This window comes from Choloepus didactylus, chromosome 10 (genome assembly GCF_015220235.1).
Source record: "Choloepus didactylus isolate mChoDid1 chromosome 10, mChoDid1.pri, whole genome shotgun sequence".
Lineage (NCBI taxonomy): Eukaryota > Metazoa > Chordata > Mammalia > Pilosa > Megalonychidae > Choloepus > Choloepus didactylus.
In genome coordinates this window covers 25,103,358-25,247,536 of record NC_051316.1, presented here as the reverse complement: position 1 = coordinate 25,247,536, position 144,179 = coordinate 25,103,358, and the positions used below count along the sequence as shown (strand labels likewise).

Sequence of the window (144,179 nt, the reverse complement as noted above, 5' to 3'; positions counted from 1 at the left end):
GACTGCGAAAACCCTGTGGATCGCACTTCCTTTATCCAGTGTATGGATGGATGAGTAGAAAAATGGAGACAAAAGCTAATTGAAAAATAGGGTAGGATGGGGGTGATGATTTGGGTGTTCTTTTTTACTTTTACTTTTTATTCTTATTCTGATTCTTTCTGGTGTAAGGAAAATGTTCAAAAATAGATTGGGGTGATGAATGCACAACTATATGATGGTACTGTGAACAGCTGATTGTACACCATGGATGATTGTATGGTATGTGAATATATCTCAATAAAACTGAGTTTAAAAAAAAAAAAAACTCCCACAAGAAGAAAAAGAATTCAGCTCACTACCATTAGAATTCCAATTGATTTTTGAATACTGATTGTGTATTTTTCACCTTGTAAAGGTGCCCTATTAATTCTAAGTTTTCTGTAGATTCTTTGAATTTTCTATGTATATAATATCATCTGAACAATTTTGAGTAGAAGTGGGGACAGCAGCCACCCATATTTCACTCCAAATTTGACATGACAAGTTTTTAATATGTCACCATCAAGCAAAATACTTGCTATAGAGTTTTAAAATTTTACTGTTTTAAGTTAATTTACCAGGTTAAGTAAATGGATTTCTATTTCTAATCTGCAAAGTGTTTGATTATAACAGTTTAATTTTATCAAATGCATTCAGAGTTTAATGTAGATCTGAAGAACTTATTTGCAATTTTGAAAAGTTTTAGTGATTATCTGTTTGAATGTCATTTCTTTGCCACTCCCTCTAATTTCTTCTTCTATAATTCTTCCTACATCTATATTGGCATTTGTGCTGGTTTGGATGTACTGTGTCCCCCAAAATGCCATGTTCTTTAATGCAATAGACTTTAATGGGGCCAGAGGTATTAGTGTTGATTAGGTTGGAATCCTTTGATTGAGTGACTCCATGGAGATGTGACTCAATCAGTTGTGAGTGAAATGACTGATTGGATAATTTCCATGAAGGTGTTACGCTGCCCATTCAGGGTGGGTGTTAATTAAGTCACTAGAGTTCTATAAATGAGTTCACAAACAGAAGGACCTCAGAGCCTGCTAAAAGTGACATTTTGGAGCTGCAGCCAAGAGAGATATTTTGAAGATGGCCATTGAAATAGACATTTGCTACTCCAGAGTTCGCTCTGGAGAAACTAAGAGAATACCCCCAGATGCCTAGAGAGAAATGTCCTGGGAGAAACCCATTTTGAAATGCAAGCAGACGCCAACCACGTGCCTTCCAAGCTAACAGAGGCTTGCCAGACACCATGGGTGTTCTTCAGTGAAAACATCATCTGTTGATGCCTTAATTTGGACATTTTCGTGGCCTTCAGACTGTAACATCATAACTAAATAAACCCCTTTATAAAAGCCAATCCATTTCTGGTGTTTTGCATAATGGCAGCATTAGCAAAACAGAACAGCATTTCTCAAGTTACTTGCTTTATCTTTTAACTCGTCTTTCATATTTTAATCTTTTTATCTCCCTCAGTTTCATTCTTCCTAAATTTCTCACTACTATCTTCCAGGTTATCTTTTAATGGTAACAAGTATTGAATGTATTTTGATTATTTTTATTTCAAATATTACAGATTTTGGTGCCAAAGAAGTGGGGTGCTGCTGAGTGTGCAAATACCAAACATGTTGAAACGGCTTTTTAAGTGGATAAGGGGAAGATTCTGGAAGAATTGTGAGGCGCTTGATAGAAAAGGCCTAGATTACTTTGAAGAGACTGCTATTAGAAATACAGACTCTAAAGATAGCTCTGATAATCTTTCTAAACCGTGCTTTTTATGTTAGTCTGTTCTTGCTTCACATCTGAGTGTTACGTTTCATATTTTTTTTATTTTAAGGAACATAATTCCCTTGTTTATCTTCTTGAAATTCTATAGATTAACATTCTAAAATTATAATCTTTTTCAAACAGTCCTCTAAAATTGATTTACATGTTCTCAGCTAATTTTCTAGTATTAATTCTGCTGTATTTTTTTCTTAGCATTAGATTTCTTCATAGTAATTTCGGTTTGTAGGCTCATTTGCACAGGGGGATTTTCAACCATTGTGTATGTGTGCTTGTGTGTGTGTATGCATATATATGTTGGGTTTTCTTGGTGGTTGCTCTCCAGGCCCCCAGACTCCTCAGTCCAGAACCAGATTCAATAGCAGTTGGGAGCTCCTTCCCCTGGTGACACTGGGCCCACACAGAGCAGCACTGACTTGTCAGTTCCTGATCATGAGTGTGGGTCTTTGAATCCCTGCTTCTCCCATCTCCTGTGGTATACAAGCTGTAGCTCAGGCAGCATCACCAGTTACTCCCTTCAGCCTCCTCTCAAGAGTGGAGAAGCCCCACCCTGGCCCCTGGTTTCAAACACTGACCCCGTCTTTTGTGACATACATTCCCCCTAATCCCCTGCATGGAGTGGCATCAGCTCACAACTTCAGGATCCTTCGCTGCTTTGTAAAATTTCCAATTCTTGCCCATGGTATTGTGGATTTCATTTTTGACCTTGAGTATGTCTCTTTGTCTTTTTCTTTTTATATTTTATCCATTTGAGTTGCCCATTTAGAGCAGAGGAGGGGCATCAAAGTGTTAAACTACTGAATGATTTTTACTGAAATTCCCTCTGAACTGTCTAAAAATATAGGATTACATTTATGATCATGCTTAAAAGCTCTCAATGAATCTCTGTTGTTTTTAATATAAAGAAGACACTGTGTAATGGCATAAAAGGGTTTCCATATTTTTGTTTTTCAAGTGGCTCTTCTAAGTTTTTTCTGCCTCTCATATTTTAGAAAAATATTCTAAGACAATGAATACTCTGCATATTTATAGCACATGGTTAGAAAGGAAGAAAAACAATATCTGACATATAGTCATCACTTCATATACGTTAGTTGTTGTTGTGTTGAGTCACTGTTGTTGCTACTCTTGGCCAAATGTTATACTCCATCATTTAAACCTTAAGATGTCCTTCACTGTTAGCTAGGAATCATTATCTTCATTTTCACTGCTAGCTGTGAATCATTATCTTCATTTTATACATGATGCAATTGAACTGCACCTTGAAGAAAATTTAAATTCCTTTGCCTTTATCTAGAGACATATGAAAATGTCAAGATTTGAACTCATGTCTGTCCTTTTCTTTCCCCACTAAATGTTAGGGTGTTCTAAACCCATAAACAGTGATGGTCATTGAGATAAAGATTTTATTCATGTTTTCATTTACTGGTAAGAAAGACTTACTAGCCAACGTGCTTTACATATGTGCCATCATTCCTTTCACCTGTGATCATGGCAGACATAACTAATCAATCATTTTATTCTTTCCCTCTAAGTGGAGATGAGGCTTTATGCAACCACAATGAATCAATCAGATTTTACAAAAGGGGCAAAACTAATTTTCCATCCCAATACCAAAGTATGCTGTCATGGACTGGCTGCAGGAAAGAAGCAAATGGCCTCTTTTCAAAAGTTTTGCATTTTCAGAAGTTGAAGCCTACAGTCTACTTTTAAAAGAACAAAAACATGAATAATATATTTTACAAATCAAATTAAAAGTTATATAGTTCAATCATAAATTCTTTGAAAAAAAATGTCACATCTAATTTGCTCTCAGAAATTCCTGATTATTTGGAACATATTTGAAGTGAAGTAATTGGCTCCATTGTCTTTCAAATAATTGCTCAGTGGGAAAGCATTGTTTAGAAGGAAAAATTATCCAGGTTACTTGGTAATGATAGGACATGATAAATCAAGGAAGCCAGGGAATATGTACAGGTCAGGAGGATGTTTTAGAAACTCAATCACAATAAGGAAAAGGACACTGCAGAAGGGCAGAACTTTTTTGTTTTTGTGACCATGTCAGAATCAGAAGCAAACTTTAACTCACAGCTTAACTGGGTAGTTAAGCTGAACTACCCAGTTCCACTTAGGATTTCCATCCCTTCCTGCATGTGTCCCATTGACTTATTTTTTCTATTTCTCCTAATCCACCTTGATACTTTTTGCTTCTTTTAACCCAGCATATTTTCATCTACAAGTGTGTTTGCCACTCAACAATAATAGAGAGAAATGGGTGAAACAATGAGTATAAGGTATAGTTCCTATCACACAGAGCTAAAAAATTATTCGTGATATCGATGCAATATAATGCTGTTTATAGAAAAGCAGAACAGGCAGAAAATGCCCCAGGAGTTAGTTTAAAACAGAAATAAATGCCCTTGCATTGAACAGTGTTGCTGCAGAGGAGGTAGCATGGAGCTCAGTCATATCATGTTGCTGTTATTTCTAAGCTATATCCATACCTGTGCATGCATTTATTCACTTATTCATATATTCAACAGATATTTATTGAGAATACACTACATGTCAGGTGCAAGGCTTGGCCCAGGGTCATACAGCAAATATTCCAGTGGGTGTCATTAAACTTATTTTTGCATGAAAAGGTGGGGAATATAATAATCAATCAATCAAAAGCCCACAATTTATGATGATGGTAATTGTGACAAAGGTGATTTAATGGTTGGGTTTTCCAAGATCTCTGTAGGATTAAAGCCTTTCCATGGAAGCTTGGGGTCTTGCTTTTCCTGCTACTAAGACAAATACCATACAATGGCTTGACTTAACAACAGGAGTTTATTGGTTCACGTTTCAGAGGCTGGAGGGTTTGCTTCTTCCCAACGTCAGTAGCATTTTGGTGAGCTGCCAATTCTTGAGGTTCCTTGGCTTTCCTATCACATGGCAATGTCCTCTCCTTTCTCTTCTGGTTCCAGGTGACTTCTGGTTCCGTTCCTTCAGCTTTCTCCCTGTGACCCTCTCTACAGACCCCGCCTGACAATGTTGCCAATACAATGGATTCACACCCACAGGAATGGATGAAGATTAAACATTTTCTGGAGTACATAATTCAACCCACCACATAAGCCTGTTTCCCTTGAAGCAAAATTTAGCCTAAAAGAATTTGAAAAGTTTATTGCCATTATGGTGTAAGCAATGGCTCCAATATAGGAGAGAAGGCATGAGGTTAAATCACAAAGCGGAATTAATTACTGGGCCTTCTTCAGAATGACCACAAGCTTTCTTTTAGAAATTATTAGGAAATTCAAGTTTAAGCCATTTTCCCATGATTTATGTATAATCCTTTGATGGAAAAATAGTCAATTGCTATTAGACAAGAGAGCTTTACTGAAACACATATTTTGTGTCTTTATAATTGATTTTATTGATCAGAGTGGAATCCTTAGTAGCTTGGATAAGAGTTTTATCTCTCATACAATTTAGCACTTAATTAATAGCACTTAATTGAGATATATTCACACACCCTACAGTCATCCATAATGTATAATCAGTTATTCACAGCACCATCATACATTTGTGCATTCATCACCAGAATCAACTTTTGAAGCTTTTCCTTACCCCGAAATGCAAAAAAGAACATGGAAATCTTTCCATACCACACCATTCTTCATCTAATTTTTTCCCCATTTTCCCACTCTTCTGTCCATACACTGGATAAAGGGAGTGCAAGCCACATGGTTTTCACTATCACACAGTCACACTGTGTAAGCTACATAGTCATACAATCATCTTCAAGAATCAAGGTCACTGGGTTGCAGTTCAATAGTTTCAAGTATTTCCCTGTAGCCATTCCAACACACTCAAAACTATAAAGTGATATCTATATAATGCATAACACCCTCCAGAGTGACCTCTCGACTTCATTTGAAATCTCTCAGCCACTGGAACCTTATTTTGTTTCATGTCTCTTCCCCTTTTGGTCAAGAAGATCCTCTAAATCCCACAGTGCTGGGTCCAGGCTCATATCCAGGAGTCACTTCCCACATTTCCAGGGGGATTTACACCCCTGGGTGTCATGTCCCATGTAGGAGGTAGGGTAGAGAGTTAACCTGCCAAGTGGACTTGAGGGGGGGCCACAACTGAGCAACAAAGAGGCTGTCTGGAGGGACTCCTAGGCAAAATTGTAAGTAGGTTTAACCTCCCTTGCAGCAACTAGCCTCAAAAGGGAAAGCCCCCACATCGAGGGCTCATGGTACCTGTGCTGGTTTGAATGTATTATGTCCCCCAGAAAAAGCCATATTCTTTGATGCAATCTTATGGGGCAGACATATTAGCGGGGATTGAGTTGAAACCTTTGGATTAGGTTGTTTGCATGGAAATGTGCCCCACCCAACTGTAGGTGATAACTCTGATGAGATAATTTCCATGGAGGCATGGCCCCACCCATTCAGGGTGGGCCTTGATCAGTGGAGCCACATAAATGAGCTGACAAACAGAAGGAACTCAGTGCAGCTGTGAGTGACATTTTGAAGAGGAGCTACAGCCAAGAGGGACACTTTGAAGAAAGCACAGGAGCTGTAAATGAGAGACAGTTTGAAGATGGCCATTGAAAGCAGACTCTTGCTCCAGAGAAGCTGAGAGAGGACAAATATCCCAAGTGCAACTAAGAGTGACATTTTTAAGGAACTGTAGCCTAGAGAGGAATGTCCTGGGAGGAAGACATTTTGAAACCAGAACTTTGGAGCAGACGCCAGCCATGTGCCTTCACAGCTAACAAAGGTTTTCCAGACACCATTGGCCATCCTCCAGTGAAGGTACCCGATTGCTGATGCCTTACCTTGGACACTTTATGGCCTCAATACAGTAACTGGTAACCAAATAAACCCCCTTTTATAAAAGCCAATCCATCTCTGGTGTTTTGCATTCTGGCAGCATTAGCAAACTAGAACAGTACCTTTAATTCTTATCAGACCCTGTCCTGGCCAGGGGCTGAGGGTGTCAGAATCCAAGCTTAAGTTGTTTCTGGTTCCCCAGCCCCACCCCAGGCCCTAGGATCTGAATTCTCTGAGGGAGGGCCGCCACTTCAACTGGGCCATGCCCCGCCCTTTTACTTAGGGAAGATACATCCTTTAGGGAATTATTTCCTATATTTGAATTCTTCGTCTGACTCTCTTTAACTCCACCCTTGCCTGGGTCAGTGCTGACAAATGAAAATGCCTGATGTTTTCTCTAATGAGCTACTTAGAATGGGTGAGAAAAGAAAGAAAGAATTCCCCTTTTCAGAGCCAGTCCCCAGCCCCCAGTTTTGCTGGTCAACCAGAGTTGGTACCCAGTTCTCTGTGCCTCTTTTCTGGGGACACAGCCATTTTCCAGTATTCTGAGCTCAGCCATCACCAAAAGCCTCTGCTTTTATTTATTTTTTTCTTTCAGCCCTGCTCCTCTCTGCTGGGAGAGACCTCAGGGTCCCTTTCCTGCTTCCTCCAGGTATATCTGTGCTTATAGCTTGTTTTTAGTAGTCCAAATTTGTTAATTAAAACCACAATTGGAGCTGGGTTGAATTACTTTCCCTTACTCCTAAAGACTGCCTATTTTTCCCACAGGGAAATGTTCCTACTCAGCTTTCTCTGCCCGTGGGGAAGGGGTGCCAGCTCTGCAGTTTGGGGTGTTTTACTTACAGTTCTATGCTGTGATCTCAGCCTTTCCACCCATTCCAGACTGGTGTACAATTTGTTTCCAGTCACAGGTATTGCCCCATCAGTTGTTCCAGACTATTTAATAGTTGTTCCTGGGTACTAACTAGTTACTCTAGAGGACTAACTAAATTGTCCCACCTTCAAAACCTACTGTTATTAATAACACAAAAGAGATTACAGTAAAATGATGTGAGTGTTTTCTTTTTCAAAATGGCAATATTTAGAGAAAAGCAAATTAAATATAGTATTTTAAAAATGTACCACCCCAATTACATGTTTGAAAATGATTGTATTAACAAATGGTAGTTCTGATTCTGTTGTAAAGATCTAAAAATACCATATTGATTATCCCTAACCATAAAAAGAAACTACAGAACATTGCAGTTTAAAAGTTTACCTTTGCAATATGGCAGAGTAGAAACACTGTATTCAATTCAGTAACTCACTCTAGTTTCCTTATTGAGGTTGCCAGAACATTTTCAAGGCTATAATCCATAGAGCACTTGAGGCCCACCTAGAATTAACAATGTGCTTACCTAACACTGAGATCTAAGATCTTTCTTAGGTGTGTGCAGTTAACATCTGGCTGGAGACTGCTGGCTCTATTTCAGCATGAATATGGGAAGAAATGATGGAACCTCCCTTTGTGTTTTCCCATGACCTCTTGTTCTTGAACAATTCCTCTAGACCCTGAGTTCTCAAATTCAGCACTACTAACATAATGCTGCTGTGTGGAGGTGGGTAGGCGGTGCTTGTCCCGTGCAGTACCCAGCATCTGTGACCTCTATTCACTATATGTCAGTGGTGCCCCGACACCCTTGATTAGTGACAACCAGACATGTTTCCACACATTGCCTCAAAAGCAACATAACTCATGACTGAAAACCACAATGTTTCCATTGTAGATCTGCTGTCAGTGAATTTAACTTTTATTTATCTGGAAATGTCTTTAATTCACCCTGACTTTTTTTTTTAATTAAATTCAGTTTCATTGAGATATATTCACATATGATACAATCATCCATGGTGTCAATTAATTGTCAGTACCATCATATAGTTGTGCACTCATTACCCCAATCTAGTTTTGAACATTTTCCTTACACCAGAAAGAAGTGTAATTATTTTAAAAAGTAAAAAGAACACCCAAATCATCCCTCCCATCCCACCCTATTTTTCATTTAGTTTTTGTCCCCAGTTTTCTACTCATACATCCATACACTGGATAAAGGAAGTATGATCCACAAGGTTTTCACAATCACACTGTCCCCCCTTGTAAGCTACATTGTTATAAAATCATCAAGAGTCAAAGCTACTGGGTTGGAGTTTGATAGTTTCAGGTACTTATTTCTAGCTATGCCAATACATTAAAACCTGAAAAGTGTTATCTATATAATGCATAAATATGTCCAGCAGAATGACCTCTCTACTCCATATGAAATGTCTCAAATGGAGAGACAGCTTTTACTTTCAGCGTCTTAATATTTGCTGTATGGCGTAATGCTGACTTTCATAGCTGCTGAACTCTGTCTCTGAGTCCCAGGTGTCACACAGATACCCAAAGTTCCAGGGACTGACCAGGTTATACACAAAGAGCTCAGCATCTCAGACTTTAGAAATAATTATTAAAGCTCATGAATTGATGTGACTGCTGATAAAGCTTACAATCTCAGAGCCTTTACAATAAGCCTTCTCCTGAAAACCTTTGCTCTCAGATTCAAATCTCAGAGTTTGTACATTACAGTTAGTCCATATTAGTGAGGCATTATAATGTTTGTATTTTTTACTCTGGCTTATTTCACTCAACATACTGTCCTCAAGGTCCATTCACTTAGTTGCATACCTCACAACTTCATTTCCTCTTGCTGCTGGTCAGTATTTCTTTGTATGTACACACCACAGTTTATCATTTGGTTTATCAGTTGATGTACCATTAGGCCACCTCCATCCACTGCAAATTGTGAATACTGTGGCCATAAATACCAGTGTGCAATGTCCAGTTATGACCCTGCTCTCAGTTCTTCCAAGTATATACTCAATAATGGAGTTCCAGGATCATATGGCAACCACATTGTTAGCTTCCTTTGGAACCACCACACTGCCCTCCAGCTGGGCTGTACCATTCTACTTCCCTACCAAAAGGGAATAGCTACATCCCTCTCTCCACATATTCTCCAGCACTGGTATCTCTCTGTTTATTTTTTAAACAGTTTTATTCACACACATACAATCCACCCTAAGTAAACAATGATTCCCAGTATATCATTATGCATTCACCACCACAAACTGTATGAGGACATTTCAATTTCTTCCCCAAAGAAAGAGGAAAAGGATAAAAATGAAGAATAAAAATACCAAAGATAGAAGAAAAATAAAAATAAAATAAAATGAAAATGTCAGACAACACCAGCGTCACCAAGAATCCCATATTACTCCCTTATATCCCCCTCTTAGAGACCTTTAGTTTCAGTGTATTGTCTTTGTTATAATTAATGGAAGCATCTTACAATGTTATGATTGTACTAAAGATTCTCGTTTGCATTTATTGTATTTTTTACCCTATTTACAATCCAATTTTCAATACCTTGCAATGCTGACATTCATTGGTTCTCCCTCATTTAAAAAAATTCTTATATTTGTACATTTATTCACCATCATTGACCACTCTAGGTTTCACTAAGTTATACAATCCAACTCTTTATCTTCAACTTTTACGTCTGGTGTAATACATGCCCATAGCCTTCCTCTTTCAACCATGCTCAGACTCTTCTTTGTTCCAAGTACTTACAATCACACACTATTATGCTATCCATTCTGTTTCTGGATCTATACAATCAATCCTGTTGAACCTTCTGTATTCCTTCAGCATCAAAAGCCCAACATCCAACCTCTTTCTACCTCCTGATAACCTCTGTTCTCCACTCTCAAATCTCACCCATCAATGTTGGTCCGCATTAGTAAGACCAAACAGTATCCGTCGTTTTCTTACTGGCTAATTTCACTCAACATAATGTCTACTGTCTACCATTTTGTCTTTTGGATTTTATAAGTCATATCTTATTTGATTTTTATTTTTTCCTCTCTCTCTCTCTTTACCCTTACTGATAGTCTTCAATTCTACAACCTTCTCCAAACCTCTCTCTCCTGTCTTTTCCTATCTGTCTGTAGTGCTCCTTTTAATATTTCTTGTAGAGCATGTATGTTGTTCACAAACTCTCTCAGTGTCTGTTTGTCTGAAAATATTTTAAACTCTCCCTCATTTTTCAAGGACAGTTTTGCCAGATACAGATTCTTGTTTGGCAATTTTTCTCTTTCAGTATATTAAATATCTCATACCACTGCCTCCTCACTTCTATGGTTTCTAGTGAGAAATCTGCACATAGTCTTATTGAGCTACCCTTGTATGTGATGGATCACTTTTCTCTTGCTGCTTTCAAAATTCTCTTTCTCTTTTACAGTTAATAATCTGATTAATAAGTGTCTTGCAGTTGGTCTACTTGCATCTGTTCTGTTTGGAGTACCCTGCACTTTTTGGATCTGTAATTTTATGTCTTTCATAAGAGATGTGTCCTTTTCAGTGATTATTTGCTCCATTATTGTTTCTGCCCCCTTTTCCTTCTCTTCTCCTTGTGGAACACCCATGACACATATGTTTGTGTGCTTCAGTTCCCTGAGACCCTGCTCATATTTTTCCATTCTTTTCCCTATCCATTCTTTTGTGTGTAGGATTTCAGATGCATGTCCTCTAGCTCATGAATCCTTTTCTCCGTCTCTTCAAATCTGCTGTTGTATGTCTCCATTGTGTTTTTCATCACTTCAATTTTGCCTGTCATTCCCATAAGTTTTGCCAATTGTTTTTTCAAACTTTCAAGTTCTTCCTTACATTTGCTCAGTTCCTTCTTTATATCCTTCATCTCTTTTGCCATATCTTTCCTCAACTTGTTGATTTGATTTTTGAATTGATTAAGCATATTTCTTCAAAAATCTTTAATTAGTTGTTTCAACTCCTGTATCTCATTTGAAGTGTAAGTTTGTTCCTCTGATTGGACCAGATCTTCATTTTTCTAGTGTGATTCATAAATTTTTTGTTCTTCAGGCATCTAGTTTTCTTGATTACCCCAATCAGATTTTCCCAGACCAGACTGGCCCTGGTCTCAGAGGAGGCTGTATTCAGTATCATGTTTCCCTGAGGGTGAGACCCAGAAGACTGTCAGACTTTTCTTTGAGGCCTCTAGACACTGTGCTTTTCCTACCCTACCCAGCAGGTGGTGCTGGTCAGCCTGCAGCTTCCCACTGGCATAAAAAAGTGGGTTGCATTCAATTCTCAGTGGGCCCTGTCCTGGTCAGGGACCAGGGTTATCACAAGCCAAGCTAAAGCTGCTTCTGTTTTTTTTCCCCACAGACCCTGGGCTCTGAGTTCTCTGAGGGAGAGCTGCCACTTGAGCTTGACCCCACCCACCCTTTTCCTATGGAAGATAATCCCTTTAGGGAATTATCACATACACTTGAGTATTTTCTTTGACTCTCTATCTTAACTCCACCCTTACCTGGGTTGGTGCAAACAACTGAAAATGCCTGAGGCTTTCTCTTATGAGCTACTTAGAATGAGAGAAAAAAAAGAAAAAAAGAAGTCCCCTTTTCATAGCCAGTCCCCAGTCCTGCAGTTCACCAGGCAAGAACTAGAGTTGGTACCCAGTATTGTATCTTTTCCTTTTCTTGGGACAACCCTTTTCCAGTATTCTGAGCTCAGTGGACTCTAAAAGTCTCTGTTTAATTTATATATTTATTTTTTTCCCATCAGTCTCACCTCTTCTCTGCCAGGGGAAACCTCTGTGTTCCTTTCCTGCTTTCTCTGGGTTGATCAGTGCTCATCACATGGATTAAGTAATCCAAATTTGCTAATTAAAACTGCAATTGGAGTTTGGTTGAGCTACATTCTCTTGCTCCTAACAGGGACTACTTCTTTTTCTCACAGTGAAGTTTTCCAACTAAGGCTGCTCTGCTAGTTGGGGAGGAGCACCAGCTCCATAGTTGGGAGCTTTACTTACAGTTCTATGCTTGGATCTCAGCCATTCTACCCATTCCAGACTAGTGTACAGTATGTGCGTGGTCATGGATGTCCCCCCATAAGTTTTTCCAGACTATTTTCTAGTTATTCCTGACTATTTACTAGTTGCTCTAGGGGACTACTAAATTCCACAACTCCCTATGCCACCTTCTTGCCACATCTCCCCTGTGGTGGCTTTTAAAAGGGAATTTATCAGGTTACAGATTTGCAGTTTTAGAGTGATAAAACTGTCCAAACTAAGGCATCATCAAGAGGATACCTTCACTGAAGAAATGCTGATGGAATCTGGAACACCTCTGTCAGCTGGGAAGGCACATGGCTGATGTCTGCTGGGCTTTTGCACCCAGGCTGTTTCAAAATGGTTTGCTCCAAAATGCTCTGGCCTTCTGTTTCTCTTACCTTCTTCAGCTCCTGTGGATCTAAGATCTGGGTTCCTCTCTTACCTTCTCAGGTGCAAACTCTGGGCTTCATCTCCTAGCTTAGTATCTCCAAATATCTTTCTGTCTGCATCCCCAAGCTTCTAGATCTGTGTTAGTTCTTAGCTCCTTCTGGGAGGTTAAACAACCCACTCCTAAACAGTCAGTGGATCAAAGAAGAAATCACAAGAGAACTGCTAAATATCTAGAGATGAATGAAAATGAAAACAAACATATGAAAACTTATGGGATGCAGTGAAGGCAGTGCCAAGCAAGAAAATTATGGCTCTAAATGCATGCATTAAAAAGGAAGAAAGAACTAAAAATGGAGAGCTAACAAAACAAAGAAGCTAAAGATTGACTAGCAAGCTAACCCCAAAGAAAGTACAAAGAAAGAAATAACAAGGACTAAAGTAGAAATAAATTATATGGAGAACAAATAAAATAAAATAAAATAAACAATTAAGAGAATAAATAAAACCAAAAGTTGGTTCCTTGAGAAGATCAACAAGATTGACAAAACCTTAGCTAGATTAATAAGGTAAAAAATAAAGAAGACCCAAATTAACAAAATCAGAAATGAGGTAGGGGACTTCACCATAGATCCCCCCAAAATTTTTTAAATCATAGGAGGATACTATGAATAACTGTATGCCAGCAAACTAGACAATTTAGAGGAAATGGACAATTTCCTGGAAATACATGAACAGCCTTGATTGACCTGAGAAGAAATAGAAAACCTCAAGAAACCAATCACATGTGAAAAGATCCAATCAATCATCAAAAAGCTTCCTACAAATAAAAGCCCAGGGCCAGATGGCTTCCCATGGGAATTTTACCAAATTTTCCAAAAACAACTGACACCATTCCTGCTCAACTCTTTCAAAAAATTTAAGAAAAAGGAAAACTACATAACTCATTTTATGAAGCTAATATTGTTCTAATACCAAAATCTGATAAAGATAAAGATGCTACAAGAAAGGAGAATTACAGGCCTATCTCCATGATGAATATAGATGCAAAACTTCTCAACAAACTACTTGCAAATTGAATCTAAAGACACATTAAAAGAATCATACACCATGACCAAGTGGTGTCCATCCCAGACCTGCAAGGGTGGTTCAACATAAGAACATCAATCAATGTAATATAACACATTGACAAATTGGAAGGGAAAAATAAAATGATCATCTCAATAAATGCTGAAAAATCATTTGACAAAATTCAGCAACATTTTTTGATAAAATCACTTCAAAAGTTAGGAACTGAGGAAACTTCCTCAATGTCATAAAGGCATATATAAAAAAACCTACACCCAGCATAGTACTCAATGATGAGAGACTGAAAATCTTCCCCCCAAAATTGGGAATGAGACAAGAATGCCTGCTGCCACCACTATTATTCAACATTTTGCTAGAAATTCTAGCCAAAGCAATCTGGCAAAACAGAGAAATAAAAGTCATCCAAATTGGAAAGAAGTAAAACTGTCATTATTAGCAGATGACATGATCATATATTTGCAAATTCCAGAAATCGATGACACAGCTGCTTGAGCTAATAAAGAAATTCAGCAAAGTGGCAGGATACTAGACTAATGTGCAACAGTCAGTAATGTTCCTATATACTAGAAATGGCCTAACTGAAGAGACACTCAAGAAAAAAATTCCATTCACAATAGCAACTAAAAAGTCAAGTACGTAGGAAGAAACTTAACCAAGGACATAAAAGACCTTTACAACAGAAAAGTGCATAACATTACTAACAGAAATTCAAGGGGAACTAAAGAGGTGGAAAGATATTCCATGTTCATGGATAGGAAGGCTAAGCATCATTAAGGTGTCAATTCTACCCAAACTGATCTATAGATTCAATGCAATTCAAATCAAAATTCCAAAAACCTACTTTACAGACTAGGAAAAGATAGTTATCAAATTTATTTGAAAGGGAGAAGGACCTCAAATTGCCAAAAACATCGTAATAAAGAAGAACGAAGTGGGAGGACTTACACTTCCATACTTTGAAGCCTACTATAAAGTCACAGAAATAAATAAATATTTAGAAAGAAATAAATAAAACCACAGTCAAAACAGCACGGTATTGGCACAAATATAAACATATTTATCAATGGAATCAAATTGAGAGTTCAGAAATAGACCTCTAGATCTACAGTTGACCAATTTTTAGTACAGAATAAAAGAGGACCCTACCTTATAACCTATACAAAAATTAATTCAAAATGGATCAAGGACCTTAATATAAAAGACAGTACCATAAAACTCCTAGAAGATAATGTAGGGGAACACTGCCAGGCCTATTATTAGGAGGTAGCTCCTAAGACCTTACATCCAAAGCACAAGCAATGAAAGAAAACATTGATAAATAAGAACTCCTCAAATCAAAATCTCCTGTAACCTCAAGAGAATTTGTGAAAATGGTGAAGAGGCAGCCAATGGGAGAAAATATTTGGAAATGATATATCTGTCACAGCCCAAGAGGGACATGCCAGTCCAAAGGCCAAAGAAGACAATGAGCATTTTCAGATACATGAACTTTTATTCAGGGCTTACTTACAGGGTGAGAAGTAGTGGAGAGATCATGATGGTTCTCTCAGGCCAGGCAGGCATTGCATTCTCAGGGAAGAGGACCGAACAATGCATAAAGGACAGAAGGCCTTTTAAAAGGGCTTAAGACAAAGGCCTTCCTAAGGATGGGGGGAGCACAGATGCAGGAACAGGTTACTCTGACCTGGGGGTTTGTGCAGGAAGGACTAGAAAAACACTCAATTACATTTTGCTCTTTTTGTGAGACTAAGAGCCACTCACTTCCTGCCTGCTTGCATAAAGTTACATTTTAAGGTCAATTTACCCTTTTTCTCTTTACTGACTTAGAAAGACAATAGGGTAAACATTTAGCTGCCTAGGTCATGCAGACTGCTGTGCACCAAAGATCTGCAGCAATGGGAGGAAATATTTGGAAATAATATACCTGGTAAGAGACTGATACCGTGCATATACAATGAAATCCTACAAGTCAGTGACAATAGTACAAATAGCCCAACTATATAAGGACAAAAGACATGGAAGGAAATTTTTCCAAAGAGGAAATACAAATGGCTACATAACACATGAAAAAGTGTTTGTTTTCACTATGTATTAGGGAAATGCAAATCAACACCACAAGATATCTTACACCCATAAGAATAGCTGCCATTAAACAAACAGGAAACTACAAATGCTGGAGAGGATGTGGAGAAATTGGAACTCTTATTCATTGCTGGTGGGAATGTATAATGGGACAGCTGCTGCGGAAGACAGTTTGGCAGTTCCTCAGAAAGGTAGATGTCGAGGTACCCTACTATCTGGCAATTCCACTTCTCAGTTTATACCCAGAATATTTGAAAACAGTGATTAAACAGACATTTGCATACTAATGTTCATAGCGGCATTGTTCACAATTGCCAAGAGATGGTAGCAATCCAAGTGTCCTTAACAGATGAGTGGATAAACAAAATGTGGTATGTACATACAGTGGAATACTATGCAGCAGTGAGAAGGAATAAGGTCCTGAAACATGACAACATGGATGAACCTTGAAGACATAATGCTGAGTGAAATGAGGCAGACACAAAGGGAGGGATAGCATATGTTACCACTAATGTGAATTCCCTGAACAATGTAAAATCAGTGTTTTACAATGTAGAATACAGGAAACCTAGAGAAAGACAAAAGCTAATGAAGGGGGAATGATAACCTCATATATACAGACATGATAATGAGGGTGAACTTAAAGGTAGGGAAATGGATAGGGTGATTATGGATCATTAATGAGATTATAAGTATCAGTACTTACATTGAAGGTGAACATGAAAAGTGGTTGGTAATCCATAGGGTAGCACTACAAATATTAATATGAGTTTGCGTAATATAGTTCTAAGTTATGACACTGGTACAAAGAGTTAACAACAGAATGGCATGTGGAAAAATTACCCATTACATATTATAGACTATATTTAATAGGAATATTATAATTCAATATATAAATATTATATTCTAATATTTAATAGGAACATCTTACCAGTACAATACTAATACTAGGGATGAATAATTAGTGGCTGATAAGAGCTCTGGAATTTTTGTATTATGATAATTTTTTAAAATTGAGAGTGATGATGATTGTACCAAAGTGAAGATAATGTGAGACACATATTGTTTATCTTGAACAGAATATATGATATGTGAAATTAGGAACCCCCAGCTTAATAACTGAAGCCCTCAATTTTGTTAAACTTAGGGATGTAAATGGGAGGCTAAGCCTTCCTATAATTATGCCAAAGAGGCAAGTCTAGAGAACCTCTTTTGTTGCTCAGATATAGCCTTTCTCTAAGCCCAACTCAGCAAATAAATTCATTAGCTTCCCCTCCTACATGGGACATGACTCCAGGGGAGTGAATCTCCCCACTGACGTGGGACATGACTCCCAGGAATGAGCCTGGTCCTGGCATCAAAGGATTAAAAATACTTACCTGAGTAAAAGGGGGAAAGGAATGGTAACAAAATGTGGTTACAGTGGCTAAGAGATCTCAAATAGAGCTGAAAGGCAATCCTGGAGTTCTCTTTTATGTGAGCTCTAGTTAGATATCCCAAATGGCCACAGTATGCCATGCTCTTACCAACAGTAGTTCTGAAATACCTTCGACCCTAGTTGAGATTCTTAAAGATTCACTCAGTAAGTTTTATCTCTCAGAAAATAAATCCACCAGAACATTCCTATGCCAGACAAGTCCTACAACCTAGAGGCAACAGCCTCTTTGAGAGCAACAATCAGATGCAGCCCCCTTCTCCATAGGGTCAACACCCCCTTTCAATATGAACAAGTTAGAGTCATCACTACCTAGACACCCTTAAAGATCAAGAAACTGATTACATTAGAGGAAGGGGTAGCAACAGATAAGATAGGATTTAACAAAGGATTTTTACGAATACTGAAACTTTATATAAACATATACATATTTTTTAGATGCTGGAGTATTAGAATAGCTAGAAGGAAATAACTGAAATGGCTGAACTGTAACCAATAACATTCCTTGGAAGTTTGCTATACAGCTGTTAGTTGAATTGTGCTTTGAAAGTTAGCACCTTTCTATATATATATATATCATATATTTCACAGTAAGGAAAGAACTGAGACTGAGGAACTGTAATCCATAACATTATTTGAAATTACTTATGTAACTTCTTGTTGAGGTGTACTTTGAAAGTTAACACCTTCCTCCATATACGTTATATTTTACAATAATGTAAATAACTGAAATTGTGGAACTGTATCCCATAGCATTCTTTGTAATTTCCTCTCTAACTACTTGTTGGACCATACTTTGAAAGTTATCACTGTTTTGTATATATGTTAAAGTTCACAATAAAAATGCATAAAAGGGTATATGTGATGCAAGAATGGACATAATAGACCAAAGGAATCAAGTTGAAAGGACAGAAATAAACCCACACGTCTGTGGCCAATTGATTTTTGACAAGGGAGTCAAGTCCACGCAGTAAAGAAAGAACATTCTCTTCAGCAAATGGTGCCGGCAAAACTGGATATCCACATGCAAAACAATGAAAGTGAATCTCTACCTCATACCATACAAAAAAATTATCTCAAAATAGATCAGAAACTTCTCTTTACCTCACACCATACATAAAAATTATATCAGAATGGATCAAGAATGAAATTATAACATCAAAAACTATAAAATCTCTTAGAGGAAATGTGTGGTACATATAACATCTCTTTCCTGGCTGAGAATTGACTGTGCCCCTGTGTGCCTACTCAGACATCCCTTCTGATAACACCCTGGAGGCCCACCAGACTTTGGCTGCTATGACCTTGAGTACAGTCCACCCCAAGCACATCTCATTTTATAAAAAGAGCACTTACCAAAATGTTTCACCAAAACAAGCCATAGGCACTTATGCAACTTTGTTCCTCAACCATATATAACCAGTAAAATTGCACTACAGGTGCAGATATACTTGAGTGAAGTTCTTGCCATCTTGATGCCCATTGCAAGGTAGCTGCAGCTCTCTAGACATAACCCTTAATAAATGCTTTTGGGTTAATCACCCTGTGTTTAGTGCCTCCTTCTATGGAACTTCAACTGGCCCTGTTGTAGGGTGGTTTGGAGCTGTCTGGACTAGCTTTTCCCTTATTTCTTCTTTCAGGTGGGATGATGGTGATGCTTCAGCAGGATACAACAATTGGCACAGTCAGCACAATTATGAAAAATTGGACTGGGGAAAAGAGGAAGCAATAAGGGAAACCTGAGCTGGCCACAAGAGTCTACGTGAGGCTTGTTACACATCTCATTGACAACTGCAGCCTGTCCCAGGAGTACAGTGATGCTACAAAAACCCCAGCAGTTACCACCTCCATGCTGGAAAACCTATACTTGCACTCAACCAGCAAGGAAGAAAAGTAGTTAGTGGGTGGTGTAGGGTGGCCCCTGTTGTGGGCAGTAAGAGTGGATACTGAAGCACAGTTAACTGCTGAGTCAAGAGTATATACATTGGAGGAAGAGGTAAAGTTGGAGCAAAACATGAGATCAATTGCAACTTGCTGGAAACTGGTCAGTGAGAAAGGCGGGAGAAGGAGAGTATGTGGGAAAAGTTTCCCTAAAGTGAAGAGATTGGTTATAGTGAAGCTCCAGGTTGGGATGCAAAGACATAGAATCCTTTAGAAAATGAGACTGAGTCCAGTGAGTAGGTTGAGGTAATCAGCTCGGAGGATGAGAGAGAAGCATCTTTACAAGCTCATCCCCTTATAGAGAATAAGGTAAAACAGAATAGACCAGAGGGAGTTCAAGGATCCCTCTACCAGGGAATTAAACATATTCCATCTGGGAATACAACCCAGTGGAACTGATTGATATCACAAGACATTTCATTCAAAATCTGACAGGAACTGGTAGTGTGGCTATTAAGGCTGAGGGATAATAGAGCTGACAGGATGGTCTTATGAGGAAGTGAGGATGAAAAGATACTGTCACTGCCCACCCATCCACCAGACAGTGCTGACAGGAGCAAGGTCTGTGCCAGACAATCATCCTCTAATTGTTTGGAACATTAATGCCTGTGGGATGCATGCCTCTCAGAGGGAGAAATGTCAGGAGACACAGCCACTCTCTAGAAAAGTAGTAAAGAAACACAAGTGCTGCTAGAGAGCTAGCAATGCAAGCAGCCAGTTATGCCCCAGTCTCCTGCCACTTTCACAGCAGGCATGAAGAATAACTTATTAAAAGCAGCACCTCCTGGCTGCAAGGGGACCCTCCTCCCAATTTTAGTCCCTTTTACCAGTATCCCTGTGCATGATGTAGGACAAGCCTTTGCTGAGATGGGAGAGAGAGAGATGGATAGTAGGATATCAAGAATCTGGAGTGCCAAACAGAGGGTGAAATATGGGCAAAAGGAAAACCACCTCCTCCAAAATGCAATGCAAGGAGGGTTTCCTGTAGCCAGATTTGGCAGGACCTCTGGAAGTTGAGGTGGCATGGATGAACAATAAAGAAATACATCCCAATGCTTTTCTGGTGAAATAATGGAAAAGGCTAAAGACAGAATAACAATACACTAAAGGACAAGGGTTAGAAGAAACCACCACCACCCACAGAGGAGGATCCAATAAAAATGGCAGTGCACACACCCCTCCCTTGAGGGGAAGGCCACAGTTCCCCAGGATAGAAGTCATCCTGGGGGACTGGAGAATGTGTGTGAAAATACACACTGTCCCCATGAAATAAACAAAAGGTGTTTGCCCTTGGAGACACAGGAGTGGAACACACCCTCATATGTGGGAACCCCTACCAATCTTCTAGACCACTGAAGAATAAGGGAACACATACATCCTGGTGAAAAAGGCTCATCTCCTATTTCAAATAGGGGAGCCCCTCCTTTCAAAAGGTGGGGTACATATCCCCTACTCCTGAAAATACACAGGGAGTAGGCACTCTCTTAGGAGCTGCCTTAGATATCCATATAGGAGAATTTCACCTTAGAGTGAGATGTGGGAAGATGGTGCCACAGGGACATGCCAGGTAGGAACCCATCCTTCTACCTTGACTGAGGAGAAAAGTGGCTATTAACATATCACCTGTTTGCGGGGGGCACAAAGATATATTCACAACTGCCTTGGAATTAGAAAAGTTGAAAATTATCTGACAGGCACAGAGTCCTTTCAATAGCTCAATTTGGCCTATACAAAAGCCAGATGGAGTATTGGGAATAAAGCAGATTATGGGGAACAGAACAAAGTGACTCCTGCATTGATGCTGCCATACACAACACAGCCCAACTACTGAAGAGATTTATAACCTGTCTAGGGGCCTCATGCTGTTATAAATTTACCCAGTGCTTTCTTCAGTCACAGAATATATTTGCCTTCACATGGGAGGGATGGCAGTGGATCTTCCAGGGCCTTCCCCCAAAATACCTACCTAGCCCTACTATCTTTCATGGATTACTAATATGGGACCTGGCTGATTTGGGTCCACTTCTAGAAGCATGTGTGGAACACTAGATGGATGATATTTTGCTAACCTTTGTAGACTCATGTATTTTACAATAAGCCACAGAGTGAGTATGGCAGCACCTCCAGCAAAAAGGATGGTCGATCAATCCCAAGAAAATACAGGGACCAGGAAACATCAAGTTCCTGGGGCTGGTATGGTTGGGTAAAACTTGTGCTTTGCCATTTAACTGCCATAGATAAGACCCACAAATGGTTAAAGAAGTGCAAACTTTTGTGGCATTATTGGGCTATTGGAGGACATCCATTCTGCATTTAGCACAATGGCTGTGCCCCCTGTATAGAACAATAAAAAGGGGAGCAATCTGGCACTGGGGGCGCAAGGAAGAGGAGGCCTTTGCCAAAGAAAAATTTTAGTAGTCTAAGCTCAGGACCTGCAAACTGTGACTCCAGGGCTACCATATGAGCAGTACATCTCCATCACAGAGATGGGCTCAATGGCAAAGGGATGGGAAGTCACAGATTCCCATAGTGTTTAGCTCTCAACTCTTTGAAGGAGTTGAGCAAGATTATAACTCCTTAGAAAAGCAATTTCTAGCTTTATATCAAGCTTTACTAGACACAGAGGGCATAGCACAGGAAATAAAGTTGCATGTCCCATTCAGGGGTGGGTAGAGGGGATATTCGTGAGGTCTGCTTCTGCAGTTTCCCAGAATGGCACATTAATGTGAAGACATGCATGTCTACAGCAGAGGGGATGCTTAACATCTAGTCCTATCTCTCTGAAGTTATGAGCCATTCTGGGGCACATAATATACACCACAGAATCAGATTAGGCCACAAAGTTGCCCCTAGGAAAGCTCCAACATGTAAGGGAAGAAGGGACAGACTACATGGTATACAGATGGCTCTTGCTGTCAAATTCCATCATGGACAGTGGTGGCCATAGAAATGGTGACAGAAACCTTGTGGATGGAGATGGGAATGGGACTCAATTGTCAATGGGCCAAGCTAAGAGTTGCCTGATGGGTTCTTATGACTAAACCACAACTGATCACCATTTGCACTGATTCATAGGCAGCAAAGAAAGGGCTTTTTGGATTTACCAATGGGAAGCTAATGCATGGCTTACAAACAGCATTCCTTGTTGGGGGACTGAGCTATGAAAAGATATCTAGGACCATCTACAATGTCTGGAGGCAGATGCTATAATTATCTGTGTGGCCACCCATCAGCTCACCTCCCACCTGGGATACACAGAAGCAGCTATCTTAGAAAAGATCCAACCAACAAGATAGACATAGACCATTGGATACACCATAAAGGGGGGCACAGGGTTATTCACACAACCTAGCACAAATGCCTGGTTTGCCTATCTCCAGAGAGGATATCATTGAGAGAATCTCCCAGGACTGCCCCACCTGCAGCCAAGTGGAAGCCAAATCTCCACCCAGGGCATCTGGTCATGTAACAAGAGGAACTAACCTTTAGTTGAATGGCAGATGAGTTATAGAGAGCCTTTTCCAGAGTATTTAATGTATTGCTAAGCACTTACCTGTGCATACACTGTTAGTGGTCTCATGCAAGCATTCCCCTGCAGATGTGTCAACCAAACATCCACTACTATGGACTGCAGTGTCTACAAACCATATATGGCATGCCCAGTGTTATTTCTTATGATGAAGGTCTCACTTCACTAGAACCCAAATACAAGATGAGGCACAAAAGGAGAACATAATATGGCAGTTACATTTGTTTATTAAAGCCAAAACAAATGCCTACTACAGGAACAGATCAAACTACTTACTGGACAGACATCTCCAAACAGATGGACTGCAGTCTCCCCAGAGGCCCTCAGAAACCTTAATGAAGCACTCACCAAGGGAGATAAGCCAGCCTTGGATAGGATCCTTGCAGTGCCAGCTCTTGCACAAGCCAGATGAATATGGAAATGGACAGAGGCATGGGGCCTGAGCTAAATGCTACCCAAGAAGGAATAACATTATGAGCTCCTCTCCCTATCATCCCAGGTACTGAAAAAATACCTTGGCATCTGGGGTGGACTGGGATCCTCTTGCCAATAAGGCAGTAGGCCCCTGCTGCCTTAGAGCAAACCCCAACATTGCTGTGACAGAAGACCTGGAGAGACATGGCAATGGACAGGCAAGTGTCTAATCCCAAAGGGCACCACTGGGGCAACTGTATGCTGGATTGCTGTTAACATATTAACATAGAGGTGGTGTTCCTCCTGTAGCAGGATGAAAGGTGCGTTATGGTCAGCCAGGGCAAGCACCTGCTACAGCACATGTCATTACTGAAGGAGGAACCAACATTAGTCTCATATTAATAGAAAGGCAAGATAGCCAATCTGTTTTAGTTCTTATCTTTCCACTCCTAGCTTGTGCTGTCTTTTTATGTATGGTTAACTGCTTATGCTAACATGTGGAGCACCACTGAAAATGCATACATTTTTTTAGCCTGGGCCCAACTGTCAGTTTTAGTGATACCTTTGTGCAGCTAGGGAGGTGCCCCCTGCTGGGTCAGTCCACTTCAGGGTCACGAGTGGAAGGCCAACATTGGATCCAAGAATGACAGGAAAAAATATCAACCTTGAACACCACCCACATCACAGGTGATATCATTAAATCATGCAAGGGTGGAGCTAAACACCCCAGGGCAGAACCTAACCTTCTGCAAATGTTTGGGTATAAAAGTCATCAGGAAGGCATATAATGCCCAAAGAAGACTATCCTCTGCCACTGGGGATACTATGCCCAATTACGGAATGGATTTATTTGGCTAACCCCCACCACAGAGAGTTGTTTTGGGAACAAAGAAACCACACAAAAGACCATGATCCAACTAATGCTAGATACATTGGCTATGTATGACTGAAAAAAATGCCCCCGTACCATTGTCCTAGCTAGCAGTGACTGGTTTACTACTGACTGGGGCCAACAAAGTGGTGTCTACAGGATTTCCCCTAATGGCACACAGTGGTTATGAGGCAAAAACATATGACCATGGCTACCCCTCAGGTGGATAGGGAAACACACCCTTGGCTTCCCCTGGGAGTTCTCTAGGATATCAAATACAACCCCAGTGCTCTGCAATGAGCCTATCTGGAGAGGGAAAAGAAGAGACCTGCCAGGATATTTCCCCAATACTTGCACACAAGCCCTTGTCACTTAGCTACCTTTGTTCCTCAAGCATGTATACTCTGTAGATTGGTGCCCAGGGGCGTGGACATACTCGAGTGAATTTTTGCTGCCTTGCTGTCCATCATGAGGTAGTTGCAGCTCTCTGTAAATAAGAGTAAATGCTTTTGGATTGATCAGCCTGGGTGCCTCTTTCTTCAGAATCCCACCCAGCCCTGACGTAGGGCAGCTTGGGGCAGTCCTGGCTAGGCGTTCCTTTATTTCTTCCTTTGGGGTGAGTTCTGTTGCTGGTTCAATGGGAGATAACAGGAAAACATGGGGAGATATCTGCAAGACTATCTATTAGGCAATAGATTCTTAAACTTTACACCAAAATCTAAGCAACAAAGGAAAAAAATAGACAAACTGGACTTCATCAAAATTGAAAACTTTCCTGCATCTAAAAACATTATCAAGAAAGTCAAAAGATAACCAACAAAATGGAGAAAATATTTAGAAACTATATATCAGATAAGGGCTTAATATCAAGAATATAAAAAGACCTGCTACAAATCATCAACCAATTTAAAAATGGGCAAGGGATTTGAAAAGACATTTCTCCAAGACAAACAAATCAATGTAAAATGGGCAAAGGATTTGAAAAGACATTTCTCCAAAGAAGATATACAAATACCAAAAAGTACATGAAAAGATATTTAACCTTATTAGTTTCAGGGAAATGTAAATCAAAACTACAATGAGATAACACCTCACATCCACTACAATGGCTATTATTTTTAAAAAATGGAAAATAAGTGCTGGTGAGGATGCAGAGAAATAGGGACTTTCTTACATGACTGCTGGCAATATAAAGTGTTACAGCAACTGTGGGAAACAGCTTGGTGGTTCCTCAAAAAGTTAAACTTAGAACTACCATGTGACCTAGCAATCCCACGTCTAGGTATATACCCGAGAGAATTAAAAGCAGGGACGACAGATATTGTTCATCAATGTTCACAGCAGCATTATTCACAATAGCCAAAAGATGAAACAACCCAAATGTCCATCAGCAGGTAAATAAACAAAATGTGGTGTGTATATATATACACAATGGAACATTAGTCTTAAAAGAATGAACCTTAGAGACATCATGTTGAAAGAAACATGTGCAGAAAGGAAGGGACAGACACTGTAGGGTTACACTTACATGAGATAGCTAGAACATGAAATGGCATAGAGACTGAAATTACAAGTAAAGGTTACCAGGGGTGGGAGGTGGGAAAGGAGAATGGGGGTTTAATGCATAATGGATATAGGGTTTCCATTTGTGGTGATGAGAAAGTTCTGGTAATGGATAGTTATTACGGTAACCCAATACTGAAAATGTGACTAATCCCACTGAATGGTTGGCTTGGGAGTGGTTGAGATGGGAAAGTTTGCTGTCTATAGGTTTCCACGTATTTTTTTAAAAGGTGACAACTAAAGAGACATTAACGATTAGCTGTAGAATATGATCCTGGAATGGATCTAGTAATGGAGGGGGAAAAAGACCCAAAAACATACTATTGGAATATATGAAAAATATGGAATATAGATTGAAAGATTTTTGACAATGTTAAGTTCTTGACTGATAATTATATAAAGGTAATCTACTTAAGTGATTATCCTCATTCTTAAGAAATGTACATTAAGTAGGAAGTATTCAAGGAGCAAAATGTGTACACTTACTGTAAATGTTTACAAAATTGGTAAAACAGATAGATACACATGTAGATGGAATGATTGATAGATAAGACCGATGGATAGGTTAGATGATACAGCAAGTGCCGCAAAAATGTTAAAATGGATGATCTCAGTATCTGGAGTGCTAGAATATGCTGGATGGGTCTTGTATTATTTTTGCAACTCCCTTTAAGTTTGAAATTGTTTCAAAATAAGAAGTTTCAAGGGAAAAAAGATGCATGTGGACCAGAGTCCAAAATCTTCTTTGTGGGTCATCTCTACCATCCTCACTCATTGTCTGGGATTCTTTAGTAGGGATATAATTTTTCCATCTTGTACAGTGGCAGCCAATTATTTAATCAAGCCTCATTAGGTGGAGTCTGCTACCAAATACTTTGTATATAGCAAGGCAGGCCCTAAGGAATGACTGGGCTTCAAAGTGACAGGGGAGACATCTCCTCCTCTGAGATCCAGCCACTGTATCTTGCCCTCCCTTTCCGCCTCTTCTGTTTTTATTACTTTGTGGGTGGTAAAAGCATTGCAGAGGGTAAAATACCCCAGTCACTAAGATGATGGTGACATCCTGCTGCTTCTCCTCTAGAGGGCACCAGTCTGTCTCCCCAGGGTTTCCCTGCCACCTAGTTTCCCCGGGAGATTGGTCTCCTACCTACTCTCTGGGTGGCATCTTAATGAGAAGGTGCTGCAGGCAGGACCCAACGCATATCTTATGGTTTGAAGCATCCCCCAAGCAAAGTAGCCACCTTCTTCGCAGTCCTAGGAGGTGCAGGAATATAAACTTTCTTGACTTTAGTCCCCTGAAGTAACACTTAGGCTGGCTCAGCCCAAGGGCTGGAGTCTTGACATCTCTCCAGGGAGCGACGAGAATGACAACATCTGCAACAGCGTAACTGAGTGTATCAGCAGAGCCACGCTAGCAGCTTACAAAGGCAGCTTAGGAGATAGACTGCAGCCTGACATCACTGCCTTCTCAGCTCCGTGATGATTACCAAATCCCTCCCTTGTCTCTACTTGAGGTGATTTGAGGATTTGAGAATCAAGAGAAGGATTTGATCACAAAATGGCAACAGAACGCAATGAGCTTTATTGGGCAGCACTTGGACACATTTGCGTGAACGGAAGATCCTCTCAGCACAGGATCTTCCAGAGGCAGCATTGTAAGGCCAGATCCAGAAAGGGAGCAGGAAAAGGAACACTGGGGGAGAAAAGAATGGGGGGGGGGTGTCTAGGGCCAGAGCATAGCAAAGGGCAGCAGCCAGAGTGGGTAGTTTTATAGCCTCAGGTTTGTCTTATCCATGGCTAGCAGATTTTGGGAACAGTTTCACACAGTATGCAAAGCAGGCACACTCTAAATGGTTAAAAATATGCTTATTGGGGCTATTTTTTAAATGATAGCCATGTAACAATTTGAGTTTGGTGCCAGCAGGCTTTTCAACTAATGGGTCTATCCTGCTGTGAAGAAATAAACAACATAGGGGCCACACTTTGTTTGAGATAGAAAAGCAGATTCTAAAGCTCATCCAGAGAGGCAAAGTACCTAGAATATCCAACCCAACTATAAAAAAGGAGAAAAAGATTGGAAGATTCACAATACCTGACTTTAAGGTATATTTTGAAGCAACGGTAATCAGGCAGTGTGGTTTTAGCATAAGGATCAACAGAAGAGAATACAGACCCTGCAAGTAGAACAAATAATACATAGTTGATTTCTGACAGAGGTGCCAATGCAGTATATTCTACAACAGGAACAGAGTATATTGGAGCTATCAGACATAAATAAGCATGCATCAACTAATTGATTAATTAATCAATCAATCTTGACATATAACTTTCAGTATTACAAAATTAACTCAAAATAACCACAGACATAAAAGTAATACATAAATCCACAAAACTTATAAAAATATAGAAGGAAAACATCTTTGTGACTTTGGCTTAGGAAAGTTTTACAGATGACAAAAACATCATAACTAATAAAAGAAAAAAAGGTTAAAAAATTTTGTAAATGTCATAAATTGTACCCCTTTACTTTTTTATGTTTTAATTGAGATTGTTCACAAACCATACAATTATCCAAAGATCCAAAGTGTACAATCAGTTGCCCTGGTACCAACATACAGTTGTTCATCCATCACCAAAATTAATTTTTTTTCAATTTTTAGAACATTTTCTTTACTCCAGAAAAGAAATAAAGACAAAAGAAGGAAACTCAAATCCTCCCATACCCCTACCCACCCTGCCTCAATTATTGACTCATAGCATTGCTATAGTTCATTTATTACTGTTGATGAAAGAATGTTAAAATACTACTAACTATAGTATATAGTTTGCAATAGTATATATATTTTTTTCCTATATGCCCCTCTATTATTAACTTCTAGTTATAGTGTCATACATTTGCTCTAGCTCATGAGCAAGATTTCTAATATTTGTACAGTTAATCACAGACATTGTCCACCACAAGAGTCACTGTTTTATACATTCCCATCTTTTAACCTCCAACTTTCCTTCTGGTGACATACATGCCTCTGAGCTTACCCTTTCCCCCACATTCACAGACTATTCAGTGCTGTTAGTTATTCTCACAATGTGCTACAATCACCACTGTCCATTTCCAAATGTTTAAGTTCACCCTAGTTGAACATTCTGCTCAGAATAAGCAACTGCTCCCCATTCTTTAGCCCCATTCTATATCCTGGTAACTCATATTTCATATCTATGAGTTGACATACTATAATTAGCTCATATCAGTGGGACCCTGCAATATTTGTCCTTATGTGTCTGTCTTATTTCACTCAATATAGTACCCTCAAGGTTTCTTCATCAACCCATTTTTTTTAAAGACGGTTTTGTTCACACACCATACATTCTGTCCTAAGTAAACAATTGATGGTTCCCTGTATACTCACGTATTTATGTATTCGCAACTATCATCACTATCTATACAAGGACATTTCTATTTCTTCCACAAAGAAGGAGGAAGAGTCAAAGAAGGTAACAGACAAAAGAAAAAGAAAAAAGAGAGAGAAAAAAAGCATGACAGCTAGAAAGCAACAAAAGGAAAGATAACATTAAACCAAAGTACAATAAAGAGTCAGAGAACATCCCCAAGAGTCCCATACCCGTCCCCTATGTCTCCACCCCATATGCATTTAGCTTTGGTATATTGTCTTTATATGCCTTTGTTAAAGGAAGCATAATACAATGTTTCTGTTAATTATAGCCTCTAGTTCGCATTGACTGTATTCTTGTCCAATCCAACCCTATTTTCAACACCCCGCAATGTTGACATTCATTTGTTCTCCCTCATGTAAAAACATATTTGTACCTTTTCTCACAATCGTTGAGCGCCCTAGATTTCACTTATACAGTCCCAGTCTTTATCTTTCCTCTTTCCCTCTGGTGTCCCACATGCTCCTAACTTTCCCCTTTCAACCACCCTCACAGTCATCTTTGCTCAGTGTACTTACATTGCTGTGCTACTATCTCCCAAAATTGTTTGCCAGACCTTTCACTCCTGTCATTTCCTTTCTATCTGTAGTGCTCTCTTTAGTGTTTCCTGTGGAGCAGGTATCTCATTCACAAACTCTGTCATCATCTGTTGTCAGAGAATATTTTAAGCTTTCTCTCATATCTGAAGGACAGTTTTGCTGGATATAGGATTCTTGGTTGGTGATTTTTCTCTTTCAGTATCTTAAATATACCACACCACTTCCTTCTTGCCTCCATGGTTTCTACTGAGAAATCTGCAAATTGTCTTATCAAGCTTCCTTTGTATGTGATGGATCGCTTATCTCTTGCTGCTTTCAGGATTTTCCCTTTATCTTTGATGTTTGATAACCTGATTATTAAGTTTCTTGGCATAGGCCTATTCAGGTCCATTCTGTTTGGGGTATGTTGCGCTTCTTGGAACTTTAATTTTATGTCTTTCATAAGAGATGGGAAATTTTCATTGATTATTTCCTCTATTAATGCTGCTGCCCCTTTTCCCTTCTCTTCTCCTTCTGGGAGACCCAAGACTGCATTTTGTATTGTCATTCAATTCCTGGAGACATTGCTCATATAACATAAGTGGAAATAATCTCAGCAGGAAGTCAAATTTCTCTCAACCTCAGAAATCTGTCACAGAAGAAACTCCATTTGAATGTAATGTCCAAACACTTAACTTGGGATAAGTCCTTTGAATATAACAAAAATGGAAACTCCTACCAGACATCAACCTGCAAAGTATGCCAGATGATTTACTCAGAGGTAAAACCCTACAAGTGTAATGAAAATGCAAAATCCTTCTGTCAAAAAAGACATTTCATTCAACATCAGAGAACTCACATGGGAGAGAAACCATTTGAATGTAATGAACATGGGAAAACTTTCTCCCCTAAGTCACACCTCAATAAACATCAGAGAATTCATTCAGCAGATAAACCATATAAATGTAATGAATCCCTTACATTTACCCTATATATGTAATGGATCTTCTCTCAGCTTTTCTGTGGTAAACTCTGGGCTTCATCTCTTAGCTTAGCATCTCCAAATATCCTTCTGTCTATATCTCCAAGCATCTCCAAGCATCATCGTCTGTGTTGGCTCTTGAGCTCTTCTAACTAGTCCAGTGAACTAATCAAGACCCACCCTGAATGGGCGGGGTCCACACCTCCATGGAAATAATTCAGTCAGAGTTCTCACTTACAATTGAGTGGGTCACATCTCCATGGAAACACTCAATCAAAAGGGTACACCCTAATCAAGTCTAATATGTCATCCCCTGTAAGACTGCATTAAAGAACATGGCTTTTTGGTGGGGCATGATGAATTCATACCAGCACACCCTGTAAATGTAATGAATATGGGAAAACTTATGTCCAGAAGTCAACCCTCAGGGGACATCAGAGAATTCACACAAGGGAGAAACCCTATAAATGTTGTGAATGTGGTAAAACTTTTGTTCAGAAGTCAACCCTCAGAGATCATCATAGAATTTGCCCAGGGGAGAAATCCTTTCAATGTAGTGAATGTAGGAAAACTTTTGGCCAGAAATCACAGAATACCTCAGAGAACTCATAACGGGGAGAAAACTTATCAATGCAATGATTGTAACAAATCCTTCTGGTGAAAAAACCATCTAATTCAACATCAAAAATCACACAGGGGAGAAGTCATTTAAATGTATTGAGAGTGGGAAACCTTTCACCCAGATGTCAACCCTCAGGGTACACCACAGAATTCACACAGGAGAGAAAACATTTAAATGTAATGAATGTGGGAAAACATCTGTCCATAAGGCTATCCTTAGTGATCATCAGAGAAGTCATAAAGGGGAGTAACCCTTTCAATGTAACCAAAGTGGAAAAACATTTGGCCAGAAGTGAAATCTTAGAATACATCAGAAAACTCCCAGTGGGGAGAAATCTTATAAATGCAGTCAACGGGGAAATTGTATAATTAGTCAACCCTAAGTGTATACCAGAGAGTTCAGGGAGAGGTGAATTCCAACTGATGTATTAATGTGAAAAATCCTCTGCCCAAAAAACCACACACCTGACATTATAGAACTCACACATGGGAGAAAACAATTGAATTTCATGAATGTACAGTAACTGTCCCAGAAGGAAACACCGTATCTCAGAGAATACAGTGTAGAGAATGCCCATGAATATAACGAATGTAGGAAGAATTTTGTCTGAAAAGCAGCCCTCAGAGTATATCTGAAGTCACTCATCTATTTTTTCAATATACTATAGAAACTCATTTAAGTCAGTCATATTCTATTAGACAACTTGCACACATCCCTTAGACTGCTGACTTTTTCACCAGTAGCCATTTCTTTCTCCTCTAGCGCATAGCTAATGTATATTTATCCCTCTCCTCCAAGTGTTGCTGCATGACAGGCTAGGGGATGTGGATGCCAAGGAAGAATGCCCTAGGCATGGCAGGAGACTTCCCTCACAGAGTTTCAGACCCCTTTCAGAACAAAACGGAAATTACTCTCAAGACAAACTTGGGTGCTATGCATTCACATGGTACAGCAGAGGATGAAAGAAGCCAGGATCTCTGAGAAAAGATGTGGAGCAGAATTCCCCTCTTGCAGATGTTCACCACTTGAACATTTTCTGAGCAAGAAATAACCTTGTATTCTGTTGAGCTCTTACAAGTTTGGGTCTATTTTTCACTACATCAATTTAGCCATCCCTTTGCTGGGTAGGTATAAAACCACTGTTTAAGCCAATCTTGAGTCAGCCAGAGGACACAAACAGTTAACTGCTTTAAGCAAAGCTACTGGGCCACTAGAGCCGTAAAGTCACAGAGGATACCTTATCTGTCTGTGCCTCGTTCAGCGATGGTTTTGCTAAGCTGAAGCAAATAGGATGCTATGACTTTAACTTCAGTGCCAGTATGCAGACCCCAAAACTGATGTGGCCACTCCTCTCGGTGGGCAGAACACAAGGGTGATCTCAGCCCTGGCCAATACTCCTTGTTGAACCTTTTTTATATTTTTATTGACTCTTGGGTTCTTGCTAGTAGTCTAGCTTTTTTGGAGTGCCAGTTGGTAAACTATAGATTCATAGAAACAAAACATCCCTATTGGGCCTGTGGACCGTGGGGAAAAAAATCCTGGCTACTGAGAACACCACCTGGATCTCTCATCTAGATGCTTATGTTAAGAGACTATTCTCTAATGTGACTGACAAGAATCAAGCTGCTGACCAAGCCTTCATTGGCCAGATCACCAACATTGCAATCTGGATCCATTAGTGTACTGGTATGGCAAAACACTCACCATCTTAGACTGGGTAAAAGATGCTTGCACTCCTTCCTGACATTCATTTGAGAACACATCGCCCTTTGTGACAACAGGGCAGGCATGTGCTTAATGTGGGCCAAACTACTTCATTCTTCTGGCCTGACAATGTTTCACAGAAGTGTATTTGAATCAACTTTGGACTAGAGACTTTGGAAATGCTGTAACATCACAGATAGTTTGATAGTGACACTAGAACTGCCAGCAACTCTGCCAAGACAATATATCTAGAATGGAAGAAACTAAGGTTGCACATGGAGAGAAGCTGACATGATAGGCAGATTGATGTTATGCAAGTCCAGTTAGCGTTTGACATTCTGAGAATCAAAACATCAATACTTAATTACTCTGTTTTTGTAATATTTGGTAATATATTATAAAGCCAATATTTTGTGATTTTAAAAAATTATCTCTTTAATAAAATTTCCTCAGATACTTTTTCTTCAAGAATATATTTACAATTATCATCCCCCTCCTTTGCAAATAGTTTTTTATTATGTTTATGATTGGATTATGATTGGATTTGCTATGAAAATTCAGAGTCAGATACCTCCTCGGTGGAACAAGTTCATCAAGTATCCTCAGTCATTCACTGTTAGGCCAGTTGGCAAAGTCCCATTACTGGGTACCCAGGCTTTTCCTGCTCTCCCTTTGCTGAGATAGGCTTGGGACTCCTCTCCATATACAGTGACATCAAGTAGAATCCGAAGTCTCTTCAGAGATTCCCTGCCTAGTGGACCCTCCTTACCAGGTCATGGTCTTACATTCCAGCAGATTGATTCCGCATCTGGAGACAATAGAGGAATCAATTTTTGTGTCTGCCTGCCTACTTGAGGTATTAATAAAGCTAATAAAGATAGAAAATTCTCCATGAGGGTGTAAATTTTTGGCTTTTTTTTCCTTAATGTATCTCAAGTATATGAAACAGTGCCTCTACATAGTAGGCATTCAGAAATAGTACTTGAATGCATATCTACACCAGTGAAATTCAGACAGTCTTTTCCCTTTGATTCTGCAGATTATTTCTGTGAACTCCCCACTTAGAGACATTTCTGTTTTATTTTCTAAATGTGCTAAATGAAACATTTTGTTCGTTCTTAATATTCAGACATGTATAGCACTGTTCTTCAAATCTTTGTCAACCAAAACAGAACTTACTTTCAGATTCCTAAGTCAAAATCATATATGTGTGTGTGTGTGTGTGTGTGTGTGTGTGTGTGTGTGTAATCAATTTTTCATTCTCATTGCAGAGTGCAGGCATCTGATATATTTTTTTAACTTTGCTTCCACAATTATTTTTGTAAGTACTAACCCAAGCAATTTTGTAAAACATAAAAATGGTAAAAGCAGATTTCCACAATCAACTAAATGGGCAGCAAAGCAGGAGGTTCCTGTTGTCATTCCTTGAATCCATTTTACCAATAATTCCCCTCACTTTTCCTTCCCAAATCACACTCCTTGCAGTTTCAAGGAGAAAGGTTTTTATTTGATCAGATTTGGGGAGCTAGCCACAGGGAGAGGTGTGTGACTACAGAAGTGGGTGCACAACAACAAGTACCATCTTCCTACTTCCATATTTTAGTTTTACTTTTCCAGGTATGCAGTGCCCTTTTTTCTCATATTAAAGGCCCCCCTGGAGGTCAAATATAAATAATATATTCTATCTTTCTACCAGTAGCATTTCACATGTGGCGAAAAAGAAACGGCAAATTTTTGAATGGTGGGAGAACATTCTCTCCCACGCCTATGCCACAGTCCAAAGCAATTAAAATATCTGGGGGTGGGAACTGAGTCTCAGTATTCTAAAGTTTTCCAGGAATCACCATTATGGAAGGTGGGAATCCCAGTCTGATTTGAAGGGGTCAAATAAGAAAACAGAGCTTGATGGAAGGCAATGAGACATGACAGTAGTTTCAGGTGGTAGGGTAAAAGAAGAGTGCTTCCAAAAATGGAGTAGGGACTTCCTGGAAGATGGTGGATTTGGAGAGGCAGAGCAAAATTGTCCTCCACGGAAAGACTAGGTAAAGGGCAGAAAGCACTCCAGAACCAGTTTCATGGTGCCACTCACCAGCAGGGACTTCTACAACACATAGTGGGGACTTAGCTGGAGAGGCAGAGAGACTGTGTTTGAAAGGACAGGGTGAGTATATGTGGTCTAGGTCCCACTGGGGACAGGCAGCTGGAGCCAGCCAACAAGCAAGGGAGGGAGCAGTTTAACATGCCCCATGCACTCTACTCAGCAATTGGCTTGGGAGATAACCCTTCACAGCCGCCTGGCCAAAAGCTCCTGTGACAAGGACTGATGGCTGGAGGCAGCCACAGAGTACGGGAGGAAGCAGCTTTCCATGCTCCATGCACCCTCCTCAGCAGTTGGCTAGGGAGATAACTCTTTACAGCCACATGGCCAAGAGCTCCCATGGAGGAACTCAGGATTTGGCAGACTTGTGACTGCATTCATTCTTCTAACATGGAAGCCAGCAGTGAGTACAGCTGAGAAGAAAGGGTCCTGCACAGAAGTGCCAGGAACACCTCCTCAACTCCAGGGACTGGTGAGAGTATGGCAGACAGTGACTGTGGTGCATTTGATCTGGAGGGTGATATATGCAGTTCCGCAGCTCCAGAGTGCTCCAATTGCAGCCCCAGGAACTTCACAGACCATTGTGCCCTGGAGTGCACTCCTTGCTGAACTGTGCAGGGAATGCCCAACCCAGAGAGCTGGTAGTCCCAAATGCACATGGAGAACTGGTGCACTGATTGGATTTCCATCTGGGCTGGACCCTGCCTAGTGTACAGGAGAAGTTGGGGAGAGCTGGCCTCAGAGTAAGAGGTGGCTCAAGAGCACATTTGCTTACAGGAAAGGGAAAGTGCACTCCACCAAGCTGTAGCTCTGTGAAATTATATATAATGCTCAAATAATCCTGCATATCCCAAAGTAACCTCATCAAGATAAACAAATGCCCCGATGTAAACCACAGAAAAACCATAAGCACATGAAGAAACAAGGAGATTGAACAATCCAAACAACCAAATAAAAAACCCATCGGAGACACAGAACTTGGAGCAATTAATCAGAGAAGTACATACAAATCTAAAAACAACAACAACAAAAAGCAACTTCAATAAGTTGGCTAAGGACATAAAGGACATCAAGAAGACTCTAAACAAGCATAAAAAAAGAATTTGAAAGACTAAATAAATAAAATAGCAGATCTTAAGGAAATAAAAGATACTGTTGATCAAATTAAAAATATACTAGAGACACACAACAGCCAGATTTGAAGAGGCAGAAGAAAGAATAAATGAATCAGAGGATTGGGCAATGAAATGTGAATACCCAATAGAAAAAAATGGTGAAAAAACTGAAACAGATCTAAGGGAAATGACGGACAACTTGAAGCACTCAAATAAAATCATTGTTTTCCCCCAAAGTGAAAAGAAGTGTAAATGGCAAGAAAGACTATTTGAAGACAGAGGGAAAACATCCCACCCTTTCTAAATGACATAAATATGCAAATCAAAGATGCCCAATGAACTCCAAACAGAATAAATCCAAATAAACCAACTCTGAGACATGCAGTAATTAAATTGTCAAATGCTGAACAGGAGAAACACTTGAAGATGGCAAGAAAGAAGCAATTCACCACATGTAAGAGAAACCACATAGACTAAGTACTGATTACTCAGCAGGCACCATGGAAGCCAGAAAGCAGTGGAATGACATATTTAGGATTCTGAAAGAGAAAAATTGCCAGCCAAGAATTCTTTCTCCAACAAAGCTCTCCTTAAAAAATTGAGAGAGTTAAAAATTTTCAGACAAACAAATGCTGAGAGAATTTGTTAACAAGACATCTGTCCTGCAAGAAATAGTAAAGGGAGTTTCACTCACTGAGAAAGAGAGAAAGGAGAGAGAGATTTGGAGAAGGTCACAGAACTGAAGAGTATAAGGGAAACTTAAAGGGGAAAAAAAAGAGGGGTCAAAAAACAGATACGACAAATAAAAACCAAAGGATAAGATGGTTGATTCAAGAAGTACATTCACAGTAATAACATTGCATGTGAATGGATTAAACTTCCCAATTATAAGACACAGATTGGCAGAATGGATTAAAATATGAACAATCAATATGCTGTTTACAAGAGACTCATCTGAGACCCAGTAACACACAGAGATAGAAAGTGAAAGGATGGAAAAAATATTCCAAGCAAGTTACAGCCAAAAGAAAGCAGGGGTAGCAATATTAATACCAGTCAAAATAGACTTTAAATGCAAAGATATCATAAGAGACAAAGAAGGACACTATGTATCAATAAAAGACATAATTCACCAAGAAGAAATAGTGATCATAAATGTTTATGCACCCAATAAATGTGCTCCAAAGTACATGAGACAAACACTGGCAAAAATGAAGCAAGCAATAGACATTTCTACAATAACAGTAAGAGACTTCAATACACCACTCTCTTCTATAGAAAGAAGAACAAGACAGAGGACCAGTAAGGAAATTGAAAAACTAACAATGTGATAAATGAATTAGACTTAATAGAGATATATAGAGCATTACATCCCAAATTACCAGAATATACATTCTACTCTAGCACTCATAGAACATTCTCCAGGATAGATCATGTGCTGGGGCACAAAACAAGACTAAATAAACTTTAAAATATTGAAATTATTCAAAGCACATTCTCTGACCATAATAGAAGGCAACTAAAGGTCAATTAACATCAAAGAACCAGAACATTCAAAAATATGTGGAGGTTAAACAACACATTCCTAAAAAATCTGTGCATCAAAGAAGAAATTGTAAGAGAAATTGCTACATATCTAGAGATGAATGAAAACAGAAACACAATATGTCAAAACCTCTGGGATGCTGCAAAGGCACTGATGAGAGGGAAATTTATAGCTCTAAATGCATACATTTAAAAAGAAGAAAACTAAAATCAAAGACCTAATGGAAGAAGCTAGAGAATGATCAGCAAACTAACTCTAAAGTAGTAAAGAAAAGAAATAACAAGGATTACAGCAGAAATATATGAACTGGAAAACAAAACAATAGAATAAATAAAACCAAAAGTTTGTTCTTTGAGAAGATCAGCAAGATTGACAAAGTCAAAAAGAGAGAAGACCCAAATATATAAAATCATAAATGAGAGGGGATACATTACCGTGAATCCTGAAAAATTTTAAAAATCATAAGAGGATACTATGCAGAACTGCAGAACTGTATGCTAACAAATCAGACAATTTAGAGGAAATGGGAACACAGGAACAGACTACACTGACCAGAGAAGAAACAGAAGACCTCAGCAAACCAATCACAAGTAAAGAGATCCAATCAGTCATCAAATAGCTTCCTACAAATGAAAGTCCAAGGCCAGATGGTTTCACAGGGGAGTTTTACAAAATTTCTAAAAAGAAATGATGCTATTCCTGCTTAAACTCTTTCAAAAAATTCAGCAAAAAGGAACACTACCTAACTCATTTTATGAAGCTAATATCACTCTAATACCAAAACCAGGTAAAGATGCTACAAGAAAGGAAACTTACAGGCCAATTTCCCTAATGTATATAGATGCAAAAATTCTCAAGAAAATACTTGCAAATAAAATCCATAGGCACATTAAAAGAATTATATACCATGACCAAGTGAGGTTCATTCCAGGCATGCAAGTGTGGTTCAACATAAGAAAATCAATGTAAAACAACACATTAACAAACTGAAAGGAAAAAAATCAAATGATCATTTCAATAGATGCAGAAAAAGCATTTGACAAAATTCAGTATCCTTTTTTTTTTTAAAAATAAAATCACTTCAAAAGGTAGCAATTGAAGGAACCTTCCTCAATACCATATAGGGCATATATGAAAAACCCATAGCCAGCGTCGTACCCAACAGTGAGAGACTGAAAGCCTTCCCCCTAAGATTGGGACTGAGACAAGGATTTTGGCTGTAAACTCTATAACTCATCATTGTGCTAAAATTTCTAGCCAGAGCAATTCACCAAGACAAAGATATAAAAGGAATCCAGATTCCTGGTATAATCTCATAGTTATGCCTTTACCACCACAATCTATATGAGGACATTTCCATTTCTTCCACTATGAAAGAGGAAAAGGAGGAAAAAATGAAGAAGAAAAAAGATAGAAGAAAAAATAATATAAAATAAAATGAAAAGGTCATACAACCACAAAAACCGAGAATTCCATACCACCCCCTTATATCCCACTCTTATAGACATTTAGCTTTGGTATATTGCCTTTATTACAATTAATGGAAGCATATTACAATGTTACTTTTAACTATGGACTCCAGTTTGCATTGATTGTATTTTCCCATATACCATCCGGTTTTCAACACCTTGCAATGCTGACATTCATTTGTTCTCCCTCATGTAAAAACATTCTTATATTAGTACAGTTAATCACTATCATTGACCACTCCAGGTTTCATTAAATGATACAATCCCAGTTTTTATCTTCTTTCATTCTGATATCATTCATGCCCCTAACTTTCCTCTTTTATCTGTACTCATAGTCATCTCTGTTCAAGAGTATTTACAGTATTGTTCTATAACCACACAGTATTGTGCTATCTATTTCTGGATCTATACAATCAATCCTATGGAACCTTCTGTACTCCTTCAGCATCAAATGCCCAATCCCTAACCTCTTTCTATTTCCTGATAACCTGTGTTTTCAACTCTCAAATTTTGCTCATCAATGTTAGTCCATATTAGTGAGACCACACAGTATCCATTCTTTTGTTACTGGCTAATTTCACTCAACATAATGTCTACTGTCTACCATTTTTTCTTTTGGATGTTTATGTCATATCTTATTTGATTTTTTTTCCTCTCTCTCTTTTTACCCTTACTGAGAGTTATTTCCACACTCTTCTCTAAACCTCTCTCTCCTTTCTTTTCCTATATGCTTGTAGTGCTCCCTCTAGTATTTCTTGTAGAGCAGGTATCTTGTTCACAAACTCTCTCAATGTCTGTCTTGAAAATATTTTAAACTCTCCCTCATTTTTGAAGGACAGTTTTGCCGGATACAGACTTCTTGGTTGGTAGTTTTTCTCTTTCAGTCTCTTAAATATATCATACCACTGCATTCTCACCTCTATGCTTTCTAGTGAGAAATCTGCAAGTAGTCTTATCAAACTTCCCTTGTATGTGATGGATTGCTTTTCTCTCACTGCTTTCAGAATTCTCTCTTTGCCTTTCACATTTAATAATACAATTATTAAGTGTCTTGCAGTTTGTCTACATGGATCTATTTTGTTTGGGGTACACTGTGCTTCTTGGATCTATAATTTTATATCTTTAATAAGAGATGGGAAATTTTCAGTGATTATTTCCATTATTGTTTCTGCCCCCTTTCCCTTCTCTTCTCCTTCTGGGACACCTGGGACACATATATTCATGTGCTTCAATTCCCTGAGACCCTGCTTATATTTTTCCATTCTTTTCCCTATCTGTTCTTTTGTATGTAGGATTTCAGATGTCCTGTCCTGTATTTCATGACTCCTTTCTTCTGCCTCTTCAAATCTACTGTTGTATGTCTCCATTTTGTTTTTATCACTTCTATTTTGCCTTTCATTCCCATAAGCTTTGCCAATTGTTTTTTCAAACTTTTGAGTTCTTCCTTACATTTGCCCAGTGTCTTCTTTATATCCTTCATCTCTTTTGCCGTATCTTCCCTCAACTCATTGATTAAACATATTTGTTTGAAAATCTTTTATTAGCTGTTTCAACTCCCATATTTCATTTGAAGTATAAGTTTTTTCCTTTAACTGGGCCAGACCTTCATTTTTCCTAGTGTGATTCATATTTTTTTTTTTTGCTGTCCAGGCATCTGGTTTCCTTAATAACTCCAATCAGATTTTCCCAGACCGGACAGCCTCAGGTCTCAAGATGAGGCTGTATTCAGTATCATGTTTCCCTGAGAATGAAACCCAGAAGATTGTCAGACTTTTCTGTGAGGCCTCCAGACACTGTGCTTTTCCTATCCTGCCTATCAGGTGGTGCTTGTCGGCCTGCAGCTTCCCACTGGCATAAAGAGGTGGGTTGCATTTAATTCTCAGTGGACCCTGTCCTGGTCAGGGACTGAGGGTATCACAAGCCAAGGTAAGGCTGCTTCTGTGTTATTTCCCACAGCACCTGGGGTCTGAGTTCTCTGAGGGAGAGCTGCCACTTGAGCTTGCCCCCACCCTCCCTCTTCCTATGGAAGATAAACCCTTTAGGGAATTATCTCCTACACTTGAGTTTTTCCTTTGAATCTCTATGTTAATTCCACCCTTACCTGGCTCAGTGCTGACTACTGAAAATGCCTGAGGCTTCCTCTAATCAGCTACTTAGAATAAAAGGGGGAAAAAAAGGAAAAAAAAAAAAAAAAGAAGTCCCCTTCACAGAGCCAGTCCCCAGTCCTGCACTTCACCAGACAAGAACTGAAGTTGGTTCCCGGTGTTGTGTGTTTTCCTTTTCTTGGATTCAGCCCTTTTCCAGTATTCTGAGCTCAGTGGCCTCTAAAAGGCTCTGCTTTTATTTATATATTTATTTTTTCCCATCAGCCCTGCTTCTTCTCTGCCAGGGGAAACCTCTGTATTCCTTTCCTGCTTTCTCTGGGTTTATTGGTGCTCACAGCATGTATCAAGTAGTCCAAATTTGTTAATTAAAACTGCACTTGGAGCTTGGTTGAACTACATTCCCTTGCTCCTGGCAGGAACTGCTTCTTTTTCCCACAGTGAAGTTTTCCAACTAAGTCTGCTCTGCTGGTTGGGGAGGGGCACCAGCTCCACAATTTGGTAACTTACTTACAGTTCTATGCTGCACTATCTCAGCCATTCCACCCATTCCAGACTGGTGTATGATGTGTGTTCAGTCATGGATGTCCTCCCCCCATCAGTTGCTCCAGACTATTTTCTAGTTATTCCTAGCTATTTACTAGTTGCTCTAGGGGACTACTGAATTCCAAACCTCCCTATGCTGCCATCTTGCTGCATCTCTTCTGGAGTGGTTTTTATAATGGGGATTTATTAGGTTACAAGTTTACAGTTTTAGAGCCATAAAACTGTCCAAACTAAGGCATCATCAATAGAACACCTTCACTGAAGAAAGGTTGATGGCATCTGGAACATCTCTGTCAGTTGCAAAGACAAGTAGCTGGCATCTGCCGGTGCTTTGCTCCTGGGTTGTGTTTCAAAATGGCTTTCTCCCAAATGCTTTGGGCTTCTGTTTCTATTACCTTCTTTAGCTCCTGTGCATCTAAGCATCTGGATGTCCTCTCTTGCTTCTCAGGTGCAAACTCTGGGCTTCATTTCTTAGCTTAGTATCTACAAATATCTTTCTATTTGCAACCTCAAGCTTCTGGGTCTGTGTTCATTATTAGCTCCTTCTGGGATGCTAAACAATGCACTCCTAAACAATCAGAGAATCAAAGAAGGAATTGCAAGAGAACTGTTAAATATCTAGAGATGAATAAAAATGAGAACACAACATATGAAAACCTATGGGATGCAACGAAGGCAGTGCCAAGGGGGAAATTTATAGCTCTAAATGCATACATTAAAAATGAAGAAAGAACTAAAAATGGAGAGCTAGCAGAACAACTGAAGAAACTAGAGAATGATGTATCCAGAACATACTCCTATCCAGAATATATAAAGAATTCCTAGAAGTCAATAAAAAAGAATAGGCCATCAAATTGAAAGTGTGAAAAATTCTTGAATAGCAATTTAACAAAAGAGGTATCTAAATGGTTTCTAAACAGATAAAAATGTCCCAAGATCCTTAGGCATCATTAAGAGTCTCCCCCAGAGAACCTCTTTTGCTGCTCAGGTGTGGCCTCTCTCTCTAAGCCATGTCTGCAGGTAAACTCACTGCCCTCTCCCCTATGTGGGACATGACTCCCAGGGGTGTAAATCTCCCTGGAAACATGGGATATGACTCCTGGGCATGAGCCTGGACCCATCAGTGTGGGATTGAGAACGTCTTCTTGACCAAAAGGGAGAAGAGAAATGAAACAAAATAAAGTTTTGGTGGCTGAGAGATTTCAAATGGAGTTGAGAGGTCATTCTGTAGGCTATTCTTATGTATTATAAAGATATCCCTTTTTCATCTTTAGTGTATTGTTACAGCTAGAAGGAAATACAAGCAACTGTTGAACTGCAACCCAGTAGCCTTGATTCTTGAAGAAAATTGTATAACTATGTAGCTTACATGGTATGAACCTTGTGGCTCACACCCCCTTTAGCTAGTGTATGGATGAGTGGAGGAATGGGGATAAAAACTAAAGGACAAATCGGGTGGGATGGGGGGATGATTTGGGTGTTCTTTTTTCACTTTTATTTTTTATTCTTGTTCTGGTTCTTTCTGATGTAAGGAAAATGCTCAGAGATAGATTGTGGTGATGAACACATAACTATGTTATCATACTGTGGACAGTGGATTGTATATCATGGATGATTGTCTGGTGTGTGAATGTATTTCAATAAAACTGAATTCAATAAAAAAAAATTGAAGAAAATGGAACACTACCTAACTCATTTTATGAAGCTAACATCAATCTAATACCAAAACCAGGCAAAGATGCTACAAGAAAGGAAAACCAGCAGCCAATCTCCCTAATGAATATAGATGCAAAAATCCTCAACAAAATACTTGCAAATCAAATCCAAAGACACATTAAAAAAATCATACAACATGACCAAGTGGGGTTCATTCCAGGCATGCAAGGATGGTTCAACATAAGAAAATCAATCAATGTATTACAACACATTAACAATTCAAAAGGGAAAAATCAAATGATCATCTCAATAGATGCTGTAAAAGCATTTGACAAAATCCAACATCTATTTTTGATAAAAACACCTCAAAAGGTAGGAATTGAAGGAAACTTACTCAATATGATAAAGAGCATATATGAAAAACTCAATGGTGAGAGACTGCAAGCCTTCCCTCTAAGATCAGGAACAACACAAGGATGCCCGCTATCACCACTGGTATTCAACATTGTGCTGGAAGTGCTAGCCAGGGCAATCTGGCAAGACAAAGAAATAAAAGGCATCCAAATTGGAAAAGAAGAAGTAAAACTGTCATTGTTTGCAGATGATATGATCTTATATCTGGAAGACACTGAGAAATCGATACAGCTACTAGAGCTAATAAACAAATTTAGCAAAGTAGCAGGATACAAGATTAATGCACATAAGTCAGTAATGTTTCTATATGCTAGAAATGAACAAAGTGAAGAGACACTCAAGAAAAAGATACCATTTTCAATAGCAACTAAAAAAATCAAGTACCTAGGAATAAACTTAGCCAAAGATGTAAAAGACCTATACAAAGAAAACTGCATAACTCTACTAAAAGAAATAGAAGGGGACCTTAAAAGATGGAAAAATATTCCATGTTCATGGATAGGAAGGCTTAATTGTCAATTCTACCCAAACTCATCTACAGATTCAATGCAATCCCAATCAAAATTCCAACAACCTACTTGGCAGACTTGGGAAAGTTAGTTATCAAATTTATTTGGAAAGGGAAGATGCCTCGAATTGCTAAAGACACTCTAAAAAGAAAAAGGAAGTGGGAAGACTTAGATTCCCTGACTTTGAAGCTTATTATACAGCCACAGTTGTCAAAACAGCATGGTACTGGCACAGAGACAGACATATAGATCAATGGAATCGAATTGAGAGTTTGGAGATAGACCCCCAGATCTATGGCTGACTGATCTTTGATAAGGCCCCCAAAGTCACTGAACTGGGTCGTAATGGTCTTTTCAACAAATGGGGCTGGGAGAGTTGGATATCCATATCCAAAAGAATGAAAGAGGACCCCTACCTCACACCCTACACAAAAATGAACTCAAAATGGACCAAAGATCTCAATATGAAAGAAAGTACCATAAGACTCCTAGAAGATAATGTAGGAAAACATCTTCAAGACCTTGTATTAGGCGGCTACTTCCTAGACTTTATACCCAAAGCACAAGCAACAAAAGAAAGAATAGATAAATGGGAACTCCTCAAGTGTAGAAGTGTCTGTACCTCAAAGGAATTTGTCAAAAAGGTAAAGAGGCAGCCAACTCAATGGGAAAAAAATTTTGGAAACCACGTATCTGACAAAAGACTGATATCTTGCATATATAAAGAAATCCTACAACTCAATGACAATAGTACAGACAGCCCAATTATAAAATGGGCAAAAGATATGAAAAGACAGTTCTCCAAAGCGGAAATAAAAATGGCTAAGAAACACATGAAAAAATGTTCAGCTTCACTAGCTATTAGAGAGATGCAAATTAAGACCACGAGATACCATCTCACACTGATTAGAATGGCTGCCATTAAGCAAACAGGAAACTACAGATGTTGGAAGGGATGTGGAGAAATTGGAACTCTTATTCATTGTTGGTGGGACTGTATAATGGTTCAGCCACTCTGGAAGTCAGTCTGGCAGTTCCTTAGAAAACTAGATATAGAGTTACTGTTCGATCCAGCAATTGCACTTCTCGGTATATACCCGGAAGATCGTGAAGCAGTGACACGAACAGATATCTGCACGCCAATGTTCATAGCAGCATTATTCACAATTGCCAAGAGATGGAAACAACCCAAATGTCCTTCAACAGATGAGTGGATAAACAAAATGTGGTATATACACATGATGGAATACTACACAGCAGTAAGAAGGAACGATCTCGTGAAACATGACAACATGGATGAACCTTGCAGACATAATGCTGAGCGAAATAAGCCAGGCACAAAAAGAGAAATATTATATGCTACCACTAATGCGAACGTTGAAAAATGCAAAACAAATGGTTTATAATGTAGAATGTAGGGGAACTAGCAATAGAGAGAAATTAAGGAAGAGGGAACAATAATCCAAGAAGAAATAGATAAGCTATCATGGGTAAATTTAACATTCTGGGAATGCCCAGGAATGACTATGGTCTGTTAATTTCTGATGGGTATAGTAGGACCAAGTTCACAGAAATGTTGCTATATTAGGTAACTTTCTTGGGGTAGAGTAGGAACATGTTGGAAGTAAAGTAGTTATCTTAGGTTAGTTGTCTTTTTCTTACTCCCTTGTTATGATCTCTTTGAAATGTTCTTTTATTGTATTTTTAAAAAATTTTTTTATTTTTCATACAGTTGATTAAAAAAAAAAAGTTAAAAAAAAACAAGGAAAAAAATATGTAGAGCCTCCTTGAGGAGCCTGCGGAGAATGCAGGGGTATTGGCCTACCCCACCTCGATGGTTGCTAACATGACCACAGACATAGGAGACTGGTGGTTTGATGGGTTGAGCCCTCTACCACAGGATTTACCCTTGGGAAGACTGTTGCTGCAAAGGAGAGGCTAGGCCTCCCTATAATTGTGCCTAAGAGCCTCCTCCTGAATGCCTCTTTGTTGTTCAGATGTGGCCCTCTCTCTCTAGCTAAGCCAACTTGAAAGGTGAAATCACTGCCCTCCCCCCTACGTGGGATCAGACACCCAAGGGAGTGAATCTCCCTGGCAACGTGGAATATGACTCCCGGGGAGGAATACAGACCTGGCATCGTGGGATGGAGTACTCTTCTTGACCAAAAGGGGGATGTGAAAGGAAATGAAATAAGCTTCAGTGGCAGAGAGATTCCAAAAGGAGCCGAGAGGTCACTCTGGTGGGCACTCTTACACACAATTTAGACAACGCTTTTTAGGTTCTAAAGAATTGGGGTAGCTGGTAGTAGATACCTGAAACTATCAAACTACAACCCAGAATCCATGAATCTCGAAGACAATTGTATAAAAATGTATCTTATGAGGGGTGACAATGGGATTGGGAAAGCCATAAGGACCACACTCCCCTTTGTCTAGTTTATGGATGGATGAGTAGAAAAATACGGGAAGGAAACAAACAGACAAAGGTACCCAGTGTTCTTTTTTACTTCAATTGCTCTTTTTCACTTTAATTATTATTCTTGTTATTTTTGTGTGTGTGCTAATGAAGGTGTCAGGGATTGATTTAGGTGATGAATGTACAACTATGTAATGGTACTGTGAACAATCGAATGTATGATTTGTTTTGTATGACTGTGTGGTATGTGAATATATCTCAATAAAATAAAGATTTAAAAACAAATGTAAGTACTTCAAATGGAATAAACATGATGCTATTAAACTAGTTGGGTGACATAATTTGGATTGGAGAGGGGATAAGGAAAGACCTTGCTGAAGAAGTGCTGTTCAAGCTCAGAATTAGAGGGTAAGCAGGAGCTAGCCAGGCAGAGAGGAGAAGGAAACACATTCTCAGTAAAGCAAAGTGATATAATTTGAATTGCTTTTGGAAATATCATCTGGCTTCTCTGTGGAGGATGGGCTGTGGGGGTGGGAGGACAGGGAAGCGTAGAAGCAAGGCAATCAGTAAGGCGTTTAGAACGGACCACAGCTTTTACAACCCACTCAACAAAGCACCAGAAGCGCACAGCGACAGCAGCATGTTCACTTGGTTCAGCTTACATCAGAGACAGTTAGGTTGTCTGTGATTCAGGCAGTAGGAAGAAAGGAGATTGTGTCAGTAGCAGCAAGGTGGGGTTCCCAGGTCTCAATTCTTAATTTTACAAGTGGGTCAGTGGGATTGATAGTTAGGAACAAATGTGTGTGTGTTTGACTACAAGATGAGGATTATAAGAGAAAAAGCCTGCAAGTACTAACTACCCAGGGGTAATAAGAGATTTTCATGGAAGCCTTTATAAGATTTAATTTGCAAGAGTTATCTGTATTACTGTTATTGAATTGTTGGGATTTATTTTGTTTTGTGCTTCTTCTAAGATCATATGTTTAAAATTGTTGACAAACCAACAAAGAGGACATTTAAGAAAGGTTCATTTAGGCAGAGCATTGTTTTAGTACATCAATACTGAATGCTTCATATCAAAGTTGCTAGGGATGGCGAACTCCCAAGGAAACAAATTCTAGTGGGTAAAGGGAGTGTCTGCTAGTGATAGATTTCTGTTGATTTCAAAATCTTGACTAATTCCAAGTTCTCTTTCCATTTAAAATTAAGCACCTCTGCAATTATGAACTACACTTCACCCTTTGTAATTTTTATGTCTATGTGTATGTGCACTTAAGATTTGCAAGACATTAAGTATTTTTATGCATTTCTTTTAGAAAAATTGTACATGGCTGGTTGTACATTTTTATATTATGTAGAAAAAGATTCGATAACACATTGAAAAGTCTTTAGCAAATGAACACGGATTTCTTAGCACTTAGGTACTGATACAAAATGGCTAATATATCTATTTATATCCCTCTCTAGAGTTAAATTTTTTTTCTCAGAGAAGTTGTAGGTTTACAGAAAAATGCAGAAAATAAGAGTTCCCATATACCACCCGTGCCCCCATTATTAACACCTTGCATTAGTATGGTACATTTGTTTCAATTGATGAAAGAATATTATTATAATTGGAGTATTAACTATAGTCCATGGTTTTCATTAGGGTTCACTGTGTTGTACAGTTCTCTAGTTCTTTACAAAAAAATTTTATTCTAGTAACAGATATAAACCTAAAACTACACCTTTTAACCACATTCAAATATGTAATTCAGTGCTGTTAAGTAGGTTCACAATGTTATGCTACCATCACCACCATCCATTACCAAAACTTTTCCATCACCCAAATAGAAACTGTACAATTTAAGCATCAATTGCCCTTCCCTATCGCCTCACTAAGTTAAGAATCCCTCAGTCCAACAGACTACTTTTATTTTAGGAAATAGAAGTGCATCAGCAATGTAGTTCTAAGTAGCCCAGTTATGAATGTGGAATGAAGGGATAAAATAAAGTTTTCCACTCTGATATCTTCATTCAGAAGCTCCTCTTTGTATAAAATACTCCATGGCAAAGTTGCTTCTATTTAGTGAGTTTGATCTTGGCTTTCATCTAAACCTTTTGATCTTGAAAGAAGGATGGAGTAGCAAAAGAGAGGGCAAGACAGACTTTCTTTAAAGAAATGCCATAAAGTTAAAGGGATGGTCAGGATCAGCAATTGCGACCTGACTCCCTTTCTTTCCCCACCCACTGCCACCCCCCACCCGGACCTGGTTCAGCCAACTTCTGAAGTGGACGGGAAGGAAGCCTTTTTGGGGTCGGCGGAAAGACTTGGATATCGCACAGTTTTATAAACTAAGCGGAAACTTTCCCTCTAATTATGAAAAAAGATCGGCTGTTTTTAAATTCAGCCGGGTCCCGGGTAGTCTGAAGGCTGCGTGTCTCCACCGGCCGGGCGGAGAGCGAGGCTTGGCTTTTACCAGCTCCGGGCCTCTCCCGGGGGAGGTCACCTGCCGCCGCCCCGGATTCCGGAGGGGCCACTGACAAACGCCTACTTAATGGCGTCTAATCCATTCGCGGGAATGCTCCATTAGGAAAGTTCCTTTCCCTCCGCGAAAGCCATCAGGACACTTAGGCTTCTGACCCGACGAGAGAGTTCAAGCCGCCCGCGGGGGCGGGGGCGCTTCTCCTGCAGAGCCCTTTCGCCAGCGGGCGGGCAGCGCTTCCGCTCCTGCGGCGGCCACAAAAGCCCGTCGTTCGTCCCCAGGGTCCCGGGATGGGGTGGGGGTGGAAAGGTGAGGCGTGCGCGCCCGTGGCCCGTCCGCGCGTGGGAGAAAGCGGGCGCTGCCAGGCCCAGGAGAGAGGCAGAAAGATGTCTGCAAACTGAACAATAAAATAAAAGGCGCGCGGGGCGGGGAGGGGGCGGAGGCGACCTGCCGGGAGGGCAGCGCGGCCTCCTATACCTTTAAGGCAGGCCCCGCCCCCGCCCTCCCGCCCGCGCCACCGCCCGGGTCCCCGCGCCGCCCGCCGCCCGCGCTCCGCCTTAGGTGTTGCGGGCCGGGAGCGCGCGCTGCTCTGCACCGGGCCGGCCCGGCGGGCGGGCGCTGGTATGCGGGCTCCGGCGCCCCCGACTCCATGCTCACCTCCCGCGAGGCGAGGTAGAGGCCAGCGCCGAGTTGGTGGGGACGCGAGGGAGGGAGGCCGGGGTCGCTCCCGTGTAAACTTGACTCTGTCTCCTTCCCCCGCAGCCGCTGCAGAAGGAGCGCCAGGCCGGGGCGGAGTGCGGGCTCGCGCGGCAAGTGAGCGCCGAGGTGAGTGGCGGCCGCTCGGGCGGTTCCTGCGCTCCCCTTCCTCCCCGGGGCGGTGGGTCCCGCGCCGCGTCCCTGCTGCGCAGCCCCCGGCGTCGGCGCGCGACAGGCTCGGGAAGATGGCCCCTTGTTGGGGGGCTCCGGCGCGCACCCCGGGGACGAAGGTCACGGCCTCAGCGCGCCGCAGCCCGGAGCGTGGGGGTCTGGGGGCCGCGCGCACTCTGGGCGCCCCGGGAGTCCGTTGCGCGGAGGCGGCCGTGCGAGCCGCGAAAGGTGCCTGTGGCTTCTCCAGGTGAAGCCGCGGACGTTTGCGTCGCGAGGCGGTTGACCGTTTCTTTCTCTCGCCGAGGGGCGGCCCTCGGGACCCGCCGTCCTGCTTAAAATGCGCTGTGGTTTTTGAACTTCAGGTCACGAAATGGATTCGAGTGAACCGGAGACCCAGAAAACGGAAACGAAGGGAGAACGAAGAGGTGTTTGAAAAGGTAGGGTCCTGAAAAATAGCACGGGATGGAGTTGGTGACAGATCTCTTTTGCCTCTGAGTACTTGACCACAATAGAGTAGCAGCTTTCTATAAAGTTTTCAGGAAATGTACAGTAAACCGTAGATTTAATTTATATGGATAGTGCTATAGGAATATGGGCTGATAATCCTAATGATTATCAACATACTGTGTTTTCATGAAGTAAGAATGACCTGGGATGGAGATTTGTTTCGTGCTTGTTAAATAAAGCAATAGGACTTAAGTGGATTCCGTTATTATATTAGACCAGTATTATTTCTTATTGCAGGGTTAAAGGATCTCTGAAAAAAGAAAAACTGTTTTTGGAATAAATCACCCAATCTTAGGTTTCTGTATGTGGTTGTAGCACAAACTGTAGCACACTCACTCACCTCGACTTCAGAGCCATCTCAAAATGGAGACAGAAGATGAAATAAGTGTATTAGTTTTGAAACACTGGGAGGGATTTTATTTACTGTAAAGCAAATGAGAAATTTGTTTTCCGAAATTCAGAATTTCAGTATGTTGCTTCGCAGAAGTTGGGACTGCCTATTTTCCCCTGAAACTGTATCAAGTGAAAACTTGATTTGTCGGTATAGTAAATATTATGAAGTCAGGTAAGTCACCTGTTGTTTCCTAAGTGACTTTTGTTGAAAACTCTTAAAAATAAGTGAATAATGTCTTTACAAATGTTACAGCAGATATGCTTTTTGTTGTTGTTTTTGCTTAATTATATTTTACTGGGGTTTTTTGTTTGTTCGATTTTTTGTAGCACCGAGGGATTTAAAATAGCAGTGTGTTGTTTTTCTTCTGCTACAATGTATGATGCATCATTCCTCATTCTGAAGCCAAATTCTTGCTGATAGCCTTGCTGCCAGCTTCTGTGATGTGTTGCTTTAGTATGGGCATGGCAGCGTCTGAGAATATGCACAAAGCCCATCATAATGAAGACGATACCAAAGTTGCAGAGTGCACTTGAGGATAGCACAGGGCATCTGCGAAGACAATGGGAAAAAGAACCAACCTGGGACTATAATAGTTTGTAGCTAGACATTTGGGGTGTGAAAAATGGACCCTCAGCCCTTCTTTTTTTTAAAGAAAAGGGATGTATGTACTTCAGTTAAAGAGTAATGGAAAAAGTTTTCATTTTGAACAGTCTTGATTTTTCTGACCATACCTCAGCCTGCTCTAGTAGCTCGTCTTGTTTGTTTAACCCTCGTGGTTTAGGTGTTTTTGAAATGCTTGTGAGGTGACCAGTGAGATCATAAAATATCCCAAGAAGGAAAAAGAATTATGGTTTGCTTAGTATTTCAAAGAAATGTCTTCTACCTATGATTTTTTAAGCCGAAAATAAGATCTCCCAAACTCAGTGTGTCATGCACGCAAAAAAAGAAGGGGAAGCTATTATCTTTGTAGATTGCTAGGCAGCATCATTACTACATTGAACCGGAAGTAACTGTATCTTTTGCACCCGTGGCTTCTGAGAGTGAAGTGACCACCATGTCTTCTGAGAATGAGAAGAGTGAAGGGGACCCTGAGGATTTTATGTTCAAGAGAATGGAAATTCTTCACTGAACCTCTTCTACTTGACAAAGGCTGTTGTGTTAGATCTCACAGGGAAGACGAATGGCTGGCTGACTTTGAAAGTTTGGGCAGCAGTCTTGAAGAGGGCCTGAAAATGAAGTAGTCAGAACCACTATTCAGAACTTCCTTTCAAGGAATGAAGTTTAATGCAGACTTGCTTTGAGGGTGGAAGTGGGGAGGACAAAATGAAGGGGAGTTTCAGAGTCCTCTCAGTGAATACTAATTACCAGCTACTACAGTGTCTTAAATCTGTCTCCTGGCCTTAAGAAGCGCTTCTCGGCCCCTGGGACCACTGTTTGCCTCTGCCACACCTATAAGAGAGAGGTTGGAGTAAGCTGAGGCTAAGCGTGCAATATTTTCAAGGGTGAGGTTAAAGGGAGAGAAATCCACGACAAAGGGCATTAGAACGACGTTCTGGAAGGCAGGGAAGACTTCCTGCAGCTGGGAGTTGAGTTGTGTCCCCTGATTGCCCGAATGTTCCAAAATACAGAGTGATCTCTGGATGGTAATTAGTATGCAGCGGTCATATGTTAACCTTTAGCTAGGATTTGAACCTGTCATTTGTAGGAATCTAGGTAGTTATTCTTTAGTCTAATAAGTTTTTTTTCTAAAATATCTGCATACCACAAGTAGAAGGAAATTATTCCATTTTTCTTTTTTATGCATCCACTATAATTTTTCTACTATATTAGAATAAAGCTATGATCTTTTCTGCTTTTATTCATTTCTTGCAGGTGTTCATTTTAAATCTAGCTATTGCCTTTATTTGCCTACTTTATTTTCTTTGTCCCTACCCATTCCTCCTCCAAACACACTGCCCTTCCTCGAGACTCCTGTCCCCCCAATCTCTTGTCTCCATTTTCAGGCCTCTCTCAGGATTCAGCCTAGATGAGTTAGTTTGGTTAACTAGTCTATATTTAACTCTAGGGCTATAGCATTTTTTCTCTGATAAGAGGATGCCATTTTTACTGACTTGTGGGAAATGGAAAACAGAAAACCTTCTGACCTGCATCAGAAAGGAAAACAAACAGTACGGTGCATGGCCAGGATCTAAAAATGGGCACTGGGCAAGGAATTATATGTAATGAATATACATATACATTACAGCAGATATTTATTTTCCCCCTCAAAGAAAATCTTGAAGGTGCTCAGGGGTAGGAACAGCCTGTTATAACTTGAAATACTAGTGGAGTTTTTCAGCGAGGAAGGGACAGCAGAACAAACTTACCCTGTGCTCTGCTGTGTGTTAAAATAACAAATAATGAAATAAAGTAAATTGAGTGAGTGAGATGTACCACCCAGATAAGGAGTTTAAAATGCTTTCCATGCCTTTCCTTTATTTTAGGTTCCTGGCTGCTTCCACCCTCTTCTTGGGGCTACTCTCAGCCACCAGACAGCTGCACTGTTTTTCTCTGCTCCCTTACAGGTTCTCATTTCTTAACTTGCTGAAGATGCAGAATTCTCTCTTATGCATCTTCTTATATCTTTTCTGACTTTTATCTCCATTTTATCTTATCTTTATATGTTAGCCCTTTTTGCACTGGTGTAACTGAACTCTTACACCGTTTCTTGTTCTCTTCATTTTTAATTACAAAACTCACCTCTCTTCTGCTTCTGGCCCTCAGGTATTTTCTCCTTACATTCTGATATTCTTCCTTTTTAAATATTTCAATTCTCTTTATTTAGTTTGAATAATTTTTGCAGCAGGGGATCCTGAGCAACTCCACAAAGAACAATTAGGATGAGTGGATCCACAAGCTCTGCCAGGGGGAGGTAAAACAATGGTAACTGGAACAGTGAATTGTATCCTGTGTATTTTTAAAAATAACGTTAATAGATTTTACCAAATGGGTATTGGTTTTGGAATGCACCACATTTCTTTTTCTTTTTTTTTTCTGCTTTTATCTTGAATTGATCCAAAGATAAACGAATTATGCATCACATCACACTCAAATATGGAGGAATAATATGCCAGTTTTTCCTGAGTTTTAATAATTCTTTTGTCACTATTCCGGGGATTAGAATATGTTGTAGGATAATATTTTATGGCAGTATATTTGAGGAAATATACGAATGAGGTATGGTTCCATTAGAATACGAAAATTCCATTTTTCAGATCCTTTCTAGTATATCTGATAATATGCAGAAAACAAAGCATAAAATAGCCATTTTTAGTCATCAGTAAGTATAAATGATGATATCAGAAGTATTCATTGGCTAACCTTCAAAACATTGAAAATTCAACAGTTCTAAGGTTGGCTGATATTAACAAGCGATCCTTTATGTGCATTAGTCTTGTAGCGAGTAGTCTTGGCCAGGGTGAGATCACATGACCTTTGCTATGATCGGTCATAACGAACACCATGTGCAAATGGTTTCCAGCCATAGCCTCCTTTAAGATTGACCTGAATTATTCTTTCCTGCCAGGACCCAAAAAACAATACTCTTGAGAGCATAAAATTGTTTTTAATTGGGTGAGATTTTCCTTGATATAACAAGAGTGAGATGTAAAAATCTAGAAAGAAGGTTGTGAAAATGTGGACTTCATAGTATACAGCGGCCATTTGAATTGGGGTCAGATGTTAAATTCTATTTTCTGAGCCTTTTGGAAAAAATAATGAAACTATTTTCTTTGTGATAAATTCCTTCCTAAGTTCTGGAACATTTTCATTCTACATTTATTTTGTTTGTTCTTTCCACAAACTTGACTCTGAACTGCAATCTGTGATGATCTTGGTTTGAATAATAATCCACAGAAGACTTTTTAAAATAGTACGTAAAATCTAGCTTGGCTTATGCAATTAGTACCACTTATTGTACCTTTTAAAATTTTATTTCTTGTAAGAGAATACTTTAATAATAATTCTAATATTGAAATATTCAAAATTATAAAGCCAGGTACAGATTTCAAACTCTTTTAACAAAGTGGTTTATTGCTCTGTTTGTCTTTTGTGACAGAGGTCTATTTTATATTCAGTTTATGTTTTCTGGAAACTGATATTTGAGGCTAGTAAAAATTACTTGGTTCTTTCTTGAACCCAGAAGGGCTGATGGAAACTTTGTTAGGGTCGACAGTCTGGGACCTTCAGCCCACAACACCTAGCAGAGTGGCACATGATGAGTTCAGGAAGTGCTGAATCAGGAATCCCTTTACTTGCTAGGAATTATCCGGCTTTTAGCAAAATGGTAGGCTTGGGCAGCGGCTCTTACGCAGCTGACGAACACTTACATCAAGTGGTTTCCCAGGCATTGGTGCCTTTGCCTCTTTTTGAGAGTGTTGTTGCCCTGTGAGAATTCATAACTGGTCTGCATTTATGTAGCCATAATCTCTTACAATAGCTTCATTGATACTTGATTCCCATAGAAAAGCTTTATGGATTCTAATGAGTCACAGCTCTGGAGGCACCAGCCATTCCCCCTCCCTATCAGTGAGCACCATTGTACCCAATCTGTACTGATTGTGCCTGTGGATGACAACCTACTTGAGTGATGGTAGGAAGGCAGAGTAATTTATTAAAGTAATTACAAAGAAACCAAACAAAAGGAGCAATTACAGTGCTGTTAACATGCAATTTGTTATTTTATCACTGAAACATTTGGAGCTTGGTTGAGTATCTCCATCTTATTTGGATGGAGTCTCTGTTTTTTTTCCCCCCTATCAGTCCCCCCCCTTTTCCCCCTGTAAATCCCTAACAGATACATAATTTATTAAATTCTCTATACCCAGGTCTTAAGTTAGATTGGGTTTCTTGAGATCCTGACTCCCCACCCTGCCCCTTCTTTGGCCATTTTTAAAACTGGATCCAGGAAGCATTGCTGAGAAAATGTGTTTTGGGTACCGTTAGGAAGGAAGTCTGATCTGTTTAATTTTATGCCATTAAATTTTCATCTGTTCTGTAGATTTATTTTTTTAAGAATCCACAATGTCCTAAAAATGTTCTGAGAATTCTACATGTACCAAAATTCCTCCCCATTTTCAACTAGAATAGCAGGGAAAATTAAAATATAGTCATCCACTTTGCCTCACACACTTATTCACAACTTTTAAAAAGAATGTTTGAATGATACTAATACAATAGTAGCTCACACTTGCCATGTGTCATGCAGTGTTCTCAGTGCTTTACATGTTTCAGCTCATATAAATGTCACTTTAAAGTAGAGTCAAAAGTCAGCAGTATACTGGGAGGATGTTGAGACTGCATCATATCCTTTGTGAAAGTAGATTGAGGTATGAACACTTCAAATAATTGCTATAGAAAAAATGCTTTGGGCAAAGATTTTAAAATTCCTTTTAACCCATATTGTTGACAGCTCTAGACCACCAGCATAAAGTACCTGTTTCTTAATTAGGGCAATCCCAACCGGAATGTGTTTTGAAAACACTTGGAAGAGTGCAGATAATTACACTGTTGATTCTAGCAGGTCTTATTCCTGCGGCCATAAACTTTCTATGTCATGAAAGATTAAAACCGTTTTAATATAAAGCAAAAGAGTTCTGCTGGATAAGAGAGGCAGGGAGAGAAGAATTCTGTGGCTTTTTAGTTACTTTTATAGGAAACACTAGCTACATTCCTGTGACAGAATGCTTTATTGGACAGTCATTCCCATCCCAGGCATTTTAATGAGCTGCTGTTTTGTGCCTGGCATCATATGGCACTAAGATGCATTATTTTAGTAGTGCCTAGTGGTGTCAGTGCAGTTTAAGCCTGTCATTGTTTCCATTAATCTTCTATTTTAGGAAGCCAATACTAGCACGTAGGGAAGTGCTCAGACAACATGCACTTCATTTATATATCTGGGTCTCTGCACACAGGAAAAGTGATATCCAAGCCTCGTATCCCCAACACTTAGAAAAGGACCCAATCGCGTGCAAACTCTCAATAAATATTTGTTGAATGAATTAAATGAAAGAATCTCATGAGTAACACTAGTTATCTTAAGAACTCATACCTGGCTATGGCTATGCTTTAAAAAATTTTTTTATTCAACTGTCCAGGGTTTTATTTAATAATTATTTTTTAATGATGGAGATTTTCATTAAAGTACATTTGGTAGAGTTTTCCTGGCTTTATAGGTCATCTCTTTCATCTCTTCTATAAACAGCTAGGAGCCAGGAAGAGCTGAGATTTGTCACAACTCTGAAATTATATGCCTCTTGAGTTAGTCACTTGACTTTTGCTTTCACATGAAAACCCTTTTATTTAATAAGCCAGTTAAGCCCATTTACATTACTTGATAAAATCTGTGTTTGGCCTCAATTCATTTATTTTTATTGTGGTATCACATATATTATAATATCTGTCGTTTTAACCGTTTTTAAATGTACATTGTAGTGGCATTAATTAACATTCACAATGTACTCCCATCACCACCACTTGTTAGCAAAACTGTCATCACCCGAAACGCATTCTGTACCCGCTAAGCTGGCTTATGGCTTTGTGATATACATATATTTTGTCCATCTTTTCCATCTTCTGGTATTTAGGAAGGTTTGTATTGTTGTTCTAATAGTTACTTTTAAATAATACCACTTTTATTTTTGCCACTTTTGCCTTTTGTGTGTGTGTGTGTGTGTGTTTCTAGTGTATTGATTCCCTGCTGTGTGCAATGGTGAAATTTAACATTAACCTCTTCTTGCCCCTCCTCCTCTCTTCCCCATCATCTGACTTGAAGTATTATCTTTTTACTTCCAGATAATATCTATAAGAAAATTAACAAGCTTAATATGTTTTTCATATAATTTTCCCATCATACTCTTTCTATGATGTCAGAGCATGTAGACAGTACATACTTTCCTGTATCCTTTATAAGATCACTTAGTTTTAATCCTCATGTACATCTATAATGCTCGTCATCCCTCCTTATATTGGTGTCTCTTCTGTCATTTTGGTTTTCTGAAGCTAGTTACCTGGTATATTTCTGAGGAAGAGCTTATGACAACTATATACCCTGAGTTCTTGCAAATCAATAAGTTTGTTCAGATTGTACATGAAGGTCAGTTCAGCTGGATATAAAGTCTTTGGTACATGTTTTCTTTATTTGAGTATCTTAAATATGTTACTCCATTGTCCTCTTTCCTTAAGTCTTGGTGTCAGAAAGTCTGATGCTAGGCTCATTTCTTTCCCTCAGGGGAACTTTGTCTTTTCTCCTGGACACCCATATTTTTCCCTTTAAATTCCAATAATTTTACTGTAATATGTCTGATTGTCTCATTGTGGGTCAATTTTCCCAGCTGTAACTTGGATTTTGAGGTTTATTTTCCTCCTTTGTAAAATGAGAATAATGATAGCTTTTTTATTTTGTTTGCTCACAGTTGTTTTGAAAACCATGTTGTATATTAAGTGCTTTGAATTTAGTTTACTGTTTTGTTGCTTTTCAAAGTCTCTTGTTCTGAACCTTAAAATTAGAGTGCCTCATTTTACAGATGAGCAAACAGATTTGAGTTGATATGTGAGAAATCTAAAATGGATACTCGGCGGAGTCTTGTCTATATCCTGCCAGTAAATAAATTGATGATGACTCTGTATGGTAAAAGAGCTCACTGTACCCACCCAGGGTGGGCTCAAAGCAGTTGTGCTTTTTGAAATTATCTTATCTAGTAAACTCCGATTTCCCACTTGAAACTCTGGGTTTACATGATCTCAATTTATGAATGCATAGAACAATACACAGAAAAAAAATTAAAATAGTCTGTTTTTCAGATAATAAGGAGAGTTGAAAACCCAGTTGGTTTCATCAGCCAACATTTTTCTTACATTTGTTGTACATAAGGCCCTGCATGAGAAGTGGATAGAAAATACCCTAGAAACATGAGTTGTCATTTCTGGCTGCGAGGATGGTAAAACACACAACATATCCACGATCAGTTACAAAGTCGCATGTGATAAATGAATCCAAACCAGTGTAGCACAAACCAAGGATATGAGTAGATGGTGCATTTTACCTAAGGCCACCCTGGACTAGAATTTCCATGCCTGGGCCTTGTTTTGATAAAGCAGCCCTTTTTACATGCAGACTGGAAGTTATGGTGGGGAATTTGGTAATTGAGTTAACTAAATCCATTTTAATGCTTTTACCTGATTTGTAAGCACAGGTAGAGGTTTGATTGATGTCATAGAAATAGTATTAGTGTCTTTATTTGGATATGTGAATGTGCTAGAAGATGAGGAGAAAGTGAGACTTTTCCTACGTTTTGCAGATTTTAGGGAAGCGTAAAGGAAAGGGGTGACAATCATCAAAGCAAAGAAAACCACTGGAGCCAAAGCACAGCAATGAGCTTCTATGCCACTGGGGTGGAGCTCTGGAGTAAAGAACAAATTGGGGGCTGAAGCAAGCCATGCCAACTGGAGGAAAGTTCTAGAAAATCTTCAATTAGCCTGGACGGGTTATAACAGAGAGACCGTGTTTAGAAGGTGTCGGGTAGAGACTAGGATGGGGCTGGAGGACCCTGCCAGGGCTGAGCCCACATCCATGTCCAGAAGAAAGAAGGCAGCGAGTGACCAGCCAAGCCATGTCTGCCATGGCTATGGAAGGAAGTGATGGTGCAGGTGCCACGGATTTACCACCACTGGACTAGAGCCAAGGAAACCAGCCAGGAGGACATTATAACAAACAAAACACAAAGTTATAAGGGTGAGATGGGAGTGAGGGCCATCATAACGTCCCCATCACCAACAACAGATTTGGAAGATATTTAGCCAAAAGAAGCAACGAGATTTGAAGTCAGGCTAACACATGTGCTTTAGGTAAGTGTTTCCTTAATGAATGAATGAACAGATTGAATACAGTGGATGGAGAGAAAAGAGGTGCGAAAAATGATTTCACCGTGTTGAGACCACAAAAAGAAGGTCCTGATAGAAGAGTGGGATATCTATTGCATTAAACTGGATCATGAATCTGGAACCAATTATACCATTGAGTTGACTTCCAAATTGTTATTAAACTTGTTATTAAGAGGTAAAGGATAGCAAAGAGACCCAGGGGCATACGTGTGGTGTGCCGGTTTGTATATATATTATGTCCCCCAGAAAAAGCCATATCACTTGCTGCAATCTTGTGGGGGCAGATTGATTAATCTTTTTGATGAGGGTGTGAACTCTTGACTGGATGTTTCCATGGAGATGTGACCCACCCAACTGTGGGTAATAACTTTGATTAGATTATTTCTATGGAGATATGGCCCCGCCCGTTCAGGGTGGGTCTTGATTGACATCCTATAAAAGAACTCACAAACAAAAGGACCTCAGAGCAGCTGAAAGTGACTTTTTGAGAGCTGAGAGAGACATTTTGGAGACGGCCGCCGAAAGCAGTCTTTTGCTGACACTTGGGAGCTGCTAGCCCAGTGTCTGCTCCAGAGAAGCTAAGAGAGGAAAAAACGCCCCAAGAGCAGCATTTTGAAGAATGCACAGGAGCTGAGAGAGGAGTGGAACACAACCCAGGATCAGCAGATGCCAGCCATGTGCCTTCCCAGCTAACAGAGGTTTTCCAGATGCCATTGGCCTAACTTCGGGGAAGGTGTACTCATGTTGATGTCTTAGATTTGGACATTTTCATGGACTTCAGATTGTAAATTTGTGACCAAATAAACTCCCTTTATAACAGCCAATCCATTACTGGTATTTTGTGTAACGGTAGCATTGGCAAACCAGAACATGTGGTAAAGCAGTTTCAGGTAAAGCATCTGAAAGAAGTCGAGAACACACAGGGAAAGAGAAAGAAGCGGGCACAGCACACCCACCCCTTCTCGGGCATGGAGCTAGGCCCCTGCTACAGAGGATCACACTCCAGCCTCCTTTAAAGCAGGCAGGTGGAAGGAGGCAACTGAACTGTAAACCCCAGTGGGGACATGTTCTTGGTTCTGGTCTGCTTTCCAGTGGGTGTGAACCCACTGTAAATGGGAGCTCTTCATGATGTTGCTTCAGTTAGGGCATGGCCCCACTGAATCAGGGAGAATTTTCATCCAGATTATGTAGTCCTTCATAAGCAGAGTGGAAGTCAGATGGGGAGAGAAGTCATGGGGAGCAGCCAGAAGATGGAACTTGAGGGAACCAGAAAGAGAAAGGAGAAGATGCCGACACGTGCATTGCCACGTGACAGTAAAGCCAAAGAACCCCAAAGATTGCCAGCCAAAAGATACCAACCAGGGGAAGAAGCAAGCCTTCTAGCCTCTGAAACCACAAGCCAATTAAACCCTGTTGTTAAGTGAGTCCATTGTATATTTGTTTTAGCAGCCAGGAAACTAAAACATGGCATGATCCCATTTTAAAGATGGGACAAAAAAGGCTCAGAGGTGAGGCTATTTCTCAAGTGCCATCTAAACTAGGGAAGGACTGAGCAAGGATTCAACCTGAGGTCTATTAAATGTCAATGCTCAGGCATTTCTGATCTATTCTGTCTCTCAGAGTTAATGGGACAAATGAATAGACAAAAATGGAATGTTTAACCTAACCTTCAACTACTCGAAGAAATATGTCTATTTTCTGCTTACAGTAAACATTAATCACCTACAGATATTTTACAAGGAAAGAAGTTGTTTCTTCAATGGAAATCACTGAGGCTGCATCCAATTTTCAGCTTTAAAGAGTTCCTACAATATGAAGAAAAGGTGTGTTTCATAATAAAATTCCAATGTTCAAAGATAGGATTTTTATTCCACTGTAATCTAGATTTAAAGTTGGTGGTGGGCACTGGCAATGAGAGAGTGGTGTGTTCAAGTCAAGCCATTTTCTCTAATGCAGGCTGGCTCTGCCTCCTGCAGCCCCCAGCTCTCATGTCACCTCTTCAATGCGACCTCTGACCCCCAGCCTAGAGCAGCCTCTACTCCGCCACGGTGAATGACACACGCTGCTTTACTGTCTTCAGGGCACTGCTGCTGTCTGAAATTAACTACTTTATTTATCACCTGTTTATTATCTGTCTTTCTCTCTCTATCCTAATTCCCCAAGAGACAACCACTAAAACAGACTTGTTCCTCCTTCCCCGACACCTAGAGGAGTGCCCAGTATAGAAAAGGTGCCTCATAAAGATTTGTTCAATGAAAGAGCCAATCCCAGAAACTCACTTCTTTCCGTGTCCTGTGTTCTGCTGCCTGAATCCTCTGATCCATTTCCTCTTCCAGCTCACTCAGCTGCATGGCTGCCTTGTCCTGGGCTCTGAAATCCAAAGGACATGTGCCTTCACGTTATACTATACTCTCAGACTTGTCAGATGAAGAGGAAACTCAGAACTCATCTATTTCAAGCCCCATATTATATACATGAGGAGATGCAATATTCAAAATAACATCCCCTAGTCGTTTCACATGATAAAATGAAATCGGTAATTTGTCCATTTCAGTGCAAAGTTATGTTAAAACTAGACATTAAACAAATGAAATTAGATAAAATTATGTTAAATTAGATTGTAGCAAAGAATAGGTGAAGATATCAAATCATTGGGAAGCTCAGTAAATTGCAAAAATCCTATTTGCTGCCATTACAGAGCTACACACTGGATGTAAAAGAACCCCATAATAGGAGTAAAAGTGTTGGAGAAAACATGGTGAGAAGGATGTACCTATCTACCTGTTGATGAGCAGGTAGAATGGTGTAGCCTTTCTGAAGGTCAGTGTGGTCCACAAAAAGTTAAGTATGTGGAGACCAAAAGGTCCTGCATCCTCATTATGGGGTATGTCATTTGAAGATCTGAGAGCAGAGACATGAATGAACATTTGCAAACTGGTGTTCATGGAGGCAGTAATCATGATTTACAAAGGGTGCAGATGACCTAAGGGTACATTGACTTAAGAATGGAATAGTGTACTGTGGTGTACACATACAGTGGAACATTGAGCAACTACAAGAAGGAGTGAAGCTGTGAGACACATGAGGTGAATGGGTCATGTACACAGTATTTGAGTGAAGTACACCAGAAATAAAGGCAAACACTTTAATGCCTCACCAATATGGACTAACTACAATGTGTAAACTCAGAATTGAATCTTAGAACATAGCCTAACGTGGACATAATTATTGTAATAGTCCCTAGATTGTAAGCTCTTACAGCAGTTAACTCTATCCCTGAATTGTAATGCCTGTCTCTAAACTTTGAGATGCTGATCCCCTAGCATATAACCTGATTGGTCTCTGGAACAATGCATATCTCTGAGACACCTGAAACTCAGAGCTAGAGCTCGGCAGATATGAATGTCAGTATTAGTGCATACAGCCACTGTTCAAAGAAAGAAAAAAAAAAGCTGAAAAAGAGCCCAGACTTCAATTAGTGATATGAATGAAGCAGGTCTGGTTAAGACCAGGGCAAGCCAAGCCAAAGGGTAAAGGTTGAAACTGATTGTGTTTTAAAACTTGAACTTCCATATGAGACCAAGGGAATAGATATCTATTTGGTACAGGATCTAAATTTTCTAAACGGTACAACTCTACAGTCGATTTGTTCAAACACCACAATTCCATGGAACTTTGAATAGAAAGTGAGATATGATAGGTTAGTGTAGGCTGGAGTGAAATAGTGACACATCCCAGAGTAATTTGGGCAGATAATAAAAAACATATTTACAGCCTCCCCCTCCCCAGCCCCGAGGATCTGGGGGAAGGTGCGGATGTGTTGGACATTCTCACCTGGACTGGTGTTGATGTTGTCACAAACATTGGGACTGGCGATTTGATGTGCTGAGCCCTCGATCATGGGACTTGCTCTTATGAAGCTTGCTACTGCAAAGGAGAGTCTAAACTTGCATATAATTGTGCCTCAGTGTCTCCCCGAGTACCTCTTTGTTGCTCAGATGTGGCCTTCTCTCTCTCTAACTGAGCCATCTCGACAGGTGAACTCGCTGCCCTCCCCCCATGTGGGACCCGACTCCCAGGGTTGTAAATCTCCCTGGTAATGCAGAATACGATTCCTGGGGATGAATGTGGACCTGGCATCGTGGGACTGAGAATATCTTCTTGACCAAAAGGGGAATGCAGAATGAGACGAAATAGTTTCAGTGGCTGAGAGATTTCAAATGAAGTTGAGAGGTCACTCTGGTGAACATTCTTATGCACTATATAGATAACATGTCTTTGGTTTTAATGCATTGGAGTAGCTAGAAGGAAATACCTGGAACTACCAAACTCCAACCCAGCAGTCTGGACTCCTGAAGACAATTATATAGTAATGTAGATTACAAGGGGTGACAGTGTGATTGTGAAGACCTTGTGGATCACACCCCCTTTATCTAGTGTATGGATGAGTAGAGAAATGGGGATGAAAACTAAAGGACAAATGGGGTGGGATGGGGCGGATGATTTGGGTGTTCTTTTTTCACTTTTATTTTTTATTCTTGTTCTGGTTCTTTCTGATGTAAAGAAAATATTCAGAGATAGATTGTGGTGACGAATGCAAAACTATGTGATCATACTGTGGACAGTGGATTGTATACCATGGATGATTGTATGGTGTGTGAATGTATTTCAATAAAACTGAATTTAATTTAAAAAAAAAACCCATAGCAAAAAAATAGTTTAAATATAATTTTGATATTGCATTATATAAAACTTCAATGCTATATGCTAAAATTAGAAGGGAAGAAGAGCTCTAAACAATACTTATTTATCTTTGTCCCCTTAAAGATAAGGTTGCTTTCTAGAAAACTTCTGTTTCTTTTAGTAACTGAATTAAATCTCTCTCTGTAGAGACAGAACATTCTGATTTGCTAGAAAGTTAGAAATGGAAATATTTAGGTGAGAAGGAGTCAAGGATAATTTTATTTTGCAATTGTCTAGTATGGAGTTGTGTGTCACTTTACAGCATTTGGAGTTTCAGATTAAACCCTAAAAAAGAAAAAAAACAGAATTGTTTTCTTTCAGCTTCATATCTAATTATTTAGCTTGTCATATGCATATGCCTTGCCCACCCAAATAGATTACAAGCTACATGAAAGCAGAAACCATGAGTTCTCGAGAGCCAATTCACCTGGACCAATGACATTTTATTAATAAATGGTAGAGAGCAGAGCTTAAATGTAAAAATAGGCCCCCATCTTCCTGTTTGAGGAGCTTCTGCTACACCACCCAACCTACTTTTAACTTATTTGCTCCCTCACAACACAATTTGTTCATGTATTAGTTTAATTTCTACATAAAACTCCAAACTAGTGTTGGAAAGTGGGGAAGACCCCAAAGTAAATTTTTGAATAGCTTCTTACTGTTTTCTACTCCTATTTATTTTCCCCTCACACACAGACTTCCTCAGGTTATGTTAACCACGTTTGGAAAGACAGCTTGTTTCTGTTTCTAAGTTCCTGCTACAGAAATTACATATCTCCACAGCAATTTTTTTTTGTCAAATCTGGGACAGTAAAAAGCTAAGCCAGAAGTTCCTTCTTGTTTGTTATGACCACTTTTTCAAGCCAGTCCTTCTAAACATCCAGTCCCCAGAATATCTGGGACCTCTCCTGAATGTGTTCTCCCTGCCATTCTCATTTCTCAGCAACTCTTGTTTCTTTTCTGTTTTTTCTGTCTTTGTTTTTTTTTTGGTTGTAAATCAGGGAGCCCATGAAGAGCGTTTGCCCCGGCCATTCCTAATTCTTGGCATGTTGGAACTGTGCACGATAACCTGGCCCAGGGCCCCGCAAACAAAGAGAAGATAGAAGCAGCTCTTCCACCATCTCCTAACCAGACATGGGGCTGAGGATGTTCCTTGGCTAAGAATGTAAGGGAATGATCACAGGTCAGCATTTAAACATATAAGTGAGGTCTTCAACAGCTAAGAGGAGACGGGCAAATAGAAACTGCTGGCTCAGAATGGAACCAGGCTCCAGATCCCAGCCAGAGAGCACAGGCTTTGAAAGGAGAAGGCGTTCAGGGAGAAGACACCAGCACAGCTCATCCTAAGGCGACGTGCTAATCCATGGTGAGAGAGGTAGTGATGAGAACATAAAGGACACTGCTCCCTTATTCCCTTTGGGTTTACATGGAACTGTCCTTAGAAGCTGTGTGCATGTGTGTGTCCACATAACATTGTGTGGGTCTGTGTGTACCTGTGTGTGTTTTAATAGAAATTCACTGGAAAATCTGAAGAATCCACGTGTGTGCCTGCCAGTCACCCCTTAAGGGAAGCCAACTCTGGGGTTCGGGTCCTTACTCCAGAATATTCTCCAACATTTGGAGATCTAATGACCACCCTTTATTACCCTAATGCAGACCCCTAGAAGGCAAATGAGGTCAGGAACTGAAATCAGAAGAAACCCCCCATGAGAAGTTTAACTCTTGCATGCCTACATTTTCCCTTCTCCATTTTTATTCCCTTCAGTGACTTCAAAGGGTCAACTATGACAGCTTCATCTTCTTGCTGAGGGGGAGAATAGAGAGAGGAGCTGAAAGAAAGTGGAAACTGCAGCACCGACCTCCCCAGCCCCCAATGCAGTATGGGCAGCACCCATCAAAGGGGTGTATTTATAAATTCCAGACACCAGCGGGGTGGGGTGCGCAGCAGCTGGGAGTGGGGAGAAGCACGTGGCAGTGAGAAGCATCTGTGCAGCACAGCACCCAGGATGTGCGACAGACAAAGCACCCTCTCTTTCCCAATAGTTTGGTCCTGCTGGGGAAAAGAGGCTGACACTTGGTAATGCAACAATGTAAATGCTGCTACCACATGTGGTTGCTGTTAAAACCAGTAAGCCATCCTTTGTAAGCCAGTTACAGCTTAGATAAAATTACTGTATTATATAGTGAGGGTGTAACAGGTTTTTGGCTTTAGCTCAGGTGGGAGGGTCAGGTGAGCAGGGCTAGAAAGAGGGAAAGAAGCCTTGCTCCACCTGTGTGGAGGTGAATATTGTCATCCTCCTTTTGCAAATGCAAAAGCTGAGGCTCAGGGAAATGCAATAACCTTCCCAGGGTCACACACCTATAGGTGACAAAGCCAGTCTTCAATGGGAGTTACGCCCACCTCTCGGGACAGACCATTTCCTGTAGTTCAATTACCTCGATGTAAGATTTTTTTGAAAATGTCTTCAAATTGTTACATATCTAATTACTGGCCTAGAATAGTTGATATAATGGGATCACAGAGATCTACTGACTGACTGTTGGCTAACCCCACAAGTTACCGCCTGATCAACTTCCCCTCTCAGCGCTATCATAAGGTGATAACGCAGCTCAGTCCATTTGCCACACGGGTCAGAGAGCAAGTTAAAGGACCACCTAGAAAGGATGACTTCCATACCTCTTCACGGCAATGGCCAGGTTTTCCATTTCCAGGCTCTGAAGTTTGATCTCACAGATACAGTTCGTTATAACGTGTTCATATGGCTCAATGAGTCTTAACTCCACGAGGTTGATGTTTTCATACAGGGTACTAACTTACTCTTTTCTGCCAAAAATAAAAATAAAAATTGTTAGTAACCAATAAAATAACATATAAAGGTAAATTTGCAGAGCATTTTTTAAGAAAGAGACACATAAGTAAAGAACCAAGGTGGGAAAGAGCAGCAGGAATAGAATGACCTAGAGTGAAGAGAAAGCAGTCAGAGATACTGTTGCGTTATTCTTGATGCCAGAAGACAGAGACCTATAAAAGCCCTGGAAAAGAAAAGGGAGGAATTGACAAGGAAACATTTTTTTTTGGTCACAGCTGTTTTTTCTGTTTTGTTTTGTTTTGTTTTTTTAAATAGAAAGATAAAAAAAGTTACAGAAAAAAATTAGTTAACATGAAGTCATTTACTTAATTCCATGTTGCTCTAATCTCCCATAAGATGTGTTTTAGCCTTTATAGTCATAAGAGTGGATATACCTATTCTTTTATATTCAGTTACAAATTATTTCTTGTAAATATTTATATATGTATTTCTGTGTGACAGTCCACATACTTTATTACCTTTCATTAAAATACAGAAGTGTCCAGAGCTATTTTAGTAGAACATTTGACAAGAGTTGGTAACCAATGTGATGGAGAATACAGGGGAGAGTTGGTGAAGATGGTGGTGTCCTTGACTCACAGTTTAGAAGAGGGAGCTGGTGTACTAGGTGGAATCAGCATGATCTATGAACAGTTCACTTTTTATTTGTAGTTAATGAAAACCATCTACCTCAGCTGCTATCCATGGGATGCTTTCACTGTGTGTGCACTTCACCACCAGCACCACTGCCCCACCGTAGCCAAAGCTTCTCTAGAGTGATGGCAGCTTACTGTCCTCTGTGGGCAGCTCACTCCATCAGAAACCATCCACCCCATCCTCCCTTCTTCTGATCCCACTGGAGAGCCAGGCTCGGTAACAGTCAACCCAAGCTGTGACTATGCTGTGACAGTGGCAGCACTTCTTGAGAATAAAGAACATTTACGCCAGTGGGAAGAAGAAATGCCGGGAATTTAGATAACATGAAATTCTATGGATCAGAGATGATAATTTACCATACTCCCAGCATCATAGAATGCCACCAACTGGCATCAAGTTTAGAAATGTTAAGGATAGCAAATAATCAAAACAAAGCTAACCACTTTCACACACTGAATTATCTATGAAACCGTCTCCAGTGGCTTGGATAATCCTTAAGTTCAGTGATCTGCTATGATTATAAAAGTCCTTCTGTCTCCTGCCCCCTACCTAGAGAGATTCCTCCCATATATAGGTTAAACACTGGAAGGTATCACTAGTATCCAGGTGTTAATCATATTCTGGCAAATTTTTAGACAGGCCATTCTAGGAACCATGACATCTGAGAGCATTTCACAGTCACCTGTGGGGCCAAATGACACCAGAATGACAGCTATGGAGGACCACTGAGAAATCCTTGGCACAAAATCCATACCCATCCAACACCCTGATTTAACAACTGTTAATGTTTGCCACATTTGCTATTTACTTTGCTTAAATATTTAAAAATAAACACAAACATCATGATAAATCACCCCCCCCAAAATATCCATACCTACCCACCCACCCACTCGATCAATGTTCTCTGAGCTTCTGCCCTGTTACTCTGTTGAAGGCAGCCCGCTGTGATGCTACAAGGCACAAGAAAGACTGAGGTAATCCCAGTCCTCAGTAATTTAAAGGCTGTGCACACAGCCAACTCCCAATTGGGCTACAGGACACAGTGAGATATAATATGATTCATTATTGTAATAAAAAGTTCTGTTTAGCACATACTATTTTCCAGGTATTTTACTAAGCAACTTGTGTGCATCATATTTTTGAACATTCACAGCAACCTTTACACTAAGTACTTTATCAATCCATTTTGCAGATCAGGTGGGGCTAAGTGGCCAAGGCCATACAGTGATCATGTGGCAGAGTTGGGATCCACACCCAGGCTGATGCTGGAGGCCCTGTGATCAACACATCATATTGCTTCACAACTATGTTGAACATCTGAACTCTGGCAGAAGAAAAGGGATTTGAAATCAATCCACAGAACTATGAAACCTTTCAACAGATGAGGTATGTATTTACTCAGAAGCTTAACCCCAAGTTGGTCCACGTAGCTGTGAACTCTCCCTCCCAGGTCTGCTGGTACAAATAAACTGCTCGGTCTGTGCAGAGGCCAATCGTGAGTCAAAAGAACTGCTCAAGTTAAGTTTTATTAGTAGAACTACAGTTGAGCAAATCTCTTCAGTGGGTGATACAACACATAGAAAGCTGCCCTCCCTCCCAGAAAAGCTGAGTGCAAATACTATATTTCTTAGAGTGGGAAAAAAAATTAAAAAGTCTATTCTTAAATTGCCCCACGTTAATTTCAAGGTACATCATGATCTGTCACTTCTTTGCCTTTTGTACTTTAGTGATCAGCAGCAGTGTGTGAAGCATAAAAACCTGCTCTTTAATAGGCACCTGGCCATCAGGGATGGCTATTAAGATGCTTTCACCCAGAGTCCTTGCTTACTGGCTAATTTCATGACAATAAAATTATTCAGAAGTGGGTGTCTGCAAATTTCTAAAACAAGAAAGAAATATAACAAGTCAAATTTCCTTGGGACCTTTGCTGGTCCTGGTATTACACAGAATTTCAGAAATATTTTACAGTGAAGTGCACTAGCAGAAATATGTCACAGGATTACCTGCTGTGCCAGAAACTGCCTGGATGCTCTCCTATCCAGGGGCTTCTTGCAGGGCCCACAGGGTGACTTTATTTCCCCAGCACCTCCAGCAGATAGGTTGGATCCATGTGACTAGTTCTGACCAATGGGATGTGAGTAGAAATTGTCAATTCCAGGCTGGCCCCTAAAATCCTTTGCATTATCCTCAGCTCATATGTCTGTCATTTTCATAATCATAGCTGGCATTATAGTTTCCTCTTTTGCTTTTTTTATCATCCTCTTCCAGATGAAAATATTTCCTCATCTCCTTATTTGAGCTTCATATTAACTTAGTAACAAAACTTCTTGGATCAGGGTAATTCTTTACCACTACCACCCACTACTCTCTTTAGAAGGGACTAAAAGATTATTCTGAAGCATTAACACAGTGAAGTGAGCATTTATTAAGCACTTTGTATATACAATCCAGGGACTGGTCTAAGCACTTAAATGTATTATCTCACTTAATCCTCTCTATGACCCTCTGGAGAAGTTATTTCTAGTATCTTATTTACTGCAGAGGAGACTGAGGCAGAGGGGTAAGGAAGGTTTGGTAGCAGTGCTGGGATCACAAACTCCATCCATCCGCCTCCAGAGCCTGGCTCTCCTGGGAGGAAGTAGCTTTTCAAGGCAAAAGTAAGTGTCGACTGGTTTTCTCAGTCCCAACTACATGCCTCAATTTAAGAAAATTTGACATAACTAGATTTAAAAAAGAATTATGTTGAAAACTGGTAAAAAGGATTATCCACATCACAAAGGGATCCCTTTAAAGAATGAAGGCATGACTGAGATTAAAATAAAATAACCTGGGGGAGGAACCTAAGATGGCGACTAGGTGAGACAGAGAAAAAAACACCTCCATGGAAAACACTAGATAAAAAGCCAGAAAGGACCCAGAACACCACTTCCAAAGTAGCACCAGCCGGACAAGTTCTGCTAAAGCCACAGGGAACGTGCGTTTGGTGAAACCAGGAGTCTGCATTCTGAAATGAGTGAGTGAGTAGGCTGATCCATTGGCCACGCTGCAGTGAGGGGAGACGCTGGGCTGGCCTTTTTTTTTTTTTTTTTTTTTAAAGAGAGAAGCCCGGGAACAGCTGCAGATAAGATGGGAGCAGTCTGAACTAACGCCTCGGTGTCTGGGGTTGAGGATACCCCTTCCCACACCCACTGCAGATTGTCTCGGGTCCAGGGAAACAAAGGGGAGAAACCCAGCCTCGCAGCTGTCACCCCAGTGGGCGGAGCTCCTCCTGCCCAGGACCGAGCATGCAGCGCGGAGCTGAGCTGAGAGGCCCAGCCTCGCGGCTTTCACCCCAGCGGGCAGGGCTGCTCCTGCCCAGGGCCGAACACACAGCACAGAGCCGAGTCGAGAGGCCCAGCCTCGCAGCCATCACCGCAGTGGGCGGGGCTGCTCCTGCCCGGGGCTGAGCACGTCTCCCCAGCGGGCAGGGCTGTTCCTGCCCAGGGCCGAACACACAGCACAGAACCAAGACAAGAAACCCAGCCTGACAGGGAGTCTTTCCCGCAGCACCGCTCACACGACACAATATTGGCCGTGGACAGTGGCCTTGAATACACCCACGGCTGATTGTCCCGGAGCTGGGAGAGCGGAGCTGTGTAGAAAGGGGGAAGTTAACATGTCCCATTCAACCATCTTTGAAGTGGGCTGGGAACGCCCCTACACAGTCTGGCGGCCCAGGGCTTCCCTGGAGGCCGGCGCTCACTTGTGACATGGCACGGCCCTCCCTCCCTCAGCAGAGGTCCTGGGAAAGCACAGCAGGGAGGGGGGAACCGCTCGGAAATCCCAGGGAACCTACGCCAATACCAAGGACTTTTGTGTCAGCAGCAGAGAACAGCCTTAAATCTCTGGGAACACCTGGGAGGTTTGATTGTTATACCTGCCCTTCCTCCCTAACTGCTCGGGCACATGCCCCTCATTGAGGGCAGACAGCACCGACAACACACCCAAATTAAGTGCACCAATTGGACCCCAAAAGAATCAGATCCCCACATAACACAAAGTTGGGGAGAACTGACTTGAGGGGAATAAGTGGCTCACGGATGCCATCTGCTGGTTAGTTAGAGAAAGTGTATGTCACCAAACTGCAATACTAGCAAATTAAACATCAAGTAAAGCAAATGCCAAGAGGCCAAAAACAACAGAAAATCTTAAAGCATGTGATAAAACCAGATGACATGGAGAGCCCCAACCCAAACACTCAAATCAAAAGATCTGAAGACACACAGTTCCTGGCAGAATTAATCAAAGAACTACAGACAGGCAAAGAGAGCATGGCACGGGATGTAAAAGACTTGAAGAAGAGCATGGCACAGAATATGAAAGACATAAAAAAGACCCTAGAAGAGCATAAAGAAGATATTGCAAGAGTAAATTAAAAAATAGATCTTATGGAAATTAAAGAAACTGTAGGCCAAATTAAAAAGACTCTGGATACTCATAATACAAGATTAGAGGAAGTTGAACAACAACTCAACCTCCTCGAGGAGCACAGAACAGAAAATGAAAGAACGAAAGAAAAGATGGAGAAAAAATTGAAAGAATTGAAATGGATCTCAGGGATATGATAAATAAAATAAAGCGTCCAAATTTAAGACTCATTGGTGTCCCAGAAGGGGAAGAGAAGGGTAAAGAGTATTCAAAGAAATTGTTGGGGGAAACTTCCCAAACCTTCTACACAATATAAATACACAAAGCATAAATGCCCAGCGAACTCCAAATAGAATAAATTCAAACAAACCCACTCCAAGACATATTCTGATCAAACTGTCAAATACTGAAGAGAAGGAGCAAGTTCTGAAAGCAGCAAGAGAAAAGCAATTCACCACATACAAAGGAAACAACATAAGACTAAGTCATGACTACTCAGCGGCCACCATGGAGGCGAGAATGCAGTGGCATGACATATTTAAAATTCTGAGAGAGGAAAATTTCCAACCAAGAATACTTTATCCAGCAAAACTCTCCTTCAGATTTGAGGGAGAGCTTAAATTTTTCACAGACAAACAAATGCTGAGAGAGTTTGCTAATAAAAGACCTGCCCTACTTCAGATACTAAAGCGAGCCCTACTGACAGAGAAACAAAGAAAAGAAAGAGAGATATAGAGACTTTTAACAGACATATATAGAATATTACATCCCAGGTCACTGGGACACACGTTCTTCACTAGTGATCACGGATCTTTCTCCAGAATGGACTGTATGCAGGGACATAAAAACAAGCCTCAATAAAATAAAAAAATACAAAAATGGATTTGTTCAAAGAACATTCTCTGCCCACAATAGAATACAAATAGAAATCAATAACCATCAGAGACTTGCAGAATTCACAAACACCTGAAAGATAAAAATGAGGGGGAGATGAAAACATTCCCGGACAATCAAAAGCCGAGGAACTTCATCACCAGTAGATCAGTCCTAAGCAGGCTGAAAGGAAGGGACACTAAACAATTGACTGAAACCACATGAAGAAATAAAGATTTCCAGTAAAGATCACATGGTAGATATAAAGACCTATACTACTGTATGGTTGATTTATAACTCCACTATTTACTTCCTACAGGATCTAAAATGCATAAACTGTAATGATAAGACAGTGGTTTTGGACTCAATGTAAAATATGTAATTCTTGACAAGAACTACATAAAGGTGGGGGAATGGAGGAGTATAGGAACACAGTTTACATGTCCTATTGAAGTTAAGTTGGTATCAAAGAAAAACAAGATTGTTATAGATTTAAGAGGTTAAATTTAAGCCCCATGGTAAACACAAAGAAAATATCAAAGAATATGACCAAAGAGATGAAAAGTAGAGTAGGGGTTCCAAGAAGTGGGGGAAGGGGCAATGGGGAGTTAAGAAATGAGAGTAGGGGTTTTGGTTTGGGGTGAAGGGAAACTTCTAGAAATGGATGGTCAGAAGGTGATAGCATTGCAACATTCTAAATGTGATTAATCCCACTAAGGGAGTGCTAGGGAGAGGTGGAATAGGAAGATTTAGGCTATATATATCTTTCCAAAATTGAAAAAAAAAAAAAAAAGACAGTCTGAATAGATGACAATTAAATGCCAAGGATGATCCTGGATGGAATCTGAGGAGGAGAGGAGGCTCAAAGGGACATAGCTGGCACACAAGGGGAAAAAAAAAAAAAAAAAGGAAATATAGAATGTAAGCTTTATATCGATGTTGAATTTCTTGAACTTCTTAGCTGCGTTTAATGAGATTGCATAAAATAATGTTCTTGCCCATGGGAAAGGTATATGTGAATTATATTGCCTGTTCAAAGATACGTGCAGCTTGCTCCCATATGTTCAGAAGATAGAGCAATAGATGATGAGTGTTAGGGAGGGAGGGAGGGAGGGGGGTAGAAAGGGAGGGAAAGAAAGAGTGGTGTGACAGGATCTTAAAGGTGATGGATCAGGGTATCGGGGGAGGGGGGGGCAGGGTATGATGGAGTTCTATGTATGGGGTTTGTACTATTTTTACAACTGTTCCTGTAAGACTGAACTTATTTCAGAATAGAATTTATTATTAATAATAAAAAAAAAGAACATCAAAAAATAAAATAAAATAAAATAAAATAAAATAACCTTATAAAATTTGGTTTACTTAAAGCTTTTCAGGGAAAGCCCTATTGTATACAGTGAGGCATTCCATCTTCCTTCCCGCATCTCTTGGTCTGTGTGCTGCATTTGATCTGCTCCCCTGAAACTGGAGAACAATCTGGGTTGTGCTAGGAGAATGCAAAGTAACACACCCTGGTGGTTTTTACACCAGATCAAAAAACATAAACAAAGCAAAACAAAAACAGAAGACACTTTATCACGGCAAGAGGTAATACCAGCTCTCTCTGTGCAAGATTTAGGCAGCCAGACACCCATGGATTCTTCAGGGCCATGACTGGGTGACAAGAAAATCTTTTGCTCCACTCCGGAGAGTATAGCAGTCACTGGCCTCTCCCAGCATACTTGCTACTGGCGTCAGAGGTTAAACAAGCAGAGCCTGCACAATGGTGCACATGAAGCTGTTTTCTTTTTCTTCTGAGCCTGAGCCAGCTGGGTGCATGTGGGTGCTGAGATGGGGGCCCAGTGGTGACCGGCCTCCATGACACTTTTAATTCATTAAGTCCCGTGCCTCATCCAAGCCAATCAGATTTGGACTCACAGATGCCATGAAGAACTGTTTACAGGTGTGTGGGACGAATAGGAGGTAAAGATTAAGGGTCATTTGTGTTAGTAGGTCAAGACAAAAAAAAAAAAAATCCCTGCTTCTGTGCTGAGCCAGTAATACTAAAAAATAAAAAAAAAAGTCTAATTTCTGTCTGAAGAAAAGAGATTAAATGAACCCGTCAGAGAAAAGTACACCCAGAGTTACCAGTCGGCCTTAGATGTTTAAAATCTGAGCCTATTTGTCATCCTGTACAATATGTAAAAGATGATTTTTGTGAAAGAGAAAAGTAACAGCTAGTTATTGATGAAAAAGCCAAAATTTAACATTTCCGAATGATCCCTGGGAAATAAGCATTTTTAAATTGCAAATATCCCCACTGAAGTGAAGGGGGAAATTATATGTACTTAGAAGAAAAAAAAGAGGTATAGGTAAGATGTGTAAAAAGTTTTGAAGTCACACATTTAAAAAAGATTATTTTATTTAGAAGAACACACAGATGCATATGTTCATGTATTTGTAATGCGGTCAGGCTGGTATTTAGAACACCTGGACACCTCTGGTCTCAGAACACCCCTGAGAAAGAGTCAAGTGCAGACGAACCCACTCCACACTGAAGGACATGCTGACCTACAAGTGTTGTTAGGAAAAGTGGCCCTTAGAGTCTAATCTTGGTGCTGTAAGCAGTAAAATAGATAGCAAACCTATTTATTCAAACTATGTGCTGTAGAGTTCTAAAATCCAAGGCAATGTTTTGCAAACAAAAGCAAATAAGCATTAAATTCCAAGGTCTATACCATTCTTCAGTAGTTGCTGCCACAAGAAAACTGATGCCATGACCCCTTAACATCTGAGCATGAAAAAACATCCATAATATCCAGGAGGTGCCATGTTAGATCCTGGAAATAAAATGGTAAGAAACAGACTCAGTCCCTTCCCTCAGAAAGTTCACACATGATTGACAAAATGCCCTGACGGCAAACAACAGGTGACCATGGCCAGTCTGGGGGGTGGGATTACCTGGGAAGCTACATTTGAGCAGAGGTAGGAAGGATAAGTAGATGGCACCCTAGGCAAAAAAGGGGGGTAGGAGATCCCAGCCATCAGTAACCACAAAGGCTGTGCAGAGCTTCAAGGCAGAGGTGGGTGGGGAGCAGGAGGGGCTGGCAGTTCAGTGAGGCTGGAGAGCTGAATGGGGTGGGAGCAGAGCAGAGGTGTCCCAGGAGGCTGGAGGACTTAGGAGCCAGGCCAGCTAGGACGTGCAGCGTGTAAGAGACGCAGAGGTTTAAAGGCGTTGAAAGAGATGGCATGATCAAGTTTGCGTCGTAACTATTCCCATCTTCATCCACTTTGGGCTGAACCAGAGAATTAAGCAAAGAATTTTGAAATAAATTTTGCAGACATAAAGGTAAATCTAAAGCCACTGCAATTTAATCCAGAAATGTGGGCCTTCGGGAGTTTTCACTGCCTTCTACTTGTCTTTAGTATAGAATCAGCAGAATTAAAGACAATAAAATCTGATAGTATCATCATTTCTCTTTGGGGATAAGAATAATAGTTATATTTCCACTATATGTAACACCAGTTGACCTTTACAGATGCCCTGAATGAACCATACTGACACTTAGACTGTAAATAGAAAGGCTTATCCTTTTTCCCCATACCAGTTAAGTAAAAATTACTGATTTCAAAATGTTCTTTTATTACATAGAATAAACTCCAACTAACTGGAGAATAAATTCCAACAGCCCAATCCAACTATGCTGCTAGAACAGGGCAGCATACTTCTTTCTGAAGTTTGTCTTTCTTTCTGGACAGAGTGTGCCTTTGCGCACTAACAACCTTCAAACCCGTCACCTATGGATGGAAGAGATCCCAGTCTCTGTTCTCGCAGTAGGTCTCCCTCATCCATTAACTCAGTTACAGAATGGGTACCTGGCTCTCTCTTCCAGAGAAAACACACAGTGATCTCATCCACTTGGTGCCACCAGCCTGAGACTTGGGAAGAGAAGCCGGTCCAGCATCCTGGGCTCTCCTAGTGTGTGTTTTACTGCTGTTTGGACAAAGGATGATCTAATCCAAGTATTAAACCACCAGTGCCTGAGCCAGGACCTCCTACCCAGGTATATCTCATGTGGTAAAATTCTTCCTGGGTTTGTGTCACCCTGGAAAATAGTTTACTTACGTATGTACTTATTTTGGTAACATTCCCCAAAAGGTTTTAAAAGTGTAAACTTCTAGAAGATGAGACTGTTAACTAGATTTATTCAAGGTTTAGGAACAATTCATACTGCAAATTGCCTCCTATTTAAAATCACTGACATTTAGTTACTGACAGTTTCCCAACGGAGAGAGGAAAATACAGACAGCAAGCATCATTGTGTTGAAGGTTTGGAGAAGGTACAAACCCCAAACAGCAGAGGGCTTCTTAAAGCATGAATGAACAGTAAATGGGATAAGTGTGATGGTCTGGCTGAGTTCAAATACTTCCCCCACCACATCCTGGCTTCGTGACTCAGGGCAAAATGCTTAACCTCTAGAGCTTCACTGTCCTCACACATAAGGTGGGTTTAATACTGGAACCTGCCACATAGGGTTGTCATGAGGATCAACCCCTACTAAAGCACAAAGAACAGTGCATGGCACACTACAGGTAATCAGTAAATGTTAGCCATTGTTATGATCTACCTCTACCCTTGATCCCTCTGCCCAACCGGGTTAGAAAGAAGTAGATGGTTGTCTCTCATCAGTGTCTGTGTTGTATTTTGAGAAAAGGCCAAGAGTGGTGTGGTGTGGAAGCCCTATGGACAGAAACGTCATGTGGGCACCAGAACTAGTGGCACTGAAAATGAGAACTGGCCATGACTAAAGTCACTGGGCAAAGTTCTGCGAAGTCCAGGAGTCAGTTTTAACTTTTTCAGTAAAGCATCCAGAAAGAAAGTATTTCAGGCTTTGCAGGCATTCGATCTCTGCTGCAGCTACTCAGCTCTGCCACTGTAACATGAAGGCAACCGTAGATGATAAATGAACCTTGAGCAAGGCTGTTCTAATAAAACTTTATTTATGCAAACAGGCAGAGGGCCAAGTGGGCTTTCCTTTGCTGACCCCAGATATAGTATATTAACCTAAAACCCTGAGCATGGCAATGGGGATGGGGCAGCGCAGACCTCTCCCTTCCACCCAGGAAAACCAGCTTGTGCTCACACTCTGTCCCTAGGTCCATATCAATTTTTTTCATATGTGGAGATCACATTATTAATGTGCTATATATGCATACATATATATGTATGAATATATACTTCTGTATTTAAGAGTACTTATCTGACAATGCACATTTACTCTCTCAGCATCCCTCTTATGTCAGCGTTCCGTGAGTCAAGTTAAATATAGACATCATCTAGTAATGTTATTGCAAGTGAATGGTGTATTGTATTTATTTTTTACTGGAAATTTCTATCTTGGAAAGATAGATAGAGGTTTGAGGAGAAATGAATAGTGCCATATCAGTTTCTTTGCAAAATTTCCCTTTCGATAAATTCTGTCATCTTCCCAGGTTTGCCTGGGATTATCCCAGTGTATCCTCATTGCCCTGCATCCTGTCTGCTTTGGCATTTGTACAGAATTTTCACTCTTTTTCCAAGTATTAATTATTAACAGTTGTATTAAAATAATCCAGGCTGAGTTAGCATGGTTCTCACTCTTTCCTTCCAGCTCCTGTCATGATTTCACCTAGTAGCACGTGAGGCATCCTTATAGTGAAAAGTCTTCTCATGTGGCTAAGTCAGAAATACGGTCAGTGATAAACCAATCTCTGCTTTTCTGGCCCTTTCCAGATGCAATGTAACTCAAATTTGCCTTCAGGGGCAGGAAACAGAGCACTCACTGATAGAACAAAGTAAGCTTGGGCAAAAGAAGCTGGCGACAGGGGATTCGCTCAGGTGACAGATGGTGGTGGGAGGGACTGGCTGCCTCACTGGCCACCTAGAGAATCGGCCAGTGGAGCTGCCACCTTTAGGATGTGCAAAGCCACCAGGCAGCCACTGGGTGGAATCAGTGGGAAACTGGGAAATTATAGGCCTGGTGTACATGAAATAGGTACAGAAAACAGAGGTTGGGCAGCCCTGCCACAGAGCAATAAAGAATAACTGGAATACTCTTCCTATGATGATTTAACCATTTTTAGTAGAGTTCAGATGTACTAGTTTTTTTAATTGGTGTAATGCTTTTGTATTTTGCAATTAAATCTCTTAGCAGCAATGACCTTAAAAAACAAACAGAAAAAAAGGTGCATGTTTAATAAAAAATGAACTACTAAATTTCCTGTTCTCCAAAAAGCTGATGATAAATGTATAACTTGCTCAAAATTATTTATTTTGTCACAGGCGATAGTAGCCAAGATTATACAACTGTCAAAGGCAATAGTAGCCTAAAAAGACATGATAACTAAATGGAATTGAAAATGCACAGTATTAATTCAGAAAGATGTCATTTGATCTAAGTGAAAAGTCATGCTTCACAGTGTGATGTGTAATTGAACCTTCTGCAGCTGCATGAGTGAAATTGTAGATTTTGAGCATAGTTCTGTTAAAAGAAGTGGATGCTGATGCTTCTTCATGTTTGTGTCTTCTGTCTTCATGTGCTTAATAGTATCACTATAGCCCCACATAGATTTTTAAAATAATCTTTCTTTTTCAGAATGGTTTTAGATTTACCAAAAAAAAAAATATTGCAAACATAGAGTTCCCATATAACCTACACCCAGTTTCATCTTATGTTAGTGTGATGTACATGTTATAATTAGGAACCTGCTGATAACATTGTTGTTAACTAAAGTCAATGCTTTATTAACATTTTCTTGTTTTTTAAAATAATGTCCTTTTTTTTGTTGTGCTAGGATCCCATCCAGGATACTAAATTGCTTTTAGCCATTATGTCTCTTTAGGCTACTATAAAATAAAATACAATTTGTAAATAAATTACTTTATAAATTAATTTATAAATAAAATACTATAAAATAAAATACAATTTTATTTCTGTACTTTTTTGGATAACATAAATCTGTGAGCTTGAGATTTTAATTTTGTGTTAGAAATTTTGTTGTTTCGTCTGTCTCAGATTTTATTATGTAAATTATATTATTCAAAGTTGCCTAAATCCATTTGGAAACCTTTAAAAAATACTGGAGATTCTTAAATTGAATTTTTTGGCTTTTCTATTCCAGTTGTGTTTGAACAAAACACCAATATTCTACAAAGTATTAAGCACATATTTTTATATTTACTGAGATGAACTCTGGTGACTTTGGGTAATAAGGAAACCTCTAATATTAAGTCATGTTTACGAGTGACTAAAAGACTCTGGAGGGAAGAAGAAGAGAAGGCAAGAGGGAAGATGCACTTGCTGGTTCCCAGATGTGAAGCTCAATGGCATCCTCAGAAGGGAGGTGGAACCACAGGAGGGGCAGAACTGGGGACTCTATGTGATGACCAGCAGGCCAGCAAACAAATGGTGCTAACCGGGGCTCCACGTGCATGGTGTCTGCAGGAGAAGGCAAGTGGGAAACAAAGCTGGAAGGGGGTCGGGGAGGCCAGCCTGAACTGGGGACACAGCTGAGCCCCCACCAGACTCCAGCACTCTGCAGGACCCTGGTCCACCTCTGGGCTCCACTGACACTGTGAGGGGCGGATGGGTCAGGACAGCCAGCCAGAAAGAAGGAATCATAGTGGTGCAGGCTGGGACTCAAGAAACCTGTGTCCACCTGCTCTCAGGAGGGCAGGTGAGGAGAGCTTCCTCCCCTGGGCCTAACCAGCAAACTGGGCAGTAGGCCCTTTTCAAGGCCCAGACTCATCTCAGCCCATCTGATCATTGTCCTAAGGCTTCTGTAAATGTGACCAGGAAGTTGTAGGTTAAACAACAGAAATTTACTCCCCTGGTTTTTGAGGTCAGAGGTCTGAAAGCAAAGTTATGGTGGGGATGTCTAATGAATAGACACGTAAAAATCCTTAAAAAAATACTTGCAAATCCAATCCAGTAGAACATTCAAAGAATTATACACCAAGTGGGTTTTATTCCGTGTATTGATGAGTATCTCAACACAAGAAAATAAATTGTTGTAATACACATTAACAAATCGATAAGGAGAACCACAGGATCATCTCAATGGCTACAGAAAGGGCATTTGAAAAAATCTAGCTTCCATTCTTAATAAAAACCCTTTGAAAGGTAGGAATAGAAAGAAACTTCCATAATGTAAAAAAATGGCATATAGGAGAAACTCACTGCTAACATCATACTCAATGATGAGAGACTGAAAGTTTTCCTTCTAAGGTAAGAAACAAGACAAGATGCCCTCTGTCACTCCTGTTAGTCAACATTGTGCTAGAAGTTCTAGCTAAAGCAGTTAGACAAGAAAAAGAAATGAAAGCATCCAGATCTGAAAGGAAGAAGTAAAATTTTCACTGCAGAAAACAAGATCCTATATTAGGAAGTCCCAAAAAAACATGACAAAGTTACTAAAGCTAATAAATCAGTTCAGCAAAGTAGCAGGATACCAGATCAACATGCAAAACTCAGTGGTGTTCCTATACAGTAGACATGGGACCCTGCAGGATACCCTGACATGTCTGGCTCCCAGGAGGAAAGTGGGCATGGAGAGGGCATGGGGAGACCAAAGTGCCATTGAGGAAGCTGGGCCTGATGCACTGTCCACAGAGAGCTGCGGGCTGCAGACAAGAGCCCTTGCCTGCCCGAAGTGAGCGTGCATCGTTTCAGAGCAAGTGAGACATTTCCCCACGTCCTAAACTGTAGAGAGGGAAGGGCTCCACACTGTGTAGAACAGTCAGCACATCTGGGGTGGCATGGGGTGGAGACCGAGAGGAGGGTCCTAGAGCCTGGGACCATTGAGTTGGACTCGGGTACATAACACCAAGACCAGGGGTTGAGTAAGGGATTCCAGGCCTGCTTAATGGGAGGCCTCTCAGCTGTGGTAGGGTCTTTGAAAATTGGGTTTGAAGCAGACAGAGGGGGGGCCCTGATGCCAGGCTGAGAGCCAAGGTTTCTCTCACCACACCTCAAACCTCTGCTTTGAGAGTCAACTCTCAGTGCCATTCTCACCTCCCCCACAAGCCTCACCCTCTCCTGGTCTGCAGAAGCCCAACAAATGGCCCACCCTCCCCACCCACCCCTACGTCGACTTGTTGCATCATGCCAGGCTCTGCAGATCAAATCTTACTTGAGTTGCCCTCATACTCCACAGGTTGGAGCTTCAGGTCACCTTTTCTGCTTGGCTCACTTGGGACTCCTTAGCCAAGCAGTTAGGCTCTAAACAATATCCCAGGCCATCCTTCATGCCCTTCTGCCCAGGACAGAGTCCTCATGCTACCAGGTATCCTCACAGGCAAGCCTCACAACCTGTGATAAAGTGGGGGAGCTCCCATTTCTTGCAAATCCAGGTATTTCGTGTTATCTAAATTCCCAGCACTTCTTCTTCCCACTGGCATAAATGTTCTTTATTTTCAAGAAGTGCTGCCACTGTCACAGCACAGTCACAGCTTGTGTTGACTATTATTGAGCCTGGCTCTCCAGGGGGATCAGGAGAAGGGAGGATGGAGTGGATGGTTTCTGATGGAGTGAGCCACCCACGGAGGACAGTAAGCTGCCATCACTCCAGAGAAGCTTTGGCCATGGTGGGGCAATGGTGGTGGTGGTGAAGTGCACACACGGTGAAAGCATCCCATGGATAGCAGCTGAGGTAGATGAGCTTCATTAACTACAGATAAGGAGTGCACTGTTCATAGATCATGCTAGATTCCCCCTAGTACACCAGGTCCCTCTCCTAAGCTGTGAGCCAAGGACACCACCAGCCTCATAAGTTCTCCCCTTTATTCTCCATCGCATCAGTTACCAACTCTTGTCAAATGTTCTACTAAAATAGCTCTGGACATTTCTGTATTTTAATGAAAGGTAATAAAGTATGTGGACTGTCACATAGAAATACATATATAAATATTAGTTTAAATGAAACAATTTGTAACTGAATATAAAAGAATAGGTATATCCACTCTTATGACTATAAAGGCTAAAACACTTCTTACAAGAGATTAGAGGAACATGGAATTAAGTAAATGGCTTCATGTTAACTAATTTTGTTTCTGTAACTTTATTTACCTTTCTATTAAAAAAAAACAACAGAACAGCTGTGACAAAAAAAAAATGTTTCCCTGTCAATCCCTCCTTTTTCTTTTCCAGGGCTTTTATAGGTTTCTGTCTTCTGGCATCAAGAATAATGCAGTTGGAGAACCTAAGATGGTGGCTAGGTGAGACAGGGCAAAAAAAAAAACACCTCCATGAAAAATACTAGATGAAAACCAGAAAGTGACCCAGAGCACCAGTTCCAGGATAGCACCAGCCAGCCAAGGTCTACTAAATCTACAGGGACCGTGCATTTGGTGAAACCAGGAGTCTGCATTCTGAAACAAGTGAGTCAGCTGAAAGTCCCTCAGCCATGCTGCACTGTGGGGAAACGGTGGGCTGGCATTTGGAGACGGACTAGTTCTTTAAAAAAAAAAAAAAAAAAGCCCAGGAGCAGCTGCAGATATGATGGGGAGAGCTGCGCATTGAAGCACGGTGGGAGTGGGCTGGGCTAACGCCTCAGTGTCTGGCTTGGAGGATACCCCTTCCCACACCTGCTACTGATTGTCACAGGGCCAGGGGAGCAAAGGGGAGCCAAAAGGAGAAAAAAACGCACCACTTGCAGCCATCTCCCCGGCGGGCTGGGGACACTCCTGCTCGGGGCCGGACCCACAGCCCAGAGCCGCACAAGGAAACCCAGTGTGATGGGGAGTCCTTCCCTCAGCACCGTGCACGTGCCACAGTATCGGCCATGGACAGGGGCCTTTAATACACCCACAGCTGATTGTCCTGGAGCTGGGAGGGTGGAGCTGTGTGAAAAGGGGGAAGTTAACACGTCCCATTCAACCATCTTTGAAGTGGGCTGGGAATGCCCCTGCATCGCCCAGTGTCCCAGGGCTTCCCTGGAGGCCAGTGCACACTTGTGACATGGTGTAGCCCTCCCTCAGCAGAGGTCCTGGAAGAGCCCAGCAGGGAATGGGGACCCGCTTTGAAATCCCAGGGAACCTACACCAATACCAAGGACTTATGGGTCAGTGGCACAATCTGTGGCAAGACTGAAATGAAGGCTTAGACTCTTGCAATAGCCTTAAATCTCTGGGAACAACTGGGAGGTTTGATTATTAAAGCTGCCTTCCCTCCCTAATGACTCAGACACACACCCCTCATTCAGGGTGGACAACACCAACAACACACCCAAATTTAGTGCACCAGTTGAACCCCTCAAGAATCATCCCCACACACCACAAAGACAAAGTTGGGGAGAACTGACTTGAGGGGAACAGGTGACTCACGGATGCCATCTGCGGGTTAGTTAGAGAAAGTGTACGCCACCAAGCTGCAGTGCTGACAAATTAGAGATCAAGTAAAGCAAATGCCAAGAGGCCAAAAACAACAGAAAATCTTAAAGCATATGATAAAACCAGACGATATGGAGAATCCAAACCCAAACACCCAAATCAGAAGATCAGAAGACACAAAGTACTTGGCACATTTAATCAAAGAACTACAGACAGGCAATGAGAGCATGGCACAGGATATAAAGGACATAAAGAAGACCCTAGAAGAGCACAAAGAAGAAATTGCAAGACTAAATAAAAAATAGAAGATCTTATGGAAATTAAAGAAACTGTAGGCCAAATTAAAAAGACTCTGGATACTCATAGTACAAGATTAGAGGAAGTTGAACAACAACTCAGCCTCCTTGAGGACCACAAAACAGAAAATGAAAGAAAAGAAAGAACGGGGAAAAAAATCAAAAAAATTGAAATGGATCTCAGGAATATGATAAAATACAACATCCAAATTTGAGACTCATTGGTGTCCCGTGAAGGGGAAGAGAAGGGTAAAGGTCTAGAAAGAGAATTCCAAGAAATTTTGGGGGAAAACTTCCCAAACCTACACAATATAAATACACAAAGCATAAATGCCCAGCGAACTCCAAATAGAATAAATCCAAGTAAACCCACTCCAAGACATATTCTGATCAGACTGTCAAATACTGAAGAGAAGGAGGAAGTTCTGAAAGCAGCAAGAGAAAGGCAATTCACTACATACAAAGGGAACAACATAAGAGTAAGTTGTGACTACTCAGCAGCCACCATGGAGGTGAGAAGGCAGTGGAATGACATATTTAAAATTCTGAGAGAAAAATTTCCAGCCAAGAATACTTTATCCAGCAGAACTCACCTTCAAATTTGAGGGAGGGCTTAAATTGTTCACACACAAACAAATGCTGAGAGATTTTGCTAATAAAAGACCTGCCCTACTTCAGGTACTAAAGGGAGCCCTACCAATAGAGAAACAAAGAAAGGAGAGAGAGATATAGAGAATTTTAACAGACATATGCAGAATATTACATCCCAGGTCACCAGGACACACATTCTTCTCTAGTGTTCACGGATCTTTCTCCAGAATGGACTGTATGCTGGGACATAAAAACAAGCCTCAATAAATTAAAAAAAAAAAAAAAAAAATATATATATATATATATATATATATATATATATATATATATATATATATATAAGAATAATGCAACAGTATCTCTGACTGCTTTCTCTTCATTCTAGGTCATTCTATTACTGCTGCTCTTTCCCACCTTGGTTCTTTACTTTGTGTCTCTTTCTTAAAAAATGCTCTGCAAATTTACCTTTATATGTTATTTTATTGGTTACTAACAATTTTTATTTTTATTTTTGGCAGAAAAGAGCAAGTTAGTACCCTGTATGAAAACATCAACCTCGTGGAGTTGAGACTCATTCAGCCATATGAACACGTTATAACGAACTGTATCTGTGAGATCAAACTTCAGAGCCCGGAAATGGAAAACCTGGCCATTGCCGTGAAGAGGTATGGAAGTCATCCTTTCTAGGTGGTCCTTTAACTTGCTCTCTGACCCGTGTGGCAAATGGACTGAGCTGCGTTATCACCTTATGATAGCGCTGAGAGGGGAAGTTGATCAGCGGTAACTTGTGGGGTCAGCCAACAGTCAGTCAGTAGGTCTCTGTGTTCCCATTATATCAACTATTCTAGGCCAGTAATTAGATATGTAACAATTTGAAGACATTTTCAAAAAAAACTTATATCCAGCAAATTGAACCATACAGGAAATGGTTCAATTCCTCAGATATAATTACAATATAATTACAATTTCACAGCATTCCACAAATGCACATCAATGCACGTGAGTGGTGCAGATGAAGAGGTTCTGTAAACAGCCAGTTGGGACTGGGCACTCTTCTGGGTATAGCCAGAACAGACTAAATCAGTGAATGATTTGCTGGATCATAAGATACTTTTCTGAAGATTCAGTCATCAGTCTAACTATATTTTTAAGGGGTTGGGGTGGGTTTAGGGGATTTCTATAAAGAAGGAGCAAGCAAGAAAATCCCCAAATTAAAGATGTCCTTAGGTGCATCTGCCTTCACATAACCCAGAACACAGTACAATCCAGTATCTGAAAGCAGGGCACCAACTGTTGTTAATAACAACAGTTATAATAATTGTAATTGTATCTGAGGAATTCAGTATAGATTAGGGGATGTTGAATGATTTCTATGCTGAGTTTGTGCTGTGTTTGTGTGAAGTGAGTGAGTTGGGTGTACTGTGCACTAGTTTTCTGATAGAGGAAGCCTGATTAAAGATGTCCATGCTGAGGGCCTTTAGGTCTGTCAACTTCTCCATGTAGTAATTGTATGCTATTTCTGTATTTTCATTATTAAGACTATCACCTGCCTTTCCTTTTTCATTGTTTTATTATGAAACTTGTGTAAATACAATTTTGTTTCTGTACTTTTTTGGATAACATAAATCTGTGAACTTGAAATTTTAATTTTGTGTTAGAAATTTTGTTGTTGTTTCATCCTTCTCAAATTTTAGTATGTAAATCATATTATTCAAAGTTGCCTAAATCCATTTGGAAACCTTTAAAATAATCAGGGATTCTTAAAGTGAATTTATTGGCTTTTCTAATCCAGTTGTGTTTGGACAAAACACCAGTATTGTACAAAGTATTAAGTACGTATTTTTATATTTACTGAAATAAACGCTGGTGACTTTGGATAATAAGGAAAAGTCTAATATTAAGTCATGTTTATGAGTGACTGAAATGTTCTGTAGGGAAGAGGAAGGGAAGGCGAGAGGGAAGATGCACCTGCTGGTTCCCAGGTGTGGAGCTCAATGGCATCCTCAGAAGGGAGATGGAACCACAGGAGGGGCAGGACTGGGGACTCTATGCGATGACCAGCAGGCCAGCAAACAAATGGTGCTAACTGGGGCTCCATGTGCGTGGTGTCTGCAGGAGAAGGCAAGTGGGAAACAAAGCTGGAAGGGGGTCGGGGAGGCCAGCCTGAACTGGGAACACAGTAGCTGAGCTCCCACCAGACTCTGGCACTCTGCAGGACCCTGGTCCACTTCTGGCTCCACTGATGCTGTGAGGAGTATGGGTCAGGACAGCCAGCCAGAAAGAAGGAATCATAGTGGTGCAGGCTGGGACTCAAGAAACCTGTGTCCACCTGCTCTCAGGAGGGCAGGTGAGGAGAGCTTCCTCCCCTGGGCCTAAGCAGCAAACTGGGCAGTAGGCCCTTTTCAAGGCCCAGACTCAACTCAGCCCATCTGATCATTGTCCTAAGGCTTCTGTAAATGTGACCAGGAAGTTGTAGGTTAAACAACAGAAATTTACTCCCCCGGTTTTTTTTTTTTCTTTTTAATTTTTGTTGGGGTTGTTCAGATGCCATACAATTATCCAGAGATCCAAAGTGTACAATCACTTGTCCTTGGGCACCCCCACACAGCTGTGCATCCATCACCACACTTAATTTTTGTTCAATTTTTAGAAACTTTTCATTACTCCAGACAAGAAATAAAGTGAAAGATGAAAAAAGAAAAACAGAAAAGGAAACTCAAATCCTCCCATATCCCTAACCAACCCCCCTCAATTGTTGACTCGTAGTGTTGGTATAGTACATTTGTTATTGTTTATGAAAAAATGTTAAAATACTAGTAACTGTAGTATATAGTTTGCAATAGGTATATATTTCTTCCCTATATGCCCCTCTATTATTAACTTCTAATTGTATTGTCATACATTTGTTCTGGTTCATGGAAGCGATTTCTAGTATTTGTACAGTTGATCATGGACATTGCCCACCATAGGATTCAGTTGTATACATTCCCGTCTTTTGACCTCCAGCTTTCCTTCTGGTGACATATATGACTCTGAGCTTCCCCTTTCCACCTCATTCACACACCATTTGGCGCTGTTAGTTATTCTCACATCTTGCTACCAACATGTCTGTTCATTTCCAAACATTTAAGTTCATCCTAGTTGAACATTCTGCTCATACTAAGCAACCGCTGCCCATTCTTAAGCCTCATGCTATATCTTGGTACCTTATATTTCATGTCTATGAGTTTACATATTATAATTAGTTCCTATCAGTGAGACCCTGCAATAATTGTCCTTATGTGTCTGGCTTATTTCACTCAGTATATTGCCCGTGAGGTTTTATCATAGACTCTTTTTTTTTATATGGTTTTGTTCACTCACCATACATTCCATCCTAAGTAAATAATTGATAGTTCTCTGTATGGTCATATATTTATGTGTTCACCACCTTCACACTATCTATATAAGGGCATCTACATTTCTTCCACAAGGCAGGAGGGAGAGTCAAAGAAGGTAGAGAGGCAAAAGAAAGAGGAAAAAAAAAATGACAGCTAGGAAGCAGCAGAAGGAAAAATAACCTTAAATCAAAGCAGAGTAAAGAATTAGACAATACCACCAATGTCAAGTGTCTAACATGCCTCCCCTATCCCCTCCTCTTATCTGCATTCACCTTGGTATATCACCTTTGTTACATTAAAGGAAGCTTAATACAATGATTCCATTAGTTATAGTCTCTAGTTAATGTTGATTGCATCTCTCCCCCAATGCCTCCCCATTTTTAACACCTTGCAAGGTTGACATTTGCTTGTTCTCCCTTGTAAAAGAACATATTTGTACATTTTATCACAATTGTTGAACACTCTCGATTTCACCAAGTTACACAGTCCCAGTCTTTATCCTCCTTTCTTCTGGTGTCTCACATACTCCCAACCTTCCTCTCTCAACTGTATTCATAGTTATCTTTGTTCAGTGTACTTACATTGTTGTGCTACCATCTCCCGAATTGTGTTCCAAACCACGCACTCCTGTCTTCTATCACTCTGTAGTGCTCCCTTTAGTATTTCCTGTAGGGCAGGTGTCTTGTTCACAAAGTCTCTCATTGTCTGTTTGTCAGGTAATATTTTGAGCTCTCCCTCATATTTGAAGGACAGCTTTGCTGGATATAGGATTCTTGGTTGGTGGTTTTTCTCTTTCAGTATCTTAAATATATCACACCACTTCCTTCTTGCCTCCATGGTTTCTGCTGAGAGATCCGCACATAGTCTTATTAAGCTTTCTTTGTATGTAATGGATTGCTTTTCTCTTGCTGCTTTCAGGATTCTCTCTTTGTCTTTGACATTTGATAATCTGATTATTAAGTGTCTTGGTGTAGGCCTATTCAGATCTCTTCTGTTTGGAGTACGCTGCGCTTCTTGGATCTGTAATTTTATGTCTTTCATAAGAGATGGGAAATTTTCATTAATTATTTCCTCTATTATTGCCTCTGCCCCTTTTCCCTTCTCTTCTCCTTCTGGGACACCAATGATATGTACATTATTGTACTTTGTTTCATCCTTGAGTTCCCGGAGATGTTGCTCATATTTTTTCATTCTTTTCTCCATCTGCTCCTTTGCATGTAGGCTTTCAGGTGTTTTGTTCTTTAGTTCCTGAGTGTTTTCTTCTGCCTCTTGAGATCTGCTGTTGTATGTTTCCATTGTGTCTTTCATCTCTTGTGTTGTGCCTTTCATTTCCATAGAGTCTACTAGTTGTTTTTTTGAACATTTGATTTCTACCTTCTGTATGCCCAGTGTTTTCTTTACAGCCTCTATCTCTTTAGCCACATCTTCTCTAAACTTTTTGAATTGATTTAGCATGAGTTGTTTAAATTCCTGTATCTCAGTTGAAGTGTATGTTTGTTCCTTTGACTGGGCCATAACTTTGTTTTTCTTAGTGTAGGTTGTAATCTTCTGTTGTCTAGGCATGGTTTCCTTGGTTATCCAAATCAGGTTTTCCCAGACCAGAACAGGCTCAGGTCCCAGAGGGAAGAAATATTCAGTATCTGGTTTCCCTGAGGGTGTGTCTTAGAAAATTGCTCCACCCTTTGATGCCTCAGGTCACTGTGCTTTTCTGCCCAGCAGGTGATGCCTGTTAGCCTATAATTCTTGACTGGTGTGAGGAGGTATGGCCGCATTCCCCCAGGCTCTGGGGTCTGGTTCTGAATGGAAAGGGCCCCACCCCTTTTCCTCTTACAGAAGATAGACCCTCTAGGGGAGGTCATTAGCATTTCAATGGTCTTGCTCTCTGCTTGTGCTGTCTCCACCCTTCTGAGTCACAGCCCTGGAAACTGAAAATGACTGGGGCTTTCTCCACTGAGCCGAAAAACAAACAGATAGTCCCCTTCAGACCCAGTCCAAGGGGACCCTCCGGCTCTCCAAGGTCAGTCATCACCCAAAGCCTCTGTCTGTTTTTTGGGGATTCGTACCTGTAGTGAGCAGTTCACCCTTGCTACTTAAAACCCCACTTGGAGCTCAGCTGAGCTACATTCGCTTGCTGGGAGAGAGCTTCTCTGTGGCATCACAAGGCTTTGCAACTCAGGCTATGGGGAAGGGGGTCTCGTGACTTGGATCCGCAGGTTTTACTTACAGATTTTATGCTGTGATCTTGGGCATTCCTCCCAATTCAGTTTGGTATATGATGAGTGGACGGTCTCGTTTGTCCCCTCGCAGTTATTCTGGATTATTTACTAGTTGTTTCTGGTTTTTTTTAGTTCCAGGGGTACTACTTAGCTTCCACTCCTCTCTATGCTGCCATCTTGCCCAAGCTCCTGCTGGTTCCCTTTTAATCTGTAAACGTGATACATTGTGAAAAATACAAACAAAAAGCGGGTGAAAAACCAAATCCTCTGGCTTGTTTCCCTAGCTACTCCCCAGAAAGAACCATTGTTAGCAGTGCAGTATGGTCTCTTCTAGAAGTACACATGCTCACACCCACTCACCAGTGCACTCACTGACACACTCGTGATACTGCCTCTCACAGACATAGTCACAACCATGACACTGACAAACTCGCTGACACCTTCCTGACACTCAGGCACTGCCTCACCAACACACTCACACTCATGTATAGACATGTCATACTTGATGCTCACTGACAAACTCACAGACACAGACACACCTGTGGCAATACCTCCCAGACACACTCATGACACTCCCACAGACCCCCACTCACTCTGGTAAACTCACCAACAGACACTCCTGTGATGCTTTGTACACACTCACCAAGACTGACTTACCAACACGTTCACACTCGCTGACACATTTATTCACAAACACACCAACATATCCATGGCACATACTCTCTGACACATTCACCAACACATTCGCACCTGCTAACATTCAGACACCAAAGCTCACGGCACAGATTAATACACTCACTAACACATGACACTCCTACAGACTCCCACTCACTGAAGCCAACACACTCACTCACACATACTGGCACACCAAAACACCGGTACCTTCACAGACACACATCGGCACACTCAGACACCCACATGACAGGCTCAGTGGTGCACTTGCACGCTCACATCATTCTTACTGACATACTGCCACCTTCACATATTCATGCAGACATTTACAGCCACTTGTTCACATTTACACACACACCCAAAGGCATACATGCTCCCACACGGCCCTACATCACATTGACACACATACTTAGGTGTGTACACAAATACACTTGCTAACACCCATACACACATTCACACTCTCATGCTTACGTGCACTCACAGACCTAAACAGTCTCACACATGCTTTTAATTTGTTCCTTTAAGAAACAGGAATCTTACCACACCATACCAGTTTCTTTGCAGTCACCTTTTTGCCACTTCCCAGACTTGAGCCTTTCCTCTGGTTCAGGCCGTCTGTACTGTTCACTCATGGGATTCAGGCTGTGTGGTCTCCTGGTCTTCTTTTATTTGGTCATTGGTATCAGCACTGGTTAATTCTGAAAAGAAAAGTGTTGCTTTTTGGTATCAGCATCGCGGTCCCTGCTGTTAGTTGGGCGTGTGGCCCTTCTGTGTCAAAGGTCAGTCCGATATCAGGTTCTCATCCCACTGATGAGGATATGTGCCTTGCTGCCACCAGCTTCGCGGTTTGCCCCTGGTACTCCTCTTTGCTTCCCCAGGACAATAGGCTCTGCCCTCATTACCTCTCAGATCTGACATACCCCTGGTGCCTGCACCAGCCCCAAGTCCCTCTTGCCCCATCTCCATCAATCCCTGCTCCACTCTGCTGATTGCTTGGTAAAAGGCAGAGGCACTTAATGGCTGGCAATGAGCCTTTCCGCCTTGCATACTTCCTGCAAGCACTTGACCTGTGCAGAAGGGCAGGGAGGCAAAAAGTAAAAGAGCTATCAAAACCCACAGTGAGTCACAAGGAGATAGTGTACCTGGACAATGGATTTTGTTCGAGCATCCTGGCAGTGAAGGAAAGAAAGGGAAATGGGATGAATTATGGTGCTGGATGAGAGTAAGCCTGCCTGCATGTTGGTGAGATGGATTTTCTCCAAGGCTGAGTTCTGAGGATTGTGTTGCTTTGATACCAAAGATCACACTGGATCATGTCATCATGAATTTTATATGCTACATTGTCCAGGAGAGGCCTTCTCAGACGGATGCCTGGTTAAGGAAGCTAAAGGGGGATACTTTTTTGGCCAAGTGTTTTTCTTTGGGCCTCTCCCGGGCACCCAGTTGCTAGCAGAAAAATTTGTGTTGCCTTCTGGGTCCCCTAGTCTAGTTGGAAGACTCTGAGAGTGCCTTGTTACAGCATTGGTTTTAAATTTATACACGATTATGCTGAGTTACACAGGTGAGTGCCAGGGTCAGCAGGAACCTCTCTGGGTTCTGTTTGTATCATCGGACATCAGGTGGGGGTTGTTTCTCCTTCATCAGAGCCATTCCTCTCATGGGGATGGGGATTTTTTGGTCAGTGCTGCGAGTTTCCTGGGCACTGCTGCTTCCGGGGAGACCCACAGGGACCAGTGTGGCCCCCCAAAGCATTAAGGGTGACTCTCACCTCCACATGCTCAACTCCCTGTGGCTTTGCCTCCAGCCCTGACTGTGCACAGTGGGGTTTGTGCATAGGTCAGGGAACGTAGGGTGACTTCCACAGGTGGGCAGATGACCCTTCTAATTGTTGGAGGGTGCAGGGAGCAGCAGCGTTTGCACAGAACAGGCTGGCTTTGACATCTGATGAGCAGTCCAGGCAAGGACTCAGATTCCGGGGAAAGGGTTTCTGGGGACTCTGTGAGGGGTCTACAGTATGGGAGAGGATACAGGGTGTGGGTGGGTTGTGAGGGTGCCAGGCTGGCTGGAGAAGGTGGACTCTCTTTTCTGGGGCCTTTGGGGGTTCCAGGATGGAGGGGAGGAAGGAGGGGCCATGAGGCCACATCGTGGGTAGATGTGGGCTCCTTGGGGAGGGAGAGTGACAGCAGATGGGAACCTACGGAAGTTTTAATCAAGAGTGGCTGTACCTGAGGCCGCTGGGGTTACGGGGCAGGCCAGGACCTGTCTTTTGATTTCTCACCATCTTGCCTGAGCTGATGTGGTTTTTACCAATGATGGCCATGATTTCTGGCATGGAGGCTGAGACCTGCCAGTGTCCTTTTTGCCCGAGGACACCGAGACCTGATTCTCAGCCATGGTGAGTTGGTCTTTCCACAGGTATTGCTGACTTGAATGTTTATAATGCAGTACTTGGGATTTTATCCAAGACAGTGGCATTTCATTGGATTAGAGACCCCTTAACCTTTCCCATCCTCCCTGGAGGTGGATTGGTGGATTTGAGAGTGAACGGAGGTGGTAGTTGTGTACACCTTGCCATGTGCTCTGGGGAGCAGTGGCTTTTGCTGCAGACACTCTGGGAGATGCTTGTGTTGTGCAGGAGAAACAATATTGTCTTTCAGTGCAAATTGCCCCATCACACTCATGGAGGATGGCCTGGAAATGGCTGCTTTCTGGTTTACCTAGAAAGGATATGTTCACTCTGGGTGACTTTTTTCTCTTCTGAGCCCAGAGCTGGGCTCTCTAGGCTTCTCCTCTTGTGGTCTTCTGTGCTTCGTATCCAGCAGCCAACAGTCAGTGCTGTGGCCTGGCTCACTCCTGCCCTCCCAGAACCTCAGTCTCTTCATCTGTAAAGCGGGAGCATTGGCACCTGCTTCCCAGGCAGTGAAGTAAAGTGCAGGAAGGACTTCATAGAGTACCTTTCACATCCCATTGCTTCCAAAACAGTGGTAAACATTCCTGTCGTCACTGACCATTGTCTCTCTCACCATGACCAGAACGTCCCTTCATGGAACCTCCTGACATTGTAAAAAACAGCCTTGGGGAGAAAACTACTGGCCTGATGATGCTCTGCTGGCTAAACCCAAAGTGCCCAAGTCCCGCCTGATGTGTGTGAAGGACGGCTACACTGACTTCCACATCGGTTCAGGAGGTGTCTCTGCCTGGTTCCACGTGCTCAGGGTGAGCCTCGGGACCTTGGGGCGTTGCCCGGGCCCTCAGCAAGCCCATAGTACAAGCACTAGATGGCCTAGAGACCACATATACTCTAAATGTGGGGGGCCTAAGATGGGATGTTACCCCACAGGAGGAACTGGGGAGAATTTCAGGCACTGGGGAAGGCAGGGAGTCCTTCATGGGTGGAGGGGTGGGTGTGCCTCCCCAGACTGGAGAAGAACATGCCATTTCTCCTTTGTCTGGTGAGACAGAGGCACCTGCGATGATTTGGTGAAAGCCTCTGGAGAAATGACCAAGTGCCCAAGAGAGGGTGTTGGGGAGACTTCCTGGAAGTGGGGACAAGGTGTTATCCCCCCAGGGGCATGCAAGGGCCACATCCAGGAAGCGTGGAGTGGGGATGCTGGAGACACTCACAAGTCAGAGGAGAGCTAGGAGGCTCGTCACTGGGGCAGAAGTAGGGAGGCCAGAAGAAAAACTGTGATGTAAAATGCAGCAGGATGAAAAAACTTTGGGGGGGCTGATGAGACCCAAAGTCTGTGGTTCAACCAGCCCCAAACTGGTTTTCTCCAGAATAGATGGTGTGTGAGCTGGGGGCTCAGTTTCTGATCCTGACTCTGCAAGGCTCTAAGCAGGTCACCCTGGCCACACTCTGGGCCCATCTCACTGGGTGACGTTTCACTGTTGTGAGGGTGTAGAGCATGACGGGGCCTGGCAAATGCTGACAATGGAAGTAGTGGCCATCCTTAACCCAGACTAAGATCCAACAGTTCCAAAAAGTGGAGCTTCTTGTAACTCCCTCAGTTACAGGGTTTATGTACCCCTTTGGGACACATGTCCATTTGGATTGCTGCAGAAATGTGGGCATGTGTGATTATGGGGTGTTGCTCAGTTCCTGCTGGGTCACATATACCTAGAACCTTTCTAACATCCCAGCATCCCCAGGATGGGAGCACTGCTAATGGCCTCTTGTTGGCAGGGTGAGAAGATCTATCTCATAAGCCAGCCTCGGCCAACTCCTCCCTTTACGAGTTCTGCCATTCGGCCTCCAACAATAGTGAGATGTTCTTTGTCGACCAGGTGATCAAATGCTACAAGGGCACTATCCCACATGGCCAGGTGCTGTTCATCTCATCAGCTGGGCCTGGGTGGCCCCAGGGGCCCCAGGACCTGGGTCTCCTGCCTCACAGCCTGCTGCTCCTGGGAAGTGAAGCCAGCAGGAGGGTGAGGTGGGGCCACCCCCAAGAGCAAACCCGGAGAGCTCCCTGATGGCCGTGGGAACCGCACCCTGAGCCACTGGCAGGGCCGGGGCCACCCTTGAAGGGAGAAAGAGAGTGTTTGCTTACTCTAAACTTTGCAGTAAGGGATAGTTCAAGTACAGACAAAAGGAGGAAGTATGCTATAAGTCTTTGCCACTTCCCCACCCCAGATTATGTTGAAGTCAATTCTAGACATATTGTTTCATCCATAAATATTTCCGTTTCTATCTCTAAAATACTTATTTTAAGTAACACGATTAAAATACAGGCATCATCCCTTTAAAAAGTAACAGTTAATAGTAATCCTTTCATATCATCAAATATCCAGTCGATATTCAGATTTTCTAAATGTCATATGTGTAATTTTTGTGTGTTTTAAATTAGGATGAAAATGAGGCTCTCGCTTTTGGATTGGTTTATATGCCTCAGGTAGGTTCATAATTCCTGGACTCTCCCTCTCCTCTCTGTCCCTCCCTCCCTGCTTCCCGCCTTTCCTTCTTCCCTCCGTTCTTCTCCCTCCTTCTACCTCCCTCCTTCCCTCCCTCCCTCCCCCCTTTCATCCCTCATAATCACAGTCCATTTTTTTTTCATTTTTTTCTTTATTGTGAACTTTAACATGTATACACAACAGTGATAAGTTTCAATGTAGGGTTTCACGAGTAGTTAGCAAATTTCGAAGACTGTCATGGGTCACAGTTTCACAACTTCAGCCATTTCTGTTATTGTAAAATATCTCTCAATGTGCTGGTCAACAAGTGGTCATATAGATAATTTCCAAAATTGTTATGGGTTACAGTTCCACAATTTCAGTTCTTTCCTTATGCAGTACAAGGTATATAAAGAAAAAGAAGACCTTCAAGGCACAATTCAATGAGCAGCTATAGAACAAATGCCAAAGGATGCAGTAGGCTACAGTTCCACCATGTCATTTTCTGCCTTCCAACCCCTCCAACAGCCCCATTTCCAAAAGTATGTATGTAATTAGATAAAGCTTCCGTATTCCTAGACCTTTGTTCAATGTTACCTTGTTTGTTGCTGCTCCTTCCTTTGACTTAATCTTTCTCCATCTTCAGGAGAGTCTAGGCAGTGAGCACCCTGACTCGTTCATATTAAAAGGGGGTGTCAGTGGTATGGGGAAGGGGCCGCACCTGATAGTTGATGTTAAAGCAGCTGTTGCCTCTGGGTTTTAGGACTTGTCTGGTATAGAGTTTCACAGAGTTCACATTAGTGATTACAGACAAGATCTCTTCTTTTGTGTCTGGCTTATTTCACTCAGCATTATGTCTTCCAAGTTCATCCATGTTGTCATATGTTTTACAACCTCATTCCTTCTTTCTGCCACATAGTATTCCATCATGTGCGTATACCACATTTTGTGTATCCATTCATCTGTCGAAGGACATTTGGATTGTTTCCATCTCTTGGCAATTGTGAACAATGCTGTTATGAACATCAGTTTGCAAGGATCTGTGCTTGTCACTGCTTTCAGATTTTCTGGGTATATACCAAGGAGTGAAATTGCTGGATCATAGGGTAACTCGATACCTAGTTTTCTGAGGAAAAGCCAAACTGTCCTCCAGAGTGTCTGTACCATTGTATGGTTCCATGAACAATGAATAAGAGTTCCAATTTCTCAACATCCTCTCCAGCATTTGTTGTTTCCTGTTTGTTTAAAGTCAGTCATTTTAAATGGTGTGGGATATTATCACATTGTGGTCTTGATTTGCATCTCCCTAATAGCTAGTGAAGATGAATGTTTTTTGCCATTTGTATTTACTCTTCAGAGAAATGTCTTCTCATATCTTTTGTCCATTTTATAATTGAGCTGTTTGTACTATTATTGTTGAGTTGTAGGATTTCTTTATATATGCAAGATACCAGTCTCTTATCAGATACATGGTTTCCAAATATTTTTTTCCCATTCAGTTGGCTGCCTCTTCACATTTTTGACAAATTCCTTTGAGGTGCAGAAGCTTTCAATTTTGAGGAGTTACCATTTATTTACGTTTTCTTTAGTTGCTTGTGCTTTGATTGAAAGGTTTAAGAAGCTACCTCCTACTACAAGGTCTTGAATGTTTCCCTACCTTAGCTTCTAGGAGTTTTATGCTGCTGTCTCTTACATTGAGGTCTTTGATCTACTTTGAGTTAGTTTTTCTGTAGGGTTGTGAGGTAGGGGTCCTCTTTGATTCTTTTTGGTTGTGGACATTTATTGAAGAGACTGTTATGTCCCAGTTCAGTGGATTTGAGGGCCTTATCAAATATCAGTTGACCATAGATCTGGGGGTTGATTTCTGAATTGTCAGTTTGATTCCATTGATCTATATGTGTATCTTTGTGCCAATACCATACTGTTTGACAACTGTGGCTTCATGTCAGGCAGTGTAAGTCCACAGTCTATTTGTTGAGCAACTGGGGGGTTTCCTGGAGTCTGGGCCCCAGGTTCCTTCTCTGACGCTAACATGGGCTGAGTCCCAACTCTCCTGGTAGATGGAGTGGCCCTGCCTTGTCATCCTTCCTCCCGCTGTGTGTGGAGACCAGGGATGCCAGGGCCTCGGTGCTGTCTTCCTGTGTCCTTGAGCAAGTCCCCTCACCTCCCAGGCTCTCAGTTTCAGGGGCTGGATTCAACTGCCTCTGCCTGTTCAGAGACAGCCTCTCTTTGCTGTGGGGCTCACCCCATGTCCTTTACAGGCTGAGGACCTCTGGGGGCATTCTGGGTGGATGAAGACATGGAGGCCCTGGGCTGATGGTGCTCTGTGCCCACCAGTCTCCTGGAGGTGCTGGGCCTGGTTCTGATCCACACACAGTTGGTGTTGGTAGGGATCAAGCAGTCCTGGGCCCCATCAACTCCCAGGCCCTCCGCACCTTCCCATGGGACCTGCCCTCGTGCCCATGCTGCAAGATGTGCCCAGTCTCGGTGGGGTCATGGAGAAGGGCTAGCTCCATCTCGGTTTGTCTCTCCCAGGCTGGATTGACACCACACTCATCCCTGTGGCCTGCCTGACCTTTGCAGCACATTTCCTCCACAGCCTGAGTGTGGAGATGTAGACGAGTTATGGCCCCTCCACACGACGCCACCCCTGGGCTCAGTGTGCCAGGCTTCCCAGGCTGTGCTGTGCCTGTCCCTGTCCCTGTCCCCAGGCTCTACAGTGCCTGTCCTTGGGTTCTGTGGGCAACATCTGCCCCACTGTGCTGTGTCTGTCCCTCGGCTCTGTGGGCAGGGTCTCCGTCCACCATGCTGCACCGTCACTGGTCTCTGGGAGGGTCTCCCCCCCCCAACCTGGGTCAGTGTGATGCTACCTTCCCTCTCCTTGGGTGAGGCCTGTTGAACTCACTGGGCCTCCGTGTGCACGTAGACGAAATGTGCAGTCTCATGAGCCTAAGGCCTGTCTTGGCCATCTTGGTGGGAATGGAGGCTGGAAACAGGTGACCCTTTGGTGGATTCTGGGTACATTGGAAGGCACACTCTTTTCCTGGCCACTGACCCTTGCTCTCTAGTGACCACAGTCATGGGCTTGTGTGAGAATGAAGCAGGCAGCTCCTGCCAAGGCCCAACTTTCACCCCCCGAAGACAGTCCCCGTGCCGTGGACCTGTTCCACCTCTACAGGGCCCCAGTGGGGGAGCCCGGGGTCCTGTGGCCTTGACATGGGTTACTCTCTGCACACTACTGGCTGGCCCTCATTGCACTAAATTGTTCTCTGCTGTGGCTTACAGAGCTCATGAAGTGGAAAGAAGGTTGAAACTTGCAGCCTGACTCAGTTTCCAAACTTTGAAATGGCCTGTTGGTACATGGGAAAGCATCTGCTTGAGGCATTCAGAGGAACCAGTTGCCCTGTATGTGTGTGTCTGAGCCCATGCTTCTCTGTGGGGAGCAGGGGCTGGGGGGCTGTTTCTTTGTGGGTAAAAGCCAGGGATGCCAGTATACCAGGAACTGGGATGGGGACCCATCCCCTTGGTGTGGATGCTGCCTTCATGTGACCTTGACCAGGCCCCCTCACCTCCCCGAGCCTCAGTTTCCCTATCTGTATGATGCAAGGCCTGGATTGAATCAGCGGTGACTGCTCAAGCATGGCCCGGAGGCCTACCTGGAGGGGCCATTTGGTAGTTTAGAAAGAGCATTGGGCTGAATGATGAAAGGGGCAAGTGTGCATTCTACTTTGTGCCTTTGGCCTTGGTGCAGTTGTTCACAAACCCCATGCACTCCCCAAATGCCTCCATGAGGATAGTCAAACCTACGTGATAAGAGATTTGGGATCTGCCGTGATTCTGCATCAGCCAGGCAGGAGACCCTCTCACTGACCCCGCTGTGAAGTGGGAGTGTGTGTGCATGTGTGTCTGTGTCAGTGTGTGCATATTTGGGTATGCAAGTGTGTCTGTGTGAGTGTGTATGTGTGCACTTGTGTGGTAGTACATATATGTGCAAGCATGTGTTCATGTGCCTGCACGTTTGCATGTGTGCACGTTTGCATATGTGTGTTGGTGTGTGTACGTGTGTACATGTGTGTACATGGTATGTCTGCATGCAAGTATGTGTGCATATGTGAGTGTGACTTCTCTGTGTGTGCATGTGCACAGATGGACATGTGTGTGTCTCTGTGTGAGAGTCAGGGACTCCCTGCAGCTTGGAGGGGAGGAGGTGGGGAAGTGTGATGTGGGCGCCTTGCTCTGTGCTGCCCCCTTGGGCACCCCCTTGCCAGCCTATTGTCTCTGTCCCAGTTTCATGCCCTTCTGAGCACTCCTTTGGGGCCCAGAAGCACTTTGCCAAACTGCCTGTGTCCCTGTGAGGGATACTGGCTATAGGATTTTTGCTGTTATTTATCTCTTTTTTTTTTGCAGTTGTGGTCTTCCCAGGAAGTTGCTTTCTTTCTGATAAAAGTCACAAAGAAACAATTTTAATAGAAACCTTTTGCACTTTGGGTGTAGTTTGAGCTGAGACAACTAAAAAGATTCTTTCATCTCTGCTGACCCGGTTTCAGTTAAATTCATCAGCAGCCCCCCAGAATGAGAAGCCTGAAGCCAGGCTCTGGCAGAGGAAGTGAGAGCCCAGGAGGGGGAGCTGGCACAGCCTGGGGGGTGCCCACGCCCATCAGTGGTCAGGAGTATGGGACTGAGCAGCTGGGCAGACAGGTTCAAGGTGTGACCATGGGGTCGAATCCCATGGTGACAATGGTCCAGGCTGTCCCCTGGGACTTGGGCCCCTCCTCTGCAGAAGGCATGATGATAGTCCCTGCTTTGAAGGCCATAGGGGTGTTCCAAGCTCCAGTTCTCCCCATGGGTGGCTGCTGGGCACAGCAGGCCACAGGCACCTCCTGTGTTGGACCCTCCCAGGGTCCGTGAGGGATGGTTGGCAGTTGGGCAGGCTGCTGCTGGCAGAGGCCCCTGGAAGTTCCTGGACACTGGGGATGCCCCTGGGCTGGGGGTTGGCTGCTCACTGGGGCTGTGCAGCTGGCAGGGCCCCCCTGAGCTAACCCTCCTCTCCTTCCTCACCCCATCCAGGTTCTCACAAATCTGGGAAGCAGCTGCTGCCTCATTGAGTCCAAGGAGCTGAAATTCTCAATGGAGCTTGCAGATCACGGACTGAAAAACAGGTGGGAAAGTATCTCTTGCAGGATGGTGGGGCGGAGAACAGGGTGGCCAGGTGGGAAAGAAAGTGCCAGAGCCTGGAGGAGGGAATGTCCAAGGGCTCACTTTCCTACCCATGAGAAATGTCACAGGAGGTGCTGGCAAGTGGCACCTGGCATGGGCTGGCCCAAAGTGTGATGCAGCCTGAGTCAGACATCCCAGTGCTGCCCCATCCTCCTGACACTGACCTGCCCTGAGGGATGGATGGACAGACAAGAGCACCCTCCCACCCAGGGCAGCAGGCTTAGGTGGTAGAAGCAGGTGGACACCCCAGGATTGCTGGGAGATGTGGGGAAGGAATGTGAGCCAGCACGAGGCCAGACAGAAGGAAGGCAGATCCCAAGGTGGGGAAAGACTGCCAGGTGTGGACACAGAAAGGCCTGGAGAGGGCAGGGAGACGGTAGGGTGGGAGCAGCAGCTGGTGACTGGAAGGGCGGGCAGTCCAGCGGGGTTCCACTGAGCCCAGAGGTGGAGGCCTCGGGAGTGGGTCACAGAGCCTGGGTTCAGGGTGGGGGGTGGTGGATGATGTGGCGGTTTCACATACCTGTGGGTTTTTGCCCCTGAATGTTGGGGAATTGTGTTTGGGTCACGGAGGCATTACAAGTGATAATGCGTGTGCATCCAGATCTTGTTAGGCAATGTGGCTGCATGTATTAGTTTGGGTGTGGGATTCCTGCATTGTGAATGTTTGGAAATGTGTTGGTGGGGGCTCATTCGCATGTTCTTAAGGCACTTTGAATGGCCATGTGTGTTTCTTGTATTGATTTTCAGATGTGCGTCTACATATATTGGTATTGAAGGGTAGCTGTATGACATTTAGTGGTGTATTAGTTAGGGTTCTCTAGGGAAAGAGAATCAATGAGAGGTATCTATGACTATAAAATTTATAAAAGTGACTCGTGCAGTGCCTCTTTGTTGCTCAGATGTGGCCCTCTCTCTCTGGCTAAGCCAACTTGAAAGGTGAATTCACTGCCCTCCCCCCTACGTGGGATCAGACACCCAGGGGAGTGAATCTCCCTGGCAACGTGGAGTATGACTCCCAGGGAAGGAATGTAGACCTGGCATCGTGGGACGGAGAACATCTTCTTGACCAAAAGGGGGATGTGAAAGGAAATGAAATAAGCTTCAGTAGCAGAGAGATTCCAAAAGGAGCTGAGAGGTCACTCTGGTGGGCACTCTTACGCACACTTTAGACAACCCTTTTTAGGTTCTAAAGAATTGGGGTAGCTGGTGGTGGATACCTGAAACTATCAAACTACAACCCAGAACCCATGAATCTCGAAGACAGTTGTATAAAAATGTAGCTTATGAGGGGTGACAAGGGGATTGGGAAAGCCATAAGGACCACACTCCACTTTGTCTAGTTTATGGATGGATGAGTAGAAAAATAGGGGAAGGAAACAAACAGACAAAGGTACCCAGTGTTCTTTTTTACTTCAATTGCTCTTTTTCACTCTAATTATTATTCTTGTTATTTTTGTGTGTGTGCTAATGAAGGTGTCAGGGATTGATTTAGGTGATGAATGTACCACTATGTAATGGTACTGTGAACAATCGAAAGTACGATTTGTTTTGTATGACTGCATGGTATGTGAATATATCTCAATAAAATGAAGATAAAAAAAAAAGTGACTCGTGCAACTCTGGGTAACTGAGAACACTCAGGGCACATTGAATGGCCATGTAAGTTTCTTGTATTGATTTTCAGATGTGCGTCTACATATATTGGTATTGAAGGGTAGCTGTATGAGTTTTAGTGGGTTGGTAGGGTGTCCTATATGTTCAGATTGTAGGATTCTGTGGCACTTGCTTTGTGTGGCTCTTTATGCACACAGGTATGTGATGTGGGACCAGATGTGTATTGGTGATTATATTTGTCTACTTTTGTGTGTTGTGTATTTGAGTATATTCGAGGCAGGCGGAAGTTGAATTTGAATTTTGTTGATGTATGTATTTATGGTGCATGGGAGTTTGCACATTTTCTAGGACTATGTGTTTGCATTTTGTAGTAGGAAGTCGTTAGCATGCATTCTGGGAGCCAAGTATTTGTGTATCTGATGGAAGTTTAGGTTGTGGGTTTCCAGTGATGTGGGACAATTTTATTTGTATGTAATGGAAGCATGTGATACGATTACCTTGGAGTATCTGGGTTTGTGGTAATTTGTAGGTGTGTGAATTGGGCCTTGGCAGAGATTTCCTCTGTCCTCATCTCTGGCAGACTGGAGATGTTTCTTTGTGTCTATGTAGTGTATACTAGTTTGTGTGCACTCGAGAACCAGGTGATTGTGTGCAGGTTCACGGTAGAGTGGTGGATGAGATAACTCTTTACTTGAAAGTGTGACAGGGATTGTGTTTGTGTGGAGGTTTTCTGTGTGTACATCAGAGAAGTATTTTGGCCGTGCATGGTGGTAAATGGGCATAATGTGTGGATGTTTTGTATGGTTCTAGGTGTGCGTGTAGGAATTTGAGTGTGTGTAGCATTTCCCCTTAGATAGGAAGAAGTGGCTGGAGTATGTGTAAGTTGTGTGTGTCTGTTTTCCAGATATGGAAGGGGCTGTGCCTGTTCTTGTGATTTATAGCATGGTTTTGCTGGTATGTTTTGGGCGAAAGTAAAAGGTTCATACTCAGTGTGCAGGTGTATTCTAGGCACATGTTTTTGTAAAAGGGGTTTAGATTCACTAAAGCTGGATGGAACGAACTTGGGACAGTTACTGGTGCATATCTCCTCCCATGGCCGGGGCTCCAGGTGAGGGCAGAGAAGGCTGGCATGCAGGGTTTTGGAAGTGGATCCCAGAGCCTGGTTCAGTGTGGTGGGGAGGGGTCACGGAGTTGTTTCATGTAGGTGAGTTTTTTTTCTCCCTGAGTGTTGGCGACTTGTATGTGCATCACCTCCGGCTTACTCACGATAAGTACAACTACATGCATGTCATGTTACGGAGTGTGCACAGTCGATGGCAGTAGCACTGTGGGCGCTGTGCGCAGAGAGGGTGGGTTAGCTGGCATCGCTGGTGGCATTAACCATCTCAGCACTGGCCAAGGCTTCAGAAGAAGAATCCTCAAGGCCATCGTTTGAGTTGGGCCTCAATAATGCTGGGAGCTGCTCCCTGTCTTCTGGGAGAGATCTCCACGGAGACTGCGGTATACACAGAGGTGGAATCCGCAGGAGGCTGCAGTACTTCAGCCACCTCTTGGCTTTCAGTTGCTGGCATTGTTGCCCACTCCCCTAGCGAGCACTGTCGCTCCACTCTTCTTCCTAACCTCACGGTCCCTGTTGTACCTGTGCCCCCCAGCTTGGGCAGTGCGGGTGGACATCGGGCGGGGCTGGGGTGGGGCTCTGCAGCCTTTGCCTCTGCCTCTCCCACCCTTCTTACCTGCACCGGAGCTGGAAGCAGGGCAGCCTCTGCCATGGCCTCTGGATCCCCACGCATAGGGGGCAGCAGAAAGATCCGGACGCGGTGTTGCCACCCCAGTCCCCTGAAGTCTTACTCACAGGGGCGACAGCGCCAGCTGGGCATTCTTAGCAGGGTTACAGAATATCTTCAGAATAACGTGCCAGCATGGCTACAGAGATATTTCAACAAGAATGAAGATGTATGCAGCCGCACAACAGACCCAAAGGAGACTCCAAGTTCACAAGAAAATAGGGAAGATGACCAGATAGTGTGTGCCGGTGAGGAGAACTCTAATATTAATGATGGGAGGATCACTAGTGAGTCAACAGTCGGTAATACAGAAGATGCCTCAACAACCAGCCCTGCTTCTAATTATGCAGGTGAATTAAACAGGCCCTCTCTTCATTGGAGCCACTCGAATTTCTCCGTGTTGGAATCCCCTGCATTGAATTGTCATCTGTCCACATCATCAGCATTTCCAATTGGCAGTCGTGGATTTTCCCTTGTGAAGGAAATTATAGACTCTACCTCTCAGCATGCTGATGATAACACGTCAACTAGCCATCATTGTGATTTTTCAGTGAGAGGTTCCGATAAAGCTACAGCTGCTTCAAAGAAGACTTCAGTGCCAGCTCTGTGGTCCCCAGAGGCTGAGTGGTCTCATTCACTCCCACAGCACACTGCCACCAGGTCCAAAAAACCAGCTTTCAGCTTGTCTGCATTTGGGACACTTTCTCCTTCATTTGAGAAATCTTTGATCTTTCAAACAAGTCATGGAAAAACAACATATGGTAGGGCAGCAGCTGCTGTAAGACATTCTAAACTAGCAAGGACCCCTCATCAGGCACCAGTAAGAAGACAGATGAAAGCTAAGCAACTCAATGCAGAGTCCTATGGTGTGACTAGTTCAGCAGCTCGGTGAATATTACAATCTTTAGAGAAGCTATCAGGACCTCTAGCAGATGTTCTTTCTTTTCCTGTGTATTCTCCTCTTGATAGGAGTTGGATAGACAACACAGATTTTGGGGCCAAAAGAGATAAGGTGGATTCTCAGTATCCTGTTCAAAAACTCATGTCCCCAAAGCTAGTTTCCAGAGCAACAAATCAAAGTGTTTATTTTAAACCATCTCTGACCCCATCTCATGAATTGAGGAAGGCTAATCAAAGAATAGTTAAAAAGCACAGTACTCATGAAAACAATGTGACACCAGGACAAAATAGAGAACAAGAAAGTGGCTTTCCAGATGAAAATTTGCGTCTTCCTGCACCCAATGGATTATCTTCTGGAATAGGTAGTAGAGGTGGCAAAGTTAGACAGGAGAGAACACACTTCCTGACATCTGAACCACCAGTGGAGGAGGAAGTGGAAGCTCCAGTATCATCAAAAATCTCTCTACCAATCACCAGTTCTTTACTGCCTGCATTCACTTTTCATTGTCCTTTGATGACAACTTCCTCTCCGGCTCCCATCAGTCCTTCACAATCAGTAACAGATAAGGTACAAATGATTTCTCTGAGCAGCACTGGCAGCCCCGTGTTTAGATTTTCTTCTCCCATTGTAAAATCTACTGAGGCAGTTTTACTACCTGTATCATCTATTGAATTTACATTTAGTATGCCTATTGCAAAAACAGAACTTCCAGACACCAGTAGTACTTCGGAACCTATGATAAGTACTTCAGCTCAAGCTATCACTGTAGCGACTAGTACAAGCCGTAAGAGGAAGCTAGATGAAGATGAGGGCCCTCCTAGACCTGCAAAAACCCAGAAAGGAGGAAGAGTCCTTGATGTTCTGAAAACCCCTGGTTTCATATCACCAAAGGTAGATGCTTTTGCTGCTCAGCCTACCACAACAAGCCTGGGAGTTTTTACAGGACAAGCCATATGTAGGTTTTCCTCTAGTGAAACTGGACTTGGGGAAAATTTAAAAGCTAGATCATCATGGCACTGTGGTACATGTCTACTCCCAAACAAAGTCACCGATGATAAGTGCATAGCCTGTCAAGCCACCAAGTTGCCACCAAGAGATACCACTGAACAAACAGCAATTGGAACACCAAGAAAAAGTGGCAAACCAACCATTTCTGCATCAGGGGCAGGCTTTGGGGACAAACTTAAATCGCAAGTAGGAACTTGAGAGTGTGATACATGTTTAGTGCAAAATAAACCTGAAGCAATAAAATGTATAGCTTGTGAAACAATCAAACTTGGAATTGGTGTCAACCAGTTCCTTCTACTGCCAGTGGTTTCAGAAAGTGACATAACTATGACTGCTTCAACTTCTAGCTGCACTGTGACCACTGGTACCTTAGGAATTGGAGATGAGTTCATAATACCAATAGGATCTTGGGAGTGTCCAATATGCAGTGTTTCTAATAATGCAGAAGACAATAAATGCATGTCCTGTATGTCCAAGAAAACAGAGAGCTCAGTCCCTGCTTCAAGTAGCAGCACTGTACCTGTTGGTCTTTATTCTGGAAACAGTCTAGGATTGGAGAAGGTGAAGAATCCCGAGGGAACCTGGGACTGTGAAGTATGCCTAGTACAGAATAGAGCAGATTCTGCCAAATGTGCAGCATGCAACAGTAACTTTGCTGGACCCAGCACAGCTCAGTCTTTGCTATTTTCTCAGCAAAATAGCACTGGTACAGATGTCACCCCAATTGTCTTAGGTCCAGGAGCCATGAGTCATAGTACTTCAATCTCTGGTTTCAGTTCTCAAGCTACAACCTCATCTAGCTCTGGAGGACCGTACTTTGTATTTGGCACTGGACCTTCAACACCATCTGCCGGTCCAGTATTTGGTGCTAACCAGACCCCAACATTTGGACAAAGCCATGGTGCCAGCCAGCCTTATCTCACGGCATTATTCACAACTGCTTCCCAGCCTGCACCACCACCTACTTTTGGTGTGGCGTCAAGTGGTAACCAGCCTGCTGTGTTTGGACAGCAGCCTAGTCAGAGGGCATTGGGCTCTGGAACAACTCCTAATTCCAGTCAAACGGATGAACTATGTTCTCTTTTACAGAAGTTCATTTTCTGAACTCATGAAAAAAGACTGGTGTTAAACCCAAGAAATAATGGTCAGAATGCTGATGTACACAACAGTTTTATTAATAATGAAAACACAGAAATACCATACAATTACTAAATGGAGAAGTTGATAGATCTGAAAGGCACTTAGCATGGACATCTTTAATCAGGCTTCCTCCATCAGAAAACTGTAGTGCACAGTACACCCAACTCACTCACTTCACACAAGCACAGCGCAGACTCAGCCTAGATGTCATTCATTTCAGCATCCCCTAATCTGTACTGATGCCTGAAGCTTCAGAGAAATAAACAGCCAGTTGGAACTGGGCACTCTTCTGGGGACAGCCAGAACAGACTAGATCAGTGAACAATTTGCTGGATCATTGGATACTTTTCTGAAGCTTCAGTTATCAGTACAGATTAGGGGATGCTGAAATGAATGATTTCTGTGCTGAGTTTGTGCTGTGCTTGTGTGAAGTGAGTGAGTTGGGTGTACTCTGCACTACAGTTTTCTGATAGAGGAAGCCTGATTCAAGACACCCATGCTGAGGGCCTTTTAGATCTGTCAACTTCTCTGTTTAGCACTTGTATGGTATTTCTGTGTTTTCAGTAACACTATCACCTGTCTTTCTTTGATTGATTATTTTTTTCTACTAATGGAGAAAAAAATCCACAACTATATTTCACTCAGAGGACAGTAAGTTGCCGTCACTCCAGAGAAGCTTTGGCTATGGTGGGGCAGTGGTGCTGGTGGTGAAGTGCACACACGGTGAAAGCAAATGCTGAGAGAGTTTGCTAATAAAAGACCTGCCCTACTTCACATACTAAAGCAAGCCCTACCGACAGAGAAACAAAGAGATGAGAGAGAGGTATAGAGACTTTTAACAGGCATATGTAGAATATTACATCCCAGGTCACTGGGACACATGTTCTTCACTAGTGATCATGGATCTTTCTCCGGAATGGACTGTATGCGGGGACATAAAAACAAGCCTCAATAAAATAAAAAATAAAAAAAAAATGAATTTGTTCAAAGCACATTCTCTGACCACAGTGGAATACAAATAGAAGTCAGTAACCATCAGAGACTTGGAGAATTCACGAACACCTGAAGGATAAAAATGAGGGGGAGATGAAAACATTCCTGGATAATCAGAAGCTGAGGGACTTCATCACCAGTAGATGAGTCCTAAGCAGGCTGAAAGGAAGGGACACTAAACAATTGACTGAAACCACATGAAGAAATAAAGATTTCCAGTAAAGATCACATGGTAAATATATAAAGACCCATACTACTGTATTGTTGATTTATAACTCCACTGTTTACTTCCTACAGGATCTAAAATACATAAACTGTAATGATAAATCGGTGGTTTTGGACTCAATGTAAAATATGTAATTCTTGACAAGAACTACACAAAGGTGGGGGAATGGAGGAGTATAGAAACACAGTTTATGTGTCCTATTAAAGTTAAGTTGGTATCAAAGAAAAACAAGATTGTTATAGATTTAAGAGGTTAAATTTAAGCCCCATGGTAAACACAAAGAAAGTATCAGAGAATATGACCAAAGAGATGAAAAGTAGAGTAGGGGTTCCAAGAAGTGGGGGAAGGGGCAATGGAGAGTTAAGAAATGAGAGTAGGGGTTTTATTTTGGGGTGAAGGGAAACTTCTAGAAATGGATGGTCAGAAGGTGATAGCATTGCAACATTCTAAATGTGATTAATCCCACTAATGGAATGCTAGGGAGAGGTGGAATAGGAAGATTTAGGCTATATATATCTTTCCACAATTGAAAAAAAAAACTAAGACAGTCTAAGTAGATGACAATTAAATGCCAAGGATGATCCTGGATGGGATCTGAGGTCGGAGGAGAGAAGGCTCAAAGGGACACAGATGGGACACAAGGAAAAAAAAAAAGGAAATATAGAATGTAAGCTTTATATCAATGTTGAATTTCTTGAACTTCTTAGCTGCGTTTAATGAGATTGCGTAAAATAATGTTCTTGTCCATGGGAAAGGTATATGTGAATTATATTGTTTGTTCAGAGATCTGTGCAGCTTGCTCTCATATGTTCAGAGGACAGAGCAATAGATGATGGATGTTAGGGAGGGAGGGAGGGAGAGAGGGAGGGAAAGAAAGAGACAGTGGTGTGACAGGATCTTAAAGGTGATGGATCGGGGTATCGGGGTCGGGGTATGATGGAGTTCTATGTATGGGGTTTGTACTGTTTTTACAACTGTTCCTGTAAGATTGAACTTATTTCAAAATAAAATTTATTATAAAAAAAGAATAGGTATATCCACTCTTATGACTATAAAGGCTAAAACGCATCTTATGAAGGATTAGAGGAACATGGAAATAAGTAAATGGCTTCATGTTAACTAATTTTTTTTCTGTAACTTTATTTACATTTCTATTTAAACAAACAAAACAAAACAAAACAGAACAGCTGTGACCAAAGAAACATGTTTCCCTGTCAATCCCTCCCTTTTCTTTTCCAGGGCTTTTATAGGTCTCTGTCTTCTGGCATCAAGAATAACGCAACAGTATCTCTGACTGCTTTCTCTTCATTCTAGGTCATTCTACTCCTGCTGCTCTTTCCCACCTTGGTTCTTTACTTATGTGTCTCTTTCTTTAAAAATGCTCTTCAGGTTTGCCTTTTTATGCTATTTTATTGGTTACTAATAATTTTTATTTTTATTTTTGGCAGAAAAGAGCAAGTTAGTACCCTGTATGAAAACATCAACCTCGTGGAGTTGAGACTCATTCAGCCACATGAACACGTTATAACGAACTGTATCTGTGAGATCAAACTTCAGAGCCCGGAAATTGAAAACCTGGCCATTGCCGTGAAGAGGTATGGAAGTCATCCTTTCTAGGTGGTCCTTTAACTTGCTCTCTGACCCGTGTGGCAAATGGACTGAGCTGCGTTATCACCTTATGATAGCGCTGAGAGGGGAAGCTGATCAGGCGGTAACTTGTGGGGTCAGCCAATAGTCAGTCAGTAGGGCTCTGTGATCCCATTATATCAACTATTCTAGGCCAGTAATTAGATGTGAAACAATTTGAAGGCATTTTCAAAAAAATCTTACATCGAGGTAATTGAACTACAGGAAATGGTCTGTCCTGAGAGGTGGGCGTAAATCCCTTTGTAGCCTGGCTTTGTCGCCTACAGGTGTGTGACCCTGGGAAGGTTATTGCATTTCCCTGAGCCTCAGCTTTTGCATTTGCAAAAGGAGGATGACAATATTCACCGCTTCAGGGTGTTGAGACTATGTAGATGACATCAGGGAAGCAGCCCCTTCCACAGCACCCATCACATGGCGGGGGTGGAGCAAGGCTTCTTTTCCCTCTTTCTAGCCCTGCTCACCTGGCCCTCCCACCTGAGCTAAAGCCGAACACCTGTTACACCCTCACTATAATACAGTAATTTTATCTAAGCTGTAACTGGCTTACAGAGGATGGCTTACTGGTTTTAACAGCAACCCCATGTGGTAGCAGCATTTACATTGTTGCATTACAAGTGTCAGCCTCTCTTTTCCCCAGCAGGACCAAACTATTGGGAAAGAGAGGGTGCTTTGTCTGTCACACATCCTGGGTGTTGTGCTGCATAGACGTTTCTCACTGCCACGTGCTTCTCCCCACACTCCCAGCTGCTGCGCATCCCACCCCACTGGTGTCTGGAACTTATAAATACACCCCTTTGATGGGTGCTGCCCATACTGCATTGGGGGTGGGGGGGTGAGTGCTGCAGTTTCCACTTTTTTCAGCTCCTCTGTCTCTCTATTCTCCCCCTCAGCAAGAAGATGAAGCTGTCATAGTTGACCCTTTGAAGTCACTGAAGGGAATTAAAATGGAGACGGGAAAACGTAGGGATTAACTCCTCATGGGGGGTTTCTTCTGAATGTTTTCAGTTCCTGACCTTAAGTTTGCCTTCTAGGGGTCTGCATGAGGGTAATAAAGGGTGGTCTTCTGATCTACAAATGTTGGAGAAAATTCTGGAGTAAGGACCTGAGCTCCGGAGTTGGCTTCCCTTGAGTGGTGTGACTGGCAGGCAGACACGTGGATTCTTCAGATTGTCCAGTGACTATCTGTTAAAACACACACAGGTACACACAGACCCACACAAAGGTATGTGGACACACACACTGACACAGCTTCTCAGGACAGTTCCATGTAAACCCTAAGGGAATAAGGGAGCAGTGTCCTTTATGTTGTCATCACTACCTCTCTCCCCATGGATTAGCACCTCACATTAGGATGAGCTGTGCTGGTGTCTTCTCCCTGAACGCCTTCTCCTTTCAAAGCCTGTGCTCTCTGGCTTGGATCTGGAGCCTGGCTCCATTCTGAGCCAGCAGTTTCTATTTGCCCCTCTCCTCCTAGCTGTCAAATACCTCGCTTCCATGTTTAAATGATGACCTGTGATCATAGGGCAGGCTCGGGGCTCCCTGGGCAGGTGACATCTGTTTCCCACCAAGGGATCCTAGGACAAGATTTTTCTCACCTCTAAACTCAGGGCTCATTGCCCTCTCCTCTAAATGCTCCCTGTCTCCTTTGGGATATGTGGGAAGCTACTTGTCTCTGACACATCCTGAATGGGGAATTTCTGGTCGTATCTGTGATGCCTCTAAAACCCCATCCTCTCTACAGTTGCAATAAGTTCAATGTAGAGAGAGCTGGAGAAAGACAGTTTGAGCTGGATCCTGTAGTCAGGTCCTCTTAAGTTTTTCTCATCTTGAAAAGCCCTGAATTACTTTTGTGTGTGGTGTTGTGAGTGTGTGTGTGTGTGTGTGTGTGTGTGTGTTTCGTAATGACAAGACAAAGGAAACTGGGGTGAGGGTGAATGTGTAGTAACATTGTTAACCTCCCACCATGCCTCCTTCACTTCTAGAAACCAAAGCAGTGACTCAGCATGCTGACCCCTACACCCCAGCGTGACAGACAGAAGCCACCACCTTCTTAGGAGAGAAAAACATATATATTTGGGGAATAATAAACATCTTGGTTTGGGAGAAGCCAAAACCATAGAACATGGGTTAGCATGAGGAAAGAAAAAAACAACACAGGTTTTTCTCTACTTGGACTGCATGCTTCCTTGGACAGAAGTTTTCCCACTGAGATGGCCTGGAGAAGCATTTTCCGGTTGACCAGAGAAGCCATTTCTCCACTGACAGTGCCGTGGGCAGTGGGGATGGCGGCCCGAGTTCCCTGTCATCCATGGCAAATGGTGGTAGGAGCTGACTGGGGACGTGGGCTCCATGGGGTGGAATGCACAATTGCTCATCTTGATACCCACAATTTTCCAGATATTTCCGTCCTTGTCTCTGATCCAATTTTCTATGATAGGGCAACTCTCAGGGGTGTCACGGCGATGGCAGGTTGTATCACTCATCACTCTTCTTTGTTCCACGTGAGAGGAAGCTCCGTGACAGGAGGGGCCCCTCCCAACCGGAACCTGGACCTTCTGCTTCTGCTTACTTAACTCTGAGGCCTGAAGTGCTATTTTCTCCTCTAGCATCTGGCCAACAGCTGACATGAGCTCCTGAGCTTCAGCATCAGCAGCCTCTTTGTTCATACAAATTGGTTTGATTTTGACTGCTTCCCGGCCAAGGGCAGAGGCTGCTGTGGGCTTGACCTTTTGCAGAGATTCTTTCTGCCCTTTGTCTTTACTGGAGAAAACCCACTGAAGAAAGCGACTCGTCTTTTTTCCCTGGGGCCTCTCGGGTGGAGACTCTCCCTTCTCTGGCAGGAACTGGAGGTTCTTGCTTGGGGTGTTTGCTATTCCCCTCCCCTGGCCAAGTGGGCCCATCTTTCTGGTTGGGGAACTCCCCAATCTTGCAAACCCTTCATGTTCTTCTCGTTTGGGCCTCCTACAGTCCTCTCTCCTGGTAGCAGGGGTAAAAGTCTTGTTCTGGCTTTTCAATGGGGCCTGGGGCTTCAAGATTTTGGACTCCTGCTGCACCAGGCTGCTCTTTCCAACTGCCATGCAGCCATCTAGCACTTGGAGAACTGGCCTGTTCCCACTGGTTGTGCTCCGGGGACGGCGCTGGGGCACTTGAGAAGCCAAGATGCCTGCAGCAAGGGGCACATCAGTGCGGCCATCTCGAGGCTCAATCTCTGGCTCAGCTTTCATTTTGATCTCAGGTTTACTAATGACTTGCAATTTAGGGCTTGGTAGTTCTAGAACCTGGGCAGCAGACATTCTAGAGGGTGTGAAATTTTGACGGATCCCTGGAGACCCTAAACCACTGAAATTCACATTTAAGAGTGGGGAGTCTGCCTGCTCACTGGCTCTCAAGATGTCGCTATGCTGGGGTTGAAGAGCAGGGGACCCCTCGCTGCTCTCTATGACCTTTGGAGATTGGGATTCTAGATCCATCTCCAATACTGATTCACCAGGGCTGGGGGCTCCTGGGGTATTATTACTCCCACTCTCCTCCCTTGGCCCATTCTCTCCCATGACTTGACTTGAGGTGGGCTCCAGGCTGCCTCTCTGGGTCTCCAGGACAGTCTCACTCTGTATGGGTCTGCTCACGATACTGGGGGTGAGGGGCTGAGGAGACTGCCTGCCCTCCTCTCCAGTCAGAGGGGCCTCTGAGAGCTTGTGGTCATCACCAGGAGGGGCCTGACTTGGGATGCTCTGGATTTCCTCAGATGCAGGGGATGGAGCAGGGAGACGACTCTTCAAGGTGGAGGCTAAATTTGTTGGTACCACCTTCTCTTCCTGACTCACCTGGGGGTTTTCTCCCAGAGGCTTGCCAACCTCGGCTATTTCATGGGTGACTGCTGTGGGAAAGGCACACTGTTGAGGAGGTGAGGCTTGGGCCTTTCTCGACTCAAACAGTTTTATGGTCTTGAGAACTTTAAGGAGTAGACTCCACCTGTGCTTCACCCAAAGCTTTTTCCTATGTGCTTCCAGCACCTTTTGTGTGACCAGATTGAGGAAGAGAAGCTCTTGGGAGGTGTTCACGCAATATTTCTGACCATCCAAGCATACCAGCTTTCTGGTTTCCATCTGAGTGTCCGACTTGGACAAGGCATGGCTGACAGAAACCCAAGAATGCTGCACTTTCATAGGGTTTGTACCCTTATTGATCTGCCACCACTTCTTGTCCATATGGACTTCTAGGTCACTTTCTACTTGTTTCTTCTCTGAGATCCTTGCTAAGACATTTCCTGATGGCCTCTTCAATTCATTTTTCGACTCCTCGGTAGAGTCCTTCTCAATGCTCTCTGATTCCTGAGATACAGTATATCGTGAGACCCTCCCTAAACTATACCCCAAATCTGCCTTTGGGTCCCTCCCTAGCTGGAAGTTTGCTGAGTTGCACAAATGGAAGCCTCCTGGGTGCCTGGCTTTCAGCTTCTTTATGTCCCTGCTACTTTGCTGTGTACATACAGAGGGCCGAGAGGGTTCTTGACAGATCCCTGGCGATTTTCTCTGAGGCTGCACCTGTTCCAGACCTACATGGATCCTATGGGGCAGGCTGCCCTGCTGTTGGAGAAACCTCTCTGGAAGGTGTTGCTCCAGGTGCCTGCAAAGCACGGGGCTGACAGGAAAATCCCCAGGAAGGCTGGAGACTGACTTGTGGGCCTGGGAGGCCTGGCTCTCCTGGGGAAGGTTAGAACTTAGAGAACTAAAGGCTTCCTGAGATCGTGTGACCACGAAGGGTAAAGCCCTCCAACTCTCTTTTTGCTTCTTCAAAAAGTGACATTCCAGGTGTTGAATTGCAATTGGCATGAGGGATTGTGACTCATTCTGGGAGGTGGGCCACAATTCTCTACAGGAAACAATCTGAGGAGAAGAAGGTACTAGAATTGGGAGAGAAGATGAAAGATGGACCTGGGTCTGGATCTGAGCCAGAGGTTGGGGCTGGAAATGGACTTGAGATAGTGAGGGCTGGGGTTGTGGCATGGTTGGAATCAAGAGTTGGGATTGAACCACATAAGGTGGCAAGGCCTGGGACTGTGAGAGGAGTGAAAATTCTTCAGCTGGCATGTGAATTGGTAAGGCACTAGAGATTCCATTGAAGAAAACAGAGGGAAACTCTACTGCAGAGCCAGAACCCCTGACAGTAGCCACCAGGGACTCACTGTGCAGAAAGGGGAGGCCCCAGAAGAACTGGCTGCATTTATGCCCCAAATGATCCCCCAAGGTCTCAGGATTTGGGGGCTTCTCAGGGCTGGGTTGCTGTTCTGGTTTGTCTTTGGTGCTCCAGAAAGGTTGAGGGACTGTGCTGTCCTGCTCATCAGGAAGGGACTTAAACACATTCCCTAAAGAATTCAGACGGTAGTCTGGACCCTCCTTTTCTTTTTCCTTCCAACTCTTCAATTCCACTGTCTTTGTGATTTGCAGTTCCAGGAGCTTCTGGACATCTGAGTTGAGGAAAGAGGGGCCACCAAATTCCACCTCCCTGTTTACGGGGCCTCTCCAGAAAGAGGCTTCTTGTGAGTGATGGGAAATATGCTCTTGCTGGAATTCAGAGTGTGTTGGGGTCGGGAAGAATAGGTCTTTTGTAGCCGCCCACCACCAGGAGGAGGCCAGAATGGGACGGCTTGACCGGTCAAAGCTTGAGATTGTTGGCGTAGAAGCAGACAGCCAAGACTTGTTATATAAAGATGCACTCAGTGGGAGTGACATCAAGTCATGCTGAGAAAGAGTCAAAGAGGAGCCTATCAGTGGTGGAGCAGAGAAGGCTGTTGGAGGCTGAGGGCAGGCCAAAGAACCAGAGGCAGGTGGTGGGGGTGAGAAAGGTGCGAGTGGTTGGCGTGAGCGATGGTCTAGAGGTAGAAAAGGCTCTGATGGCTGAGAGGCACTCAGAGGTGAGTGCAAAAGACCAGGAACTGAGGGGGTGGTCAGGTATGGTGAAAGCTTGGAGGCCAGAGGTAGAGGGGGCTTGGTCAGAGGAACTTTGGAAGCCCAAGGGGACACAGTGGAAGCAGCGTTGTCCATGGGCTCCTCACGTGGCAGATGGGCTTCAGCAGGTGCCGTTTTGCACATCTCAGCAGAGGGGTCTTGACATAAGAGCTGATGAAAGTTGCCCTTTTCAGGGAGCTGACCCAGGTGGCTGCAGGAGATAGGAGGCAGAAGCTGCAGCCAGGAGCAGAATGGGGCCAGGAGAGCCTGGCAGAGGTGGGAGAATCCGAGGCACCTGGCCCCTCCACTCCCCACCTGTCTTCACCATGCTCCTGCCCTCCCTCACCCCAGAGTTTTCTGTTTCATTCTCTCCCCATGGATTTCCCATCCTTTGTCAGTCCCAGGCCACCCTGTGGCTCTCTGATTGCATTGGAGCTGGTAGGAACAGTGACACAGGAGAGAATGGGAAAGGTTACTCACCTTTGCAGAAGCAAGAACAGGTCTTGAGTCTCCTTCAGTTCTTGCAGGCTCTCTCTGCAAGCTGGAAATCAGGGGACTGGGTTATGGGTGGTGAAGGTAGGGGCCTAGGGATCTTACAGGAACCTGAGTGGAATGTCCTTTTAGGGGAGACCATTGGGAGATGAGGCTCTGGAGCTCAAGCATCTGTGTACAAGATCACATGATCCCTGATTGTAAGAGGAAGGCTCACGTGTGGGTGGGCTGAACCATTTACAAAGTGTTCCTACATCCAATACTCACTGTGACTTCTCAAGGAGAGCCTTAGGGAGGTTAAACAACTTGTCCACAGTTGGACCTGGATATTCTACCTTCAAATTCAGCCACTATATCTGTCTACTACATCCCACACTGCTCCCTAATGGGCACCACCCATTGCCCAGGCCCATCATTGCTTCATTCCCAGAGAAGGTCCCAGCAGGTAATCTGACAAGGATCCTAGGCTTGGATTTCCTTCCCAGGAGCCTCCTTCGAGGGTTCTGTTTCCCCAGAGGGATGTGCTCTAGTGCCTGACACCCTCCATGACCATGGACCTGGGCCCCCAGGGACAGGAGAGATTGAGGTTAATGCCTGGGGTAGGGGGAGTCAGGGTTGAATGGGGAGGACCTTACCTTTCAAAGCTCCATTTTTCTTCCTCCTCCTGTTCCTTCCCCTTGTCCCCATTTGACGCTGATAGACAAGAAAAGAATGAGGAGCTGGGACCCAGTTCTTTTCTCTCTCAAGATACACAGCAGACATTCAGTATTCATGAATAACATGACTCTACATTTAATTAATGGGGCTCTGTTTTTCCATTTATTCATTTTTATAGCGGGTAAAACTATTTTTTTCCTTCTTTGAATAATTCAAAGAAGAATTTTGTGAGATCTGCAATGGATTTCAAGAAGGGGACAGACTTCAGACCTGTGCTCTGTCAGGTGGATTCTGCTTCCCAGGGCTAGAGCTCAGCTCCAGCCTCTGATCAGAGGCTCTCATGGCCTCAGCAGTGCTCTCTAGATCAGTGCCAACACGAAGGAAAGCCCCAGAGATGCCTGTCAAGGGGAGGCGACTGATGAGCCAGCACTGGGGCTCTGTGGTCCTGCAGAGATCCAGAACTCTCTCTGAAATCCCATCATTGGCTGCTGAGTCCCTGTGTTTGGGGGGTCACCCTGGAGCCTTTACCACACTGAGACAGATGGGCTGAATTCTTCAGGTAGAAACCTTGGTGTCCAGGCTAAACCCTGCCCTGCTTGGTGGGGCCCTAGAAGAATGGTGTTGCATTCTTTCCCAAGATTTCCCATCTCAAGGATCGCTCTAGTTGATTTAGGAAAGTGGAAATAGGAAGAGAGAAAAAGAATGAATCCCTGTTGTGTTGGGCTGAGTGTCCCTTACCTTCTTGATGTATCTATGTCCCTTAGGTAGCGGTAGAGTCGGATAACTTGGGAGGTATGGAAGTAACAGAAAAAAGAGCCCCACTCCACATAAGATGGCGAAGATGATATCAATCAGCCATGAAGTGGAAGTGGAGCTCAGCCATGTAGTAATAAAGCTTCTTAAGGAAAAGAGATAATTGTCCATTGTCTGAACATAGCACAGCTGCCCACGGGCAACTGGGCAGTAAAAATGAGCTCTGGACTGGAGTTCCAAGCCCACATCACAAAGCTATGACTTCATCAAAGAGTTCAGAAGGGTGGGGGAGGGGACAAAAAGAGGAGGCTGGCAGCCCCTCCCCCACTCTTCCTCCATCCTTGGCAGTCTAGATCCCTCCAACTATACCCTCTTCTCATTGATGGACCTTATTGCAATTTTCTGTTCATTCCACCTGTAACCCAGATGTTGCCTGGTTTCCCTTATCCCTTGGAAATCTTGACTTGAGTCCCAGCGATTTCATAGCCTTTGAAAATCTGAAGCCCTGACACTTTTTGCTGATTACCAGGGATTTTTACTCTCACAATCTCTTTCTCTTAAACTCTAACTATCCCACATTATGTTTTCACCTTGCATCAACCCAGACAGAGAATTTACATTTATTCATACTTATTTAGCTTTGTAAATTTTGAATATTTTTTTAAAATTTTTATTTCAGTCAATCTTTCTCATCTTCAAACAGAGGGACTTGTACAAAAACTAAATTAACAATTTATTATTCAAAGATCACAAAGCTAAATAAGTATAAAATAAATTGAAAGAAATTAAACCTTCAAAGGATATTTTTATAACTATCCAGAATTTTTGTTTCTGAAATTAACAAACATTAAACTGCTCAAAAACTTTGGAACATTTTGTACATGCATCTGCACACACCTACACACTCATACCCTCCGATGAAACAAACCAATATTTTCAGATCTACAAATAAAGCATTTCTTTCCATTCAAATGCCTTCCTTTAGTATTTCTTGTAAGTCAGGGCTGCCAGCAGTGAATTCCCTGTCTTTTTTATCTGGCAATACCTTTACTTTGCCTTCATTTTTGAAGGATAGATTTGCTGGATAGAATCATTGGTTGACATTTATTTTTCCATCTCTTTGTATAGGTCATACCACTGCTTTCTTCCCTCCATTGTTTCTTATGAAAAGTCGGCTGTTAATCTTATTGTGGGTCCCTTGTGCAGAAGAATTGTTTTTCTTTGGCTGCTTTCAAGATTATCTCTTTAAGCAGTTTGACTAATATGTCTAGTAGTGGATCTGTTTTTATTTTACCAGGGGCAAGTATTAGATATGTAGTTTTTTTCATCAATTTTGGTAAATTTTCAGCCATTAGCTTCAAATATTTTTTTCTTCTCATTTTCTGTCTTTTTTCCCTGAGACTTCCATTCCACATACATTAGTGTGTGTCATCATGCATCACAGGCCATTTTTCATCAATCTCTTTAGTCTCTGTTCTTCAGGTTAAATAATTTTTATTAATTCACCTTTAGGTTACAGCGATTCTTTCTTCTACCAACTCAAAGATGCTACTGAGGCCCTCTAATGAATTTTTCATTTCAGTTATTTTACTTTTCAATTTCAGAGTTTCCATTTGGTGCTTTTTAAAAATTTTTTTCTAGCTCTTTATTGAATTTCTATAATATTTGAGTCATTGTCATTATACTTTCTCTTAATTCTTTCAATATTATTTCCTTTAGTTCTTTGAGCCTATTTACAATAGCTACTTTGAAATCTTTGCTGAATCGAACATATGTAGACACTTAGAGACAGTTTCTAATGCCTGTTTCTAATCCACCCAAGTATGGGTCACATCTCTTTCTTTTCATGTTTTGTAATTTTTTACTGAATACTGGACATTTTAGATAATGTAGCAAGTCTGCATTCTGATTTTTCCCTCCAGAGAAGGGAAGCTTGTTTGTTTAGTAGCTTGCCTGGACTAGATCTGTGGTTTCTGTTTGCAATATGTGGTCACAGATGTCCCTGCTCATCTCATTTTCTTACTTTTACTTTTATGTATGGCTTCCTGGAATTACTCTTTTGTCTGCTTGATTTGTATTCAGCCAACAGTTGTCAATAGTTTTACTCAAATACCTGAGCAGTGAGACCCCTACTCTTGCTGATGGATCTGTGTGTTGGCTGGGAAGTGAATTCAAAATTGGGGCCATTTACAGGACTTCTCGACTCCTGCCAGGCTCTCTTGCATTTCCTCTTCACAAGCTATCAGGCTCCGTCATTCTCCAGGCAAGTGTGGATAGTTTGGGCCTTCTCTTCTCTTACTGAATCTAGCAGAGCTGCTGATTCTTCCAGTTTGCTTACCACTGAGATTTCAACTTTGACTGAAAATGCTCCAAATCATGTGAGCCCCTTTGGCAGTGATAGTGTAGCTCCTGGTTTTCATCAGTTGCCCCAGCCAGGATGAACTACCAAAGCAACAGAGCTTGGGTTTGGGAGGATTGTGAGCAGCCCCCAGAAAGAATGCCACAGGCCTAAATTCTTCTTACCTTAGTTTGATAGCTTTAATGAATAATAACTTCTTAGTTTATTGTATATTTGGTCAATTTCCAGAGTGCTGAAATGCTTGTTTTTGGCAATTTTTTCCAGCTTTATAATTGCTCTTTGGGGAATGTCTGTTGTTCTCTTTACTCCAGCATGCAATACCAATGATCTGTGGGAGTACGCCATCCTGTTTTGTACATTATTTTAATCCTTCTTCACACATTGCCTGTCCCCTCCCCTCCCCTTAACCGTGTCTGGCACATATTAAGGGGGTTGTGATAGATCATTACACTGATGATTCCCACCAACCAAACACCACTTCAGTATTCACACCCTTGTATGTTTCATTGTCACAATGACTTTGGACTTGGCTATGTGTCTTGATTTGTTCAGCTAATCATCAGCAAGCATAACGTAAGCAGAGGCTAGATAATAACCTGCACATTGGACTTGTGTCTTAGAACACAGCAGCTATATACGGAAGCTCAGTCTAGCCTAGTGGAGAAAGAGTGATCCCATAGAGACCAAAGTGTCAACATTCTAGCCACCCTGTTTCAAGATGCCAGGCATGGAAGGGAAGCCATTTTAGACATCCTAGCTCCAGCCAACACATCAACTGAATGAGCTCCATGAGTGATCCAGCAAGCCCAGTAGAATAAACCATAGCTAAAGCACATTATCATGAGAAGTAAAGGTGTTGCTATTTGCAGTCACTAAATTTTTGGTTGGTCGGTTACACAGGAAGAGTAACTGGACCATGATGTTTGTTTTTGTAATGGTATGGCTTTGACATATATAATTTGAATATGATCTAAAGTAAAGCCATTATGGCAAAGCTTCAGATTTTCCAAGCAACCCATGTGTGTCTTCATTGGTGAAGACTTTGCCAACTTCTTATCAAGGTCTATGTTGATTGTTCTCAATATAGTTCTGTAATAAATTCTCTGAGAGTTTGTTGTGTCATCTCATTTGTCCCTAGAGAATTCCTGAGGTTGCCATTCCGTAACTTATCTAGGTTGGAATGGGAGACAAGACAAAATTGAGTGATAATTTTCAAGAAGGAGGAGGTTGCTATGTAAAATTCCCATCATGTATCTCCTGGGAGTTCCTGAGTGGGCCAAAGTGATTGAATGTAAAATATTGTTCTTAGGAGAAAGCTCATGGGAAAAAAATAAAACTAAAGTGAAAAAGAAAATTGAAGCTCCTGGAGAAGAGTTATCTTGTAAAGGACTCTTTTTGTGTGCAGGAGTTAGGGTGGAAACTGGGTTTCTGCAGCCTGGGGTGGGATGATTTCCTTCTTAGGCACATTTGTGAATATAGAACAATGCCAGGGCACAGTGACTATGATGTCAGTAATTAGCTCTACTAATTGCAAGCTAGAAAGGCAATGGGTCTCATCTATGGCTGCAACATCTGTTAAAATAGAAAAGAGGACACAGAAGAGTAACAGAGGAAGAAAAATTTAGTTTTCACTAGAACGTTCATTATCAGCAATACATTTGTCTGTTTCTTTTCCTCGTGCACAGATGATGTGTTCTTTGTGCTGAGGCCCAATTAAAAGTAAAATAAATTAACCAATTTTAAGGAGAAAAGGCCCACCATATAATCATAAGCAACTTCTGTTGACCAGGTTAGGACAAGCTCTAAGAAATACCAGAATAGAATCTTGAAATAGGTACAGAGACAGTACAAAGAGCGTTTCTTCACATCATTAAATTCACAGGCTCTGATTGCTGGGAAAATATAATTAAAAACAAAAATCTTCTCCCTGCTTGGAAAAATTTTCCACAAAAGTAGAAGAGAAAGAAAAGCAGTTGTATTGTTGAATAAGCATGAAACCAGAATGTTGCATAGATGAGCAAAGAATGCCCAAATAAGAACAAAGGCTATTTATTCAAAGTTTACTACAGCAGGGGAGTCCGTCACAATTATTTGCATTTGGCGGAGACTGAAAGGCAGGCAGAGGAGTGGGAAAGCTTTATATGGAGAAAAGGGAAGACTTCAAATGTGCCCCATTGGAGGCTGTTGGCCTGGAGAAGCTGGTGGTGGGCTAAGTAGAAGATGGGCATCCTATGGGATTGGTTAGGGGAGCATATTTGGCTTTCTCTGGTTGTTCTTAAATTGGAGGCAGGGCCTGGGATGGTGGTGGCAAATTCAGAGAAGCTGTCAGTTAGAAATCAAGTCCTGGCTAGTGTGTCTTATTCCTGGATGTTTGCTGTAAGTCAGTCCAGCTTTCTGGACCGACTGTTAACAGGTGGTAAGCCATGCTTTCCTGGTCTGGTTACTGCTGATAGTGGGTCAAAATTTCCTGGTCAATATCCATCTGTATATTCAGTCTCTCAGTGTGATGCATCATAGGGCATCCACTAAAAAGGTTGCAAAAACAGAAAATAAGCTCTTCCTTTTTATGCAGCTAAATGAATACAACCTATTACATACATGTCCTTAAGATATCTTTATGACCAGGAGGTAGGTTTGCAATTTGGAGCCAAGCACCACCAGAAATTCTGCTCATCTCCTCCCAGGAAACTGGGAAATAAGAGTACTATCTTCCTTGATGAATATATTTCAAGGTAATGGCTCCTGTCCTTGAAGAAACATTCTTGATTGAGTTGGAAAATTTGCAAAGGGTTTATTTCAATTTTTGAAAGTATTTAAGTACATTTCAAAGGGACAGAGAAAGAACTTAAAATTGCAAGTTTTCTAAAGTAAATGCTGAAAGAAAAAGGAGTGAGGAGGAGGTCTCTTTCCCTTTTTGTACAAGGAAAAATTATTATTTTTTTGATTCATATTTACCCTTACATGATGTACTGGGAAAGTAGATCATCTGTGTCAGAATTTGGTTTTGTACTGGATATATTTTTAAAGAAGATAGTACAACAATTCATCACTTATCCCCACCATGACTGCCGTGACTTTTGAGACCCCATCACAGAAGGATGGTGATGAAACTATAAATTATTTGCATTAAATTATGTTCCATATTAGAAAAAAAGAGGTTGCAGTAGATGGCTCAGTATACAAAGAAGCTCAGTTATCACAAGCTTTCCTGTGAAAGAAAAATGTATGAATTACGTGGTTTCCCGGGACACAAGGGCTTAACATTATAAATTAAAAAGTTAAAGAAAACATATTCTTTTAAGGTTTAAGTAAAGAGCAAAAATCAGCCCCTTGGACATAAACAGTTATGATTTCAAATATTTGTGAGTAATGCTTTGGACCATGGCATGGAATGATTTGTAATTTTACAGAATTTTTGTACTATTTGAAATGTACAGATGTCATTCTCCAGTCATCACTGGAGACATAAAGGAATCATGTGTGATTTGTTGTTTAAATGTTTGCTTGTGAATAATGACCACTGATGACATAATGAGCGTGAGTGACTATTCTGAAGCCATTACCATTTGACGAGGGTTTCACATACAAACCCATTGCTGTCAGTGCACATGTGATTTAGGAGAAAACCGGCTACCTGAAAACATATTTCCACATTTGTGAAGTTTGGTTTCTCAAAGGTCTCCATGTATCTTCCTCACAAATGTTAAAAGTTGACCTCAAGTGTGCTTTCCAATGTATCTGTGCAGCCCAGCAGGAAAATGCTTTGTTTCCTTCCCAAAACTTTCCACAGTAACTTCTCCCTTAAAATTCCGTCTGTCCTTAGATTATAATGATGCTTGACATTATGGCTTTCACTATAAAATAGTGAAAAAAATCACTATTATGCCTTACTAAGAGTGGATATATGTTTATCTTTCCCATAAATAACTATTCATATATTAAATATTTAAAATTTTTGCAAGAAACAAAGCAGAGATGAAAGAATACATATTTACTCCATTATGCTATTTTTCTCCATCTTGTGAGTTTACTCATTAGGTGATCATTAAGTTGTGCCTGGGTGCATACATAAAATTAATTTCTTCTTTTAAAGAAAGCCCTTCCCCCTTTATATGGGGGAAGAAGATTGGTAAAAATTGTTTCAAAACATCTTTTATACGTATTCCTCAGCCTTACTTATCCTGGATTTTCATTCTTCACAATTACTAGGCAAGAGATTATTTCTAATTGAGCAGGTATAAAATGTTAAATTCCATAATTTCATAACTCATAAATTTATATAAATGTATCAACTCATTCAATTGTCTCTCCTTTCTCCCTCCCGCAGACTGGAAAATTCCCTTGGTTGCACTAGTATGAGTAATAATTCTTGTTCTTTGTGTACTTAATGAGTTATGAAAAATACAAATAAGAGACTATCATGGGTATTTATTTTAACCTTAATTAACTATTGCTATATTAATGCTCAGATACAACATGGTGAAATTAATGACACTTGGCATAGTATGTTTCTATAACTGATAGCCACTGACAAAAAGAAAAATGTTGATAAATTATCATCTTTGATTTAGGAAGTCAAAACTAATATTTGGGTATTTTTGAAAATTTTCATAATAAAATGATAAGGAAAAAACTAATACCTGATTATTTGCCAGGTTTTTTACAGATTTTCCTCTGGCTTTGCCTCCTCCATGCAAATGTAATTCCAAAAATGTTGATTCCATCAAAGAACTAAAATTTTGTTTTTAAAGAAGGCATTTCCCTTTAAAATCTCCATGAAAATCATCTTCATTTATTTATTCTCCCTGATGTTCTCAGAACTATTTATGGATGCAAGTGGCTTAATGAATTCTCATAAGAATGTTTGTCCCAACAACTGAGAACAAGGATTTCAGCCTTGCATCTAAATCTCTTCTGGCAAATTGCTCACTGGTAAGAGGATTTAATTCTTCAGAATGTGGACTGAAAGCTCATGGCTGACACACGAAGGCCGTGAGCGACAGCTGATCACAGAAAAAATAAGAGAGGATGAGAAAAGCCAAGTCTTTGGCAGGTTAGGAGATGGAAGCATGGCAGCCATGGAATACTTTTGTTTGCCCTCAGCCTTGAATACTTTTCATTTCTGGGAGGCAAAAAGAGAAACTCAGGGAGAAGAGCAGGAAGGTGGAGGCGACGACTGTCATGGGGGTTTGGTTAATGGACATTGTTTTTATAAGCTACTGATCACTTTCCGGGTAGCAGTTTTTATTATTAACTTTCCAAGGTGCATGGGGATTTTTTTTTTTTTTTTTCCTGCAGGAGAGGTGATGCTAAATAATGCACGTGGGACTAAGATGGAGTTACTCATGCTAAATCCCACATCAGCAAAACAAAATTTAACTTAGTTCCTGTTTCTTTTATCACCGGGATCCCCCAGAATGAAGTGCAGGCCAACCAATCACAGTCCGCCAGCTCCAGTGCAGGCGAAATCAGTCATAGTCTGCCGGCTCCAGGTTTGCCTGTGTGTCCTCTGGTTTGGTATTAGCTAAATAAGGAAAAGTATCTTGATGCAGCCAATAGAATCATTTATACTTCCAGCTTCCTTGTTGGTTGTATAGGCCTGTCTACATAAACCCTGATCTTCTACCTCTCCTGGAGCTCCCTTCGACTTTCTGAATGGGATGCTGCCCAATTCAATAAAGCTGAGAGATCCTATGTTGCATGAAAAGTTTTCCTTTTATCAGTGCTAACCACACATTTTCATTGACCAACCCCCTGTAACATGTCCAAAGGCTGAGAGTACAACCTCCACAGCCCTTGCCTACCAGTCACTTAATAAAAGAGAGGTGAGTCTTTTCTCAAAAAGATGGGCAATCTTTATGTTCCCCCCCAAAATTTCTGCAGTGGACAACCTTTAACTTAAACAAAACTCAACTCTTTCTCTCTCTCTCTCGAACCATCCCATGTGCCCTCTGGATCTTTCATGCTTTAAGCAACAGGTCTTCCTTCTCCTCAAATTTGTCTCAGGACATTCTCTCCACCAGTCTGTCCTATTGAAGCCTGGCTACTCCCAGAGACTTCAACACAGCACGTACAACTGGAGACTTTTCTTCCATCTTCTGTGAACTAAACTTCCTTGTTCCCCACTTCTGCCTGCCATCTGTGTAGAACTTCCTAAACTACCCTCCCTAGTGCCCTCTTCCACTGACCTCCTGATCACTTCTCACCTTTCTTGAATCCTTATCAGCTCCTGCCCTCATTCTCAGTGACTTTAATGCCTGCACAGACAGATGCTCTCACACCTAAACCTTAGTTCCTCTATTGTCCTTGACAGCTCCACTCCATATCCTGGAACTTTTCCTCACCAGAAATTGCCCCACTGCTGATCTGGATTTCAAAGATCCAACTTTCTGACCTCCACACATTGTGTATATGGCTTATTTACTCAAGCCCACCCCCACCTCTCAAACCCGCTCCACTGCAATTTTTTTTTAAATAACTTTTAAATTTTGAAATAGTTCAAGAGTCACAAGAAATGAAAAAAAAATAGTAGAGAGGATTCCTGCGTACCCTTCACCCAGCTCCCCACCAATGACAATATGATACATAAGCAATAGTACACTGTCAAACTAGGAAATTTACATTGGAACAAAACTAGGAATTCAGATACAGACCTTACTGGGATTTCACCCACTGCTGCCATTTTATGACCACACAAAGACTTCAATCTGTTGAGTCCCGCTGCTCTCCCATCGACATGCACCCTCTCCTTATCCAGCTTAAATTCTGCATCCATGGGAACACACAGCTTTCTTCCCTCTCTCCATTTACCAGACTTTTGTAAGTTTGTTTTCTGGTTTATTTACTTGTTCTTTTATATTTCTCTTTCCCTTCCTTCTTCTTTCTATTTGCTTTGCTATTCTTTTCCTAACAAAAACATGAAGATATATGTGTGTGTGTGTGTGTCTCTCTCTCTCTCTCTCTCTCTCTCTATATATATATATATAGAGAGAGAGAGAGAGAGAGAGAGAGAGAGAGAGAGAGATTGATCATTGATTTTCAGCTTTCATCTTTTCTGTTCATGTACTTAAGATGAAAAAAATTTACTCTAAGCTCAGATTTAGCTGCATTCTACAAGTTTTGATAAATTGCATTTTATTCTCACTCCATACATAATATCTTATGCTTTCCATTTTATTTCTTGTTTGACCCATGAGTTAATTAGAAGGGAATTTTTAAATTTTAAGCACACACCAATTTTGTTCTTTTTGTTTTTATTTTGTTATAGATTTCTGAGATGCTCTGTAATTAGAGGAAAGACTCTTGTATGATTTCTGTACTGTGATATTTTTTGGGTCTTGCTTTACTTATTGAAAATATTTTGTGTACATTTGAAATGAATGGGCAAATTTGGTTGTTGGATACAATCAACTATAGAAGATCAAGTTTATTGATTGTGTTAAAGATCACCCATGCTTACTGCCATTTTTCCTGCTTTTTTATCATCTAATGAGAGACAAATTATAAAATCTTTTCATTGTCTTGTGGACATGTCAACTTTTCTTATAGTTCTCTCAATTCTTGCTTTATTGTGAGATTATGTCATTAGATGCATGCACATTTAGAATGTTTATTTTTCCCTGGTGGATTAACCCAATTTTCTTTAAGAAACATCCTATTTCTCAAATAAAATACTTATCACTTGAAAATCTATTCTAATTTATATCAGTACAGCTATGTCAATTTGATTTTGAGTCATATTTCATTGTCTCTCTTTTTAATCCTTTTGCTTTCAATTCTTCTGTACCCTTCGATGTGACTCCTGTATCTTATTGCTAGATTTTTTAACTTCTCTATGGCAGTTTTTGTCTTTCAATTGGAATATTTAGTGTATTTTACAGTCGAGGTAATTTCTTATGCTCTTAGGGTAAAATCTACCATATATCTGGCAGTTTGCTTTTATTTGCCTTGCATTTTCTATGTTCTCCCCTCCACCCTTTCTTGTCATCTGTGCCAGTTTGAATATATTGTGACCCCAAATGCCATTATCTTTGATGTAATCTTGTGTGGGCAGATGTTATCAGTGTTGATTAGATTGTAATTCTTTGTTTCTTTGGAATGTGCCCCACCCAACTGTGGGTGATAACTCTGATTGGATAATTTCCATGGAGGTGTTGGCCGCCCATTGGGTGGGTCTGAATTAAATTACTGGTGCACTATATAAGATCAGACAGAAGGAGCGAGCTTGCTACAGTGCAGCTGACAGTGCCATTTTGAAGAGGAGCTACAGCCAAGAGGGACACTTTGAAGAAAGCACAGGAGCTACAGATGAGAGATAGTTTGAAGACAGCCGTTGAAAGCAGACTCTTGCTCCGGAGAAGCTGAGAGAGGAAAAATACCCCAAGTGCAACTAAGAGTGACATTTTTGAGGAACTGCAGCCTAGAGAGGAACATCCTGGGAGAAAGCCATTTTGAAACCAGAACTTTGGAGTAGACACCAGCCACGTGCCTTCCCAGCTAACAGAGGTTTTCCGGACACCATTGGCCATCCTCCAGTGAACATACCCGATCACTGATGTGTTACCTCGGACACTTTATGGCCTGAAGACAGTAACTGTGTAACCAAATAAACCCCCTGTTACAAAAGCTAATCCATTTCTGGGGTTTTGCATTCTGGCAGCATTGGAAAACCAGAACATCATCCATGGGATTAACTTCTTTTGTAACAATCCATTTTTCTTCCTCTTGACATATTCTATTTTCCTAGTATATGCTAATTTGATATTTACTTCAAATGCCACAGGCGTTATTTTTATAGAAAATATTTATTTAGGTTTACCCTTTTCATTGCTCTTTATTCCTTTTGCATCTCTGAGTTTCCCATCTGGAATGTTTTTCCTTCTGCCTGAAGAATTCCCTTTAGTATTTCTTTAACACAAGTCTGCTGGTGACAGTGTCTCTCAATTTTTGTTTGTCTGAAAATGCTTTTACTCCTCATCATTTTTAAAGCCTTTTCACTGGGTTTAAAAGTTCCGTTATTTACTTTAAGTTCTTTGAAGTTAATCAGCCTCACACCCTTGGCCCCAGCTACTTTTAATTTGTTCTCTCCTTCTCTTTGATTTTCAGCAATTGAATGATATCATTCCTAGGTCTGGTTTCCTTTTAGCTTATCTAATTGGTGTTCATAGGGTTTCCTGAATCAGCCATTTGATGTCTTTCATACATTTTTGGTCCTGAATCTGCCACTTGATGTCTTTTGTCCATTTTTGGAAATTCTCAAGTATTAACTTTCCGTGCTTTCCTCTCATCTCCTTTGGACACCCCAAGTACTTGCATGTTCCCCTTTTCCTTTTCTCTTGGGGTAGTTATTGATCTTTTGTCTCTCCATGTTTGGGTCGGGATATTTGCTTCTGTCTTCCATTTCACCAGTTCTCTTTAGCTGTGCCTACTCTGCAGCTAAATGAATCCACTAAGTTCCTAGAATAATTTCTTCAAAACCTGCTATGGTATAGTTTTAAGCTCAAAGAAAATATTATGTATTAATTTGATACCATATCAGAAGGTTTACACTCAGTGAGTACGTTTCCTGAATTATCTCCTGATAAAATTTCATCTCCTGATAAAAATAGCAATGGTAGTTGTTCTTTGACCTTCCTTTTTGCCCCATCCCTAGTCTTTGAAATGTTTTTCCCCCCTAGCAAGCACTAGCTACCTACAGAACAAATAGTATTTCACAAAAAGAAAGGAGAAACAAACAAACAAACAAAAAAAAAGTGAAGCAAAGCCTTCGGAATATGTTGAAAGGGCATCAATTCCCAGTGTCACAAATAATGTCAATATAACAGCATGACTGTAGGGTCTGATCACAGTTCACTGTAGAAATCTGAGCCTCGACACCCCCATCCCTGAAATGTTCAGAAGGAGAACATCAACATGAGAGCATGAAAAAGGAGGTCAGTTGTATGTGGGATTCACATAATTAGACGTGCTTCCTGTTTAATCACCTCACTCTCTCACAACCACCATTTTATCTGAAGAAAATTTATGTCTGCAATGGGTCAAAAAATTATCTAATCAGACAAAGTATGTAAAGTAACTCGAGAAATTGGTAGCTCATTACCAGCTCCCTCAGAGTTTAGCTAAAATACTCACAGAATGGTATGCGTACCCAGCCCACGTTAAAGAAGACACATGTAAGTGTAAAAACCAACACATGCCCATTTTCAGACCCAAGGACAGCCTGTAACATACATGCTACATAGCATCATCTGAGGCCTATAAATGTGGGAGGTGGCAGGACACTTTCCTGAAACTGGAATAGACTTTATTATGAGGATAAATATTCAGTGAGCTTTTGTAGATAATCCATGGTCTTCTCTTATCTCCATCCTCTCACCCTAAGAGGTTATAGATTGCTTAAAGGTGAAGAACATGTTGACCACATTTTAGATGCTCATTATCAATTTTTAGGTAAATACGAGGCCCTATTTAGCATAAGGAGGATAATTAGGTGTGTGTGGGGCAAAGAGCATGGGACTAAGAATTAAGCATGAGATATGAGGCCTTCCCATGCCCCTCACTGGCCATATGACCTGCGGCAGGTTTCCTGACACCAAGTCACCTGGGTCTCACCTGACAAGGGACTTGGCTTATAGGCTCTCACAGTCCCTTCACGTGATAAGTATTGTTTTAGACTGTGCCAAAGTATGCAATGCCCTGTCAGTCTCTTCCTTCCAACTGGTTCATGCCACCATTTTTATCTCTTCTTCCTTACCACAGAGGCACCACACAGAAATGGACTCCAATGCTGAGCCATGCTTTGGTCTGTTGGGTGCTGCTGATTTGCAGACCTCAGGGAATATGTATTGCTGAAAGAAGTTCCTCTTCAACATAGACCAAAGATGTTTGTTTGCATCATCAGTGATGCTTTGCATCCTCAAAGCAGGGCCAGTTTGTTAAGAACTGGCCTCTTTTAATTTGCTACACACTCCAGCCCAGTGAGGTGCAGCAGGCTTCCCTGTTTCCTCGTGTTCACTCAGCAAGCATTTGTGGGGCAGCTACCACATGTCCTGTAGGGCTAGAAAGAGGTGAATTCAGTTTTTTAAAATTAATTTACAAAAATGTTCCCAGCCTTCAGGAGCTCAGCATCTAGAAGAAAAGTCAGGCACCTACAGAGACAACTTAATGAGATAAATGCTTTAACAGAAATTATAGGAGGTCATGGAAAAATGAATGAGGAAAGATGAACTTTTCAGGGATCTCAGAAAGTCTCTTAAAAGAGTCCACTCTCCTGGACTTTGCATCATGATTGAGACATTACAGAGGTGGTAACAGGGAGAGAGAAAGAAAGCACAACTTAAGCCAAGTGGAGTAAAATGAGTCACACTTTCACAAGTGGGAGCCAGAGTCTATTTTGGTAGAAGAGTTATATGGCAGGAATTTCCTAGTAAGAATTCCACATTGGAATGCAAAGTTATAATGGTGTTAGCAAGCAAAAGAGTTGAATAGGGTGAGAGACAGGCAGACAGAGAAAGAGAGATGAAGACAGGAAAAGAGATGAGACAAACAGAATAAAGACAACATCCCCCAAAACACCTAGAATACAGCTATTTGCAGCTCAGCAACTCAGGATAGCCAGGACATTGCTGAGTAGGGGAAAAAGTTAGATATAGTTGGACACTGATATCTGAGGTCAAAGAGTTTATGGGTAGCAGAGAAGAATCTGTTTTGACTTTCTAAAGTGTGGATATCTATAAAATCCTTGGAACAATAGCAAACACTTATACGCAATATATAGATTTATATCCTATACCAATAGCAAATAGTCATGTAGCACATAATGTCTCCTACACAAGAGTTTATTATTTTCATTATCATTTCCACACTACTGAAACATGAAGATAGCTGTATTATTTAGTTTCCCAGCTGCTAAAACAAATACCATACAATGGGTTGGCTTAATGTTCTGTGCCGGTTTGAATCTATTATGCACCCCACAAAAGCCATGTTCTTTAATGCAATCTTGTGGGGGCAGACTTACTAGTCTTTAGATAAGGGTGGAACCTTTTGATTAGGTTGTTTCCATGGAGAGATGACCCAGCCAACTGTAAGTGAGACCTTTTAATTAGATCATTTCTATGGAGGTGTGACCCTGCCCATTCCAGGTGGGTCTTAATTAGATCACTGGAGTCCTTTTAAGAAAGCTCACAGAGAGAAGGAGCTCAAAGAAGCTGAGAGAAACATTTTGGAGAGAAGCTAAGATATGTAATCCAGAGTTTACCCCTGAGACAAGCTAAGAGCCCACACAGACCCAGATGTGTGGAGACACTGGCGGATGCAGACAGAAAGACATTTGGAGATGCTAAGCTAAGAGATGAAGCCCAGAGTTTGCCCCAGAGAAGCTAAGAGAGGACTCCCAGATGCTTAGGAGAAATGCCCTGGGAGAACAAGCAGGGATGCACAGGAGCTGAGAGGAGCTAAGACAGATGCCCAGAGACATTTTGGAGAAAGCCATTTTGAAACACAACCCAGGAGCAAAGGACAAGCAGATGCCAGCCACGTGCCTTTCCAGCTGACAGAGGTTTTCTGGACACCATTGGCCTTCCTTCAGTGAAAGTATCCTCTTGTTGATGCCTTAGTTTGGACACTTTTATGGCCTTAGAACTGTAAATTTGTGTCCTAATAAATCCCCTTTATAAAAGCCAATCCATTTCTGGTGTTTTGCATAATGGCAGCTTTAGCAAAACAACATGTTCTAACCCAGATTAGCCCCAAGACGAAAGAACACCCCTGGCACGAAGTCACCCATGAATTTAACTAGGGACTTACAAAACAGGAGAAGATTCTTCCCAATGGCAGTGGGTAGGGACAATGAAGTCAGCATTCCAGGCAGAGAGAGAGAGAGAGAGAGAGGGGTGGTGCTTATAAAAGGGAGTTTCACAGGGTCTCATGAGATTTGGCTACAACAGAGTCTTGTGAGATTTGGTTACAACAGGATCTCATGAGATTTGGTTATTAAGAGTGATTAGGGGAATTAATGTCTTTCCTAGTCATGTAGGCAGCTGCATGCAGTGCATAATGAAGGAAGGGTTAGAGCCCCGGGCCCTGGGTCCTCACACTTTACAGGAATTTATTGGGTCATGGTTTCTGTTGCTAGAAGGTTTGCTTCTTCCGCAGCGGTATCTTGGCCAGCAATCTTTGGGGTTCCTTGGCTTTTCCATTCCATGGCAATGCACATAGTGGCATTTACTCCTTTCTCCTCCGGTTCCATTGAATTTTAGACTCTGGCTGCTCCCCATGACTTCTCTCTGTGTGGCCTTCTCTGTAAAGCCTCCAGTCATAAGGTTAAGACCCATCCTGACCCATTTGGGCCACATCTTAACTGAAGTCATCTCATAAAAAGGGCCTATTTACAGTGGGTTCACACCCACAGAAATGGATTAAGATTAAGAACATATTTTTCTGTGGTATATATCTCCAAGTCACTAGAGTACCCCTTGATATTCCAGCAGCCAGTCCTGGGTCATATTGAAGAAAGTGGTGAATGATACAGCTTCTCCTCCTTCCTTGCACAGGCTTCTTCATGGGTGCTCAAGACGAGTCAGCACATCTCTGCCTCTTCTCTTTTCTCTCTAATGTTGGGTCCCTCATATTCCAGAGCAACACAGAAGAGTTGGAAGATTGTTTCAAAAAAATACAAATAGCCATTAATTCAGAAATTTTAATTTAAAATAAAAATACCGTCTTTCTAAATGTCTTTCTAAACTTGGGAAGATATTAATTGAACTTAATATTTATAAATAAAAGATAATGCAAAACCCAAAATATTTTATATTAGCAGGAGCATTTCAAGAGTAAATTCTAACATGAGATTATATGAAATATCAAGAAGGATTTAAATATTAAAATTTAACTTATAACATGAAAAAAAGCATGGAGTTGTAATTGAATTCAAGCTTAGAAGACTTTTTTTTTAAATTGTGTCAGGTTTCAAAAACTGAAAAGAAGCACTGGTTATGAAAGCTTACTGACATCTTTTTTTGCTGAGTTAAGATCTATTTTTTGTGCTGCAGTTATGTCATCTTCTATTTCTGCTCTTTCCACCCATGGTGTCTTTGAGATTTCTGTCTGTTAAATTCATCCTGTATTACCCTCAACAATTTGCCCACTTTCATTATTCACTTCTCTACCATCATCCTTTGGTTCCATTGCAAAGTCAATTTAATTAACTATTTTCAGTTAAAGCAAAATCTGAGTGTATTGACTGACTTACGGACAAAACCTTGGGCTTAGCCCTTCCCTGAGATGCTGGCTTTGCTCTCCTTACCTTAGACTAATACAAGAGGTGGCATTTCCACTCTCGGCCTCTAAGTGCTTGTTCTTCATTCCCACAGGTGCAGAGAGATAGCTCATCGATTGCACCCTAGACTTTGGCCCAAATGAGCCCCATGTCATGATTCGTTAGTTTCGTGTTCTGCATGAACCACAAGCACCATTGTCTGAACCCCTGGAGTATGCATCTCAGCTCATTTGAAATTGCCAAATGGAATGTTATTTTGTGTGTTTGTTTTTCTCTAAAATCACTGATTGGATTCCAGATATCTGGCTTATTTCTATTAAAAAAAAGCAACTTCCCATTTCCCCACTAGCTTGGATCCATATGGCAGCCTCTCCCAGCATGTGACAATTGTGGGGTTTGCGTCTGCTTGGGCTCTACCCTGCCTGTGCCCTTGGAAAATCCAGACTTCATCTGACAAGCCTGGTGAGTGTCTGTCCAGGTGAAAGTGTCGTTCAGTTCTGGGTCTTGTATTTCATTTTTTATAAAGTTCAAGTCAGCTAACAAGAGACAAGAACAACACTCACCTGTGGGTTTTGCCTGGTTTAGTGAAATAACTGCCTTTTTAACCTGTAAATGCTCAGGGACAAGATTTCATAAACAAATTCATGCCCATAATGGTGTTTATTTTGTGGACATTTCTGGTAGCAAATATTATTCACAGCTTATATCCATATTGTGGACATTGTTCAGATAGTCACCATTTCTTCCAAATTGCTTTTAAGAAAGTATCCTTCTTAATCTTTCCCTATCTAAGCAGATTTACTTAATAGTTTCTAAACCATATTATGATTCTTACATATTTAATTTAGCCAACAGTGTTGTGTTTTGATTGTTTTATTATTACTGAAATATTATAGTTTCCAATTATCTTTTAGTAATGCCCAGGGGAGGAAAAAAAAAAACTGTCATTCTTATGAAATAGTGTAGTTCCCTATGTATTTTATTTATTTTGATGAGAAGCACAATGGTGAAAATACATTTATGTATGTTTAGCTTCAACATTTTTGTTTCTTGATCAATAATTGCATGATACTAAAAGACTCAGTAGACATTTAGGCCCCTTCTAATAAAAAAATGTGTTTTAAATAATGTATGGAGAGTTTTTTTTTATTACGTGAGATGCTTTTCTATTTGCAGCAGCTTGTAATCTGCTCCAGGATGTAACTGGGTAAACTGAGGTAAGGGCTGATCTTTAAGTACATGCATATTCTCAAGGGTGTCAAATGCAAGTGTCTTAGTTTGCCAGGGCTGCTATGACAAATAGCATTCAGTGGGCTGGTTTAACAAGAGGAATTTATTGGCTTTTGGTTTCAGAAGCTAAAAGTTCAAAATGAAGGGCTTGGCAGGTCATGCTTTCTCCCTGAAGTCCATATGCGCTCATGCTAGCTTGCTGCAGTCCTTGGGTTTCTATGGCTTGCACCTGTGCACTCCATCATATGGCACTCTCTCTCTCTCCTTGTTGTTTTCTCATCTGGTTCCCACTTCCTTCTGGGTTCTTCTTGTGGCTTTTCTCTGATCACATCCAAATTTCCTTTCTTTATAAGGCCTCAAGTCGTAGGATTTAGGCCCACCCTGATTCAGCTGGCCACATCTTAACCAATAATAACATCTCCAAAAGGTCCTATTTACAAATGTGTTCACACCCACAGGAACATGAATTAAGATAAGAACGTGTCTTTAGTTGGGGTACATGATTCAATCTACCACAGCAAGGAAAATTAAATATCAATAATGTAGTCATAACATTGGCATGTTTAAATGATGTACAAAATAACAAATATTCTGCTTCATCTCTCCCCCTCACTCATTATCTCAAGAGCTTTCTGTGCACATTGTCTTCCCTTTATCCTTCTCCACTCCCTGCTCCCTCAGACACCAGAGTGGGAATATTGGGCCAGGGGAAAATCTGTTCAGGGCATTCAGAAGCTCACTTACAGAATGCAACGACTGGCTCTTACTTCCATTTCTAATCTTAAACTGCTCTGGTTTAGCTCTGCATTAACTGTGCTTCCCTTGGTGATTTAAGTGTGGATGATGTTGAGTGTCTCTCCAATCTTTGTCCTAATGTGCACAACACTGGCCTTCATGAGTTTAGGGATGCTCTTCCCCTCTGCCAGGAACTGTCAACTTCAAATGCTACATCTGGTGCTTAGCTCCCAACCAAATTTCTTCCCCATGCGCTGCTGCTTTTGATGAGTTGCTCATTTTAATCCTCATCCCCTGTTAGTCAGTTTAACATGAGATAAAAAGGAGGGGCAGTCTACCAGTGTCTCTTGGGTAATTTTTCATGACAACCAGTTGCCATGCTTTTTCTGCTTTGTAGGGGCACAGTGTTTGCGGTAATTGGCAGCAGCACCAAATTTCATGAGACAAATGTGAAAGGTCTGAATGTCACATAAAAATGCTCCTTTTGGGATTCTCTAGAACACTGATCAAGGGCTGGATACCACTACTGCATCAAAGCACCACTAGGCACAGAATAGGCAAAAGTGAGAGGCACTCTAGGGGCTTGGGACACTGGGTCATGGGTGACAATCACTGTATGGAAATGGTCTAAATGTTTAGAAATTTCTCATGTTTTCAGGTGGAAGATATTTTGTTAATATTAAATTCAAAAGGGGGAAAAGGGCTTACTAATGCACAGCAAGCAAAAGGAGACTAGAGAAGATGCAAGCTGTTTATTTATCGGGGCAACATATCTATGTATATATAATGTATAATTAAATAGTCAATTTAAATCCCTCTTATTTTTATTTTTGGTAAACAAGTCAAAGACCTTTGAAATAAGCCCTTGAATCAGATAAACACTCTCTCCTTTCAAAATTATTTGGAAGAACACAGTGATAATCAAGTATTCGGTGCATGAAAACGATAACTGAGGGAGCTTGGGTTGCTCAAACTCTGCATGTTCTAAAGAAAGGACTGGCCCTTGACTAGCTCCTGAGAGAAAACCTTGGAATGTCCTGCCTGATAAGAGTGTCTTTGTGTACCTGGGGTCTTTGGCTACTCTGGATATACTATGCTGACCATGTGGTATATGATGTGGGCCCTGAGCCAGTTCTACCTATGTCAGTTCGACCTCTGGGCAGGGAAGGTGGGCAGGTTGGGGCTTAAGTAGCTTAAGATCAGTCATTCTGACATTTCATGCCTAGGTGACTGACTCCCAATAAAAACCCTGGATACCAAAGCTTAGGTGAGATTTCCTGGTTGGCAATACTTCATACGTATTGTCACACACAGTTGCTTTGAGAATTAAATGCTGTTGTACTACTCCACTGGGAGAGGACAACTGAAAGCTGTGTCTGGTCTCTTTTGGACTCCTCTCTATGCACCTACTTTCTTTGATGATTTTAATGTGTATCTGTCATGGTTTGGAGCTGTAGGTACCCCAGAAAAACATGTTCATAAACTTAATCCATTCCTGTGCGTGTGAGTCCATTATAAGTAGGACCTTTTGATGAGGTTACTTAAGTTAACGTGTGGCCCAGGATGGCTCTTAATCCTATTACTGGACTCCTTTATAACCTGGAAGAGAACAAAACAGCCAAGAAAGGCCACCATGTGCACTGCCATTTGACAGAGGAGCCGAGGACCAAGAATCATTGGCAGGCAGCCATAGAATGCCAGTCTTCTGGAAGAAAGCATCACTTTGATGACCCCTTCATTTGGATTTTTTCTTAGCCTCAAAATGATGAGCTAATAAATTCCCATTGCTTAAGCCATCCCATTGTATGGTATTTGCTTGAGCAGCAAGGAAACTAAAACAGATTTTGGTAGCAGGAGAGTGGGGTGCTGCTACTGCAAATCCCAAAATTGTAGAAATGACTTTGGATTTGGGTAATGGGTAGAGACTGGAAGAATTGTGAAGTGCCTGATAGAAAAAGCCTAGATTTCTTTGAAGAGACTGGTGGTAGAAATATGGATTCTAAAAGTACTTCTGATGAGGACTTAGAAGGAAATGATGAATTTGTTATTGGAAACTGGAGGAAAGGAGGTCCTTGTTTTAAAGTTGCAGAGAACTTGGCAAAATATGGAAGGCAGAACCTGAGAGCAATGAACTTGTATATTTCCAAGCTAAGTGTAGAAGTGCAGCCTGTTTTCTCCTTGCTTATAGTGAAATGCGAGAGGAAAAGGATAAGCTGAGAAATGAACTCTTGAGCACAAGAAAAACCAGAAATTGATTGATTGGAAAATTCTGAGTTCACCCAGACAGTGTGCTCTGAGATCAGGGCCAGAAGTGGCTCCAAAAAGTGAGTCCCTGAAAAATAGGGCTCCATATGAGGGTTTAAGTGAACATGGAACCAGTCAATCATTTCAGAGGAACTCAGGATTGGAAATGCAGTTATGCAGGAAGGACCTATGGAAAGTCCTTCTGTCTGATGGTTTGGGCCCCTGTTAAGCTACCTGCAAAGCCAAGTTTTTCACAATATTTGTATGAGTGGAACCACTGCCTGCCTAGACTGAAAGGGACAGAGAAGGGACAGATTGAAGGAAAAATGACTTCAAGGGCAGAAGCATGGCAACCGAGGTTTGCACCGCAGATATCTCCTTGGACCAAGATATTTGGGGAGAGCACGGCCGCTGTACAAGCAGTTGAAAGGGGTGGCACTGCCACTCCATAAGGCCCAGAGGACAAAACATTGATCCATGGATGACTCTCAGATCTTGAAATCTAATGGAGTATGCCTGCTGGGTTTCAGAATTGTTTGGGATCCATGGCTCCTGTTTTCCTTCCAATTTCTCCCTCCTGGAATGGGGGTGTCTATGTATATTGGAAGCAGATAACTTCTTCTTTAGGTTTAACAGGTTCACAGTCAGAGGGGAATTGTGTCCCAGGACATACCACACTCATAACTGATTTTGATGAGACTTTTTACTTAGCACTGTTACTGAAAAGACTTAAGGCTTTTGGGATTTTACTATGGAATGAATGCATTTTGCATGTAGAAAGAACACATCTCTTGGGGGTTGAGGGTGGAATATGATGGTTTGGAGTTGCATGTACCCCAGAAAGTCATGTTCTTAACCTTGATCCATTCTTGTGTGTGTGAACCCATTGTAGGTAGGAGCTTTTGATGTGGTTACTTCAGTTAAAGTGTGGCCCAGGATGGGTCTTAATCATATTTCTGTAGTCATTTATAAGCAAAATGAAAAACTCAGAGAGAATAAGCCCCAGGAAGCAAGAAGCTGAAATTCAATGGGACCCAGAAAAGAAAAGAGAGGCCAGGAGAGGCAGCCACGTGCATTGCGTTGTGACAGTGGAGCCAAAGACCAAGGATCACCAGCAGCCAGCCCCAGAATACTAGAGTTCTGGAAGAAAGCATCATTGTCTTGATGACAACTTGATTTAGACTTTCTCTTAGCCTCACAAACCATGATCTAATAAATTCCCATTGTATAAGCTGACCCATTGCATAGTATTTGCTTGAGCAGCCAAAGGAATCTAAAACAGTATCCCTCCACTCTAATAAACCATAAACATGGTAATAACAGCTTTTCTGAGTCCTGTGAGTCTTTAAGTGAATCATCAAGGCTGAGAGTGATCTTGGGGACCACAAATATGCACACTCTGGTTGATATGTCTGCTTGCTGATTAGAACCTAGGACATATCCATTTCTTTTTGAAGGGGTGCTGACATTTACCACTGTAAGCAGTCTGCTGTTGTAGCTGCAACACATTTACATTTTCAAGACAAACAAGAAAGGTTCATCTCTGACTCCTTTATGCTCCATTGATCAACAGTGAATAGGTAATTCCTTAGGGCTCAACACAGCTGAAAGTTCCAGGCAGGGAAAGCAAAGATTATTTTTCTCTCCAGAAAATAAAGGATCCCTTTGAGCCACATGATAAGAAGGCTCCAAAGACAATAGAAAGCATCACAAATGGGGCTGGAAGTGCTCCAGCGGGGTTAAGATAAACAAACTGTTTTCTTACAAATTCATGCATAATTTTAATTCAATAGAGCTTATTCCTTTAAAAAAGAGAAAACTTGCACACATTTAGAAATATTTTAAGTTTTTTTTCAAGCTTAAAATATTTGTGCAACTTATTCCTGGTTCATCCTTCTCAAGTTTGCTTCTGTTTTAGTGTAATTTGTGTTTTAAATGTGATAATTCTTTCCTTATAACACAAATTAGTTCAGACCCCATTATAGGAATAAATAAGCCTGCTAGACACCCCATTTTCTTACCCAAAGCACTGTTTTGTCTCCTGACACCATTTGTTAAGTCCCCCAGTTTGGCTGAGAATTTTCTTTGCTGTTCTCTTACTCACTAGATAATACTTAGTCCCAGAATTTCAAAGGAAATAATTTAGATGGAAATTGTTTTAGTTTCCTGGCTTCTAACAAATACCATGCAATGGGGCAGCTTGAACAATGGGAATTTATTGGCTCATGGTTTTGAGTCTAGGAGAATGCCAAAATCAAAGTGTCATCAAAACAATGCTTTCTCCCAGATGTCTGTGGCATTCTGAGGCTGACCGCCAGTGACCCATGATTCCTGGCTTTTCTGTCACATGGCAAAGCACATGGTGGCCTCTCCTGGCTTCTCTGGGTTCTGTTGACTTCTGGCATCTGGCTGCTCCCTCTGTGACCTCCTCTATAAGGCCTTTAGTAATAGGATTAAGACCCATCCTGACTGAGGTGGGCCACACCTTAACTGAAGTAACCTCATCAAAAGGTCCTACTTACAATGGGTCCGCACCCCCAGGAATGGATTAAGTTTAAGAATGTGTTTTTCTGGGGTACGTAGCCCTGAGCATCCATGGAAATTGTAGAGCCAGAGACCACTCTTTCTTCACCTCCCTACCTGGCTCAACCTATCTTGCTACTCATGTCTCAACTCAAAGGAACCTCCACAGGGAGGCCTTCTTTCACCCTCAGTTTAAAGTGGGCCCCCTCCACTCCTTACCACCTTTGCCCATTGTTTTAGTCTGCTAGGCAGCTGGAATGCAATATACCAGAAATGGGTTGGCTGTTATAATGGGGATTTATTAGCCTAAAAGCTTACAATTCTGAGGTGGTGAAAATGTCCAAATCAGAGTATCATCAGGCAATGCTCTCTCCCTGAAGATTGACCGCTGACAATCTTGGACTCCTCTGTCACATGGCAAAGCACATGGTGATGTCTGCTGGTCTCTCCCTCCTCTTCCAGGTTTCATTGCTTTCAACTTCTGGCTTCCATGGCTTTCTTTCTGTTTCTGTGGCTTTCTCTCATTTGCTTCTGTGACTTTCTCTTATGAAGGACTCCAGTAAGAGGATTAACACACACCTTGAATGAGGTGCATCACATCTTAAGTCAAGATCCTACTTATCAAAAGATCCTACTTACAATGTGTCTAAGCCCACAGGAATGGATTAGAACATGATTTTCTGAGGTACATAGCTTGAAACCATCACACCTATCTTATTTTCTTTAAAGCACTTATTACTAACTAAAATTATTATTTTTTTATTTCTGCCTTAATAATTTGGAAAATACAAATTAAATAAAAATCAGAAGCCATTTCCTATCTATCAAAATAACCAAAATTTAAAAGTGTCACAATATCAAGGAATGGCAAGGATGTGAACCTATGGAACTTTTTCCTGCAAGTGCAGGTACAAATCAGCACCATCACTTTGGAAAACACTTTGTCCTAACCTGATAAGTTGAAAATGTGCAAACACTTTGACAGAGCAATTCTACTCCTGGGTATAGAGAAACTCCTGCATTTTTTAATAGCAAAAACTGGGAAACAAAATCAATCTAATCAAGTAGAAAGTGAATTTACTGTAGTATGATGGAATACCATACACAATTAAAATAAATGAACTATGGCTAAACATCATAAAAGAAAAACTATAGACATACTATTGAGCAGAAAAGGCAAATTGTAGAAGAATTGTATAGGAAGATTCCATTTATTTGAAGTTCAAAACTATAAAAATGAAATCATCTATTATTTAGCAGTACATTTATTTTGATAAAAATATTTTTTTTAAAAAAGGAACAAGAACGATAAAAACAATGGAATTTA

General features: G+C 41.7%; 3 protein-coding genes and 2 long non-coding RNA genes across 7 annotated transcripts; 2 read left to right on the top strand and 3 right to left on the bottom strand.

Moving 5' to 3' along the window:
* Nucleotides 1-48,791: 48,791 nt before the first annotated feature.
* On the bottom strand, nt 48,792-51,222 carry LOC119545139 (translation initiation factor IF-2-like). The gene is made up of 3 exons (XM_037850735.1): nt 51,206-51,222; nt 50,149-50,714; nt 48,792-49,881 (listed from the first exon to the last, which is right to left on the bottom strand). The coding sequence occupies exons 1-3, from the start codon at nt 51,220-51,222 to the stop codon at nt 49,637-49,639; spliced, it is 828 nt and encodes a 275-aa protein (XP_037706663.1). The 3' UTR covers nt 48,792-49,636.
* On the top strand, nt 49,968-137,086 carry LOC119505148 (ras and EF-hand domain-containing protein-like). Of its 3 annotated transcripts, none has more exons than XM_037797810.1 (11): nt 49,968-50,163; nt 50,254-50,316; nt 50,721-50,795; nt 69,620-69,813; nt 77,580-77,750; nt 86,461-86,607; nt 95,243-95,426; nt 97,061-97,105; nt 102,171-102,262; nt 111,435-111,581; nt 136,470-137,086. In XM_037797810.1, the coding sequence occupies exons 7-11, from the start codon at nt 95,352-95,354 to the stop codon at nt 136,600-136,602; spliced, it is 492 nt and encodes a 163-aa protein (XP_037653738.1). In that variant the 5' UTR covers nt 49,968-50,163; nt 50,254-50,316; nt 50,721-50,795; nt 69,620-69,813; nt 77,580-77,750; nt 86,461-86,607; nt 95,243-95,351; the 3' UTR covers nt 136,603-137,086. The 3 variants fall into 3 exon arrangements, with proteins under 3 accessions (XP_037653738.1, XP_037653740.1, XP_037653741.1); XM_037797812.1 differs by having other exon boundaries at nt 49,970-50,163; nt 136,215-137,086; XM_037797813.1 differs by lacking the exon at nt 136,470-137,086 and adding an exon at nt 112,524-112,643 and having other exon boundaries at nt 49,970-50,163.
* On the bottom strand, nt 62,457-67,742 carry LOC119505152. The gene is made up of 2 exons (XR_005210687.1): nt 67,599-67,742; nt 62,457-62,548 (listed from the first exon to the last, which is right to left on the bottom strand). It is a non-coding gene; the product is annotated as an uncharacterized LOC119505152 (long non-coding RNA).
* On the top strand, nt 105,105-107,809 carry LOC119505149 (nuclear pore complex protein Nup153-like). The gene has a single exon (XM_037797814.1). The coding sequence runs from the start codon at nt 105,384-105,386 to the stop codon at nt 106,608-106,610; it is 1,227 nt and encodes a 408-aa protein (XP_037653742.1). The 5' UTR covers nt 105,105-105,383; the 3' UTR covers nt 106,611-107,809.
* Nucleotides 117,739-118,769, bottom strand: LOC119505154. Its single transcript, XR_005210689.1, has 3 exons — nt 118,709-118,769; nt 118,062-118,122; nt 117,739-117,792 (listed from the first exon to the last, which is right to left on the bottom strand). It is a non-coding gene; the product is annotated as an uncharacterized LOC119505154 (long non-coding RNA).
* Nucleotides 137,087-144,179: the final 7,093 nt, after the last annotated feature.

Coding starts and splice junctions, on each gene's coding strand:
- LOC119545139 (XM_037850735.1), bottom strand. Junction 49,882..50,148: donor TCTACCTCGCCTCGCGGGAG/GTGAGCATGGAG, acceptor TTCAGTTTGCAG/ACATCTTTCTGCCTCTCTCC.
- LOC119505148 (XM_037797810.1), top strand. CDS start 95,352: ATGTGTGTGAAGGACGGCTACACTGACTTCCACATCGGTTCAGGAGGT. Junction 95,427..97,060: donor CCTGGTTCCACGTGCTCAGG/GTGAGCCTCGGG, acceptor GTTTTAAATTAG/GATGAAAATGAGGCTCTCGC. Junction 97,106..102,170: donor GATTGGTTTATATGCCTCAG/GTAGGTTCATAA, acceptor CACCCCATCCAG/GTTCTCACAAATCTGGGAAG.
- LOC119505149 (XM_037797814.1), top strand. CDS start 105,384: ATGCTGGGAGCTGCTCCCTGTCTTCTGGGAGAGATCTCCACGGAGACT.